Source organism: Gambusia affinis, linkage group LG08 (genome assembly GCF_019740435.1).
Source record: "Gambusia affinis linkage group LG08, SWU_Gaff_1.0, whole genome shotgun sequence".
Taxonomy (NCBI): Eukaryota; Metazoa; Chordata; class Actinopteri; order Cyprinodontiformes; family Poeciliidae; genus Gambusia; species Gambusia affinis.
In genome coordinates, this window is record NC_057875.1 from 9,993,237 (window position 1) to 10,137,415 (window position 144,179).

The 144,179-nt window shown below is 36.4% G+C and overlaps 1 long non-coding RNA gene across 2 annotated transcripts; it reads left to right on the top strand.

Annotated features, from left to right (window-relative positions):
- The first annotated feature begins 9,742 nt into the window (after positions 1 to 9,742).
- Positions 9,743 to 91,073, top strand: LOC122835490. Of its 2 annotated transcripts, none has more exons than XR_006371317.1 (3): positions 9,743 to 9,869; positions 14,611 to 14,756; positions 90,588 to 91,073. It is a non-coding gene; the product is annotated as an uncharacterized LOC122835490 (long non-coding RNA). The 2 variants fall into 2 exon arrangements; XR_006371316.1 differs by lacking the exon at positions 90,588 to 91,073 and adding an exon at positions 56,590 to 56,664.
- Positions 91,074 to 144,179: the final 53,106 nt, after the last annotated feature.

A 144,179-nucleotide genomic window follows, 5' to 3' on the forward strand; every position in this document is an offset into this window, starting at 1 on the left:
TACATACAAAAAGTGTTGGAATCATACCTCAGAGATTTTGATCCCTGTTGACCTCAAAGGATTCATGATGCGAACCCTCCTGTCTCGAACAGTTCAAATGCAGTTTAGACTTGAACCACATAAAACCAACTATAGCGATGTCCTGTTCTAGAACTTGAGACTTTAGCAGTGCTGACAGTGGTGTTCTTTAAGGAGCCACTGGCTCAACTTAGAGGCTCAGCTCAGGCCACCTAACTGGGAGTCAAATCAGAAGCACTCAGTTGTCACCTCATGCCTGACTGGCCTATGACCCTGGGGGCCAAGACCCTTGTCTGGGTCATGTACTGTCCTGTGACCCACTTATGAGTTGATGGGAGTGTGACAGTTGTGTTCCCATGAAGCTGCATCAGCTTCACCTTAAAATACCCATTCTGAGCTTTGCAACACTGTAACTTGTAGTCATGTTGGAGATGACGAGTTTAATCTCTAATTGCCAGGTTTTGCACAATTGATTTTAGATTTGAAAACTGGCAAAGAAGAGATCCTTTCTATGCTGTAACTTTGAAATGCACAGAGAGCGTAATTTATTTTTACAATTACTGTCAAATTAGAAAATTTAATAAAATAAGTACTTAACATGAGGCAAGTTAATGCTGATCTATTTTTGTTAACATAAAGATTATCCCTAAATATCTTGTTTTTGTTTCTAAAGCAAAAAAGCAAGATATGTAATATGTTTCAATTTAGTCTAGGCTTCAGAGCCTACTCCTGGATTTGATGGAGACCTAAATTTATACTGAGATTATAACTACATTGTGATCTGAGCTGTATATGATCACATCTGACATCTTGCACCTCATGGGTGTAAAGGCACCCACTGCAGGCTGCAAAGTGAGGGAGGTCCACTTGGAGCCCATCACCTGCTTCCCCCTGTTGTCTCGCAGCAATGTGATACCAAAGGGCCAAGTTTTTGCTCTATGATCCAACCCCAATACAAGTCATCCCTTTTTTGGCTCTTTTATCAGACATACATATTGTCATACTTTTGCATCTGGCTAAGAAAAAGAAATCTATATTTCCATCTCCATCTGAGTAAACATATTTCAGTAGAAAATTGACATTAAATTCACACCGTAAATTGGTTAAAAAATTGCATAACCAATTAATACAAATAAACAGAAATAAAGTGAAATAAGATGGTTAACATGTGCTAAACACAATATAATACGCATAATACAAAATGCTTCAAAAAGACAGTGCAAAGAGGAAAAAAACTGAAATCTTTCCGTATTTAGAAAGCAATCCTGTTCCATATCAATACAAGTGAATATTGGCTATTAGCTCCTAACTGTTGGGTTACAAAAGGTTTCTTCATACACCATATGGTCATGCATAAAAAGCATATTATCTTGTGTAAAAGCAAAAGGCTTTCTCCAAAAACTTGTTGCAGCCTTGATAAAAGTGATACATGTATTTCTGACTATATGAATGCTTCTGTGAGGATCCTGTTCCCTGCTGGGAAGCTGGAAGAATATATTTTCACCATAAACCAGTTAGATCAGGTGCACAACACCCCACTGCCGAAAGAAAATTATGCTGAGGCTTATTTAAGTTTTGTAGCATACTGTAGCAACATACTGGATACCAAAATTTAGCTCTTATAGTCAGTGGACACTCTGTTTTTTGGAAAAATGTAGCTGCTCATCTTCCCATAAAGATCACTTTAAATTTAGTATATCATAATTTATAAACAAATTTGTAAAAAATTTTTGTCTGCAATATTTGGCCAGTTTTATTATTAAATTTTTCTAATTGACTTGTCTACAGAAATGACTATCCAAGTCATGGTCATGAATTTGAATTTTTAACCATAAATTAGATACATTTAAACAACAAAGTAAGGCTATTTTGGGTACAACGTATTTTGGATAAATTATAAATGCAATGTTTTTCTTTTAGGTTTGCACCTTTTTTTGCTTAACTTGTTAAACTGTGTCATCTCCATGTGAGATGGGGTGTATTAGCTTCCCATCATGCTACACAGTATGTCATTTGAGTCTGTTACAGTGGCAAACTGCCTCGTTACCCTGGTGCCTTGTTGTGCAGGCTGACCAATTACTTTTGAACCTAAGTGGACATGACATTTGTAGGTTTTGCACTTTGGAATGACTGCACATGTTAACAGATGCATCATGCATTTTCCCTTGCAAATTATTTATAGTACTCACCCTTTTCAGGTTAACTCCTTGAACTTAAAAATACTTTAAATATAACACTGGTTTTTTTTCTGGGGGGAAGAGGGGGGGTGAAAAACAACATTTTGAATTTTTAGTTTGTTTCTAAACTGTATGCAGAGGTATGTTGGAACTTGAAATTTATATTTATTTTTAATCATAGTGGAATTGGTGTGTGAAGGTAGAAACAAAAGAAGAAAAAACAGCTTGGAGTAAGGCAAATACATGTTTTGAGCCGTCAACACCCTGCACATTTTGGTCTTTTTTTATACAGCGTGGTAATAGTTAGTATGATGCATAACTTGTCAGTTTTGTGTTATTAAGTACACTGAGATCTTGAGATTTACACATCATTTTCTGCTTATTCAGCTCTTTGCATTGTGGCCTTTTATGTCCAAATTTGTCTTGATATATTAGTGAATATGCTGCTTGCCTCTTATGCTGATCAAAGTAGTTGTCCCTTTTTGATAAATATGAAGGTGACTATACAATTGAATTCAAATTCCACTTCTCATGGTATAATGTTTTTGTACCAGTTAATAAACTACATTCTTTTTAGGTTGACATTGGTCAACTTCCCTCCTGATGTGTTTTGTTGTTAGTCAGATGTATGATGTTCAGGTCCTTCTATGTTTATTTTCTTACTACTTTCATATAAAAAAAAATAGCAATGTCTTCTTTCCTGGTACTCTTTTGCAGGCCCACAATACCCTGGAAAAACATTCATACCTCTCAGTTTTCCAATTGTCACATTACAACCATAAACATGATCCTGTTGAAAGATGAACTGGCACCTCAAGACCTTTGTAATCTCAAAGAGTATTTATTCAATCATAGCTCTCTAGTTCACTGCATCAATCCTCTCAGCTGCCTTAATATGTTTGGTGAAGAAAAGCATCTCCACAGCATAATGCCGCTTCTTCCTTGGATCATTGTGGGGATGATGTGTTCAGTGTGTTGGTTTTCTGCCACATTTATTTCATATGCTGTCCTAAAAGTCAAATATTGCTCTCAACTCAAACTTTCTGGTTAACTTTAGAGTACACATATGGCTTTCTTTCAACATTTCACCAGTATTGATACTCCTGGGCAGATTAGTGAAGAGTCCAATTGATGATGTTGTGTTTCTCTGCAACTCCTCAAAAATGACAAAGAGCCACTTCTCTGCTCATTGCTCTTTGTTGGAAGGTTTGCAGCTGTGCCATTTTGTGTTTCAATTTTTATGTAATGAATTAACAGTGCTCCATGAGATGTTAAAAAGGTTAGGATATTATAACATAATCCTCATTTAGACTTCTTCACATTCTAACGAGTGACCTATCTGGTGTGTTCCTTGACGTTCATTTGTTGTTTCTTTTTTTTCTCTAATGTTCTCAAACAAACCTTTAAGGCTTTTACATAATGTGGAAATAATAGAGTTCAAACTAAACTCTATTTGCTGATTATGTAACTTTCAAAGGCAGTTGGTTGCTATGGGTTTTACTCATAGATAAAACAGTAAAAAGGACTTTCAATGGACCCCATATCTGTGGGGGTTAGGGACCACAGCCACCTACAAATAACTGAAATTTATGAATCCTCTTTAAAAATGCTGTTAACTGCCTATTTTTAATAGATTAAACACCAATTATAACATAATATGAATGAATATGCAAAATGAAACTCATCCCAATCACAGAAGCTAATAATCACATTCTTCCTTATTTCTGCTCTTAGGGGTACAGCCAAATTAGCAACAAGAAAAATTAAGGGCACTCCTAGATTGGGTGTTCTGCGAGGCCAGTCTCAATACACTGTCAAGTAGCATTGAGTCTCGGTAATTCAGCTTCCCAAAGTGCATTTTCTTTCAAATATTTTGAATATTCTGCATTAAAAAAAAAATCCTACGTGAATCTTCTGCAAGTAATTGAAAGTTAGATTCTACGAGAATTGGGTTAATTAACTCTGTGTAATTAATGAATTTAATAAGTTTATTAAAAAAAAAACCTTTCTCAAAATATTTAAATATTTTGAGATGTGCTTCTATGCCACACTTTTTTAAAACAGTTTTTAAAACCATGTATATTTTTTCCCTTGACTTAAAAGTTGTGCACTCCGTGGTGTGGGTCTGCTACAATAATCTTTAAAAAATTTGTTGAAGTTAGTGGGTGTCATGTGACAAAATGTGAAAAAGTTAAAGGGATGTGAAAACCTTTCCAAGTTACTCAGTAATGAATATAATGCATAAATTACTGTAACCGTAAAGCACATTTTATCAAAGTAATTGTAGAAGTAAAGAGGCTTTATGCTTTTCATTACATGTTTAGGCAAAGTGAGGCCAGTGCATTTGTGTATGCACATTTCAACAGCAAGGCAATTAAAAGTGCTTTACATCATAAAAACAAAATAACAAACAAACTAGAAACATAACATCACAGTGACAACATAACAGAAAGTCAGGAAAAGTCAGAATATTAAGCAGATCATGGTTAGAAGGTGTTATTATTAGTGTGATACCAACAAAACCATGACTAAGCATACAAACGTTAAAGCAGCTCTTCCACTCCAGCGACTGGCTCATGGTGGGGAGGTGGGAGGTTGCTTGTAAACCCAGTCCTTTACCTAATCCTACCTCACTGAATACATGTGTAACCTCCACGGCAATCTGTCAAACACACTCCATGCTTGATGAATCAAGAGCCCCCTGGTGGTGATGTAATGGACCAAATAAATGTCTGATTGTTCATGTTAGATGTACAACCAGCCATGGGCATTCTGCAGCCATTTAAGCATAACTTTATAGAAGCAGAAGCAAAATACAAGATCATTAAATAAGCCTAAAATGATTTAGGGGTTTAATATTTAAAACATATAATTTGCTATATTTGTATTTGACTGATTATCAGCCTAAACTATCTATTATATGAAACAATTTTATTATAATGTTAATAATTGTCTCAGAAATTTAAATATGGTTGAGTAACAGACAGCCCATGTTATGCACAGACACTTGGAAGATAAAAACAAATAAACCAAGGCCATGAGTTAGTTTCAGCCAGATGTCTTTTGTCTACTGTGTTTTATCAGGGATGCTTCCAAAAAAATACAAAGGAGCCAGTGCATGACATTTAATCCCATCAGGAAGACTGCATTCCCATAATGAGAAATTAATAACATGAGCATGCTTTCAGATTAAACGGAGCAGTTTGAACCATTAGATCATTTTCATTGCTGGCATTAGGGCAGCAGATCAGTTTTTTTACCCATATAATCCAGCAAAGTAGGTCAACGTCTATTGAGTATTAGTGCTGCGGCCGTGATCCTGTTGTTTCAGCTCTAGGACATGGAATTAACCCCAGAGACAGCTAAAGTGGATAGGTCAGAGGCTGCAGGAATGTTACGTACCTCCGGACACGGGTGTAAACTGTGGATAGCACCTCTGAACTGCTAACGCAACCTGACACTGTTTTCAGGGCTGAAGCAGTGTTTGCTTCCCTCCAGCGTATCGACTAAGTTACGTGTTACTTTACCTTTCATTCACTCACACACACACGCACACGCACACACACCCACGCACGAACGCCCACACGCATACACACATAAAGTCCTTTCTGGCATTTACTCATGTTGGCTAAATCTGCATTGAATTATTGTCGAAATCTCCATCTTACTTCTTCCTACTTTACTTAATATAACCTGAATGATTTGAAGATAGGATTCTGACACCAGGCTAAGCACATTTACTGATTCTTGACCCCTATAAAGGCTGACTATTTAGAATATTTTTCTAATTATTTTTGTTAGAGTGGATAAAGCAATTTTCAGACTTGTACAGCTTGAAAAGCAGCTCAGTGACCCTACCCACAGCTGCCCTGCAAGAAATAATCAGTCAGCAAGCAGAAGGCCCATTTAATATCAGTGTCCTTAATAACCACACCCAAGACCTCACACCCAATAAGATGATGAGGGAGAGTCACAGATCATGCCAGATTAGTACAGCTTGTTTTGCTCTGGATTTTTTAGCCCTCATGACTTGCTCCGTTGCCCCACATGCACACTTACACAGTTGTCTCTGCTGCCCTCTTAATATAAAAGGAAGTATATTGTGATACAAGTGACTTCCAGTGATGTCTCCTAGATTTGACAATCAAAAGATGAAAATAAACATTTTCAACAAGCTTTCTCTCTACAGTTCCTGCTGTTGGTACATCTCTGTTCAGCTTTTTATATTCCCCTTCACCCATTTTAAAGAGAAAAATCCCTTTTATCTTCACACACCTGCTTGAACCTACACTGCACCTTAGAAAGATGATCAAAGGCAATGCCATTAGCTGATTTTATCATCGCTTCTTACTGTTGTGTGAGGGAAGTGTGTGGTTGGATAATAAATTTATTAATTCACAGTGATTGCATGACCTAAAGTGGCTCTCTAGCATGAGTGCAGTAAAAGTCAGCGGGGCTGAATCTCAAGTGAACACTTTTTTGGTTGTTAGGGTGACCTATATAGACTAGTTTGACACATTTACCTCAGATAACTCAAACAGCAATGGGAAACATGAAGAGAAGAGAGTGGAGGGTAGGGAAGAGTCAGCAATGCAGTGGACTGACAAAGTAGATTGAAAAAGAGAAGGAATACTTACAAGATTCAATCATAACATTACAGTGAGTTCACACTACAAAGCAACATATTGCATTTTGTGTCATGGATTGCTTTTCAATACTTGTGGGACATGCACTTTTGCAGAACGTGATTTGTTTAATTTTGTGGAGTTACTGTGTTAAAGTTTGGCTTACTCAGTACTTCCAGGTATTTGGGCCCTGCAGGAGGACATATTTACCAGTCAAAAATATACATATAAATAGGTATGCAATCAAATGCAGAATAACTTTAATTCTGCAATTAATATTCTTTTTTTCATTTCCACTGATGTCAGTCAAAGAGTGAAGGTATTATTATGTTTGTTGAAAGATGTGATAGTGGCAAGTTCAGTTCTCTTATTTATAAGGTTTTCACAATTGATCTTCTCTAACCTTTGATTTATTTGAACAAGTCATCAGAAAAGATTATTTATTTCTGTTAAAGGATTAAATGTGACAGATATGCCTTTGGGCATAGTTGAGATAAACAGGTTTTTGCAGATTTTGGATTTGCTTGTGACTCAGTTGTGCTGCAGTGAAAGCGCTCAATGATCTTGGAGTGAGCACAGCATTTATCTAGAAACCACAAGAAATCAAACAGAAAAATAATGACTAACAAATAAATGTGATTGTTTTTGTGGTTATTCACTGCTTTACTTTATCACTCTTCAATGACAAGTTTCATTAACTTCCAGACAATCTTAAAAATACAGTTGAATGGAAAAACAGGATGCAATTATTATAGAAAGGTGTGGGGGCAAAAGGACAAAAACCATAAAGTTCATCCTGTAGAGGGCAGTGAAGACACATGACATGGTGCTGGTCTGAACTCGAGCCTGTCCTCTTAAATCTGTAGATGTAATTTTCACCCCTATACCCAACGTGCCATGTGTAGCAACAACATAAATACAAATCACAGACTTGTAAGAAGGAAACTTTAGAAAAATGTTTGGTTGAAAAACAAGAACAAAAATTATGACCCCTTAGTAAAAGTGTGTAGTTTGTTTTTCATCTTTCACATATATTGAGAATGGTACATTTTGGTTAGAATGTCTCCTTCAATGTAATTTTTTCTTACTTTTTAAAGGACCCTTATGATAATAAATTTTTGTGAAGTAAAAATGATTAACTAGTCAGATAAAAAACCTTTAACCTGAGCTCCAATCCCACTTTGAAATAAACTCAGATGCTGCACTTTTGTTCACTGATGAGATCTTTAGTGTTAGTGTCAATTCTACTGACATGCAATCGTCATCTTACAACATATTAGCTCTCTTTTTTTAAACAAGCTAACTCCTAAAAAACACATCTGAAATCCTTAAATGAAATTTGAGGTGGTTAACATAAAAAAAAAAAAAGACTAACGATACGTGTAGACTAAATTGAAGTTTTCCTCACATAATTGAATACATTGAGCACAGTGAAACCAGCTTTTCCCACTTCTAAAAAAATCTCCAAATTCATTTTCAGTTTTCTAAACAACCAAAATGACTTATTTTTTGCTCTGGTGCTGTCTTTTCGTTTTACCTGGTTGAGCACAGCCAGGTAAAACGCCATTTTTTTGTAAAATTGACTTTTTAAATTTTGTTTTATATCTTGTTGCAAAGTTATCAATAATCAAAAGTATAAGTGGTGTGTTAATTAGATTTTTTTCCATAGATCTTTAAAAAATCCATGAATCTGAAGTGGCTGTCGTTGGGGTTGATTAAATGTTTTCTCTCCACAAAGCCTCGCCTATTTCCACAAAGCTCCTCCTTGGAGCTGCAGTCTCCAGCTGAGTTTCCGCCTCACAGAACTGCCCCCCTCCCCACAGCACCTTCCCCGCTCAGCTCCTCCACACTAGAAGCAGCAGCAATAAGCAAACACCTAGTGGAACTGCGAGTCAGCTGAGCTCTTAAGAACATTTGTGCATGGGACAGTGGAGGAATATTATTGTGATGACGTGCTGAAGATGGAGTGTAAAAAAGTTTAAGTAAATAAGACAAGTTCCTTAAGCGTCACACCGTGAATAAATTTTTGAGACTTTTTTTGATTGAATTTTTGATTTTTAAGGAGGACAGTTCTGGACTTTTCAAGTTTTGTTTATATGGTTGCTAGCTCAACCTAATGTGTACTTTTTTTGATTGAATTTTTGATTTTTAAGGAGGACAGTTCTGGACTTTTCAAGTTTTGTTTATATGGTTGCTGGTTTTTTGAGGCAGTAAATTGAATGAACCATGGATACAAACAAACACTGGCAGAAAAGATATATTAAACAATCAAATGTTTTTAAACAATAGCTAAAAACAGGAATGCGCCTTGAGGGAAATGAGACTGAAGTAAGGTAAATGAAAGGGCTATTTTACAGTTAAGGAATCCAGACTGAATTTGATTATATCTAGAGCAAAATCTTAAATCCTTTGAAGTCTTAATGGGTATTGGTCTCTTTACCTATTTGTTCTTTGTGGTGGGGCTGTTTTGACTTGGACAAAAAATGATAGGCCAATGCCATAGCTCACTTCAGACGGTGGTTTTTGTGAAAGTTGGAGAAGCTGTGCAGCATATTTACAATGGACGTTCAGGCAGGTTAAAAAACGATAGCTCAAAAGTCTATCACTTTCTGTGTGACCTGTTGGGAGTCTAAACTCAGGCAGGCTCCTTCTGTTGAAGAGCCCTTTGTGATAGTCACAAGCTCCGCCCACAAGAAGCCAAAACAAACAAACAAAAAACAAAACAATTAAAGCTAAACAATTATTTCTTACTCAAGTAAACTATCATCAAACTATAGAAAAAAAAACATAGTATAGAAAAAGAACCTGTGACTAAAAATAAAACACTGAATTTAATAGAAAACACTCAATTAATAGAACGTCCTGATGACGTCATTGTATCATCACGTGACTCACTGCGCATTAATCCGCGAATATCTTTGTTTGAGTATCTGAACCGGGAAAATGCTTGACACTGAAAATTACCAGCTAGGCTGTATAGGACAACTAAGGCAGGAACAGCGAGTGTGCACCCACGACGAAGTGCGCCAGTTTGTGCTGAAACCAAAAAGTAAGTTCTTTAAGCCTACGTATGTGCTTGCATGTTGGTGTTATAGATTAACTGGTGGCTAAATTAACTGGTGGCGGCAGCTGGGAGAGACAGATTTCTGTGGGCGTCGCTTTTTAGGACCCCTTTACCGAACCAGGAAGTAAACAATGCGAGAACATTAAAACACTGCAAATTTTGCAAAAATGCTATCCGATTCCGTAAGACACCCATTAAAAATATCGGGAATAACTAATTAGAAACCCTTTTATTGATCTAACATGATATGTTGGTATGTTGCTCCCCCCCCCCCCCTTCTTTTTTTTACATTAATCTGCAAAATCACCAAAACAGGTAAATCACGCAAAACTTGTCCTGATTTATCTGTTGCTTCAGAGGTTGAAACTCATCAAAGGAAGATCGAAAGATGCCATAAACAAATCTCAAAGCAAAGAATAATCCTGCAACCCGACATAAATGTTGAAGAGCCATGGGATTAAAAATAAAATGTTTAAAAAGATCGACTATGTTGTTTTTCACTTTTCCCTCATATTGTATAATATTTCAATTAGATATTACATTTCCACAAAAACTACAGCAAATCTTTTTAAACACTGTTTTTGCAACATGTTATGGTTTATTTCCTAGTTCACTTACAAAAGATATGGCTACCGCAGATCTATGTGGCAGTGTCATTTCTCCTTTATTGTTGATATTTTTTCTCATAATTTAACTAAACATCTTTATTCTTTTCGTCAAGTGACCCTAATACTCAACTATAAGAGACAACGCTGAAAAAACTATTATCTTAAATACTTTTACCTCAGAAACAGGTTAAAATCTTCATTCAAACTGAGATTCTGAAAGTGTCACCAGTTAATCCAGGTTAGCTTCTTAAAGGTGTCTGTTAGATCAGAATCAATAACAAGTAGGATTATTGGACTTCCGTTGGCCGATATAGTTTAGTGGATATAACAGCACTCTTGGAGCTCAGCGACCGCTGGTACGAATTCAGTTAGAGATATCGTCTGATTCACTTTTTGGACCAGTTTATTTTATTGTTTAAAAGCATAATATTCACTTGCTGCCAATGTTTTGGAGGTAATATCATTTAACAGATTTGCCAGGCAAACTTTTAATTGTAAGGATATTGTGAAATTACTAAATTGCACAGCTTTGCGTCTGCAGCCCAGTTAAGGTGCAAACAAAATAATGTGGCTTCCATTAAATGAGCAAGGAATTAGTTTGCATGATATCAGAACTGTTTACATATACTGACATGTTTGCAGAACATGCCAATCAATATAAAACCGAGAAGATGTAAAATAATCGTCAGTACTCTAACAATGCTGGGTGATAGTACAAATTCTAACACTTTAGCACTGTCTCCTCTTGAAGTGTGGTATATTTTGGTGATATTTCAATATATTCTTGAATATTCCTTCACATACAAAGAATTGTTATTGTTTTGAAGAGATCATAGAGAAAGTAGAGACATTTTCTAATCTGTTTATTTACGTGTGTTGCATTTTGATCAGTAAACAACACAGCCACCTAATTTTTTACAAACATTTGGGTTGAAGAGCCCATTTGACTGTCATTAGTTAATCTTAATGTGGCTCGTTTTGTTTTTTAGTTCTTTTTTCCCCTTGTTACCAGCCTGCAAACTGTTTCCCCGTAGTGAACACACAGACTAATACTGTAGATATGGCTCATAATCTGTTGGTGGTATCTGACAGTATAATATAAGAACTTTTATTACTATAATTTTGGCTTGTCCATTTGGATATCACCACCAACTTCAACATTAGCTGGTAACTTTATATTATTTATCATTTATATTATTTTATTGCAGTATAACTTATCAACATTATGTGATATTTCTCTCTATTTGGACACGTAAACACCACAAGCAACACCATCAGGTATGTGATTTAAATTTTATTAAATATAACACCAACCTCATTGTTGCTAAAAAAAGAAAGTTCAGAAACAGTGCAGTTGCATTGCAGGATCTGATCCAAAAATACACACTAGGCTAGAAGTGTTAAGCAAATCACATTACAGTTACTAGAAAGTCGATTCCAGTGTTTTTCTGATCAGTGCTGGTTACAAAATGCAGAAACCTTCCACTTAGGTTTACATTGTGGCTGTCTCATGTTAATTTCATGAGATGAAATTAATTTATTCCGGTGAACCTGAATGTGAATGGGACTGTCGTGTTACTCATTGATCTGGTTATGCTCCAATGCGGTGTTTTCGAAGCGAACTGAATGCTGCTCTGTAGAAACTTGTTTTGAAATATAATTTTTACGTGCAACATTAAACATATTTGCTTCAAATGGGATTCATAGTAAAGTTTTGAAGATGGTTTTGTCACACAAGTAGCATTTTTCAACAGGCTTCAACACAGCCACCTATAATTTGGAAACATCTGCGTGCATAGGTTTCAACCAGTTAATTTAGCCACCAGTTAATCTATAACACCGACACTGACTTTATTGGAGGACTACGGCTGTCATACTTTTTTATTCATTCAGTAACCAATGTTTTGTGTACAAAAGGCTGTTGAAAAAGCTAATCAAATTATTTCACATGCTCTTAAACTATTTAGTTGTTAAGTAAGTTGTGTTATTTAATTTATCAGTTTATAGAGGATTTTTACAAAACCTTTACCGAATTGCAACCCAGACTCTCCAGATTTAGACAATACCTAGAGATCCTTTAGCTGGGGTAAAATAAACCTGTGTAAAGACAAATAGGTACATATGGTTTGCTTACTTAAATGACAAATTATTATTTTGTGGGACCCATATACAAAAGGGATGAAATCTTTCTTAAATTTATTCATGTTGTACTATCTACTGGCTGAAAGAAATGTTTGTTTTTGCCAAAACAACTCAACTCTATTTCTTTTATTATGCTTCTAAATTACAAATAGCCCTGAAATATTATTAGTGCACACAACACTCAGATTAAACAACTTTTTTTTATTTCCATGTATTTTCTATCATTGGAAAGCTTAGAATCCATACTTTCAGAATCTGCAAATAACTGAAAACACTTGAGTTGACTTGTTCATGGTTTTATTGTGGCCAGCAACATTTACAAAATAGTACCATCCTTCTCCTTAGGAGGAACAAAAACAACGACTTAAGAGAGACTAATATTTTCATTTCAGGCTATATATAATAGGATATTGTTTTTATTGCGGGGACAATTTCAGATTAGGTGGTCTGCAAATGTTTGTTAAATGAGTCAAACATTTCTCAGCCTTCAGAAACACTGCTTTACATCGAAGTACTGACTTTCAACCAACATAATGCTTAGGATTAGTAACCCAATGCTTATGGTTCCACACAAATGTGCTTGATTTTTTGAGAACTAATTGATGCAGATGAACTAAACAATTGTTACAAATTGCATTCAGAATGTTTCAACCTTCCAAGGTGCATTCTCAGCAATGTGTGCTTTTTCTTTTAAACCGTTTTCTTTTTTTTTCTGCACTTTAAAGTCTCATTTGTGATATCCTCTTTTGTTAAAACACAGATCAAAGGTGACACAGGAAGGATGTCTTATGTCACATTATGAGAAGTTGGAATAAAAGATAGGACACATGCCTGGGTCATCATGGCAATCTTCCAAACAGCCTTTAAACTGTGTTTCACAATTGATAAACAACCGTGGTTGTAATTAATATTGTATATTCAAAGTAAAAGGCATTCTACATAATTACTCCAGTGTCTCCTCTAGAAATATGCACATTCAGTGTTATTATAAAGCACGCCAGTATATCATATTAAGTCATAAATAATGGTAGTGGAATTAATTAATTCTATACGTGCCCCTCCCGTTTGTGTGTTACTTTTACATTCAACTATGTCAGCATTTATTGATGCACTCTTTAAACAATGACAATTTATATGGCTTTTTAAAGACAGCTATTTTCTGATTCACTAATGGTGTTGCAATTAAGATGGTGTATGTAAGGCCTCTAGAATTAGGCTATTCTTTTTTTATGAGAGCATTTATTTGCAAGAATAATCAACAGAATTTGGTCTGGGCTAGACAAAATCCAAAAAATGGGACTTCCTGATATTGTTGAGTTTGACAATATTTATGTTTTTTCTTTTTCTTTTATGGTATTATTCACTGTCTTCTACATTTGTACTGTTTTAAATATGATTGGGTTATTTCTAAAAACCTGGTGATATAAGCACAACTGTTGTTTAGTGAAAGCAGGTTCTGTTTTATTCACAATGAAAACTGCATTTTTTTGCCTTTTCCATTTACACTATTGTCTGATGGATAAGATCAAACGTAATATTGGGTCAATGAAAACCAGAAAACGAACGCAATGTTTTTGAGAAAAGTTAATCCTAATACATGAAATACAGGTTTTTTGGATTGGAAGCTGTGCTCCAAATTTTTAATCAATGTAGAATAGTTAAATCCATATATGACCACTTTTTATAAAATACATAACAACTGTGTTTCACAACAAACACACTTGTTTGTGAACTGCACATTTCACAAAATGTGCAGTTTTCACATTTTGTGAAAAGTGCGGTCCAGTTACGCTGTAGTAATTGGACCAGGGGAGGGTTGGCCATCAGAAGGGTCAGGGCTTTAAAATGGAAACTTTGATTAAACGTCTTCTAAATACTAACTTAAACATAGTATTCAAAGTGCTGCCACACTAACAATTTCAAAGTGGTTAAAGCTTTTGTAACCTTTATTTTCTTTTTCCTTTTTGCTTTTAAAGGTTGTCAGTTGCCCCAAGTGCAGACTGTATTACAACAGGACGAAAACTGGAGAATTACTTTCAGTCGGAGTCGAGTGTAAAGCACTCACCTCCCTAAACCTTGGACAACAGCAATAAGACAGCCGATCGTGAGGAAGTCTTCACCTGTAAGTACAAATATCCTGGTGTTTTAATCTGCAAGATCCTGTGGCATAAACTCTAAGCACACCTTTATTGATGCCTTTTACTTTATAGTAAATAGAACTTGTTTACCCTTATTAGTCATTACGTCTATTTAAAAATATTTTTACATTCAGAATGTTAGGGAGTTATTGCAACTATAATATCTAATGTTAACATTATTGACTTGAGAAGTAGTGTTACAGACCAATAAACTCCAAACACAACTATAACTTTCCCAAAACAGCTAACAAGTCCAGGGTGGGTTTATCAGCTTTGTAATCAATAAAATACATCTTACATTATAATGCCAATGATGAGATGCATTAAATAAACTGAACCTGCAAACACTGACTTGGCACGGCACTCAATCATGATACACTCTGAATCAAAGTTATACTGCAACAAAATGCAATTTGATAAGCTATACATATCTAAGAAACTATACAAGTCATTTACATTTCTTTTAAAGTGGAAAAAACAGTAATGGAATATTTTAGTCAACAAATATTCTTTAAGTGCATCAGTGCTGCTGCACAGCCACCCTTGTGGTCGCTTTGGAGCTTTGTAGGCAGTGAAATGTCAGATGGGGTCAGTCTGAAATTTTGCAAACTAATAGGAGACAAAATTTAAAAAAGAAAGTAAAAAAGAGCAGTGGGCTAAATTAGTCAAAATGCATAAAGTAAAAAAAAGAGAGATGGGTAGGGGAGAAAAACAACAAAACTTTGTGCAGGATGCAACCAAATGTACTAAAATAACAGATATTTTATGTAATGGAAGAGACAAGGTCATGATGACACTGGACCAATCAGCATGACTATCTGACCAATCAGCATGACTATCTGACCAATCAGCATGACTATCTGACCAATCAGCATGACTATCTGACCAATCAGCATGACTAGCTGACCAATCAGCATGACTAGCTGGTTGGTCATGAAATTACCAATTATCATCCTAGGACTCTAACCAGTCTTGGTGTGTTTGTGTTTTTTAAAGTTTAGTGCACACGGATATTTTCTGATTGACCAGAAAAAGCCATACATTTCATTATTGCAAAACAAAATTTTGGTGTAATGTATTTTTGTTCTATCACTACAAATTATTTGCAAAAGTGCTGTAAGGTCATTGTTGCTGTTAAGTTTCAGTCAAGGACAGTGTCAACTGTGGTTATGGAGTTGGAAGAGAGGTACATAATAATGCCAGCCAGAGTAGGAGTGAGAAAGTTGAGGAGGAGATTGATGCATTGGGACAGGAGAAGGAGAAAGAGATACAAGAGGAGGATGAGAAACAGCAGAGTAGAGTAGGAACAATGAAAGAATGAGGTGACAGGTTCAGGTACACATTAGGTTGGCATTACGTCTTTCCTGTGGATTATATTAACTCTTAAAGATCAGAGAATTGTGGTCCAAATGTGGTCCTGAAAATGTAAAAAAAAAAATCTTAATTTTCCTTTATGATGAAGTATATCTCTATAGCTCTGGAAGTTGTTTTAATTCTCCAATATATGCTTTGATTCTTATAAGCTGGAAATTATTCACTGATTTTTATTTAAAAATTTTGTCATTAACCACATAAATAAACACGCACACTCAGTCATTTTGATTGTTGAAAACATTTAGTGTTTTAATTCCACAAACAATGTTTTTTGTTTCAAAATTTAGGCTTTTGTCTGGTGTAGGATAGGACATACGGCCTCTCCATATGAAGGTATGGGCTGAACTTCAACCCACCTCTTAGCTCAACTTTGACATTACAGTGGTTGTTGTGGCAGATAGTTGTTCATGGAGATTTGTAATGATAGGTTTGCCTTTCTGTAGTAATCTGTAATGTAATATGCTGGAAATATACTATATCACACTAGACATTAGGTTGTCAACATACAATATTTGCGATACAAAAAAATATTATTATGGTTGTTAGCACAACTTATTACCCTTTGTTTTAATGTTACCTCTAACAAACTGCCTATGTAAAAGATACAATTTTTCTGTTTTTTCAGTTGCTCAAGCCTTCAGTTCAAACAAACAACAAAAAAAATATATTTCTAATTTTGTTGAATGAATCTAAAATTGTATAAAACCATATTTAACCTAATTAAAAAAAAAGGAAATCATTTGTTGTATTTGGTGTTGATGTATTAAATTAAATACTTGTGTGTGTTTTCTATGGAGCATCTGAATGCATGACATTTTTCTAGTTCCTGTTCCTGCAGTGGATTTTCCTTTCTTTTTGTTTTGATAAATACGAGATGTTGTCTTTGATGACTGCTCAACAAAGAAAGAGCTGTCTTCAGCTGTAACCTCTCTGCACCAGAATCTGGAACATGACACATGTCAGGCTGTGATAAATGGTGCAGAGTCTCAGTAATTTTACCAGGAATGCCCTTGAGATGCCCAAAACCCCAATTGCAAATGCTATTGTTGAATTAAACCATAACAAGAAATCCCTTGTTGTTGACATGATAGGAACCACACAGAAAATGCAGGATTTCTTTCAATTCTCTCCAGGATTTACCTGTAGTATTTTGGTCAGTGCATAATATGGTTTGTGTGGATTCATGGATAAAGAAAGAAACAGTTCCACAATATGTGCTATGATGTAGAGGGAGAATTGTAGCCTTTTAGATTTATTTTTTTCCCTAAATAAGACACTGGCATTAAAATGTTTTGATGATTGTCAAAATACAGTAATAATCCAGTAACAATATCAATAATGCTTTTTATTTGATGGCACATTTCTAAAACTCAAGAACACCTTACAAAAAAGAACAGATCAATATAGGCTCAATAAACAATCATTTAAAAAATCTAACCCATTAGCAAGGTTTAACAACTGTTAAATCTATGTTAAAGTGAGTATGCCAGTTTGAGCCAATTTAAGTGAGGGAGGTTAATCTATATAAGTAGGAAGTGAGTTCCAGAGCTGAGGAGCAGTGGCTGAAAGCTCTTTTCCCCATGGTGACATGTAGGCAAAAATATTCTAAAATAAAATATTTTCAAAGTACTAAAAATGACCTAAATCTTGTAGATGTGTGAATAATTTGGGGCTTAGCTGTTTAAGAGCTATTCATTTCTTCATGTTAAGTACAACACTAACTATAATTAGAACCTGCACGTTAATATTTAATCAGTTGATGCAAATGCATTAGCAGCAAAAACAAAAGGTAAACTGAGTATGTACATGCTCAGTTTTAAATAACCATACCTCTAAACGATGTCTCCCACGGCTACACACTAGTAAACCCTGCTTACTATTAATGAAAGTTATGAATAGAATGTGACAAATAGTTTGCAGAGCCTATTCCCGTGGAGGCTTATCTGTAAAAATAACATCCATGAATGGGGGGGAAAAAAGAGAGAGCTAAATTATTGTCTCTGGTGTTCTTGTTCGGGCTCTCTAAGCACTCTTGTGTGTGGTGAATTGCCCAGCAATTAATCCAAAAACTCTGGCTAAACTACCCTCTGTGATATCCTTTCCATCCTATGACTAATAGAACGGTGGAATCTTAATTAGGAAGGAGTGCGCTGCAGATGTATTAGAGTAGCGATGGGAAAACAGATGAGGCCATCACACCACACAGCAGGGAGCTGAGATGTCTGGTCCCCCATCGCTGTGTCCTATTCATAATGCCACGAGTGTGCCACATGCTTCTGCTGTCATCTGCATAGTGCCACCAGGGGCCCCCAGGGGCCGGGGCGGTCTTCGCTATCCGACACTCGAGTTTACCCTGTCACTGCTACGATTTGGTACATTGGCTCGTTTAACAGAACCGTCATCATCAAATTGACCTCAGAAATCCTTTTTGCATTAAGTAAGAATCAGCCAAAATTTATGTTTAAGTCAATTATAACTAGATGCATTTTACTTTTGCTGCAGAAAATCAAAATTTGACATACTCTGTGGGATTTTATGATGTGACAACTAGTTTCATATTTGAAAATAATTTGTTGAACAAGTATAGTAAAAAAAAAAAAATCAGAAAAAAGTTAACTGGACCTTTTAAAGTTAATACATGTGAACAGGATCAAATAAATCATGTAGCCATATTTGCATAGTGGTGTCCTATGTTTGGTCCTTTTTTATTAATTTATTTCCACGGTGACCACTGAGGTTCAGTTTTGAAAAATAGCCATAGTTTGACTGTGTCTGTTCAGCTGGCTGCCTTCAATTTTATACCTGCAAAGTTTCAATCTAAACCCTCCCTGCGTCCTTTAACATTTGTTGCCCACACCAGCTCCCCCCCACATATTTTTTTCACCCCTTTTTTCAGGATTACTGGTACAGACTGCACTTGCACTGTTATTTTCAACCTTGGTGGACAGGGGCTCCAGTATGTATTCTGGAAATACTTCAAAGAAAAGCAAAAAGGCAGCAATTTTCTGCTTGAATATCCCTCTGACTAAATCCATTGATCATCCTTGGGGTTCCTGAGAGAGAGGGAGTGAGATGGAGAGGCATGTTTTATCCTCTAATAACTCCTACCTTCACCCCTTCCTGCCTCTCTGTTGTTGTGTTGTTGTTGGTCGCACTTCTGCTCTATTCCTTGGAGAGCTGCTGAGATTGAAGTTATTTTATGCTTCGGCTCCCCGGGCCCCAATTTGAAAACTCTTGTGTGTCAGTTTTCACACACTCCTGTCATATGGCATGGAGCCTGCAGGATTTTACCATTTTACTTTTTTCTGTGAAGGCATCTTGTGGGGCATTGAACTTCTTTTGACAAATAGGTCACACAAAGTGGACTATTAAATGTTAGTTTGAGAAGTCCTTTTTGTGTCATTTCAATATTAGTGTCTAGAAAATTGTGACTTCTTAGTAAGAGTTTTGATAGGACAGGAATTAAAAAGTGACTGATACATTTGACTTAGATGGTTTTCAAGTTATTTCCTGTTGTTCTTCTCTTATTGTGGTTCTTGTAAATTTGTTTACATTGCTTTGTCAAATATATAGGTGACTCATCTGTTTGCACGTGACCTCTCATTCTAGTGTATTGTTCTAGCTTTTTTGGTTTGCTTATGTTCTTTAACTGCAGTTAATTAACAGGTGAAGAAAAAAAACTTGGACTACTTTAAAATTATTTACAGACAGCTAATTCACATTTAGTTTGTGGCTCATGACTGTTATTGAACTGAAGCATGACTATAACTAACTTGGTGAACATGTTTATTTGATGTCTGTATAATGGAAGATTGAAGCGAATGGTAAAAAATAAAAACGATCACCGAGAAAACATTTTTATCAAGCTAGCTAACATTATTTGTTAAAAATATCAAAGGAATGCCTCATGTTTTATAGGATTAGTGTATTTTTTTCTTAACCTGACTTCAGACAAAAATTTTAAACAATAAGCATTTCACACATGAGTAAGCCAACCTTTTTATGACATGATAGAAAGTTTGTTTTCTATTGCTGGATTGCCAATGCCCAAGCTTTTGACATTTGTGATGTACTCTGCCAAGAACATTAAGTATCTGAAAGTGATAAAGCTTCAATTTGCTAGACCATTAGACTAATTACTGCAATAATTAAGTAACTACTTGATTAGAACTAATGGGTACCTAATTATCCAGGAAGAAAGGATCAGGTGGTAATTTATAGAGTCAAGCTGATGTCTTCTGACATAGAAATGCCGAAACATAGGGGATCAAAACTGGTGAGAACAAAAAGTAAATGATTTTTGAGTGTTTACGTTCCCTCCTGTGGATAAAGCAAACAGTTTGCTAGTATCCCACCACATGAGTGAACTGAATTTTTAATGGCGCACGATACACATCAATACAGTGTACAGGATGATTACCCACTATCTATTTTCTAATTAATCCCCAAGCTAAGGCTGATCTAGGTAATATTGATACTGATTAACAGAGATAAGGAATCATTTTATTGAACTTGACAGAACTTATTTAAAGGATAGATAGACATTTTAGATTGTGATGTACTGTTAATTTGTTTAATAATATTTGTATTTGCGATAATATACACATTACAGACAATAAAACCATTAAGCAATACATTGCTGTACATTCATTAAAAACAAAAACAAGAATGAATTGGTAAATTTATTTTTGTATAAATTCAGTGAAATTGATGTAAGTTCAACAAACTCTTGCCATGCCAATGGTTCCATAGATGTTGCATTAGTTTTGTTTTCTTTATTTTAAAAAAAAAAAGACTTGTTGACATAAAAGTGCATGTTGATTTCATAATTCATACCACATTCAGTGCAATTAAACACAAACACACTTTAATTCCATAGAAATATTAAATATGAAACTATCCATGTTTCATTAATTATTTTATATTGTGATGACCGTGGGCAGGAAGGTTCTCATGTAGTGTTATAGTATTATCTGTTCTTGTATTACAGTGTTATGATGATGATGCTCAGGGTGTTTCAGTTGTAAAAAAAGAAGAAAAACTCCCAGCTGTGGTTACACACCTTTACAGCTTTCTGAAAATAAAAAAAAGTTGCAACAAATATCCTTCCAAAGCAAAAAAGTCTATTAAAATAGTGAAGATTCCTCCTCAAAAAGATAAGGAAGAAAAGTTTCATAAAGAATAAATTGCAACAAATATAAAAGTTACTCCAACAACGTCCCTCCTTGTGCAACACGTATTGGATATGAAAATGGCAAAATATTAAATGTACTGACTGTATGACCAGTTTGTTTTAAACTTTACAAGCACTAGCTTTCTGTAGCTGCTTATCAGGTAAAAAGCTAATAATAACTTGAACAAACTCATTCTTAAGAGTGATCTAGAGACCCTGACCCAAATGATTGACATTAATATTATGTCAATATATAAAAGAACTCATTCAACTTTGATGTGACGTCATTCCCAAATCTGAGGCTAATTGAATGCAGCATCAATATGCTGCCCTGTTGTCATAAGATTCAATGTAGTTTTTAAACCAGTGTTCATATTTCTTTTATTTATTTAGGGGATAAAACAAAAGGAATGATTTGAATTTTATTTTAATTACATATCACAATTGGAAATCTCAGTGACACTGGAAAGATAAATGGTGACAAATCTAAAATTTATAGAATTTGACAATTTGCATAAAGTGCATTATCTAAACATAAAAGTGAAAGGTAATGGTGGCAAAGAGGTCATTAAAAATTGAGTACACTGAATGCTGTATATGGATGTTATTCATCAATCTCTCAATCTGCTTGTTACCTTATGTTTAATTGTTGTAAGACGTGCAGCAGTCAAGCCCAGTGTGAATATAATATGCATGACTCTGAATGGAAGTAGAAGTGAAAGCTGACACTTTGTGATGTACAGTTCTTTTTTATATTAATGTTTGAATAATATGTGCCTGGAGGGTGTGGCATAAATTAAAAAGAGAGGTGAGGTATAAATTTTTATGAGTCATCTTCATCTATTTCCATTATATATTTGAAAAATGAAAGAATCACTTTTTTTTTTTTTTTAGATTATACAGATTATTGTACACTGCAGACACATGGAAGGCCTGTGGTCTATCCAGGAAGAATTATTTTTGCTTTCAAAACCTTTCAAAAGAATGCAATGCCTGAGGAAAATTCAATGCCCTACCATAATCCTACTTATCTCCCTATTAAGGGAAAAATGCCTTTAATTGATGTTTTATTACATTGTTTTTTTCTTTTTTATTTAAATAAATAATTCAGATGGGGTTTGAAACCTGGGAAATTTATTGTTTGTTATATTTTTATTTGGAAAAATGGTAGCACAATAGTCCCAATAACTGTATTAATGCTGTTACTTTTTCATTTGGCACATACATGTTTTTGCACAAATTTAAAAAAGAAAGATTTCTACCTGCAAGGTGACCACTAAGCAAGTCATTTTAGAACATCTTGTAAACCTTATTGTTCATTAAAGTTCCCATATTTAACCCATAAGTAGCTCAGTGTGTTTTGTCTTTATTAATATATTTTTACAACACAAAAACACTAAAAACATATGACACACAAAAATAATTAGCCAAATGATGTGTGGTCTGCGTATCTTTGAACTTTTTATACCTACCTTTCAGTTACTGGAAAATTGGTGCTCAGTGTGGTATTATTTTATTCCTTAACTATCTGATCTAACACACAAAACTGCACATTGCTTTGACAACAAGTTTCTACACCAGGAGAACATTGTTTAAATTGTAAGCTAATATTAGCATGTTTACTCTCTTGATACCACTGAAACATATGTGGGTCAAGTTAAATGTGTGCAGTTAAAAAAAATCGGGAAAAAAATCTCCTGCTTCAAAAGTTTAGTACTTTGTTTTTAATGTCATGTCACGAAATAACTAAGACTTAAGCTGTGCCAGCTGCGAGTCCCTTGGCTGCAACGGGAAGTGCAGATCACGTAAGGTCACGGAGCTGAAGAAACCTCTATTTCTCTCTCTAAATATCGTTTTGAAATATGAAAAATGTATAAACCCTAAGTGGAAAACCCAGAATAGGTAACCAAGACTATGTACATAAACAATAATGCAGATTTAGAAATTGGACATAAGTGGTGAGTCTGACAGTCTGATTCACTGACAGCATCAATAGAGTATGCACTGGAAGCTGTGTTTTGACAGGGATTTCTGATTGAGACTATTGACAACACTGGCTAAAACAACAAAAAACATGTTGGGGCTTTTACCAAAAACAATCATGATGACTTTATATCTCTAATTTTTATTTTTTGTTTGTGTTTTTGAGAACAGAAATGTCAAACATACTAAAAACCTTCAACAGTAAGATGAAGTGGTTGGCATATAAGTTTTATATCATCCCTTACTTGTGATATGTCTTTTTATGCCAGTCATCAGCTGTTCTCCTTTTGGTCCACCAATATTGAGATGAGCTGCAAGTCCCATCATGTGCTTGGGGCTGATGTGATGTAAATGAAAGTAATTAGGGAAGTGTCAAACACAATTAATAAAACAGGTTTAAGTTGAGAAAACACTTGTCAGCAGAATGAATGAAGATTTCGTCTCTTGTTTCCCTGATGTTGTCCTCCCTTTCTGCTGCTGTTCAATTAGGTCATAGATTGCTCATAAGTTACTGCTCCTCTCTCTCTTTGCCTTTTGCCCTCTATCTCTTGTTCTCGAAGCCTCTCCAATTCTATGCATGAAGACCTGTGAGAAAGGAGGGGGGAGCCTCCATCCTGTGGAAGGGAAATAAATTTGCCTGTCCATCCGCCGCCTGGATGAAATTAATTGCAGACTCCTCATGTTGTCTGGATACAACTGGGGCATTAACATAAGCAATTTGCTTCCAACTTCTTCTGCGGGCTGTTTAATAGAGCATCCGACCTGGCTGATAAGGCTTAAGGTCCCTGACGCATTAGCATTTTCATAATATCAAAATATTATAGGTCCATGATTTGCTAAGGTCCATTCATTATTGATAAGAACAAAAGGTTTTATAAATTACAAAAGGGGAGCATGACCTATAATTACGGCAAGCAAATTAGGGTGTGCAGTAAAGCCAGTTACATTTTAGAGAAAAATAATGATGCTGGAGACCTTTCTCCTTTCGTCTGGATTGGAAAAAAGCACAAGACAACCACTCTCACATGCGGTTGAGGAGCATGTTCAGAGGTTTTTGGAGGACATTGCTTGTACAAGAACAGGAGCAAATGTCTGTGGTCCACTCACCACCTTGTGTTACCTTTAGTAATTGCATATACCCGAAGATAAGTTTATTGAACAACAGATGTAAAATGCTAAACTCCCAAAAAATATGGATTCATAGCATGCATTTAAAACAGGATTATGGTTTCAGCACATAATTTGGACAACTTTAGTGATAACATGATACACCAGTTCAGTTTATTTTTAGACCGAAATAATTTGTGTTTAAAATTTGAGACCATTGTCTATCTCCTTAATATTATGACTTACTCTATCCCTAGCCGTCTGTCTATCAATCTATCCCACCATCCAAAATTTTTACTCCAAAGGCAGAGTACGTCCAAGACAGGTGCTGAGTTCATCACAGTGCATACATGTGTATACATCTAACCAATGGTGATCAGTGGGTCCAGTGGTGCTTGTTACTGATTAAAATCATATTTGAATTAATTTGTCTGAAAAAAATTCAGTTTACTGTATGGTATTTATTAATGTTGATATGAGGCTCACAAGACTGATTGTATGTTTTTAGATTAATCCAAAGGTCATATTTAGTTTTAGATGCAAATAAAACATAAAACTTGTTAATATCCCTCCCACAATGTATAACATAGAGCTCTACCACAGGTACCTTTCTGTCTCTGTAAGAAGTTTTATGGTATTTTAACCTGTAGTAATTACCCTTTTATCTCACCCACTATGGTAAAGTGGACACAGAGTTTGATTGTCTTACTGGGCCTGTCTAATCATGACCACACGGTGTCCCTGAGTGCTCCAAGCTCATTATCATTCATTAACCTCTAGCTGTGATGTCGCTCTGTCCTCCCCTTTCAGTCCTACAGCATTACAAATCACAGATATATTTTGTTAAAGAAACAAAGAGCATTTAGTGAGAGCATATTCTGAATTCAGGCCTTTGTTAGAGGTGACTTATTCACCGGTCTTTCTTCATGTCCTCTTCTCAATTTCTCTCCATCTAATCGCCCTCTGTCTATAACAATAAGAATTAATTAGCTTGCTTATTTTCCTCTAGTTGTAGAGAGGCTCCCCATCTGGATAGAAGACAGTCCTCTGTGTGCCTGATTAATGATGTAGAGAGACAGTTGCCAATTTGAAAGCTTTGCTTGTGGCCCAGGTCAGAACTTCCAGAAGGCAAACCAATTTTAGTCCAAAGCACCCTCCACCAGAACATGTCTGTTTTGAATAGTTTAAACCTCCAAAGTCTGTTTTAAATTCTGCGATGAGGAATACCCATCACAGAATGACGTAAAGAGTAACACATGGTGTTTTATGTGAATACTGTGCAGTGTCCTATATTGTGTTGATGAGGCTTTGTCTTAGTTTCCATGTTAAACTGTACAAAACAATTAAGGCACTAAACTCTTGAGTCTATAGCTGTTTCCCTTCAGTGAACTTGGTTATGCTCATTTGCATATTTGATATGTGTCTGTCCAACATATAATAAGAGAAAAATAAGTTTGATTAATTTTCAGGAAAAAAATGCCTACTAATTATATTTATAATATTTTTTACAACGCTAACTATTATTGGCAGCCGTGCAAATTAACGGTTTTCCTGTTACGGTAAGTTGTTTCTCCGCCATCAGCACATTTAGCAGCAAGTACATGAATGCTAAAACATTCCTCCTGGCTCTGATTGGTCGTTTTTTGTGGGAACACCTCAGGGGTGGTGCATTTCTTCAGTCCGCAGCAGCAGCTCCAGGAAGAGGTAGAGGAAGTTGATCTTTTCACAATTATCTGATATAATACTGTCACGACATGGTGACAGTTTTAACAAATTTTTTTTTTTAATAAAAGTTACATACAGCACCTTTAATGTGTATGTTATTTCTTTCCCTGACTGGTACAGTATGTTATCTAAAAGTAGATAATAACAAACAAGATGACTAATGTCCATCACAGGACTACACAGAGACTAAGTTAGATATTTTTGTGGTAAATATGCTTAGCTTCACGATGCAAAAACTGTTTGGGCCAAGGAAAACTTTTAAATTCATTACTAAATCCAAGTTTTGTGAGGTTTTGCAAATTGTGCTTTCCTTTTAACTGACAAGTGTGGGTCCCAGTGTAATGTTGTAGACTCAGAGACGGCATTCTGCAGGTGTGAGTTGAAGCAAGTGGTTATTTGAGCTATTGTCGGCTTTCAATAATCTTAAAGTCAGCCACACAACATTTCATGGTTTATAAATTACTCAACACTTATATGACAGACAGATAGACAGACAGACAGATGGAAAGACTATTGGAAAAGGAAATGTGTAGAAGCATAATTACTATCACATTTGTCATGATGGCCAGTTTTCAAAATTATTGACCTAGTTTTGCATTTCTGTTATTTCTGCCAGTATGCTACTGAGCACCTCTTTTGATTTTAGCTTGCTAGTTGCCTGAACCAGAGAAAGGAAGGTCAAAGCATCACTCTTCCCTTTCCTCATTTGTCACTAATGTGTCAAAGAGAGGATGACATTTAGAGCTCCGTGAAGTGACTGCCTTCCAACCCATCAGGCACCCCTAAGGTAATAAATGTTTACCTTTAAAAAGAGGTCTGTGGGATCCTTTTTTAAGGATATTTAAAGGTTGTCTTGGTCATTATGTTATTTTTCTGCACATTTCATCTGAAAGACATGAGATTAAATTTGTTATTTTTATGTTTTTTCCATGATGTATAAAATACAATTCGTGCTGAAAATGAAATTTGCTCTAATTTAATATCTTGAACTGATCTTACCACAGTATGGGATGTGTGTGTGTATATATATATATATATGTATGTATGTGTATATATATTCAGCTTTAGTTGTAGAGTTGCGGAGTTCCATGTATGGACCCTTTGTTCCAGAAGAGCTTTGACATTAATCCATCTCATCCACTGTATGCTCCACAATCTACTGGATCAGTAACTTTAAGAAAAAGTCTAAATTACAAAGCACCGTTGGAGCTTTAGCATACAAACATTTGTTTATTCTTACAAAAATAGAAATATCAAGAAAATGTTTGATTACAGAAAATGTATCACAGATTTTACCCAGTTTACTTCTAACTTTGTTTGAGGTAATAAACTATTTGTATCACACAATTTCAATGTACAACAGTTTGTGTACACTGATCTCTACCAATTAATTTTGACTTTGAGGAAGTTTATGTATTCAGTTGTCTGCAAACAGGTAATATTGTATCAAGCTACACAATCATTGCTAGACCTCTACATGAACTGAAGCAGTGCTGAATCAATGGAATGCTATAAAAATGTGAGACCGAGATGAAGAGAAAAACCAATGTCTGGGCCTTCAGGGCTGCAATGTGCAACATCACACTAGACTCTTATCTGTGGACGCTTGTTTCCCCTGAGAGGTTTGTTCACTCCAGTAAACAACAGGATTCAAAGGTATATCAGGTGCATGACCCTAGGGTTAGTGAAATCTTAAACCCCGCAGAATCAGCTGAAACAGTCTGACCCAGAACTCGACATCATTTTTACTGTGCACATGAACATGCTCACTGATACAGTATGCAAAGTATCTCATAAATCTATGGCAAGACTTTTCAAGACAGCTGGATAAAAATGTGCAGTTTTCGTAGAATACTAAAACTAATAGAATTAGTTCTTGAAAAAAAGTTAATCTATAGCTTAATTTGATTTGATACTGATTGACTTTGCATAATGCTAAAGTATAATACACTAGAAGTTGTTTTATTGCAAATATGGATCTAATACCAGCCAATTTTCCCCTAATTAACCTTTGGTTCATTGCTTAATGTGTCACAGGCCAAAGGCCATTGTAATCACTCTCAATGGACACGCTGTTCTTGATCAATAGGCTTCTTACTCAGCAGCTCACATTGTTTTATTTTCCTGCTTGTGTTCCACAGTAAGGTGTGAAAGGATCATTCTAAGTCTCAAAGGAGAGGTCTCTTTCAATATCCTCAAAGCAGAGGATCCCACCCACTCAATTGTTCTCCACATAATCATATAAAAAGATTCAGGAAGAGTTGTTTTTTATTGTTGTTGTGTTTTTCCTCTGCTGAACAATGCCCTTCCGCCACAAGGTCCCATAACAGCCCACCGGTCTGCGCTCTGCTCACCTCCACCCCTCATCCCACCCTTGCTATCTCGTTTTCCTCATCTGGCCTAGGCCCACTTCCACATCTACATCCCATTGTCTGAGCAAAGGCAGCACGCGCATGGCTGTGGCCAGTCCAAACATACTCATCGCTTTGTCTGGATAGCTGCCAGCTTTCTTTGAAAATTGTCAACTTTGTTCATTTCTAAATCAATTTAACAGTTGTGATAATAGAATACAGATCACAGTACTTCTTGTTCTCAAAGACTGCAAATTATTTGCTTGTTTCTTTATTGTCTGAATGTGTGTGTCATATAATGCATGTTTGGATTCATCTGTGCACGTGTCGGAAAAACCAAATCCCAATCCATCATGCATTCCCTTGAGGTAAGCCAGCCAATGTGTGTGTGTGTTTGTCACTGTCCTCTGTCAGGAAAGAGGGTTGGAGTGTGTTCTCTGGGCAAACCCCCTTTGGCTGAGGAAGTGTTCCTCTATATTGGCCTCTTTGTGACTCGCTAATCGAGCTTTCCTGTCAGCAGGCTGCACAGTCCCAGTGCACGGTGCACTACGTGATACAGACCCACTCCGGTGCTCCAAGGGAAGTTCTGGGATCAGCAGATAACAGCACAACTCCCTCCTCTAACACGCAGAGGAGTGCAGCCTCTTTCTGTCCTTGCATTAAAAGGGAAAGGAGAATTTTCTATGAAACAAACACAATAACTGGTCACATGTCTCATCTGGATAATATCTAACACCTATTTAGAACTTTAAATTTGTAAAACATACTTTTCTTGTTTTAATAAACACTAAATTTTACACAACATAAGCAAAAGTAGTTGATTCTTACAGACCCCACACAATATTGTGTTGATTATTCTCTTGTCTTAAAAGACAAGAGAATGTCTTTTATACATGGGTTTTTACACTGCATTTAAAAACCCATGTATAGGGTAACTACGTATTTGAATTTCAGCTTTGTGAATCGATCCAGCGTCGAAACATCCCCACTTCACCCTCTTTCAACTGAAACAGTTGAAAGAGGCTGTTTCAGTTTAGAGAAGGGCAAAACTAGTCATTTTGGTTTAAACAAAAAGTCTCAGGCCCCAGCTATACTACTCTAGATATTTTCAATGTTCTTTGTCCTTTCTTAAAAATCTACCTGTATTCAGTAGTACAACTTTTTAAATGTTGTAATAACTGCGCTTCGATAGACTTTGTAGTCTATCAATTAAGAAGACTAGAATGACCATTGCGTTCATATGCTGTTCCCCTAGATTCTCATCTCCCTTCAGTTCTCCATCTGGGATTTCTCCCATTGACTTTGATTGCTCCGGTTGAATTTCAACACAGTCACATCATCACATCACATCAGTCGTGTTCAAAGTTGAACAAAAGTTGATTTTCTGTTTATTATGATTATCCTATTACATATATGGAAACAACATAATAGAGTATAATATCAGACCAATAAGAATTATTTTTAATACAGAAATGTGGAGTTGATGAAAAGTATATTTAAAACTGTTAATTTTTTTTTTTCAAATGGTAATTTTAATTGCCATAGGACACTTATGAAAAATTTGATCTATAAGGTAACACAAAAGCAAAACATAAAAAAATATGAATGAGAAGTTTATGAAAACTGTTTAGAGTAAATTGTGATGAGCATTAAATGGAGTCGATTTTCAAAATAGTTTTATCCCATTTTTGTGTCAGATAAAAATATACCTCATTATTATTATGTAGCTGTAAAATAATAATGATGACTTTTAGATATTTTTCCACAGCCTACTGAAGGTTCAGCTAGTAGTCTTTTTTACAACAATCAACCCAAAACTGATAAACAGATTGAAAGATGTACAAAAATATTCTGCCCCTTGATATGAGGGTCATATATTACAATTGTCTTGTTTTCCCTGCTTAACATATATCTCAAATATATGAGCTACTTCTTTTAATATTTCTGGCAAAGAAGAGCATCAAAAGGAGCTCAAAAAACTGTGAATTATTATGACTTTCACTGGTGACATTTTCCAGCGGCATATGGCAGTAAGCTCATGGGACAGTATAGGTTTTTGATGAATACTTGAGGCAGAGGGACCAAAGGACAGTGCTGCTGCCGTCTGGTTTTGCCTTGTGAAATGATAATGTGTCCTCAACAAGATTTTGAAGCAACTAAGCTGATGTTTTTAGCTGCTCAAAGGAAAACATTAAGAAGCAGTCAATATATATGTACCAACTTACTTGGTAGCAGTGTCTTTTCAGTCAATGCCAGCCTCTTATTGAGAAACATTTGTTTGACTCAGTTGTAAACTAAAAGCTTATGGAATAACCAGAAAATGTTAGTTTCAGGTTTGGGCAGTTTGGAACTTAGACAATCCAAGTAATGTTCGTCATTTGTAATCTTGAGCCTAGCTGTTTTTAGCTGGCAAACAGTTAAAAACAGTTAATGTTTGCCTCTTATTTGTGACCTTCATTTGGTTATTATTCTTATTTTGTACATCATGCTTTGTAGGACTATTTTATAGTAAAATATATGCTCTGTGACTCATTGAACATTGTGTGTAAGTGATACTTAAATACAGATGAATACAGAAAAATCTTGACCAAATCTTCTGTTAGAAACTTTGGGATAACCTTTGACTCAGGTTTTATGCTGGAAAATAATGTCAAATCTCTGGATTGATCTTGATTTTACCATTTGCGAAATATTACAGAATGTAACCCTATCATATCTCATCCTGAGATAGAAATCTTAATTCATGCTTTTGAATTCATGCTGGATTATTGGAACTCGTTTTATACGTGTCTAAGTAAGGCGTCTCTGGTCCGGTTTGCATTTTATGCAGAACGCTGCTGCAAGGCTCCTTATTGGAGCTTGATAATTTGGCCATGCGACTCCATTGCTAATGTAAGTTCAACTTTGTTGCATAGAGTTTAATTCAAGATTTTGGTTTGGACTTGTATACCCTCTACATGGGGATACACCAGCCTACATCTTGGAACTTTTACATTCCTACAGTCATATCAGGGGCCTCAGGTGACATATAAACCGTTGCATTATATTTTAATACTTCTAAGAGCTTGTCTGAATCCATTTGGAAAACGTGTATGCACACATATACAACACGTACATGTTCTTTTTTGGTTTAATGCATTTTTCAGTTCTCTATATGTAGCATCTATAAGGGCACGCACACACATCTGCATTTTACAGTTTCGATGATCAAAATCAAACTGACAAGGGCAAAGTATGAATGAATTATCCATCTGAAGTAAATCTAGTGAAAAATATAATTTATGGAACAGTTATGAAACTGGTGCACTTATTGTAAAAAAAAAAAAAATCTGTTTTAAGCCTGGTCAGAGTGTTGGAATGCACAAGGCTTTGGTGTAGTGGTATTATTGGTTTTAGCTTGAACAAAAACAAGTTGGTGGGGGTTGCAGGTGATTTAAAGTGAGCTTTTCTTTTGCATCAAGTGGTTGGTCTACTTTTTTATTTTCCTTGTTACGATACATCTATAAGCTGCTGAAGAATTGTCTTATTGGCGTGTTAAAGAGTCAAGCGGTTTTTGCCTAAAATTTAAGGAGTGAATTACACAAAACATCCCAGACTTATGCCTTAAACCTTCGAGGATTGGTACACTTGTATGTATTACAAATTGAGAACCAACAAAAAGAGGTTACTTGTGAAAAGAGAGGACTTTTTTTTTACACTTCTACTGTGCTCTACTAGTTAGGTCTAGAACTGTGGTATGATTTTTTTTTTGGTTAAGGTTAAGGTTAGGAATAGACTAGTAAGGGTTAAAATAATATAAAATGTTCATTAGATTTTTGTTGTCTTTGTTGTCTGGGTTAGGCACAAATGCAGTTACTAAAATGAATGGAAGGCAATACAAAGTCCTCAGTTTGATGGACGTACAAGGTTGTGTGTGATTGTGGAAAGTTTGCCAAGAACTTAGAAAGAACTGAAGGTTAAAGAAAGAATAGAGTTTTTTGACAGTGTCAAGGTTTCTACTTTGAAGGACAAGCAGAAACAATGAGCTGACTCTTAGCCGAGAAGCATCCCTGCTGCATTGGATCAGTGTCTTGACTAAACATTTTCAGATAGTTATTCCCTTTTCACTAGAAAGCCTTTGCAATTAAACCAAGTCTAAGCATAGCACTTTGTAAGTCAAAAGCCTGGCAAAATAGAGTTGGAAAGAAACTGAGAGTGTATGGGGTGTGAAGTTTAGCCTCAGATATGTTTGGATGAGTGGATATTTGAATAGTTCAATATGCCAAAACCTCCAAAACTCAGTAACATTTTATTGCTTCTGTTAAACAAAGTAAATCTTAACTCTATCATTCAAAAAGTTGTTTTCCTTTCAAATAGACTTAACAGTTTGCAAAACCGAAATTAACATTACTAGTCATTTATATAGATATTGTCCAGGTCAATAAGTCATCTGTTTTCTGATAAATAGGTTGGTGTAAGATTTGCATTATTATTTTCAACCAGACACCTCAATGCTTTGGAATTTTATACAACAGACCAACTCAAAGCAGGTCACAATACCGAAGTGCAAGGAAAATGGCACACATACAATTTTTACAACTAAGAATCCAAGAAGTAAAGCTTTTTATGGCCAATAAGGTTGAAATTCAGCCTGGGAGAATGCATTTTTTGCAGCACTATACAGTTGAAAATGGAACCATAATTTTAAAATAAAGGAATTTTATTTGCAGCATAAAAACACTGCGTTTATGTCCACGTGTGTATGTATTTAATGACAACATTAAAATCGCAAATCAATCAACCAAAGTTTACTAACCAAGCAATTCATAAAAATCAAAGCAAATATTAGAGAACAAAAAGCAACCTCAATTTATTGCATCATGAATGGAAATTAGTTTTCTAGATTGCATAGTGTGAGCAATTGTGTTAAATGCATTACCTCTCAAGCCATGCAGCTTGAAGCTGTAATTAGGAACTTTCTATGTTTGAAACACAAGATGTAATAATTTTAACATTTTCACAAACTGCAGAACATTAGTTGTAAAAAGCCCCAATAAATTCAGAGAAACAGTATTACTCAGTAAAACATTGCTGAAATCTCATAGAAATTGCATGACAAAGTCTCAGTATGTTATTGGATAAAGCATTTGTGACACTCTTACATCCAGCAGAAGCAGATCTAGTCTGTGAATAGAGGGAACTATTGTTGACAGTTGTCATATTAAATAGTTTGAATGAGACCTTGATTGGGTCAAATTGTTATATTTTTTGCAATAAATAGTTCCAGGCCAATGAGAAAGCAGCTGACCCAACTCCAAAAAAATGTAGTCATAACTTTAGAATCTTAAGCAGCCTTTCAAATTAAATAACCTTGTTCATCAATACAAAAATAAATAATGACAAACAAGTGTGCAAGAATCACAACATAATGCTGAGTAATAATGCTTGGATTAGTTTTATTAGTTTCTTTCTCCTGCTTTAAAGAAGAATCCTCCTTGGTGCCATGTTTTTGAAGACTGATGATCTCACTATGCTCCATCTGAATGCCTGTCAGAGACCTTTATTTCAGGATGTGCTTAAGCTATAAAAACCTCAAATACCTTAAATGTATCTATTTACTAAGTATTGATATGTAACATGCATGTAGTAAGCAATTGGAACGTTTCCTTAAATAATTTGGTTGAAACCAGATCTATTGTATTAATTTCTATTGTTTTAATGTTGTTGCTAACTATAGACTGAAGTTATTATGTACCAGTGATTTATTATATAAGAATTGTCCAATTTGATAAATGAATATCCAAATACAAAAATGTAATAACCAAAATTAACTGAATAAAAAAAAAAAATTCTGGGAGATTTTTGTTAGAATTCATTGTATTGTTGCAATGATGAAAATATGGAAGAAAGTCTACCAGGCTTTCTGGGAAATTACATAGTGACATGTTAACTATTGCCTCTTAGGCAGGCACTTTCAGATAGACTCCCTGAAGTATGATTATGAGAGCCATGGTCTGCCACTGGAAACAAACCCACTGACACGCTGATAAAATCCTTGCCCCGTGTTTATGTCCCATTTTGCAAAGAAATCAGAAAAGGTAATCATGGATGGAAGCTGAGGTTAAGAAGCAATGTAACAGTCTATTAAGTTTAATATAGATATGTAGAATAAGCATATGCAGTGAAACATTAGCATAAATCTTGGTTACACACGAATGGCGCAGTGCACTCTATTCTCTCCCAGCAGTCTGGTCTAATGACAAATACTGAACCATGCCAGCCTGCCGACTGCTCTCTTGAGCTTTCAATTAGCCTTTCTTTCAGTAAGTCCTGTCTACACACCCATTTGGAGGTTTAGCACTATTAGAATCTATTATTCAGTTATTAGAAATGGTAAATAATGAGTGATGATCTAATTTAAATCTCCACAAAGATACTCATAAACTCCAATGCTAATCTCTAAAGAGATTTTGGTTCAAAACCTAAACATTTCATGGCTGTCAGTTCCCATTTGAAGCTGCTGGCAGAAGAGTGACTAATCTTGAATCATCTTGTACAAGCATCAAGTCTCGATGAAGCATGCTAAGAAGCATACAACTCATTTGACCTAACGCCACAGGTATGAAAATATTCAGAAGAGCAGTAAATTAACCTCCTTTTGAGATTTTTCTGAATCTTTTTCGCTTCTCTTATCTTCGATAGCTCATGTTCAGTCAGTGGAAGACGAAAAAGTAGCAAATCAGTGGCAATTAAATAAAAAAGGTACATGCTTAATCAATTATCGATCCAGTTGGTGAAAACAAGGTTATCAAAGATTATAAACAGTGATCAGAACCATTTACAAACGGTTATCAACAGTTCAATTGACTAAGCTAAAAAACTATCATAGATCAAGCACATAACATCGTTTTAGCTTAATTTTTATATTTTCATGTCAATCAGTTTCAGACTTGGTCTTAAAAAAATAACACACATATAGATAAAACCTGTTGGGATGTGCTGTGGTGGCGCAGGGGTTAAGCACAACCCACATAAGGAGACCTTAGTCCTTGACACGGCCGTCGCAGGTTCGATTCCCGGCCTGGTGACCTTTGCCGCATGTCTTCCCCCTTCTCTCATTACCCACTTTCCTGTCAATTAACTATCAAATGAAGGCCACTAGAGCCAATAAAACCTTTAAAAAAAAATAAATAAAAAATAAAACCTGTTATTCAATCTGTTAAATTAATGTTACTTAGTAATTCTGAAATGTGCAGCACAAATAATATTTTTAAACAAGCATGAAGTCTTAGTTATACTTCTCAGTCACAGTGTCAGGCATGTTTAATAATCTGCTTTTGTAAAAAAAGAAAAAGAACCTTACTGAACTTTAAAAATGTCATCTTCAGGTTTCTTAGCCTGTTTTGTAGTGCTACTTAATTTTATAGCTTGTCAACATACTTTAGCTTTTTCTTTTAGTACAAAAATGTGTTTCAACATATCTAGAATCATGTGACCAACATCAGATCATTGTTATTATTTGCTGTTGTCATTGTTCACATAGGCTGTGACAAGAAGGGGGAAGGGAGGGTTGGCATCTGGATATCTTCATGTCTCAGCTTACATAAATAAGAATGCCTCAATCTTTAATTGGATTTGACAAAATGACTGTTCATTTTGTAAGAACAGAATGTATTAAAATATTAATTATAACTTTATTTAAAATTCATTTATGGTATCTGTTTTCAGCTTATTCCTCCTCTGAGTCAAAATTGTTTGAAAATAGCTGTGCTATTTTTCTCTTGTTAAATCCAGTAATTTCAAGAATTTTTTTGTACATTATCACTTATTATTATTATTATTATTATTATTGTTGTTGTTGTTGTTGTTGTTGTTGTTATTGTTGTTATTATTATTATTTTGCTGGTTTACAGCTCTATTCAGACAAACCAAAGTGTAACTTGACTGTGTAGGTGAGGGTAAATTTTCTACCTTTTAAAGCAGTTTTTTTCTGGTTTAAAGACAGATTGGATATAGTTTTTCCTACCCAAAATGTTCTTACCAAGGAAAATAAAATCTATTTCTCCTGGATAACACATTTTTTTCCTATGTCAAACAGCCAAACACAAGCTGCCTTATACATTATGAAAAAATGTGATACATCATCTGATAGAGAGGTTGTATTCAAGTGGGTTGCTTAGTGCAGTGCCCTCGGGGGCTAATTGGATTGGTGTTTAGCAAGACCTGCAGATGAAGCCAAGATTACCTCCATGCACAAAATTGTCTTTGTTTTTTCCCTCTCGTCTTGTCTCTCCCTTTTCTTCCTTGGCTGCTTTTTACCAATGCCTCCCCCATCCGTATAGGCCACAGGAGGAGTCGTGTATGCATACCTTTGTCCCTGCATGGGAGTAAGAAGAAATGATCTGGTATTAAATTTCAATAACACGTTTTCCCAGGTCCTCCAGAGTACAAGCAATCAAGGGTTAAATTGGATCTGTAACGTATGCTCGGTGACCCACAAATCGCTTACCCATCAAACAGACTCATTACGAGCCAGCAAGCAGATGAGTGTTTGTGAGACTTGCCTCTGAGCGGTGGGGATTGTGTGTATTACCGCTAACACGGCTGAGGTATTTAAATTTTGATTTTTTCGTAATGGGTTTTGACATGTTTCATTTCCTCAGGGGGAAGCGCTCGAGACCTCCGAAAGTAAATGTTGCTAAAAAGTCATCAAGGCAGAATATTAAAATGCCATCAAATAAGAATTTCGCTAATGCGATGGGGCTTGGGCTTCAGGTACGCAGCACTGAGGTCAGAGGGGCTTGGTTCTGGGAGAAACACTATTTGTTCCCCTTGGCTGCCTTCTTTCCCTCTTAAATAAATTATTAAACTACTTCAACCCCCCTCCTCCTCCCTTTTCCTTTTCCTCTGTCCATCCACCTCTTGTACCTGACATAGCTTAGCCTTGCTTTTGAAGTAAAAGGCCAGGGAGAGGCGGAACTGTTAAAGGAACCTAAAATTATATATTTTTGAAAATTACTGGCCAATATTGGCACGTGTTTGAATTAGCATTTATTGCGTCTTTTATATCATTAATCTGAAAATGTTTAGAATTCAAACAAGCACCAGTAGTAGTATTCTTTTTCTTCTATAGATCTGGAAATTTAGCTGCATGGAAAGCTTTCTGACTATTCTTGCCAAGTTTGAAATCTCTGCCTTTCCACGTTTGTATTCCATGGGTACTCCTTTAGAGGCCATTACCAAGCTGACAACCCACCAGCTGTCACTAATTGCACACTAATGGGGTTTGGTGGTCTGATGGTTTGTCTGTGAGGGGCGTTCCAGTTCTACACTGGAGGTCCCTCTCACTTGCCAAATCAAAGGGGACACATTTAAAAAAAGGATGTCATGTTATTCTGTTAGATTACCTCTAACTGCACCTCTATAATAACGACTAATTTCCGACCAATACATTGGGACAGAAAGTTTCCTTGTTTGTATAATTAATCATAGTTTCTTTCATATTCACCTGACATTACCTTGTATTGTTAAAAAAAAAAGGCAAGGAGGGGAGGGCACGAAGAGTCCTTTGTTGGTGGCAATAGCCATTATCATGCATAATATTTTTTACATTTCTTGTCACTGAAATCTTTGCAGGAGACAAGAAGGGCTTGTGTCTGCCCTCTCCGTCAGCCAGTGCGCTAATAGATGTGAGAAGGTCATCTGGCATTAGCGGCAGAAGTACGTTAGCATTTGTGCTGAGCGTCTCTTGCCAGACTGTGTGCATGTTTGAAGGCGCTTGGACAAGCAGGCCCTTTCATGGTGATGAATGGCTTTTTTCAAGCGTTCTGCTCCCTAGTTATGAGAAGGGTGACCTGGTCATTGGACGACTTTATGAAGCTATAAAAAATGTATGTCAGCCTGCAGTCTCTAATGCCATTCCTGAACGGAAGTGGGGGAAGGGACCGCTGAAATGGTAAAAAAAATAAAATAAAAAAAAAAAAAATAAAAGGCCATTTACCATCATTCTAAATAGCTCTGTACCTGCCCTTCTCCACTTATCTAACAATGCCCTTGTCATAAGGATTTTTTTTATTTCATTAATTTTATATTTTTCACATACTTGGTTAGATATACTTAAGTTCTGTAGAGATGTGTTAGCATTTCCACACATAGTAAAATAATACTTAAGTATTCTCATGTTAATGCTGTAATGTCAGTATGTAGTGCCATGAAATGCTGGGATCAGTGACTATACTTCATCCTATATGACATTTTTTCTATTATTACTTATTCAATTAGTTGGTCCCAAGTAATTTAAGCTACATTTACTGTGACTCATAGTTTTACAGTTTTGGCCATTTTTAATCTAAATGTCTTTTGAAAACAAAACGGGACCATCTGTCAAGCAACATTTAGTGTTGATCATGTATTTGTTTGGTACCTGCTTTAAAAACTGATAATTAAATTTTCTTTTCTATGATCCATTCAAACTTTTCTAGTATACGGAAGTGCTGTTATCTAGATTCTAAAAATGATATGAAGGAGCAGGATATCACTTGGTTATTTTGGGGTTATTACTGCTCACATTTTACAAAAGTCAACTGGACTGCATGGGCTCAGATCCAAATTTCAGATCTGTTTGATCTGAAAACAGCTGTAATAGAAATAAGGTGCAACATAAAATACTCAATAAATAATATACAAAATGAATATATACAAGCTGTTAGCATTTATATAATTGTTTATTCTTATTAATAATCAAACTACATAACTTCCAAGTAAATAAATCAGTGATACACTACAGATAAATAGATGAGCATTGTAATGAACAAAAGACCTCAGACTTGACTTTTTTACCAACATTTAACTGCTATTGCTCAGATCCTTTCAAAATGTTTTAGTCTATGTCTTGGGTTTAGCCAGCATTTGTCATACCATTCCAAAGACATTTCTAAATCTTCAAAAATTAAATATTATATATTTATGACATCAAAATATTCTGCTGAAACAATGTTTATAATTTTATGAAGGATCTTATTTTGGTTATGTAAAAAAGACTTAATATTTTCTACAGTTAGTCATAGCTTTAAATATTGGTCAATACATTAAAGGCTAAATGTTTTAATTGTGTTTGTGCAATAGAATAGATAAATGTTGGAAAACTTTATATTTGGGAATTATTTCAGTCAAGGACAGTTTTTATGTTGGGATTGATTGATTATACCCCCTATCTCTCTCTCTAATATGAAGATGATGTTTTACAAAGGCAACAGACTCCTTTTTTTCTTGGCTCTGTGTATTTTGACATAGATTGCAAATCTTCCCAAAGACCACCTGTGATTGGGTTGGGACTCTCTCTGGACGCTGCCAGGCTGTATGAGGGCTAGGAAATGTTTTTTTAGTGACATTATTGGTAGTTTAGGCAAACATTGAAAGGCTCTTTCTTTTCTGCCCTCCAGCTTAAATTTATATTAGGTTTTATTGTTAAAAATGAGATTTAAAGCCCCTTCCTTTTAACTCCTGGGAGACTGATAAACTTGGATAAAATGTGTTCTTCATCCGGCTAAGGTTATATTTTGAAAGTCAATTTCTTATTTAGAAAACTTCCTCTCTTTGCTGTAGAATGAAGTGGTCTTAGTAGTTTTCTGTGTGTTTGTTTTTCCTGTTATTTTTTTTTAAACCATCCATCAAGTGTATACTCTTGTCTTTTGCCCACTTGTCATCAAATGTAAGAATACATCCTAGTGTGCATCACTACTATTCTGCTACTTTTAAATGCATACCTGCAGCAACAAACCTGAATCAAATGGCTGAATTTCTTTATCATGTCAATCAGCTTTTTACAGGTGTGGTAATAAGCTATCCCACACATAGAACAAACAGTCATCCACTCACATATACACTTCACGGACACTTTAGAGAGGCCAGCTAACTTGTCATTTATGTTTTTGGATGATGAGAGGAAAAGGAGTACCTGAAAAAGATCCACACATGCATAGGGAGAACATGCAAACTCCAAGCAGAGAAAACCTTGACTGGGATTTGAACCTGGGAACCTTCTTGCTGCAAGGCTACAGGGGTACCAAACTTTTCAAACTAATTATGTAAAAACAAAAATTAATTGAAATTTCTATTATCAACTTTTAATGGTTTCTTATAATTTTTACTTAAAGCTTAAGCATTTTGGTGATGCCAAAAAAATCTAAAGAATTTCATTGTTTCTTTCAATGTGTGATGGATATTATTAAATGGGAAGGTGGAGAGTTAATCTTTACACATATTGTGATAGATGTTTAAAATGAATATAAGACTTATGGGTTCATGAATGTCATTATAGATTCAACTTATCAATGTTACAGTATCAATAGTTTGTACATTGGTAAGAAATATTTTTATTATATCTAGGATTTTAAAATTGCTGAGCTTGGAGCTACAAATAAATGAGCACATTTTTAAGTCATTCTGTGATGTAACTGAACAGTATTAATCACATTTATTCATATTTTTCATGAATATGCAAATTCACATTTGTCACTCAACTACAGTTAATGTCTCATTAATAGAAAATGAGCTTATTTGTTTAATAAGCAATGTCTTTACAATGGAGCAAACCAATTTATTTTTTTGGTATTATACCATATAATGTTTTACATAAAACACATTTCAGGATGTCTTGTGTCCTGTCTAAGCTTTGTAATGAATGCATCATCATTTATGGACAAAAATAATCAATAGCATAATAGAGATTATTTTGGCAAATATGTCTGTTAAAAAATGCTACCCTTAAGACACTGGGTTTTCTCTTGTGGTCAAGACTCAAATTACTCCTTAAAGTCTTAAGAAATGAAACACATTTGATATTTTTAATATTTGTAAAATTTGGGATATTTCATTCGTTGGATTTGAGGCTTGAAAGGTAAATGTCAAATGTTTAAGCCCTCTTGTATCTAAGATATAGGAATACACTGAAGATTTGAAAAAAAAAAAAGATTTCTTTCTGTTATCAGAGTAGAGAGGTAAACGTGAGATGTGGGGCTTTGAACTGCCTCACTCTGTCACATGGTGAGCAATCAATCATGGCTCTCTCTGCAGTCTCTTTGATCTGAAAACAGCTGTAATCTGTGGTCATTGTTGCTCGAGTAGATTGTTTGCCAAACTATTACCATAAGTGCCAGCCCAAATCAGAGAAATAATCTCATGCTTCTGGACACATGCGGTGCTTCTGCATTATTGATATGGTCATCTGAGAAAGAAGGGGGAATTATAAAACATAGTTCTATTTACAAAGGGAGATTGGCTTGGTCCTTGAGAGTGAGTGAGCGGGACAGCCACCTCGAGAAAGTGGGGTAGAGCTAAGTTCTGAAAAAAAAGAAAAAGAAAGAAAAAACAAATTTCCTTGTACCTTTAGGGTCAGTTCACCCCTTGGGCCTACTTCCTTTCTGAAAATGAGTCACCAGAATACACAATGGACTGATTTCTGAGAAGTGCATATATATTAAAGTACTTGTAAAGGACAATGAAATATGTATGTACAGTTTTTCATCTTTCATCTTGTATATGACTCTACGACCCTTTTGGAAAAAAAGAATGCCATGTATTTACTCAAACATTCATGTTTAGCATAAATGTGTACCTACATGTGGGTTCTGAAAGCAGCCACTTTAGTCTAAATAAATAAAATCCAATGTCTGATTAAAAAAGAGAAAAAAAATGCATTTAAAATAACATTGAATGTTTCCATTAGAGCTCATTGTTCTGCCTTGTGGAGGGGTCATGGACCTGAGAAACCAATGCATGTTTATTTAGCAGCCTTGCAAACTCTGCTGGGGCAGTGCAGGTTGCAGCCAGTTAAGGTGGCCAAATGGGAAACGTCCCACATCTCGAAATTAAAATGCCATAAAAGTGTTTTAAAAGGAGTAGTAAAGTTGTTGCAACTGTAAGGGACATCGTGAGCTTTTTCTTTCCTAAGAATAAACAAATATTTAAATTTAGCACGTCTTTAAAATGGGAACTACTGTTTTACATTGAAATTATTAGGTGGAATAACCATTAACACAAAGGCTCTTGGTTATTTCACCTCTCAGTCTCTCACTATAGATTTTTATTGGAATCACAGAGAAGATTATAAGCAGATTGAAAAATAATTCTGTTCAACTTTTGCCGAAGCAGGCAAGAAAGGTCTCTCGAATTTATGTACCTGGAGAAACTTTATAAAAACACTAAAACTTTGAAAACAGTAAAAGGAAATGATCAGCATCCACACCAAAAAGTATATTTTCCTGCATAAAGTGTGAACTGAAGCTTTCATAAACATTCAAATAAGTGGCCTGCAGTTTGAAATAGTAATGATTTTTATTGGTGAATGTTTAGATTTATTTAATTACTTGTGGGACAGAAGATTTTTTGGGGGGGATTGAGGGTCTAAGAAAATTAGGATTAAAATGAAGAAAAATCTACAGAGAAGCAAAGAAGCTGGACTGATTTGGGTCACAGCAAGACTCTTTTCACAAATTACCTCATTGCCTATCTCTTGCCAGACTTTCCTCTCCTAAAATATCTGGCCTTAGTTGGCTAAGGGCAAAATTTGGCAGGATCTTGAGAAAACAATTACAAGCACTGGCATATGGGTGAACAAATAGTTGTTCAGTCACTGCATCAGGTCTGTGCCATCTTCATGGACTAAAAAAAGAGACATGATGGATGTCTTGACGTTCTCACAGGGCCAAAGCCAGGTAGAGCTGATCTGCAAGATAATTCAATCCATCTGTCTGAAGTAAATGTCCTTTATTGTTATTAGTTTGCATCTTTAACTTGTTTTGTGCAAAATTAAAAAGACATACTTATGTTGATAAACAAATTAAAAGTGGAAGATTAGCTTCCTTTATCACTTGTGTATTTGTTAGTTTTCTTCATCATTGCCTTCAGTTCAACCATATTTCAGATAGGTTTAGTTTTAAATAGTTATTCATTTAATTCTTTCTGAACAGTGGCAACTCTTACTTTACTAAAGATGCAAACATTGGACCACTTCCTAATTGTGGCCCAGTATTCGGAATCTAATTGTGGATTTTTCTGTTTAATGCAACTCCAGACAATTGTTTGGAAAATTCACATTTGGCACATTTAAAATATTCAAATGATAATTCAGATGTGAAGCTGAAATGCTTGGGCACAATTCTGCTTGGTTGGCACTTCAAATTAAATTAAATTCAACAATAATTTATTAATCTCAGAGGGAAATTAAATGTTATAATTTATATTTAAAAAACAATTCATAGAGTTATTTTAAATGCTGATTGTGGGCAGGAGAGATCTGTAGCGGTCAGTATTACATCATCAAAACCATCTGACTGCAGGGATTTTGTTGTTGAACAGTCTTGTGAAAATGATGCTCAGGGTTGTCTTTAATTTTCTTGATTTTATGAAGAACAATCCCTGGCTCTGATGATGCTGCTCCAATAGAAGAGAGAGAATTCTCCACCACAGACTTATATGGTTTGTGCAGAATTTTGCTGCAAACTGTGGACCTCTTCTTCTTTGAGAATTGACGTCTGCTAGCTTCCTTCAAAGCAGTTTGGAGTGCCATTAATTTTCCTTGGTGCTAATTGGATATACCTCGAAATGCCCACCATACTCAGCAACAACCAATCAGAGCCAGGAGGAGGAGGGTCTTGGTGCTGTCAATCACGTTTGTGTATGCACTGCATACACTTTGTCCTTTGTTGTCTGCTACGTTATAGTTTCTCCCCATCACAAGACTATTGGTTTGACAAAGGATACACAGTTTTGCTGTAATGGTAAGTTGCTTCTCCACCATTAGCACATTAAGAAATGCTTATCAGCGGATGATTGACAGAGATACTCCTCTTGGCTCTGATTGGCTGTTTTTAACCGGGATTGGTGCATTTTTCTTCAGCTGGCAATAATAGCTTGGGTAGGAGTCAGAAGAGCTTTATCTTTCCACAGTTCATCTGTCTCACACAATAAAATGTTTTTAACAAATATGTAAAAAACATTTGTTTTTTATTTTTATAAAAGATAACCCACCTTGAATCCCTGTGAATATACAGCAGTGTCTGTGCATCTTTATGAAATTTAGAATTTTAATGAAGAAATAGCTCGTTCATTAACAAAATAATGAGATGACACAAACATGGTAAGAACTATTAGGCACACTAACTTTCATTAACTTGATCAAATTTCAAACATGAAATACTGAAGAATATTTCTAAAATTGAATAAAATAAATAATTTAAGGAAAAAATTATATAAGGACTTTTTTCAGGTCGTTTTCGGGGGGCAGAAAACAAACTCATCATGGTCCTGAGCATCATAGGAATTTTGAGCTTTACGTTTCTACTGTTTTTTTTTCTCCCCTTGTGAAATGACTCAAACAACCAACTTCTAAAAAACTGAACAAATAACTAAAAGCCCAAACATCAAAATGTTAATCTATAGAGTTGTTTTTCAAAGTAATTTTGCTTCTATATCTCAGTGTTGGAAATTGCTTTCCTGGTTGTCATCTGAACTTTCTTTTATTGTGGCACACAATGTATGTTAACTGTATTTATAATTTATCAGTGACATATGGAAATTCTCTGTTTTTATAGATTTGAGTCATATATGTTTTTTTCTCTTGTGAAGCCACCCTTACTATACAAATTGATTGTTTAATATTTCTTCATGCCTGTAACTGTGTAAGCACCAGTCAGTGGCAGAGGTAGTGTGACCTGCTTCGATCCATAAATTACACCTGTTAGTTGACTCCCCCGTCATTTGTGAGTATACTCAGACTTAAAGGTTAACAAAAGAGAAACAGGGTAAGCTCTGCTCACGCTACAACAGATCAATGTCAAGTAAATAACCTTTTCTACCTTATTTCCTGACTCGTATTGATCTGTCTCTCCTTTCCTTGTCTGCTATGTGAGCTCTCTTCTTACACCCATCACCCCATGCCTGGCCCAACCCTGCATAAATTTATGTGCTTTTGATGTTAAGCTGAAAATATTACTTGTCCTGTAATGGATTGGTGAGCTGTCTAGGATTTACCCTTCCTCTTGTCCAAAGACCACTGAACATAGGCACCAGCCCACCACAGCCTTATCTTAATAAGTTCATATACAAAATTGATGGCTGGTTAAATATTTCAAAACAACTATACTACAAAGCTTGAAAGAGGTGCAAATAGGTTTTTTACAAAATAGGCTTGTGTGCTAGTTTTACTAAAAAAACAAAAAACAAAAACAAAACATAGCCTTTGTTAACTTTTTTTGTAAACCTAATAATGATTTTACTGTGAGAATAATGCATATTCCTGATGAACAAAGGAATCATGCTGATTTTACGTTCTTAGATATAAGATTTGGTCTTGTGTAAATTTAATTCCTATGGATTTGGACTGTCGGAAACAAATATTGTCGAAGCAAAGCCATTATTAGGACACCATTCTTATTTGGCCAAGCCACAGCTCAGTCAGGGGCTGTGTGTGCTTTAGGGATTAGCGAGACTAAAGGTCTAAAACCTCACAGGCGAGCAGCAGTGTTTATTACACCTTACATCACAAAAAAGTTCAACCTGCTTTTCTTATGAGTTAGCTTAGCTAAAGAGAGAAGGTCATGAGGTCATTAGAAATAAATGGCTTTGTGCTTTTGGGAGCACACACTTAACCATGGAGAATGTTCTCAAGCATTGATTTGTCCTGGAGTGCAGCTGAAATTTCATTCACTTTTTTAGTTGTAAATTTCCTCTCTACTTGTGACCAAAAAAACACATGATGTCCCTTTTAGACAAATTGAGGTCTAACATTTTATGTCATTCAATTATTATTTTATTACCGTTAATTTTTTTGTGTGATTCATAACTGTAGTCATAGCATGTGAAACTGAAGCATTCCTCTGAAAACTGCATGTTTGGAGAGATATCTATTAGATTTTTTATAGTGTGCAATTGTATTTTGTATTGCACATATTTTTGACTTTGAGATTTTAGGCTTTAGTCTTCAATATTTTTTTCTAATTATGATTTGTCAAAAACAATTTAAACTCTAAATCACAATGCTGCAAGGGTTGATATGTAAATATAATCCTTCCTTGTATTAGTAACATTTTATAAAAATATACAGAAATACATAATTTATGGATCTTGAAATTTTCACCTGCTCTTATGCAGGTCAGTTTATTTTTGACATTCTTTCCATTATCTATTTTTCCCTTTCAAATATATAATTTGACTTTTATTTTGGGGACATTTATTCTGTTGATGAAAAATATTTGTGATGGGAAACTTATCTTGCATTAAATCAGTGTTTCTCGATTCCAGTCCTCACACCCCCCTGCCCTGCATGTTTTAGGTGTTTCCTTCTGCCACACACCTGGATTGAATCTTTGGGTGATTAACAGGCTTCTGCAGCACTTGGTGGCTGCAGAAGACGTCATGCAATCATTTGAATCAGCTGTTCTGGTGAGGCACATCTAAAACATGCAGAGCAGGGGGGCCTGAGGACTGGAATTGAGAAGCACTGCATTAAATCATGTATATCACACTTATGTGGATCCTGATTAATGCTTACAACACCCTTTTGACCATAGGACAATCTCGTGTACTTAAATACTAGCAGAATATTATCTGTTTTCTCCTTTAGAGGAATATAAATACATATATAATGTGTGTATGTGTGTTTGTGGCATTAAGTGATGTACATACAGGTTGGACGATAGGTGGCGTTGCATTAAGTGATTCACTGGAGTCCAGTGATGCAGCCTAAAAGCAAGTGTACCTCCAAAATCCACATATGTTTTTGGAGAGATGTGCACTGTGGTGATCACTATGATAAATTTAATTTCCTGTTGATGGAAAATGATTGTTTTGTTGGAAATGTTTAAAATTCTCACACTAAACATTTTTTTTTTTTTTTTTAGCTAAAATTATTTCAATTTAGCCCCTGTTTTCAACAATACACATAATGAAAAAACAAATGTTTTTTGAAAATGTGGCCAATACCTAATTTTAGTTGCAATTGTTATGAAGTGTTTTACACAGTTGGCTTAAGTAGTACCTTTGTTCACCAGTTTCAACTGGTGAACCTATCTGCTAAGTGATACCAGGGCCTTCGGGTTGGAAGAAAAAAAAAAAGAAGAAGAAGTTCTCTGTGGTCTAAGGTCAGTGACCTGCTCTGTAGCTGTCTCAGTTCCACCTCAGGGCACCTGCTAATGTCAGGCCTCTTTTAGATTGCCCAAATCGTGGCTTGCCACTGGTTATTTTCAGCAGCGATAAGTGATCCTGGTGACCTCAAAGGTCTGACACACTGCTTTTTTTTTAGGTAGAAGTCAAATGCCATAGCATTGCCTCCGGATCAAAGCCTTCAAAGTCAAACTCTACTTAGGCATCCATTGAAATAAGAGCTCCAAGCTCAGCTAAGTGAGCAGAGCCAGACAAGCTCATGACTTGACTTTCACTCATACTACATGCAAGTGGTGGGCCAACATATGCACATGTGCAAACACACACATGGTTTTTTTTTGTCTTTCTTTTTTTAACCATTGGGCCTTTTGTTGTAGGAGGGCCATGTTACAGTTGTAGTCATCTGCTATGCAACTCAAAATAACACTGATTAACAGTTACTTTGGCTGTTTTTTATTCTCTTACTGTCTGGCCTTAGGAAATATAGCATTTGTTTAGAAATTATTGAAGGGAACAGGGGGACAGATATTGTGCTAGGTTCCTTCTATTCTCTCACTTAATCCTGGTCTTGTCCCCTTCCTTTTCCTGCAACCGACATTACTGCGTGACCCCTCCCCCACCTTACAGGATGTGGTGTCTGGCCTCTCAACAGATAATGTGACGCACACGTGTGCTTGCGGAAGAAGAGGCCATGAGCCACAAAGGTCCACTCTGGGTCCTGGATTATGATAACATCAGGAAGTGCAGAAAGGAAGAGGTGTCTGCAGGAAGTTGACAGACCTCAGAGAGAGTCGCACTTATCTTTCTGAGAAGCCGGGGTGTTAGCTTCTCATGATCACAGTGAATCGGTGACTGGGGTATTTTACTGGCAATCATCACGTTGCTGTATGTGGCACAATGCTGTGTTTTTTCCTGCTCTGTGTAAAACATTTCTTCTCTGTACTCATCACTGACAAAGTGGTAACATCTAGTCAGCCTCTTTGGTGTAATGCAAGGGAATATGTTTTTTCTTAAACCTTAGTCTCAGTGGACACAGTTCAAAATAAATGTTAAGGTTGGAAAGTCCAGATGGTCTTTTAGAGCTTATTCCCCTGCTATAAGTACTCCTGATTTATGGCAATCTCTAATGGTGTCTCTGCTCTGATCTGGGTTTCCTTCACCCCGCTCTCCTCTGAAGCTTTAAACTCATCAGGTCCTCTCAGCCCTATCATTAATCCTGAACTACAAAGTAAGGTACGGCTGTAGAAAATTTGGGATTTTTCCTCCTTCCTCCTCCCTGCTTTTTCTGCTGAATCTCTTGCTGTCTGATAAATGATAAACTGATGAGCAGGCCTAATCCAGCTGAACTGCTCCCTGCTGCTTCACTTAACATTCCACTAACATATGTGATCCTTGGTGAAAAATTTGCCATGAAATTGGTCAGTGGTTTGTGAAGAATTCCTCGCATGATTTTGCCACCACTGAGAATGGAAAACTGACCTCAAATATGCCTCCAAGTGACATTGGTAGTTTTTCTGAGAGTTTGGTGACAACTGACTCATTAATTTTCTTCTTCAACCTCTCACATCCCTCTGTAAAGGTTAAAGAAAGAGTCCCTTCTTGCTTAGACACTGAAAGAAGCTGACATTTATTTAGCACATAAAGAAACAGCATTTCAAAGCCACAATCCTTCCCCTTTCTTAAATGAAGTGGGGTTGTTTTTTTTTTTACTGAAACCACTTTGCAATGCTTTCCTCTGCTGTCTATAACCACTATTAATCACTACATAGATTCTCAGTTGGTCAGAGAATTTTGTTCCGTGACCAATAGTCATGAGTGGTGCTGCTCAAACACAGCATGTATAAAATATGTGTATCACTGCTAGAGAATTGATGCGTCTATGACTCAAATACTGCAAAACTGATAAAATACTTAATCTCAGTCTCTGTTGTGCTATCTGCAAAAAAGATTTGCTCACTTCAGCATACTAGATGCTTGAAGATAACTGTAAAACTAAATTGGGTAACAATTATTTCATCACCTGTAAGTGCCTAGTTGATTTTTGAAAAACACAAATAGGATGCTCAAAGTTCTTTTGATGTGATCAGGAGTCTTCTTTCAGTCTTTACTTCAGAACTCATGAAAGCCAATTAACCCCAGCAGGTCTGTATAATCATTTTGAGCATCCAAACTTTATATGTTATGTTTTTATTGGCTCTAGCAGCCATTATTTGACAGTTAATTGACTGGAAAGTGGGTAAAGAGAGAAAGGGGAAGACATGCAGCAAAGATTGCCAGGCTGGGAATCCAACTTGCAACGTCCGTGTTGAGGACTAAGGCCTCCATATGTGGGTTGTGTTTAACCAATGCGCCACCACAACACACCCCAAAGATTATTTTTTTATTAAGACTACTTCTTTGGTATCACACAGCACACTGCTTGATGGGGAACTGTGTTAAGATCTAACTGTCATGTATAAGACACTGAGCTGATTAGATTGAGAGTTGCCACAATGATGTGCATCAGCGAGCTTGCCAATTTGGGCCACACTAAGAAGTGTGCGGAGGCTGCTCTGGTGGAAAGGAAACAGGGTTCGGTGCCCAACTACCTCATCAAAATTGTTAGTATCCATCCATAACAAGTAACCCACACTCATATTGGCGATCCAGCTACATATGAGGTGAAAGCTTGACAATGAGTATCAGCAAAACTCTTATTGCAAAAGTTTTCAAATTTATGTTAAAAAAGCCTCTCCAGATTGTGCCACAGTGTGATATAATATAAAAAGACTTTTGGTTTGGTTTTCACCCTTCGGCTAGTCTTTTTCATTTCTTCCATATTATTGCTGTTTCACTTGTACGCCTTGGTTCACCTATAGTAGTGCCTTTTCAAAATCAAGTCAGTGTCTGGCACTCAGAAATTCTTGTGTCACTTTTTTTTATGACGTTACTTCTAGCATCATCTCAACATTTGGAGGCTTAGATTACAATTAATTACACATTGGATGCTGATTCATTGTGTCCCATCGCTTCTTGTTGATAGTTTGCTTGAGAGGGATTTGAAAGATATCCAAGTCTTTTAAAATGTTGTGGTTTTATTTTTTCATTTTATATGTAACATTTCAAATGTCTTTTCAAGACCCATATAACCACATCATGGCTTAGAAGAGTTATTTAATTAATTAATTTTTTTAGAAAAACAAATATTCAATAACTAGATTTGATATTCACTTTGTATTTATAAAAAGCACCACATCCAGTTCCTTTCTAACCACTTTTACAAGAAATCTGGTTATATTAAGGAACTGTTAGCATAACAGTGTCATTATTTTTTTTTTACATGTTCAGTAAAAAGGTGCATGTGTTAGAATTTTGTCCAGTTGATTTTTATGCATCATCAATTTCTTTTTGGCAGAGACATTTTTTGTTCCAGCTGGACATTTTGAGACAGCCTTGGTGTGCTGCCTCAGCATGGGAATGAACAAGATTAAGAAAGCTACTATACTATTTTAACAAAACCAAGTACCGGTAAAATTCCCTTGGTTTCTTTATTATTTGACTTTATACATACAACTAAAGCAATTAATACAATTACACCTTGATTGTGCTGATACTGTAAAAATATTTGTTAAAGCACAAGGTTAATGCTAGCATATTTACTTTCTGTTTTGATAGTACCTGTCCATGTATTATTTTCTTTGTCAGTGTAGTCCACCATACAATATAATCCTAAATGTGACTTTGTTTCAGCTAAATTTCATTCATACTTATGAAATTGTGCCTTCCCACGATTTCCAAAATGCAAACTATCATAGTTAGAAAAAAATCTTGTGAGAAAGAAATCTATATTTTGCATTCAGTATATATGTTTTTTTTGGAAAACACTGTGTGAACACTTTGTCATTATGCTTCTTAAATGTTTTTGACCAAAGATGGCCTACATTGAGGTTTGGATCACAGAATGAAGCATCCCTGGTTGTGGTGCTTAAGTTTCCTGTCATTGAAATACTGTCATGTAACTATTTTTCAAACAGTCAAAACATTTTGAACGCTTTCCTTTTTGTAAACACAAATAAAATCATATATATATATATTGATTGTGTTGATAATAATCCCACATAGGAGAACAAACAAAATCTATATTTAGAAGCTGGATGATGTGGTTCTGAAGTTTGACAAAACCATCTTTACAAAATAATGGAGTGTTGTGAATCTACGTGATCAGGGATAATCCTAGTTCCTATTCTGATATAATTCAAGAAAAAGTATTGTGATTCTTAGAAAATAGAAAATAACCAAACTGGTTGTCCTAATTTGAAGATAAGTCCAACAACATGCATGTTAGGTTAATTGGTCTCTCAAATGTTTCCTTCTGTATGAATGTGTGCATCCATGGTTGCTTGTGCTGTGTGTCCCTGTGCTATCCTGCCTTTTTCTCAGTGAACACTAAAGGCAGGCATCATCATGCTTGCTAACCCACAAACAACTAGGATTTAAGTTGGTATTGAAAATCAATGGATATTTTCTTATATGCATTATTCTTCTGTTCTGATACAGCACTATAGGTATGTAAGATCATAAAGGTCAAACATGTCGATAGTCTTTTACAATCTAAATTAAGCCACATGATATATTTTGATAGTAGGCCAATGTAAAATGCTGCTATGCTACATCCAGGTGTTTTATCCCACAGATGGTGTGTACTAATTAAGTAACCTATAAAGGTGCTAAATTACACTCTTGTTTACAAAGTAGATCCTAATGCTCTGCCACCTTTGCTGCCCTATCACAGAGACCTCTTTGGGTTTTTATTCACCTCTCATACTTTGTGGTCAATGTGTCTTGATGTTTTAGTCATTTTGGCCTAGAGGACATCATAACCACAGGTTAGTCCTGACTTTCTCTCTTTCTTGCTTTTCATTAAAAGCACTCCCCAACTTACTGTTTCAGGAAGAAATACTCAGAGACTAGATTAGAAGCAAAGATGGATCTAAAAGTCAACACTAGTAACCTTGCACGCCCATGGTCATGGGTCATTTGGCAAGAGCATGTTGGAATTTGCTTCTGTAGGAATTCCCTTTTCCAACGTTCATATATAGTGAGCAGGAGAAGTTCAGGAAACAGGGATGCACAGAGGTCAAACAAAGAGACAAAGCAGACTTTAACAGTGTTGGAAGAGGAAATAAAGGCCTGAGTGTTTTAAGGTTCTGGTGTCAAAACCATGTATCTCCACACTAAGAAAAACCAGTGAGGGGACTTATAGCTTTCTGAAGGGACCCTCATCTTCAGAATTCTAGAACTCTAAATAAAATCCAGTGCAAACCCTTTCAATTAGAAGTCACCTAATTAATAAATAGCATAAAATTGTGTGATTGAATTTTTGAATCTTCAAATGCTCCGTGAAGGCCTTGGAAGAAATTAGTGAACAAACAGCATCATGAAAACCAAGAAATTCACAGGATGGGTCAGTGACTAAGTTTTGGAGTGATTTCAAGCAAGGTTTGATTGTAAAACAATATCCCAAGCATTGAACTACTTAAAGAGTAGCGTTCTATCTATGATCTTTAAAAAATGGAAGGAGTAAAGCTCAACTTTATGTTTAACATGATATCAATTTGCTTGCTAATCTGACACGCTTTGGAAGGAGAACACTACTTAGAAAAATACCCAAAAAGCTCATGATAATTCTGAAGGAGCCACAATTACCCACAGCTCAATCTGTTGTATGCTCAGAGTCACACAACCTAGAGTATAGAAAAGTGGCGGACAAAAATCCATTGCTAAAAGTAGGCCAAAAGAATGTTTAAGTACAGTCAGCATGAGAATTTTTGCACATGTAGTAAAACAAAATGTTTTCTCAAGTTAGTTTTTTTCAAGGCACTATGCATCATGTAAAACTGCCCTCAAAAGCAAGTTTTTATGATTGCACGGTGGATGTTTAATCTGTAAAACAGAAAAAAATAATCCATCCTGCATCAACAATGTTTTGTGGTTCACCCTCGGATGTCAAATATTGCATCATCTTGCATCTTCTGGTGTCTCAAATCTCCTTCGAAGCTCCTTGTAGACAAGATACTGTAAACTTATATAACATCTTCAGGAGGAGCTGCAGTTTCAAGAAGAACAATAGGTTTTTGTATTTACTCTCATTTCCTTCCCTAATTGAGTCACAGACCAAAGTGAAGCAATACAAAAGCTTTTTGTTAGCTACGAGAAACACCTATCCAAACACATTGTGCAAGGACATACTGGAGCAATTAATAATGCTCAGAGGCCAAGTAGCCATGGACTTGTACAAGTGAAGTCAATTTAAGCCAGTAGGTTAGGTCCAGCCTGGAATGCCTAAAATAATGAGGACTACAATTACCAAGGTATTTTTGCTGTTTCACATCTCAGAAAATAAAAGGAATGAATCATGTTCACGTCTGGATATAGTTAAGTGTGAAATTGTGAGTGTGCAAAGGAATATGTAAGAATCACCTTATAATTTTTTATATATATCATATATATTATTTAGTAAGACAATTTATCAACAGGCATTAGTGATTTCTTTTATGTTACCGTGTCACTAAAAAGTACACAATTCCAAATTTTACCACTGTCACGAGCTAATAGGAAAGAGAGAGGGGAAAAAAATCTCACTCAGCTATTCAGTCCTGTACGAGCATACTTAAAGACTTTTGCTGACACGCTTTCAAAATATAGTGGTTCCCTTGGCAGGTAGTGTGATTAAAAGCAGCATTCCCGAATGTGTTATGAAATGTTCCAGTTTTCCTTTGTGTAGAAATGATCTGTTGGTTCTGTAGGTGTTAGTTATTTCGCCATGTTTTCTGAAGCTTCCCCCCATTAACACGTAACACTTAGGAGATCGCGCAGTAAATGATTGACTTGCATGACAGTTATGGGTCTCTGGCTGCAGATGACGGGGTGCTTTAAGGGTGCAGTAAATTATTTTGAAAGTAAAAGCAAACCTGGGTGTGTGTGTCTGTGAGTGTGTGTCAGGGGGCGGGGGGATGTTCAGTTGCAAGGAGTAAGCATGCCATTAACATTCCCCTCGATTAGGATACACACACTTCACATTTCATTTAGTTGACATTTGTGTAGGCTTCTGCAATTAAGGTTATATGGGGCTTTTTGCAACCTATCGCAGCACATGCTTGTACATCAGGGGGGCTGTTTGAGGGAGCTGAAAGTAGGGTTTAAAATGGTTAATTGAAGCAGTGAGGGTTTTATTGGGGAGCTGTCTTTTTGCTGCATGCTTTTCCAACCCTTTGACCCACAGGCACACACCTGGTACTGGGTCAGGTTACAGCCAGGCTCCAAGGCTTGCAGGTCAGGACCTGGTGCTTCACAGGCCTCTAATCCCCTTGCATGGCAGCATTTTTGACTGAAGGGCTAGATCTACACAATCCTAGACTTCATTCTTTAAAAAAAAGTACAGGACTGTCTCCTTTGCTTAACTTTCTTCTTTTTCCTTCCCGTCCTTTAACCAAGAAATGATTTAACACGAGAAAAGGGTGTTAAAGAGGTTTTGTGGAGTATTAACCTACTGTGATTTATGAGCTTACTGAATTATGAGGGGAACATTTTGTCTTTACATGAGTTTATGTGTATGGGCATCCTTACACAGCATAATTCGGAAAAGGGGCAGAGATAAGAGATCAGGTTGACCTTTGTATATGTTTTTAAGTCATTTTTCAAGTTCTGACAGAGATAGATTTTAGTACTCCATCATAAATGTTTAACATTAAAGGCTTAGACTACTACCTTATTAGACAAACCACTGATATAAAATTTGTAATTTCAATTTTGCATTTCTGTATTAAAAAATGTGGTAATTTCCAGCAGATAAGAAGAGTGAATAAAAGGACTACTGATTAAAAATTATGCATAAACACACTTCTACCAATCTGACACCAGAATGCCTGCTAATTATGCCCCAGATCATTCTCCCAGGCAGTGCAGTGATGAGCACACCAGGGGGAGCAGTTATACTGTTATTGTGATCCGCAATCTGACCGTTCTAAATTTCCATCCTAAACTTTTTTCCAAACCACAGAATACATATTTCTTTGGTGAAATAATCAAGTTATTTATAGGGTCTTTTTTAGTGGTGATTTGTTTCACAAGTTGGCCATTTGCTCTGCCTAAAGAGGCCCCTGATGCTTCTTGATTTTGATCCTGTCTATATCCTCAAACACCCCAACAGAGTTGAAAATGTTTATCAGTTTGCCAGTTTGTTTGGTATTTACTGGTAACACATTTCCTCTTATTTTTTCCCAGTTTTACTTATAGAGAAATGTTGCTCATTGCTGTAGACCTCCAATGCCACTTACCACAGTCCGATTACTCAGCGCTTCTGTTGCAGCCTGTCAGAGAAAGAAAGAAGCATAATGAGTTAAGCGACTGTGTGTTCACCGCCCTGCATCAGTAGCCTTCAGCAGTTTCAATAACACAAGTCAATGTGTGCAGCAAAAGAGGAAAAAAAATTGTGTGTGACAAGAACAGCTACCACACTGACAACAAAAATAACAAGACAAACCACGACACAACAAAACATTTATTCCTCCTCTAGTAATAGATCATGACAAGCAGCTGTGTCAGTGTTTGGAAAACATCTTACTAAATGTATTTAACCTTAGCAGTGCAGTAATATGGGATGACATCAAGGTTTATCTGTGGTTTGGACAGCAACAGAGCATTTTAATATTCACTTTGAAAGCCATCTTGAAGAACCAATATTTTCACTACAATTAGTAATACAAATTTAGACTTATGTTCAAGGTTTTCTGGAAAGCAGAATAATGCATACAAATGTTTAAATTTCTTAGCATTGTTTTTGTTCACAATATTCCAAAAATGTGCATGTTAAAATATATTAAAATCCTTTCCTTTGGCTTTAAACAATCAAATCTTTTTTGTATGTATTGACCTTTTTTTTCTTTTGTTGTTTGTTTTTGCATGTTTCCACTGGGATTTTGATAGTTTATCTTTGGGGATGAGCTCTAAGTCTTTGAAGCAGGAGGGCCATTTTGCCATCATCCTAATCTTCAGCTCCCTCTGCAGATACACAGTAAGAGTGAAGCATTTTTCACAAGCACGCCCAATAAAGTATTAGTTTATTTAACTTGTTTCCTTTTTTACTTTTATTTATTTTTGTACTCAGCATTGTATTTATTTGGCAGTGTAAAACATTCCCCAAAAAGATTAAATTAAATTTTCAGTTTGTTTCCGCTGCTGTACTGTAAATAACAACTCCTTACAGATTTAGAAAGACAGAGATTGCATAAAAAAAGAAATGAATGTCTACAAATCTAATCATGGTAATAGCAGGCAGATTATCATTACTCTTGTTGTTATTATTTGTTTTTATTGTTATTATAACCATTCATGCAACAAAATCAACAGACTGTATTTAGCAGTTGTTTTTGGCATATTTTAATAAAGTCAATATAAAACATTGTAAAAAAGAAAGCACTTTTAAAATGCTACATATCCAAATAGTAAGGTGGATTAATGTAATTGTGTAAGCTGGTGGTGGTGTGTATATTTTTGTGTTAAAATGTGCTGCGGGGGCTCCAGTGCCTCTTTTTTTCCCTCCAGGATGAGGTAAATGGGTCTATTACCACTCTTCTTTAAGTTGGTTATTGCTCCATATAACTGACATATGGCACAGCTTCCATTTTTGTCCCCGACAGTTATGGGGCCGCACTGATCATGTAAAGAATTTCTCCGGTGCCCTTGGTTTAATAGGATGTGTGCCTTACATCGCTGATAAATACATCCATTTGAGAGAAGTAACTGGGAACTGCTTGCAGGTCCAGCTCTTTATCCGGATCGGAGTAGAGAGCAATATAACAACAACATAGAGATCTCAGTAGAAAGTGTTTTAGGACATGACAACAGAGCTACCAATTGTACCTCTGGCAGATAGCTCATCTGATACAGATATCAGAGGACACAGCATTTTAACATCACTTCTAAAGCAGAAATGCTGAGCTGCTGTAACAAGCCAAAGACATCCTGCTCCTTTTTTTTGTGCTTTAACAGTGATTGCTGAACTTTAATACACAGATTCCATCTTCTCACCCCTGACTTCCTGCCTTAAAACAGTAGAGGAGTCCCATTGCTATTCTTCTGCTCTTGGCCTTTCTCTTCCTTCGGGAATTACCCGGAGTTGTACTGCGGTGAAACAACTGTTTATTAAGTTTCCACTCTGTTAATTTTCCCACTTCTCTAAATCTCAGACTACGTCAGTTCCTCCCTGTTTCTGAATCTGTGACATGAAAGAAGCATGGGAATGATAATGTTTGAAAGCTGCTTGTTATAATGTTAGATAAGTTAATAAAATCATGGATAGGTATTTGACTAGGTCGTTCTAGCAGCTTAATTTCCCCCCCTCAGAAACCAGTTGAGCGTTTTCATTAAGTTTGGGGATTGTGTCTTGCTAAAAAAAAAAATCCATCCACATTTAGTGTTTAGATTTTTGTCAAGAAAGTTTCAGTATCTTATTCCTTTCATCCTTCCATCAGATTTTTACTGAACCTGAGGTGAAAAACAGCTCCATACATTTTCCTTCCATACATTGTGTGATATCCAGAGAGTTCTGTAATAGACTGTGTTTTCCTAGTATTTTATTGGCTTTCCCAATGCCAAAAAATGGGCAAACCTTAAATGTTAGAGGCCATTGCAGTTAAGTTTATTATGCCTCTTTTTAGCTCAACTCTTAGAACTGTCCTGGTTATTATTTTAACTCACTTGTCACAAATCTATGAGATTTTAACTGGCAATGGCTGATTTATTGTGAAATTATGTTGTTCTTGCTCATTGATTATAACCTCAGTGATGTTCACTTCAACAGTTAGAAGGTTAGACATACATTAGAAGTTTATAACAAAGAGGTTACAGAGAAAGATTTTTCATTTCACCAGTAATCATATATATCTATATATATATATATATATATATATATATATATATATATATATATATATATATATATATATCTATATATATATATATATATATATATAGATATATATATATATATCGCATAATACAATTATGCTATAACCTTTTCAATTATACCTGTACCTTTTTGTGCTACAAATTGCCCACTGACACTGCAATGCGCCTTAACACACCATAATGTTTGCAGACTAAAGAAATTAATGTGCTTAAAGTGGAAACACATATCCAATAAAAAAAACAAAAAACTCAGGTTCAAGACTTTTAAAGCCCTTTCAAAAGTTTGGCTCAGGTTATTAGATATGTTGCCACATATCAGCATTGATTGCTATAATGCTGCTGACTCCACATTGATCTTTCAAACAGCACAACTGCTTCTAGTATTCTTTTCCAAAAGCAGAACATTTTAATCAAAACCACAAATATTATTTCAAACAAACAATCTGATGTGACACAAATAGTCACTCACAATGTAACTGTTTGCGTCATTTTCTGTGTAACATGCAATTTATTTTAGTACTGTGTTACTGCAAATCTTCCACAAGGACAAATTTAGCCTCTGTTACATGATCTGTTAATTGATTGTAACTTTTTTAGGGTAAAAGCTCCGAAAAACTAAACAAGTTTTCTTTAGATAGGCAGATTTCCAGGTGTACATTACATTTCATGCCTTCTCCAGCTCATTTCATTATTACCACACATGCAAAGCAGTTTCACACGTACAAACATACGGAAGAAAAAAAAATGAAAAGAGAGCAAAAAAATCTCTGCAATTAAAAAGAGAAAAAATCCTGTGAACATTTCTAAGGATGGGGGTGGGGCGCAAAGCCATTTACACTTCTAATTTAGGGCTTCTTTATTCACAAATGTTAAATACTAATGATTGGCCCCCATTTTGAGCTCAACCCCCACTGGAGGCCTGTTCAGGATCTCCACTGAGGCATTTGTGAGCGTCTCCCCTGCTCCTTTCTTCCACTTTTAGCCACACAGGCTCAACTTCACAGGACGGTCGACAGCCCGTGGACAGCAGATGAAATACTAAAGCACCATATCCCGCGCCTGTTAAGTCCTCAGCTAATTAGCAAAAATGGTGTCCTTTCTTTTCTTTTTAGGCATTTGGTCTCGGGGGTGGCAGAGGGAGGAAAAAGACAGAGAGAAGGAGATGAAGAAAGGAGGTAGACAGTGAGCCAGGGAGAAGGCAAGAGAGCAAGGCTAGAGCAAGGGAGTGACTGAGGAGGAGGAGAGGCATCTGAGCTCTCAGCTGGGCTGTTTTGAAAACACTCCGCTGAAAGCCTCTCACTTAATTCATAGCTTTTGTTTTTGGACCTTTTGTGTTTGCCAGTTTGACCATATAACATCATACATCTGGTCTATAGATTTTTGGGGGCTTTATTTCACTCAGGGACCCGCAGAGTCCCCCTGGGCTCAAATTCGAGTGGTAGTGCAACATAAAAGCACCTCAAGTGTGGACTAAGAGAGAAACGCAAAGCAAGAAAAGAAGGACAGAGGGGAATGGGATGGATTTTCTACATCAAGGGTTTTACAGTCTCCAGTTCTTGTATGTGTTGTCTTACCTGGTGGGGAAGTGCTTTTGTGTGACTCTACACTAAAGCGTTACACTGTCTATACTTACGCCCATGGCATTTGAAGACTGAGATCTAGTTTAGAATTTTAAATCAACCATAAATTTCAAGTAATAATACAAAAGAGAAACAATCTGGTATCTTGTGTAAATAATTACTAAAAGTTTACAAGGAGCTTTTACTTAAAAGATTCTGTCACAAGTAGAATTCAAATGGAATAATAAATTGGACATACTGTATCATCTCACATATATCAAAAGTGTAGATAACTTAGTTCTTAATAAAGTACACCTATCCTCCCAATCCCATTTTTGTCATAGTAACGACACTATTTGCTACATGGTAAAGCTGTCAAATTCTTTTTGGCAAAAAGCCTCCAGTTTTTGTAAGTTCTTGGGCTGTGTTGTGTAAACTGCATGCCTCAGATCTCCACAAATGTGAGTCAAAGATACCGAGGTCAGGAGACTGAGATGACCTCTCTGGGAGCTTCCTTTTCCCTGCTGTACTCAATGATAATTCAGTTTGCTCTGGTGTTTTGCTAGAACATCCCAGCATGTCACATGTTCAGCCTTTGCGCTGATGAGTGCAAATTTTTTCTCCAGCATGGATAACATGCTGCTTTCATCTTAACATCAATTTTGACCAACTTTCCTGAGCTCTTTTTGCTCACACACACATCCAAATCCGCAGTGATCCATCTTTGTGTTTCAAAGTTGTAATAATGCACTTTTCATTGTGGAACTTGTTGACTCTAAATGTCAACAAGGTTCAAAGTTCAGTTGTTGCTCTGAGTTAACTTATGAGGTTTGTCTCAGTGCTTTTTGGTGTATTGTTTGCAGGCTGCGAATCAATTTTTTTCTTTTCATTACACATGTAAATAATCATTACCATTTGAGTGTAGAACCTCTAGGTGCACATGTTGCAAGGGGTCCCCAAAGTGGTTCCTCGAGGGCCAGCCTCCTGCAGGTTTTAGTTCTCTCTCTGGTTTAATGCACCTGGATCAAATGATGGCTCATTAGAAGGCCTAAGAAGAACATTGACATGCTGAAAAGGTTGTTGGTGCCACCAGGGAAAGAACAAAAACATGCAGGATGACCAACTTTGGGGACATTTGTTTTAAAAGTTCATAAAACAGCATTCATATTAAGTGCTATGATGTATTGACGTTTGAGCTGTATTTGGGACAGTATATGTTCTGTTTGGTCTTGGCTCCTCTCTGATTAGCCGCTAGCATTAGCCTCTGGTTAATTGGAGTTGTATTATGCTAAGGTGTTGGCCGTACAGGATCAAACGCATAATTTAGGATAATTTGGATTCTTTGATCTGCCAGAACACTGTGATCAGGTTTACCAAATTTTTAGATTGTTCTTCTTGACCAGTCATCAAAACCTAAACCTTTTTTTCACTGAATGCAACCCACAGTTGTTGGAATTTGTTGAGACTAGACTCTTCAATTAATCAAATGCATGTATAACTTGGAATAACTTAGAGAACAACTGAAAACTTGCTATTGAAAGGGATTACATAAATGCATGTAATTTCTTTTTTATTGCTTGCAAACTTCACCAAGAGGTCTGTAAAAATGTCTTATGTTACCACACATTTTTTTGTTTTAAACTAAAAAGGAATTTGTTGTCTGGGGTTGAAGACTGGAAATAAAAATTTTACTTCAGCTATTCAACAGGAATAGCATAAGTTCCTTTTTGCAGTCCTTCCAACTTACTTCAGAAAACAGGACCTCTGTTTTCTGATCAGAGTGTATTTCCTTTATTTTAAATTATTTATATAAAAAAATTATATTTTCATTATGTATTTATAGTCACCAATTCAAGTTTAATTCAAACTTAGTAGAGTTCAAACATATTGACTCAGCACCCCATCTTAATGAGATGTAAATATTTTTCTAGCAATTAACGCTGTTTCTATTCTTATAAGTTGCAAAAGACATTTTCTCTTATAGCTGTTCCTGTTTTTCCATTTTGCCTGTAAAGCACAAAGCAACAACAAAAACAAAACATGTACACATGATCATATAACATGGACATTAGAAGAGCTGCAACAATTACTACCCCTACCCCAACAATAAGAGGAAAAACCCAAAACATGGACTTGGATAATAAATTAGGAGCTGTCAGTGTTACAATGTATATTAATAGTCACACCTCTTTTAATGAGTTTGGCATTGGCAGCTGAGAGGAAATACAAGTCATCACAGAGCAGCTCATGCACACCCAGATGAAAGAACCTATAATAAATCTTGTGAGAGCAGGGCTCACCATAAATATGTATCGCAGAAGGCATCTGTTTTACATTCTGCATATAAATCAGCCAGAGTGCTGAATATCAATGAATCACAAGGCAGACGCTTGATTTGATAACAAATCGACTCTGAACTTGGGAGGGAAGAATTTAAAGCCCTAAGAGAAAATGGGGAGTGCTGAGGTCAGTTAAGACCTGTGAGACTCTGACACATGTCTCCTACCGACAGATAATGCAACAGTTTTGTTTTTGTCCCGGGGAAGGTTTGGAACTAATCTTCAGAGGGTTATCTTTTCACTGCTCCTCACTCTTCCACACGTCGCAGGTGATGACATTACCTGAACCCAAACGGGTGGCACTCTAATACTGAGGTGGAACAATTGCAGAAACAGTCACCACCGATGTGTTGCTGCAGTGTTGGTTCATCCATCCATCCATAGTCTATACCCACTTATCCTTGCCGGGTTGCGGGAGGTTGGTGTCCATCTCCAGCTGTCATTGGGCAAGAGGTGGGGTACATCCTGGACAGGTTGCCAGTCCATCACAGCGGTGTGCACGATTTTTCTTTAGAATATTACAAAATGTAGAAAATTGACCAAATAAACAGCACAGTCTGTCACATAAGATTGCATTAAAATAAGCTGACTATTTTCTTATGGCTATAATATGACAAATTGTGATAAGATTTATTTCTCTATAGATGCATTTGTACTAAATTGTTTGAGGTTGAAAAGAAAATAATTTACTCTCTTCCCCTGGGTATATTTTTCACATTGTGTAAGACCCTTTACTTCCAAAAACACTACTGTAAACTGTATGCTTTTCTTTTTGTGGTCTCACAAATTACTTGCTTGCAGATAATATTTCCAGTGAAGAAGCCCCATTGAAGATGTTACAAGGTTTGCCATATTCTAAACACTGAGATCAATACAGTGGTCTTGTTGATTTTGGTTTCAAAGGGAATATCAGTTTTGAACCCACTCTAGTCAGTATGGGTAGAACAATGTCACTAATGCCTCATGAACACATAGAAAAATAAATCCCTCTTTGTATTAATTTAACTATGAATCCAGAAAAAACCCAGCTTTTAATTACTGTTAAAAAAACAGGTTGAAAATACTTCCTTTATTTCAATAAATCATTCATGCTAGGCAAATATGTAAAGGATGTGTAAAACATTTTATTTTTCTGATGGTTAACTATGATTTTAAAGTACCTTGAAATATCTAAAGAAAAACAGTTTGATACTTCAGTTCATCGGTTGTTTTAAAATCGTCACGTTTCTGAGTTCTTTGCTTCCAAAAATAATGACCTCTTTTTGCTTTTATAAAATGGATCTTAATAGCTAGTTCCCCAGGATTTTTGAAGGTCTTTCGAATGTTATTTTGAACTTTGGCTTTTTTTTCATTTATTTTCTGCCCAGTCCTTGGACCTGACCACGATGGCATATTGTGCTGTGTGCTTAAAAATGACCAAATCTGACAAATGGAGGACAAAAAAGTGTCAAGCATAAGTAAAGTGTGTAACATTTCTGAAAGTCATTACTTGTAGAAAAAACAAATAAAGACCTTCCTTAGGACCTGAAAAATGATCCTTCAGTTGATAATCTGTATTCAAAGATAATTTATAACAACTGCTTAAGAATCAATGTTGGCACTAAGAAACTCTTTTCATTTATAATGAAGTGCATATATAATCTATATGCTGATTTATCATTTTTACATGTTTTTTACTTAGGAGCACCTTTTTTAGTCTCTATGGTTCAAAGGTTTTGAAATACCTTATCAACAAACAAGTATTCAGCTGAAAATGGATACACAACTGACTTCAGTTGTGTATCTGTTGAAGCAATCATTTCAGTCAAAGCTATTATGAAATGGGCAGGGAAAACTAGACTGCATTATGGTAGGTCTTCTATGTCCAGATCATATTTTTTTCTCTCTCAACAAATTTATAGCACATTTAAATGAAATCCCAGTCAATTTTGTTCAGAAAATGGGTTTTCCTTTAAAAACATATTTTATTTTTAGTGTTTCAGTGTTTCAGCTACTTTCTTCAACCCAAGGGCTGCCAAGGAATATTGAAGAACAGAAGGTGACATAACACCGACAGAAAGGAAACAGCAGCAGCCATTACACTCTCTCTTTTCATTGTGACTTGCATTGGAAATGCTAAAAAAAATATACTCTTTGCTTGTTAAGGAAAGCCCAGATTTTTTTAGATCAACAAAACAAGTTGCTTGAATATGGGTTTGCAAGTAACGCACCCAAAAATAAGTAATGATTTTGTTAAACTGACTTAAAAAAACATGGGTGCACAACATGTTGGCGACATTCAATGATAGAACCAAAACAGGCATTGATGAGCATGGTCAGACTATTATACAGTAAAAATGCTATAAAAATACTATAAACTTGACCAACAGCGTTTACTTGAAAGCTTAACACATGTCCACAAATTTACTTGTTCACATCCAAATCTTATGTGTTTGAGACATTGTGTTAAAAAAGGTTAGATATAGGTCTAAAGTCAAGGCCACAAGGGACATTGAGGTAGATGAGACAGTAAACATACTTAACAATTAAAGTGACTGACAAAAGAAGGACATCCACATCAAAAGAAGAGCCAAAGGGGAGCTCTTTCTTCCAACATACAACTCATCTATTGTTAGCAGCTGGGGTGTAACATCTGCCTGGGAAATCAAATACCCTGGGAGCAGATGTTCATACATGCACTGGTGTTATTTTTCTGCTCTTAAAATTGCCCTTGGCTGCAGTGGCAGCACTGGAATAAAGGTGTGGCATTTACCTAATCTGGAGCGATCTAAATGTTGCTAGATATTCCCTCAGTTTAAAAGGACATTCATGTTAACCAAAATATGGACAACAGCTATGTCAGTGCAGCAAGACGTCCAGCCTGCCAGAGGCCTGCAGATGTAGGATCTCCTGAGACTAACTGCCAAAAGGAAAGTTGAAGGCAAAAAATCAGAAGCCAATCTCGGCTATCTGGAGAGCCTACACCCCAGTCAGCTCTTATCCCCTGTTGCTCAGAACAAGCAGATGGTTTTCACAAAAATTCAACAGTCTTCTCTTGCTCCAGGGGCATGCAGAGCATGGAGACTCTGTCCCATGACATGGAATAAAACAAACTACTGTCTGATTTTGTGGAATGAAAAATACAGTGTTTTATCTTTTGTGTTTGATTTACAATTTGTTAAAAAGAGAAAAAACAAAGTTTAATCTATACTCGGGTACAAAACAAAACAATGTACATTTGTAATATTTACTCAATATTATGTGAATTATGTATTTTTAGTAGCTTCTTTTTGGATTATTCAGTTTTAGCCCATTGATCAACAGAAACAGTCAACTCAAATAGGGTCACAGACTTCTCCATTTTAAGATGCTGGACAACAGAAGAATTTAACCTGTCTATAGTTCATTGCAAAAGTCTTTGGACTTTTAATTTTTAATTTTTAATTTTTTTTTTAATCATATTGCAACTTCAATCTTACATATATTCTATTGAAATTTTATGTGATAGACCAAATCATAGGGGATAATTGTGAATGAGAGTTAATAAAAATTGTCAAGCTCTTTGAGAAATAACAACCAGAAAAGATTAACGTCCATTATCACTGCGCACATTAAGGGGATGTATAAATATATGTAACAGTTGGAGAAATCTATATATTCTATGTCCTATTTTGTGTGAACCTACTTGTTGTGATTGCCTTTCACTTTGCTGCTGTTCCACAGAAATTTCACCATTGTAGGACAATACAAAAAATATCTATTTCTATTCTATGATTCTCATCTCTACAGAGAGCTCACAGCTGAATTTATTTCAGGGTTTTAGAGTAATGTATGCTGAGTACACATCTTACTTTTAAGATTTTTATTTTTTTTTTATTGGAAAACTATATATAATTTCCACACACTTTACAGCTACGTAGTATTTTTTTTCTTGGTCTGCCAGATACAATTCAAACTTTCTGGATGGAACATGACAAAGTAAAACAAAATAATTTTCACAGGTGTAAGTACTTTTGCATGTCACTTTATGCAGCACTCATGGAATCAACAATTCACTATCCCTGAAGGAAGCAATGCTTTTATCTCTTTACTGATTATCACAGATCATCCTGTATCAAACATGATAGTTTGTATTTGTTGGTTTATTCAAACTAAAGCAGTTTCAGTACAGCAAAACGTTTTACTCTGAAACAGGCCAGTAGTAAGCATTAGATGTAGGATTTCAGCTGAATATAAAGGTAGTCATGACAAACAAAAAAGATTGAGGAAGGTGCTGGGTTTAAAGATTTTTTTTGCAGCTTAATTCACACCTGCACAGCCTCTGTGGCAGCGTGCTCTGCAACGGTCGTCTGTTGCACGGCGGGAGTATTTGGGGAAGATTAATTGCTCTGTCTTGTCAACGGTGCGCTCAAAACAGCGGGATCCTCTGCATATGTAAATACAAGCAGTCTCAGAGCAGCAATGTAGAGCAGGATTAACACAGATATGTTTCAAAAATTCAGACCTCCTCACTAATCTTTTCTTGTCTCTGTGCCATGCAAGCTGTGTTTCAGAATTAAAACCTTCACTTTCTTTTCTCTTCATCCAAATGCATTTGTTTTGTCATTACCTGGTTATTAAAAATACATAACATAAATTATGACAGACATGTCAAAAGGCGCTTATGTTAGATTATATTAGTTAGATTACATTTCCTGTCTAACGTTAACTACAATAGACAGGAATTGATTAGTGTGAGATGTAAACATAATATTTTTTTTTATTCATATGATCTTTGGAATTTAAGTAGGGAGCAGATTTTCATAATATGTCAAAGTGGTGTTCAACAACTTTTCTTGTCAAATGGTGTCATGCATTTTTGAATCCTTTGGTTCAATGGATGTTTTCTGTGCTTGTAGAAATTTATCTCTGCATAACTTAAATGGACTTGATGCATAGCTTAAATGATAGCTTGATTGTGTAGTTCAACAGATTCAATTTTGTTTTTTTTTCTTCAAGTCTTTCTTTTGCCTTTTAAATTTAATAGAGCAATTTATTTCACTTCATTCCTTTGCCTTTTAAATTTAATAGAGCAATTTATTGCACTTCATAAATTTTGGCACCACTGTACCACAATCTAAAACATACTTTGAATGCTCTACCTCTGTAATTTGATTATTATTTTTGTTATTTAATTTTTTATATGATTTATAGTTGTATCATACATATTGAAATTCCTTCAAAATCTTTGTTTTTCAGTAATTGGACAATTTTCTTGAGCATATTCTTTTGTTATATGAATTCATAAAATTCAAAGAGATACATTATTTTTAGTTTGTTTTGGACACCTAGGACAGTTAGCAATTCTCGCTAGTTTTCTAATTTGCTAATGAAAATCTGTTAAATTGGAAGTGATAAGATCTGAGTTCTCACTTCTGAGGTATATTTAATGTATTGTTGTTCAGAGGCCAGCAATTGAGTTTTTAGTTGTAAATTCAACTTAATTTAATTGAATAATATTTTATTTTTTTTAGGAGAAATTAATGTCATTCCTCATCATCTAAGTATGTAGAGGGGCTAGTGATGCTGTGGACAGGCAGCATCTGCTGTAGCAGTTAGTCTTACAACAAATCTGATGAACCCTCTGACTGAAGAATGTTGTCTCATGACTGACAAGACATGTTGAAGCTCAATATTTGTTCAAAAACATACTTTAATTTTGTCATGACAGTATTTTTGAATTGCAAAAGACCAATTTAAGAAAATGATCATAAGATTGTGGCCAATCTTTTTTGTGACTGAGAGAAGTACAAATGTTATTTTCTTCAATGTAATATCAGGGAAAATTCTCTGTTAATAAGGAGAGTAAAAAGCCAGGGGAAAAAAATATGGTTTCTGGGCATCTTGTAAAGAATAAAATACTTTCCTGGGCTCAGAATACAAAGCAATGATTTTCTTTTAGTTTCTTCGTAATTCCATTGGTCATCATTGGTAAAGTTTCTGCCCTGTGGCAGGTGAAAATGCATTGGTCCTCCATTAGCAGGAAACCATGGAGGGTTTGTACAAACTGCTATAATTTCTCTGCTGCTGTTATGACCTCTGACTAGATAACACAGAGGTTTATTATCTCTATGCACTGATGTGCTCTGTGGTGTTGTTTGATTTCCTTCTCTTCTTAACTTCTAATTCACCTGCTACAAGATTGTTCAAGACTTGTGCCCAGCAGTCCAAAAGCGACTTGACGTTCTTCATAATCAAAATTTTTTTTAAAAAGTCAAACACAAATCAACTTTTGAAAAGATCTTTTGGACATTTAGACTACATTTTGTAAGCGGACACATTTAGGTGTATTTCTTTTATTTTAAGATTTGATGTCACTGAAAGTAACATTACATAATAGTGCATGTTTAACATTTTACTCAGGAGCAATTCTTCTTTAAAGGACTAATAAGAGATCTACATCCAAATATCTTTCAGGGGTCACATAGTGTAGGTTTGGTAGCCAGAATGACAAGGTATGCCAGAATATGAAGGTCATCTAGGACTTTTACATCCCTTTTTTAAAAAAAGTAAACATGCAAAGTTCTCATTGAAAGTCCTAATTGTAGCAGTTTTTTCAGTAAAAACTGCCACAATTAGAGCTGCTGAAATGTGGTGTGGGGAAGATTGAGACTCACAGGTGAGAACCCAGTAAGTTTTGGAAATACACATACTTTTATAAACAATATGTTTTGTCAAAACTGTTGCTATGCTGTGACAGGATAACATAAGACAGATAACCTGGAAGCCACTGATGCCTGTAAAGTACATTTTTGTTCTTCAAAGTTTCTGGAATGCAACAATTTCTAAAAAGTAATATGTAAATTCTGGAAAGATTTCAAAAACTGACCTCTAATTTTGGGGTCAGTTTTATCATACGTATTGAAATTCCTTCAAAATGTTTGTTTTTGAAGGAAAAAAACGAAACTAGTAGTGGTACTAGAATTTCCTCTTCATTTATTGAGGTTGGGATAAGGTAGAAATCACAGTTTGTCTTTGGTTCCCCAATAAAAGGCAAGTTTGTTGAATAGGAACATATTTCTTTATTACTACTCTCTGATTTATTTTCCCTGAGTACTTCTGTTCAGAGTTAAATTCTTATGGTCACTAAATGAAAATTCTTGTTTTTAAAAACAAGCATAAATTACCTTTCTGTGGGTTATGGTGTGTACAAATTTGCTGACAGTGTGTTGTCGTCTGTAGTCTCATCTCACTAAAACCGTAAGGACTATTTAAATGGCCCACTGAAAAACTGTTATGCAGTCACACTAAGACAAAGCTGCTGAAATGTGGTGTGGGGAATTACACCAATTGAGGAAATTCCTATTTTTCTCAGACCAACAAGAGTTAGGGGCCTGAAAAAGGCTGTATATTTTGGTTAGGATGGAGAGCGGAGTTGAATCAAGCGAATATTGCTGAAAGAGCGTCGCTCACATTCAGATAAAGACAAAAGGCGGAAATGAAATAACTTCCTTTGCTTGGGAAAACACAGCAGCTCTTGACAGAATAATAGTGGCCGAGTAGATGGAGAAGGTCTGGTAGTACGAGCTTTAAAACACAGGAAACTGTTGTGTCGCTCGCCTGCTTAGTAAAAAGCGAACAGACACACTCCCTAAAACAACTGCAGAATTCCATGCTAATGAATCTTTCATGATTGGTCGTTAGACCTTAAAATCTGTGACTTTGAAGACATCATAAATGTTTATGTTTTCAAGTTTTAGGAATAATTATATTTTTATGTTTTTTTACTTGTATTGTTTTCTTAAAAACAAAGCCTGAGCAATAAACAGATGTGAATGCATGGCTATGTATATCTTTGCTGTTTTGTAAACTAAGTGCAGTTTGCAAAAGCATGAAGTATATGCTCAATCACCATTAGATTATGCTGATTGAGCATATATTCAACATATTTTATGTGTAAAAATGTACTTCTGCTTTTATCCATAAAAAAACAGAGATGAGATGACGGCACAGACAATAAATTGTGTTATAATTTCAAATAAGAAGTCCAAAGTTTAAAGCCTTTTTGTGTCTTTGGGGCAGCCAGCAGTAATGTAAATATCTATGAAACACTCAATAAAAACAAAACTTATAGAGGCCACTTCAGAACTAACCTAAGAGAAATGACCAATAACAATTTTCCAAAGAATAAGGACTTAGTTTTGACATAACTGTGGTACTCAAATTGCTGCTACTACTGGAGATGATGGCACATACCAGTTTGTAACTTTATGATTGAGAAAAGTAAAAGACCTCTAAAAGGCTGCCTCCATGCAGGACCTCTTTGCTATATAAAGCTGTGTCCAATCAACCAATTGATTCATCTCATGAAGTATGCTAATGAGTGAGTGTGTGTGTTTATGTATGCAGGAGTGAGGTCAGTACATTAAATCAGTGCAGTAATAACTAATCCGTGTGTTCTTTTTTTAAAATTATATAAGCGCCCGTATTCCATGTTCATAAACTGGATTAAAAAAAAGTTCCTTAAAACTGTTGTGGTGTTTGGTTTTGTGGCTTCAGAACTGATAAACTTTAAAACAACAAAAACAAATCCATTTGTAGCACAATATCTACCATAAATGTCACAATTTTTAATAAATTGAGAATGTTAGACTTTGTATTACTCAGGAAAAAAACTACTTCAGCTGCTTGTGAGACATTCATTCTATCATCTGTAAATGTATAATAATGTGTGTAAATGTGTGGCACACATAACTCACTATATGTAATTGGCCTGTATTTGAATACAAATTTGTAAATGAGAGGTGGTGTAATATATTAGTGGCTTACTCTCACACCAAACCCCAACAAGTTGTTTGACTGAGGTAAGAATTGGTATCTTTAGCAACTTTAGCCTATATGATGCAAAGATGTCATTACAGATTGTTTATGTTGAAAACTTTAGCAATAATTTAAGGCATAAAGAAAAATGTGGTTGCACTGCAAAGGAATTGAACACTTAGGATACGTGATTATAAAAAATCAATTTGCAAAATGTAATTTTTTTGTAAATTAACAGAAGGCAATACTATAAAACTAAATAAATAAAGTAATTAATCCATGAATAGATAAAACAATGATGGAATTGAATTACTCTACAAGTATTTAAAAATATAAGTAGAGAACATATCAACAAAAAATATTTTTAGCTTAAACCAGCTTGCACCACCTGTATTGGTTTTTAGTTATTCATTTCAATTTCATTAACTAATAATAAAAGTCATGGTGTTTAATCATCTTAACATACCGTATTTTAACACCAATTTCACTATAAATTTTACAAACAGCAACTTAAAACTGGCTTGTGTTACTCCAGGCTGTATGATAGGTACTACAAATTATGTTTATTGATTGAGAAAAAAGAATACACTTCAAATATTAAGTCAGAATCATTAAAGGTTCTTGAAACAGTGGTTTTGGGTGCCTTAACCTGGTGCCACAATTCAAACGTTTTGGTTGTTCTTTCCATTGGAGCAACAGCATGCCTGGTCCTAATTGTCATAATGTTGTTTTTCTGATTGCAATGCAGCAGGTCTACATAATGATCCACCAGGATCTTTCTTCATACTTCCTTATGCAACCCATAATTTCTTTTCTGATCAAAAATACTGGCTACTCTTACTGGGAGAATAAACTCTTATTTAACCATCCCGCAGTCTTAGTAGGACGCTCAGGAGGAGCGCAGTAAATATCATGGTGATACAGCTAGGGAAAGGGGGCGTTGTCCCATTATACCATCAGTTTCTGAAACCATATTAAAAGAAACCTTGTCAAGTTTTCTGCTCTCTTAAGCGACCTCAGCTTTTGCCCAAATTTGAAAAAGCTTGCTTCCTCCAAAGAGACACAGGAACAACTCATCTCAGTGACATCTTTTATTCATCCTTTCTTTTTCTTGTCTTTAGATGAATCTCATCGACAGCATATGAGCAAACATGTATTCACATGAGTAGGTCACAGAGTCAAAGATAGCCAAAGAGTAGGTTAAAAACCTACAAGTAGATAGGAGAAATATTAATTACAGATCACAATGAGTTAATTTTAACTTTAACTAATTAACTAGTTTCTCGAGTAATGATTTAATAATTTACTAGTAAATGTTTAAATAAACTATATTCCAAACAGTGCAATTAATTTGTTTCCAAACACATGAAAAACATTGCATCAAACAAATCTGTTTTGGTCTTGTGAATTCAATTTGAATGATGTAAACTGTGAATAACGTCCATTCCTACCAGTGATGTCTTTGAGGAAACTTTCTGTTGAGGTTCTGTGTCTGAAGTGAGATCATGGTCAGCACAGGTGTGCCAAGTTACCTTATAGATTTGGCTTCTGGGCTTGAGAAGTGAAAGGGATGGGTGTGCTTGATTCTTTGTGAGGTGCATGCCAGTTGGGTGGAGATGGTGAATACATTCAAAAGTGCACCATTTGCTGTCTTAACTTGACACTTGTAAAAGCACACACGAAGCAAGAGCATTAAAAAAATATTGTTTATTCTTTTTGTTTTTGTAAAAAGAAAAAAAATGCATTCCTAGGTTTTTAGAACTTCCTTTACTCATGAAATAAATGTATCCCTACCTTGCTATGGGGAGGAATGGCATATATTCATAAATAAAATGTTATGATAGTGTCTTATTGGTATAATAACAGAAAATGAAACGGCTCTAACCATCAATGTGTTTATTGACCTATTTAGAAAAAAGTGTAGGGTTTTGGCAGGGAGGGTGAGAACCACAAATGTAGACAATGTTATCAATGTATTTAGATAGAACAAAGTCAGAGAGCATTTTACCATTTGTGTTGCTTCGTCACTGTTTTTGTCTTAACTCGACTCAATGTAAACAATATTCAGGCTGTTCCTTTTCACATGGCACAGAGCTTTAACAGTAGTCAATCATAATAACTAAGTTTAATGCTTGACCTGTACAGGTTATCGTATCTCTATACCTGGCTTCCCTCTTCCTCTGAATCAATTGTGTGTTAATCTCTTATTCAGGCTTTCAATTGTGAGAAAATGTAGCTACAACAAGTGTAGACTTTCACTGGTATGACCCTGAGTGACTTTTTCCCATGCAGACAAAAGGCTTGTGAAAAGTTTTAAATAGGTTGCAAATACTTGAAAATGTCTTGTAATATGCCTTTCAATAATAATTTTTGTTGTCACCGTCACTTGTTCTTCGCTTTTTCTTTACCAGCTATGACTTAGCAACCTCAGTGTTGCCAAGTTTCATTGAACGTTTTGTTCAAAGTTTATTACTTAAAAATTGTTCAATCAAAAGTTACTTTTGTACATTAGCAAATATGCTTTAAACATAGTTTCTTTCTACGTTCTACCTTGAAATAGTTTTTCAAATCAAGTATCCATATTTGCTTTGTATCATTAGCACTCAAACAGACAATGACTTTGACTCCTTGAAAACTTTCCAACCTGTGCAAAAACTGCATTTTTCAACTCTAAACAGGGGAACAATCTTAAACATAGTCAGCATACTAATGGTTTATACTCATGATTGAAAGTTTCATGCTTGGTATGTTGTATAAAATATGCTATATATTTACCTATTTATCCATCCATCCATTTTCTGTACACCCTTGTACCTAGTGGAGTCGGGAGGGGAGCTGGTGCCTATCTCCAGTGAACATTTCAGCCGAGAGGTGCTGTACACCCTGGAAAGGTCGCCAGTCTGTCGCAGATATTTACCCATTTATTTCCCGCCAAATTATTTTTGTATTTGTATTTTATTATAGCTACTGTACATTTACAAATTCTGCTCAAATATACTCCAAGATTCCAAGATCAGAGAGAACCCCAAGTCTCACAATAAACTTTTGGATGAAATGCTACATGGCTGTTTATTCATGTTCAGAAAAATATCCCCAGTAATGGTTCCTTTTAAATAAGTTAATGTTCAGCACAATACTGTTGCTTTTGTGATTTTATTTTTTTTCCCTCGCTTCCTCAAGCCTTTATTGAAAATGTGTAACATTACTATTAGAACTAAATAACATCCCTGGTATAAAAAAAATAAATAAATTTCTTTATTCATAGTCTTTTTAAAACATATGAGCATATTTCAGCTCATCTGCATCTCAAAGTAGATAATGAGATCACATACAAAGATAGTTATTAGGAACACAAATGTAAAAGGGAGGCATAAAATGATGGAAAAGTCACTCACATAGATATCAGCATTAGTAATGAATCCAAATGTGAAACCTATCTTTCGTTTTGCATACTATTTTTGTTCTCATTGGAACCACTGATAGTTACTCTAATTTATTCCTCAGAGGCATACAATTAGCTTCCTTATTTCTTACCGAGACCTTTAGCTCTCCAGATCCCCTTTCTTGAACTGACTGCCATGATGAGCACATGACTCATGTTACCTTCATCTGATACGTCTGTGCTGTTTATTTTCTTTTATTTTATGGTGAACCGAGGGGTAGTGTTGCCAGTGCTGATACTTTGATTTAATTGAATTTGACATTTTCTCTTTAGTTTTTATTTTAAGCTCCTGGATATCTGAGTTAATTAAATGTTTTGATGTTTTTGTTGACATGGCTCACCCTTAGGGAAAATGTTTTTGGACTATTTAGGTACTATTTACAGCCATGACATTAATTAAGTATTGTGGATAATATTTGTTGTATCTCTGAGACCTCTGTGGGCTTTTGAAAAGCACACAGCCAGACCACAGGCTTTAAACATGATTTCTGCTATCTTACTGCTGTCAACCTGTACTGACATGTCTGACATAAAGAACCTTACAAAGATACTTCAACCTTAACATTATTCATATTCTGTCATATCACAACCACAAACTGTGTCGTATTTTAATTGTTTCTTATGTGGCAAATAAATACAAAGTAGCACATAACTGTGAAGATAAAAAAATTCTATGTGGTTTTCAACATTTTTGAAAAATAAATAACTGAAATGTGTGTCATGCATTTTTATTTAGTCCCCAGACTCAGTGGTGTGTAGAACCACTTTTTGGATTGGTCTGTGTTGGGGCCAATGTGACATGTAAAAATAATGATATTCAAAACAATCAAACTTACTGTATTGTTCATGGTTACATTTTGTGACCAGAATGTAACATGTGACCAGAGCTCATTCTTCAACATATTTGTTGGTTCCCCTTTGTAACATAAGCAAACCTGGAATTTGACATCCTACAACTTTCTTTCATTAATGACTCTTCTATTGCCACTTTTCTGTAAATTTGTGCAGTGCATAAGTAGTCAAAAGGACAACTGCATGCTGTCTTGGTAGCCAAATCCATGTGGTGATCTCTGCAACTCCTGTAGAATTATAATTGTTGTGGTTGTAATGGGAGGACATACATAAAACCATCACAAACGTGGTTTTAGGTAACCATGTTATTTATTTCTAAGTTATAGGTAGGAATAAATAGCTGTGGTTATCACACTTGAATGAGTGTTTAGCATTTGGATTAACCCATCCCCACTCATCTCTCTTTTTTCTGCCCTCTCGGAGACAAATCCCCCCTGCCTAGCCTACTGCTTTTATTAAATTCGCCTCAATAAAAAAGCTCAGACAGGATTTATTAGGTACTCAGCGCAGACGTTTAGTATTTCCCTCTGTTATTAACTGAAAATCAATAGAAAGCAAAGAAAATGGAAGTCATACAAGTGTTGTCGCCTTTATATTATGTCGGCTGTCGGGTTAGATTCATGATGTAGCTCTGGCGTCTGCAAGGTGGATTTTCTGCTTACATTGCAGGACCTAAAGTGGAAGTTATTCATTAGAGTAAGCCAGCGGTCAGATACATTTCCAGGCCCTTATACACATCTGTCTTGGTAAGGCTCGCATGGAGTGAGAAAGGATGCTGATATACCCCGATATAGACGTCAGGCACAACACACAGCTTGTTGGATTTATGATTATTTTGTTCTGAAGACCTTTTTTAACACGATCATAGAGCCTGTACCCTTGGAATGTAAACTGGAATAGTATTACACTTAACCTTGCTGCTGCTCTAACATGTGTCATTCATTATTTCATCCACAATTTATTAACTTTATTGACTTCTGCAACAGCTAGGGGTTCCTTGTAGAGAAGACAACAGTGGTTTTACCTTTTACCTTCCACTTTTTAGGCTTAGCAAGGGTCTATAGTTTTATTGTGACATTCTTTGACATATCACAATATCATAAAAATTATGCTCATGGACACAGCAGTGGCTCATAAATAGGTTTGTGTGAGTCTACTTTGCACTGACAAAGGTTTGGACAGCTGCAAATTCTCAAGTTCAAAAGAGTAAAGGTGGCATACACTTAATATCCAATAAAATAAGTGTCATTCGCCAAGCTTGAGCACTGCTGCTGAACAGCAAAGCAATTCCATCATGAGGAAAAGTGGCTTTGTCTACATATTAGTCTTTTCTTTCATGAAAGGCCAGAAAAACGTGGGAATAAAGAGCTTAGCCACCTCACTAATTTAATTACTCCCCGGACTTCCATGACAGTAATGTAAATATTCCATCATGATGGGCCAGGATACACAGAGTAATTACTTAAGGTTTTCTTTCACATCTCTCAAGACTTTTTTTTTTATTACCCAAAAGCTTTTTAACATTAGCACTCTCTTCCTGACAAATTAAATGAAATTTCATTACTCTAGCCATCCTAATGGCATGAAACTATCAGATGTTGTATGCCTCCTCTCGCTTTCCTGGCTGCCCTACCAGATTAATCAAATAGTCAGCTTCAGAGTCAAACCGAGGGGACCATCGATCTGCAAGTCTATGTTTGTCTATGGTTTGGTGGGGTTGCTGAGTGAAAGCCTTACATATTGATCTCCGTATGTTAAACATGTACAGTCCATCACTAAACAATTATTCTGAGCAGAAGCAAATGTCTCCCTGCAGCTCGCTTTTTCTCCAAATGATAGAAATTTGATTCTGAGATGTGTAATCAGCGTTGTTTGCATCAGTTTAATGTACTTTAACTTAACATTTAGTTTACAAGTAAACCATGTAAAGTTACTCGTTGGGTAGATTGTTTTGTCTTTTTATTATGCATCTTAATTCTACCTATGCTTTATACTGCACTAAGTAATACAGAAGCTCATTCAACAGTAAATAGTTTCCATAGATTGTTTACAACCTGCCATTATATATTATATTTAACACCTTTGGTTTTGCAAGGGTTAAGCTGCTTGGCCTTTGATCTCTCAGGGGGGAAGGTCCTGGCAAAGTGCCCCTCCACCACCTGAAACCCTTCAGAGACTTTCAATCCAATTGCCGGCTAAGAGTGGAGGCAGATCTCAAGGTTACACCTGAGTGTTCAAGGGCAGGTCCAAGTGTAATTGGCACTTAGATCATAGATTAATCTTATTTGCTATCTATTAGGCTTGATTCTTGCTTCCGTCTCTCCCTACCCAAAGCCAGGATTACTGTGATAGTTTAAGATAATGGATTCTTATGGAAGAGGAGGTCAAGAACCATTCTTGTTTCAGAACCTGTGGATAATATGATTAATCTAAAAGCCTCTTTCCAAAGAGGTCCTACTTTCAAAGACCTAACTGAGGAAAAGTCATAGAATAAATCTGTGATGTGGGCTCTTGGGTGTTTTAATAATCACAATTTTATTTTCTCACCAAGTGTAGGTGAGAGAAAATAGAATTAGTGTCTTCCTCAGCCACCAGACACACACATCCACTGTTTTCCAAATATCAAACAAAAAAATGGCTATACCAATTGCTTCATCATTAGATATGATATGATCCCATTTGTGCCCAACCTTTTGGTGAATGGATAAGTATTTTATTGATATGAAATACAATTCATTGATACTGATGACACCATTTGGTATGGCTAAACTGACATTTCTGCCTCGCAAATAAGGCAGACATTTTCAAGAGATGAACAGTGATTATATGTTTAAACCATTTTCCAAATGTTCTATTAACATTTCAAAGCCAACAGAAATGTGACATCATTGTCCATAAAATGCACAAAAGGTTATGCAGGTAGATGTATTGATTTTACTAAACGCAATCTCATTTCAGTTCAAAATCCCTCCCCCCCACCCTCTGTTTTGATTTCAGAGGTAGCCACTAGCTAAACAGATAACAGATAAACTGTGATAAAATATATCCAAATGTGGCAGCCTCTCCTGATAACCTCTGAAGACACAATGTTTATCTTGTCCAGTCATCAGCAACTGAATATTTATCACAAAGAACAGACTTGTGTTCCTGCCTGCACGTTTGCCAGTTTATCTACAAGTTAGAAGTTATTTTTCAATGCATAGCAGCTAAAACATGCAAATTCTCCAACCAAATTGGATGATTGTAATGACATGCAATCTATTACAGATTATATTTTCACCATAGAGCTGACCTGCCTTTAGGAATCTTTTATGTCTCTATTTCTTCCCTACGAGTCCAGTCAATTATTGTTTCTTAGTTTTATTTGTAAATATATATATATTTCGAAGTTAAAAAAAATATTTAAGCAAACTTAAAGTTTTTAAAAAGCAGTGGTCATGTTTATAAAAACATGCAGAGCAAAGTAGTTTCACTTGTCCCATTTTATGCAAGCATAAAACTATGATTTGTTTAAATTTGTTCACAAGGACATTTCCATATATATTCTGACAACTGAATCAATAAATTAGGTCATGGTTTTGAATTAAAGCTTCAACTAAATTAATTAAAGCTATTATTGATTTTAATAACAATTATTTTCTCAATTAAATGATTATGCATCTGCAATGTAATGTTATTAAAAAAAGGACTGACAAATGGACTATTTATTTCCTGAAGCCCTGAATGATGTCAGTGAGTTTCTTCTTTGTATTATCAAAATGTTTAAGGCAAACTGTTTCTTTTCTTACATGAGCTAAAGAACAGTATTTTATTTAGCAGTGACAAAAATGCATATATTGTACATTGTATTGGCACCTACACTTTTGAGACTTTTGAGTTCCAGTTTAGACCCTAATGCTTCAGCATGTTTATGGATATACTTCATGTTTGACAGCACATGTTGTAAATCCCACCCTCTAGTTGACTGAGACGTTTCAATGAGATAGCTCTTCATGAATGAGAGTCAGTAAATTCATATGTATATATATATATATATATATATATATATATATATATATATATATATATATATATATATATATATATAGCCTTTATAAGACTCTTATAAAGGCAATATGTGTCCACTCTAAGCAGAGTGCTTTACTGTTAAAGTTGCTGTCTCACTTCTTTGTTCCTTGCCATGTATATTAGTGTATGTGAAACAACTTGAATGTGAGATTAAACATGTAAGAATTCAGTGCATTTCATGAAAGAAGTTGTGTCACCCCAATGAAGCATGTGTGACAGTTCTTATATGCTGTATACAGACCCATTCAATGAATTAAAATATAATTGAAAAGTCAATTTATTTCAGGAATTTTATAACTAAGCAAAACACATTATATAGATTAATCACACTGTTTGACAGCCTTTATTTCTGTTAATTATGACAATTTTCCGCTTATATGTAATAAGAATATTACATCAGACTAACACAAAAAATATTTTTAAAAGCAGAAATGTGGGCTTAATTACATTACCTGCTTATACTTTCTTATTCTGCAAGGATCCTTTTAATCCGACTAAAATCTCATTGGGACGTATACTTATTGAATTAGACTATCCCAAGGTTTTAAACTTTAAAAAAAAACTCAATCCCATATGTGCATTGGGATGGCAGTTGGAACATTTACAGAAACTACTATGTCTGAACTTATTGCATTAATGTCACCATCTCTTTTTTTTTTTTTTTTTTTTAACCAGTATGTAGATCTGAGTTTTGGGGGTTGAAGAAAATAGGTCAGTGGTCAAATGGATTGTTTCACCTGTTTGTTACAAGTTTTTTTGTAGGTAACAGTACTGTATTAAAATCTCCCGAAAAAATTAGTCATTATATAAAGCAATTTAAAACACAAGCCCAACCTGTACATTGCAGGCCCATCATGGTAATGTATTTTATTAGGATCTAGTGCCCGCATCCTTTCTTTGGTTGTAGAATTGTTGCAGATTTTCTGGTTTTCTTGCATAAAAGATTTGGCGCTATATAATCACTGAATTAAAATGAAGCAGAATATGCTAATGACTCTAATTGGACTACTAATAGAGACTGTTTCTCAGCTTCCAGCTTTTGGGGGGTCTGTGTAATCAGTATAGACAGTCGTTAAGGGAATGAAGAGGCAACTAGCAATGTCAGGAGAGCGCCCAGGCGGTTCCAGCTGACACTACCCCAATCTTCCAGGACCCATTAAAGGCAGTTTCAACACATTACCAACCATAACATCCTTGAATATCACTGATTTTATTTGCAGTATCAAACATTTCATTTCACGCGCCATTAATGGAAAAGTGCTGAGGTTCTAATGCTGCCAAACATTTAGTAACTACCTGGACTCAGAGAACCAATTAACTTCAAGCGACAACATGGCCAATTAAACACACAAATAGGTGAGTCCAGCACTGGTTGCGGCCCTGGTAATTTACTTTTGAATAAACCCAAGCAAAAATAGAAAGTCAGCCATTGAATGACCAGTTTAAGAGAAAGAAGGACTGTGTGATCAAAATGTCCATATGGAATATTATTTTTACAGTTAGTGTACAAATATTTCATAGAAATGTAAAAAAATAAATATATAAGTGTTTTTGCTTTAAAGCAAGCTAATTCAGAGAGAAGCAAAATAAATCATTCTGTAGGGGACACCAAGTTGTCTAGTAGAGTTTGACATGCATACATTAACTTTTGTTTATGTCAAATTCATTGAAGAAACTGTAAGAGCAATGAAACCCCTTTGAGATTGATTTGTGGAACACTTAATTTCATACTTTGGTGGCATGTAGAGCAAGGACTTATTAATTTGTATAGCATTTAGAAAAACACATTTGATATATTGTCCTCATTAACTTTATCAGCCCTACATCACATACAGTAGATAAAAGATAGACTACTGTACCTTCACTATAACCTCAGAATCTCATCTCAACTGGTAATATTTTTCATATCAATTTTCCAGCATTCTTGAAAGGAGGGTTAATTGGAAGCCAAGACGTATCAATGCTTAGTTCACAAACTTGATATCTAAAGGAAACAAGGAATTGGTAATTCATGGATGTCATATTTATATTATGTGCAAACAATGTCACAACTTGATAATTACTGCTGCTATTCTGTGTATGGCTAAGCTCAGTGTGAATTCTTTTTTTACCATTTGTGGTTAAGCTTGATACTAATTACACACTATACTGTGCAAATGCAATACAATTTTCAAAATTGTTTATTGTTTATATAAATTTTTATAGCACCTTTCTAGTCATATTCTCATCTTCTAAAATAAATGTTCATTCAGTAGCAATGGTGTTGGTCCTTGACATAAATGTGCCTTAGCTTCTAAATTCTGATTAGAAATATTATATCTGTATTCAATTTTGAGAAATCCCTTAACAGTACATCAAAAGAAGTCAGTTGAGTTGACTTAGGCATGTCAACCTGAAAGACAACCAAGGGCAGAAGTAAAAGTCCCTAATGGGACTAAACCTTCTGGCCAGGGAGTTCTTTGGTTTCTCCTGTCTGAACTACAGATTGATTCTTGAGTGTGAAATGTCTGGGACTCATCATGGACTTGTTATCTTGGCTGTGGACAGACGGATGAACACTGTGCAACTTTCCAGTCATACTGCATTATTTGGGATCAGGACTTCAAATCTCTCATATACATACTTACCGAATTTGTTTTTCAAGCATGCGCTCATTCTTGGGCAAGAGTTTCCTCACTCCCAGGAATTTTTCTTCTTCTTTGCAGTTTTGAGTTCAAGAGTCCGACATGTCGCGTGCGGTCATACAGTGCGAGTAGTCTTGTCACATCAAGAATATGTAAATTAATTTGTATGTAAAGGAGGATTTTTAGTTTGCAAATATCAAAATAAGCAGCAATGTGTTTCATACTGGAAAACAAGTGAATCTTTTTGTTACTTTCAAACTGCACTGCTGGACTTGGTACTGTCAAGCACAATTGTCAAAAAAGAAAACTCTTACTACTGTGAGGTATAGGGACCCTCTGATATAGAACACACTGCCAGGTTTTTAGGGGCTGAAGTTTCTCTGCTTTTAAGATTAGCCATTCTCTCTGGGTTTTTTTTTATGTCATAAGACTTACAGCCAAGGCTCAGTCAGAAGATCTCACACCTTCCCTCCGCTATCCTGTTATCCAGAGATTCTACCTGACAATTCTGAGCTTCTTTTCTATCTCTCCAAGTAATTCCACAGGATAAAAACTTTTATCAGACAGCTTCTATTTATGCACCTTGCCTTCTCTCTTTTTCACACTGTGAATTTTGACATATTTGAGTTCCATAAAGTCACTGTTTTCTACTCCTGTTATACTTTTGATTTGATCTCTTTTTTTATTAGTTTACTGCTGCAGGCGATTATTATAAGCATCCTAAAATAGAATATAAGAGCCCAGGAAAAAAAAAGAAAAAAAGAAAAAATAGATTAAAAAGGAGCTCTTATTTCACATGTATTAAGAGTACAGAATATAATTTTTTTAATAGACTTTTTGCGCTTTACCAAGGCTCCACCAGCAGGGTTTTGCCTCAGAATCCAGTGTCAGATCTACATGTGTGTTATGGCTATGGAGAAGCATACAGCTATGTCCCCCTGAGCCTTTTTATGGATTCCTGTAGTGGTACCTGGAGTCTGAAACTCTGTCTGATTATCTTTGTGGTGTTCATTGACAAGAGCTGAAAATTTAGTCATGTACAGAAGTGTGTGGTTTGGAAACTTTTGGTTTTATAATGGGAGGAGGTCTGGAGTCAAGCCACTGTTTCTCCACATGGAAAGGACTCTGTTGAGGTCATTCAGACTTCTGATTAGGGTGGCATCAGGGTGCCTCCTTTCATATGCCTTCTTTTCTGTTAATGCCTGAAATCCTGCAGAATGAGTTGGTGACTGGTGCTAGGAAGAGGAATGTTTAGGTTTCCTTTCCAGACCTGTTGCCGGTTGGGTCCAGTTACAGGATGAGTGGTACAAACACTTGGTTGTATTTCTCAAGCCAGGGTGAGCAGACTTGAAAATTTTTTTTTTGTTTGTTTGTTTTTAATAGCCCTGATCTCAGAAACAAAACATTTTAAAATACATAAGGATCAAAACCTTATATTTTGCTCCAAATTACCATTTTAAATCAGAAACAATAACTGCATAGCAGAAACTTTGTTTTTTTGTTTTTTCTTTCACAAACAGCACTGCTACAATCTAACAGTGCATAAAAGCTGCTGGTAATTGTACTCAAAGTGTCTCAGCTCTCTAGTTGCATGTTTATCAAAACATTTTTTCTGTGCAGGAGAGTGTGGCTGAGTGTGGAAGAGAAGCAGCTTCCTTCTGAAGCTGCAGTAGCAGCAGAGATGCTTCCTTTACAGGATCAGAGTGGCACAATTTACGCAAGGCCTTCTGAACTGTTTGTTAGAATTTCTGCAAACTATGATGACATTTTTATAGAGGGCAAGTAAAAAGTAAAGAAATAAGAAACAGAATAAAGTTGCGAACTGTCACAAATATGTAATGTGACCTTTTTCTTCTTCTGAGTTGAGTCAGACTCTCCTACATTGTTTATGTTGAGGTAATGCAAAGTGTCTCTGTGGACTTGGGCTACTTTTTCAGTAATTTTCTTTCTGTTGTCAGTTCTGTATTTGCAGACAAGTTCACCAAAAAAGAAGAAAAAATATTAGAGAAAAAAGTGTATAATCTATAATACAAAGATTTTAGCAACAGGATTTCAGATGATAGCAAAGCAATTACCAGTAATAAGATGGAGAGCTTCATTTGAAGGAGGTTCAAGAATTCTATCAACAATTTTTTTATTTTTTTTATTTTTGTATTTCTTACAAGTTATCTTGGTGTCATGAAAGCATAACTATCTCTTAGCTGGGCAATGCCTCCAGGTGCTTACGTCCTAGTGATGTCTCTACCCACAATAATATTTCTGCAAAGTAAATAAAACCACATCCACAGCTTTTCATAGATCTTGTACTGTTAATCTCTTCTTGGTGTGCAAAATGAAATATCTCATTAATAAATTAGATAAGACAGACCACATTTATTACATGACATTGAAATGTCGAATAGTATTTCTTTCCAGGGATTAGTTGAATCGAGGGCCACTTTGTCCCTCCTAAAGATATCACAGTGTTTGTCCCCAAATCATTTAGGTTTGTTTAGGAAGTATGGTTCCGAAGTGGGACATGTTTCTTTTCAGAGGAAGCAAACAATACAACCCTGTAAGGCACATTGCCCCACCATCCTTATCATCACATTTCCTGCAAAGGGTTAATTCAATCATGTCAAGGTTCTCTGCTCTGTGGCTCGCCTATACCATCATACTTTAGGCGCACTGGAGCGTCTCTTCATTGATGGCACCTTTGGCTTCACAATAGAAGCTAATTTGTTAGAATCTTTCACAGGTCAGAGGCTGCTTAAAGGCGAGGAGGGCGCCTTGGCCACCACAAAAAAAAAAAAAAGAAGAAAAAAAAGAAATAAATAAAATAAAGCCATCCACTGGGTTGGAGGGGCCAAATTAAATGCCCAGTCATTTTATGACGACAGACATACAGAACATAAATATCTATTTCCCTTGGCTTTCCACAGTCACTGAAATTTTGCCAGGTTTCCCAGTTAACACAGGTTAATAGATTGATTCCAGTGACATGGATCATAATGAACAGTAAATTGTTTTATCTCTTAAGTCTTATTTGGTCAGCCAGGAAAACATATGAGGTAATATGGCTGAAGCTAAATGGAGCGTATAATAGATCTCTTACTAAGGCATAACGATAGGGTGATGGCAGGGCTATGATTAATGAAAATAATAATGTTCTTGAAATTGAAATTTTTCTGTTTTTTTGCTCCTTTTCGATTCTTTCTGCTGTCTTCGTTTTGAGTGTTGATGCACAGTGTGATTGATGCCTGATTGCCAGTACATTTATTTATGTCTGTTGGTTTGTTTTTAGAGAAAGCTCTTTGCAGACCTCACCAGAGACTTCAAATTACAATGAAGTCAATCTTACTTCAATAAATACTGCATGGGAGGCTCAAAGAGAAGAGAACATAATTTTATTCTCACACTGTTTGGCTGAAAGTTAATAATCATGCTTCATTTTACAATTTAAACTATTTATGCACCTTTTTTTTTTCAAATTAGCAGGCAATAATTTAGATATCAGTCTAAGGTTAAAGCTCCTCCTAGCTTTTTTTGACCAAAGGCAATAAAAAAAAGCCTTCCAAAAAAAAAATCAATGACTTTTAATTCTGCACTATTGATATGCCTAGATAATGTGGCAATTGAGCTGTTCTTCTGCCAGTGGTGATGAGGAGGAGCAGATGAAGAGTAATTGGGCTCTGACCCTTGTGGGCTTCAGCCACCATATCAACTGAGCTTCTCCCAACACATTTTCTTCTCCATGCAGGAGAGCTCACTCCACAAACCCTCAGTGGTGGCAAGGTGATAAATTACACTTCTTAACTATCATTGATTACTCCCTGTTTCCCCACTTTCTGTGACAACTGTTCAGTCACTCTGAATGGTTCTTAATGGCACATTAAAGAAAAAAAAAGAATACAGTTTTCCAAGCATTGATTAAACTTGCTTGTTGCTTAATAAAGACAAACTGACACTTTACTTTGGTTGACTGTGACCAAGTATAGACACAAGGCCCAGATTGTGTAAAACAATTAGGCTTTGCTGAACAAAGTTGTTGCGATTTCATTTCAAGATTAGTCCAAAACGGTTTCTTAATTGTTTTTTTTCAAGAGTTAAGAACCAGATTTTTTTAGTTTTCTCAGTCCGGTAGATAACCTGTCAATAAAAGAATCTTGCTTAAATAGATGTATAAATGGATACTATTATATTTGCACCATTTTGAGACTGTGAACAAAGATAAGTCCATATGATGAACCACTTTTAGTTTGGAGAGAGTTGACCACATTTTTATTTAACAACTCATGGAATTTGAAATAGTTTAATATTCCAAAAACTGTAAAAAGGTTCCCAAAGCTTTTGGAAGAGAAAAAGGCCCCATTCACCATACATGCTTCACCATACTTCCAAATGGAAGTATGGTGAAGTAATAAGATGGAACACCAGTCACCAGCACCAGTCACCAACTCATTCTGCAGGATTTCAGGCATTAACAGAAAAGAAGGCATGTGAAAGGAGGCACGCTGATGCCACACATCTAACCCAAGCTCAAGTCAAGTTAAAGTTTCTGTAGTGCTTAGCCAGCTGCATGTTTGATTTTGAGAAATAAAACAACAACTGTTTTTTACCTTTGCACAGAACAAAAAGTCAGCACTTGAAGTAATAAATAGTAGTCCTGCAGGTCTGATCTTTCCAATGCTTCATAAATTATTTTTTTAATCTTAAAGTGACACATCATGCTTTTAAATCTGCTGCTCAGTCTCCCTTATGCATCAACAAGAATTCAAGAATCTCCAGCATTCTAAGAGCAAAGAGACCAACCTTGATTTACACATCAATCAGACAAACTATTAAGATCTATAAATTTGTGGTTACAATCAAGCAATATTGGCAAACTGATTCTGTCCATCCTTTAACTAATGACTGGAGTCATTTAGTTGACAACAGTGGTGTAATGATGTGGCTGTATTGCTTTGTAGTGATCCTTAAGGACTTTTAGCATGAAGCATAGCTAATCAAACATCTCACTGTGCAGAGGAGGCTTTATTAATCTGGAAGGATCAGTTTGTCAGAAGGCGGATCATGTGCCTTATGTCCAGAAAATTAAAAGGCTGTTAACCTCTTCTAAAACATTTAATATTAAACTACAATGTGGCTCTCAGCAATATCTATAAAAACAAAAAATAGTCACTTTATGATGATGTTGATATACTTTTGTGTTTGCTTAGTGAAAATAGCAGCTATTAAAAAAAGAATGAATCCATGTATTGTGCTGCCTTAGTGAAATGTAAATAATTATTACATTTTCCAGAAACCTATTAAGTCTGATATGCAAGTAGGTAACATTTATTCATATGGCACCTTTAAAAACACAATGGGTTTGTGTTTTCATCGCAAAAAAATCAATGAAACAAAAAAAAAGACTAAAGCACAATCAAGTATAAGAAACGTTTTACGCAAATGCCAGACTGAATACATTAGTCATTAGCTGCTTATTATACAGATTTGAATGTGAATGAAAGCATAAAGAGTTTCAAAGCACATAGAGAATACAACTGCAAAGGCTCCTTTAGTCTTTAGCCTTGATTTATGGCCTTGATTAAATGACATCGGGGGCCTGGTGGTGACATACTGCTGATGAAGATCAAAATAACTATAAAGGTCTGTATGTCTATCTCCATGCAGCGTTTTGAATGTCCCAATGATAAATTATTACTTGGTTCTGTATTGGATCCATCAACCATTAATGGTTATTTGGTGATTTGTTTCTCAATATTCCTGAAGTGAATAGAATATAAACAAAGAACACTACTGACATATAGATCAAATAAAAACCATCAAATTACCACAGAATGCCAAAATTTTATTTGCTCACTTTAATATGTACAAATGCAATCCTGGGATTTGAAATAAGTTTTTTCAGTTCTGTGGGACTGAAGGTTTTGACATAGGCTGAGGTTATGAAGTCTGCTGAAAATAGCAGTGTTGTACTTGATGCTTTACAGTAACAAAAACTCATCTCAAATAAAATTTTGTGACACAAATCCTTTTAAATGAAAATTATTGGAGTAATAAAAACTGTCATGAGTTTTGTTTTATGGGCAGTGCTACTAAATAGTACTATATTGGACCTCCTGGGAAAGATGTTTGGAGAATTATTATTTTCTGGCAATAGAACAAAATATTATTCTGATATGTCTGCTGTTCTATAAAAAAGTTAACTTTGGAACTAACAGAAAATAATTAGGGCGTAAGCCAGCCTTGATTTACATTTTTTTAAACTTTTTGAATATTGTTTTGATTGTAGAAATGGAGAAGTTTGGGCAAGTAAGAATTTTCTGAAAACCCATCCATACATCCATCCATTTTCTGTTGACCCTTGTCCCTAATGGGGTCAGGAGGGTTGCTGGTGTCTATCTCCAGCTACGTTCCGGGGCGAGAGGCGGGGTTCACCCTGGACAGGTCGCCAGTCTGTCGCAGGGCAACACAGAAAACAGACAGAACAAACAACCATTCACACACACACTCACACCTAGGGAGAATTTAAAGAGACCAATTAACCTGACAGTCATGTTTTTGGACTGTGGGAAGAAGCTGGAGAACCCAGAGAGAACCCACGCATGCACAGGGAGAACATGTAAACTCCATGCAGAAAGACCCCGGGCCGGGAATCGAACCCAGGACCTTCTTGCTGCAAGGCAACGGCTCTACTAACTGCACCACTGTGCAGCCCTTTCTGAAAACCATCTCTTTATTTTTAAAGATCTACACATACTTCCAAGAATGTCTTGCTGAAATGGCCCTTCTTTTCATATTTAGACCTCAGGAGGAGAGTACCCTATGGATTAATTGTTCAAAGATAGACAGCTTATTGATGTTTTGGTTACAATAAAAATTAAAAGTTCAGTGAACCACAAAAAAGAAAAAACTCTGCATTTACTTTTGTTTTGGGATGCCAATAATTCTAATCATAAAATATATATATTTACTTTTACAATAATATTTTTGCCATAAATTAAATGCTAATGAATTAAATTTTCTGTTTATTTAGTATGACATTTTGTACCGTAACTCCAATAAAAGAGGATATATTGTAGGACTTTTCACACATCTTCACCAGGGGAGCCCATAAATGCGAACTGCACTGTTTTACATCTGCGGCCATGCTGGGAAATGCACTAAAATCCCATCCAAATGGTTTGCTTCAAGCATAACAAGCTAAAAAACTAACAAAAACAAATCCTTATCCTTGTCAGGGTCCACTGAAGACTGACATTATCAAAGCGCTGGATAAGATAAAGACCACAAGATGTAAAGGAAATAAATTTGTCTGCATTTATATATAGCCCAGCTGCATGCACAGCCTCCCATGATTCAAAAATGCTTATTGACCTAACGGGTGTGACAGTGGCGACTTCCTGTTGTGATGCTTCTCGATCCCCTGAGATGAATATGTCTCAGACAGTCTCAAAGAAAACAAGATGGTAATCCTTGACTCAAAATATTAGTCAAAGGAAGAGATTATAAGAGGAAGTTATTTCAAAATTAATTTATTTTTTTATATGGAATCCACAAGCCTGGTGTGTGAAGGAAGAAGAAATTTGTATATTTATCTGCGGATATGGGTTTTGGCTTGTAGGAAAGGCAAACAGCCATGTGTGAGTTAATATCTGAAAAGCAGGGAAAACCAGTTTTGACATTTCTGTCAGCTTGTGACCCACTACTCAGAGTACTGACCCAGCCCATCAACAAAATGTCATGAAAGACAAATCAAAAAACAAAAGCAATGAACCCTCATTTGAATAAGGATGGTATGGCAGTGATGGCAGGTTGAGAAGTCTATAAGATGGTGTTTGAGAGATTTCTATTCTGTCTGAACCTGATGTCAAAATGCCATGAGAGGTGTCCCCCTGCCAGGTCAGTATGCCTCCAAGGTCGAGGCTTTTGCCCTGGCCTGAGCTGCAGGCCACACTGACTCGAGAATGGGCCTACCACTGCTGTCAAGCACTCATCATGTGAAACTGTGGGGCTGAGCCACTAGAAGAGGGTTAAACTGATTAGCAATGCACTTGTGTTCAGTGGGTCACAGTTTGAAGAACAAAAGTGACATTATAGGATCTATATTTTTCCACTTGATTCCCTAAAACCATCACTTCTCTTATCATACAAAGGTCTGCTCAAGATCTCTGACAGATAGGTGCCATTTTTCTATTCAGTTGTGCCTTTTCTTTCCTTTCTCTGTGAATATCGCAAGCCCCCTTCACCCTGAGCCCAGTACTCAGAATCTTAACCCCATGTCTTCCCCCTGTCAATACATGAACTCTTCTTTTCACTTTTTATTCACACTTTTTGGCTCACACTCAAACCTTGCTCTGTCTTTCAGTTTCCTTCTCGCTTTCACCCACACTCATCCCTGGGAAATGTAGATCTTTTCCTGACAAGTTCTTCGAGGAGCAAAGCCTCTGGAGATCATCTGCCGAGCTCTGCCAAAAAATGCGTGGGAATAGCCTGGATGGGAAGGGGAAGGGATTTTTAATTGTTTTTTTTTTCTTTTCTTTTTTTTTCTAGAAATAGTGTCTGTGATTGTTCCGTTGCTGTATTTACCTAACCGTGAATAAAGATTCAAAGTGTGGGTGGTAATGACTATTTGTTTAGGAGCCCCGATATGTGGTTCTAGTGCTGTTTAGAAATGTTTTCCATGTGACATAAATTATGCATATTAAGTCTATGCTGCATGATATAAATCAAGTTACTTTGAAGAGTGAAAATTGCAATATGTGCTCCCTGTTTTCTTACACTCAGTAACCTGACTGCATCAACAGCTGGAAAAACAAGGGCTAGCATTTTGGTGTTCATTAGGAGCTCACTCAGATGGTTTCCGGACTGGAGGCATTTGGGAGTTCAGCGCTGAGGAACAAGATTGGGAAGTATCAAAAATAAAGGAACAACAACAGAAACATAGACTCTGCTATTATCTCAAAAGGGTCATTTGTGACGTTCTGCAAGCGTTTCATTCATAGTATTTTTTCCAAAGTGATCAACAAAACATTATATTTTTGTTGTAAATTAATTCTTGCAAACAATTTTAAATCCACTCAGTTTGATTTAACACAACAGTTGAGTAATGGGTTTGACGTAGTACTGGGTTAGGTTTCCAACCAAAAATGGTTAAATTGATCAGTGTCTTACCTTGGGGCAACCAAAGAACAGGTTTTAAATAACACGTGTACTGGATTACTACACAAATAATATCTAGATTAGAATTAATCATTTAGTTTTAGTTTAATTTTACATTTGAACAAATCATTAAAAAAGAACATTGACAGTTGAATGGCCAATGATGCCAACCTTCAGTGAACTGATTTGCTCTCTAATATGAACTTCCATCATCACCACAACCCCCTGATGAAACAGTTTTGTCAATCTCAAATTTAACATTTTATTATTTTGCATTGTATCCAATGAAAACGTTTTAGTGAAGCATTGCATAGCTCAACACTGTGATCTGTGAAGATTGATGAGGCTCTTCCTGGCTCTTTTGGAACTCAACAAACTGGTTTACAAATTTAACCCAATATTCATTCAAAATTACTGTCTCATCTGCTATTTGAAGAGTGCTTGGGTTAAGCAAATAACCCAGTAAGTTTTTGTATGCATGTTAACAATAGACCCATGAAGAAGGGCCTATTGGTGTTAAAATATACTACATTGTGATATGACTGCAAACGATTTTGAGTTCAATGTTACCAACCTATGATTCAAAGTCTTTGTTTTTTCCTTAGCTTATCTCACATAAAATCTAGATATTTTTGCAACTGTATGGTGAAATTGAAATTAGAAAGCATAAAATAAGTATCACAATTTCCTTTTAGATTAATCACATATTTTGGAAAAATAGTGAAACTGTAACTACATAAAAAAAATAAAATGTCCACAGAAATCACAATGTTTCATATGTTTCTAGTTAACAGCAAAAGTTCCGTCTGTGGACACTGTTGACTGTTGCTTTGTGGTGTCAGTTACCATCTTTGCTCTGTGATGGACATAAGAATGCCTCTATTGTTTAAACACAATGACCCTCCTTTCTCAGAGCAGATACGCATAACAAAGTAAAAGTAGGGGGCCGTCAAAGTTTAAAAACTGGAATTGTCTAAGCAGCTCTATTTGCATATTAGTCACTAACACAAGGGGACCAGATAAATAAGTTTTATTTTTGTTTCTGTTGTGTGACATTATTCCAAGTTCTGATACCATGGTTTGGTGCAGTAGAATGTTCATGTGCTTATTTTTTGGTTGTAAAGTGATTTAAATTGTACCATCTGTATTATTAAATTCAGCAAACCACCAGCAAATATGGGAGAATACATCTTGCTTAGTAATTTAATTTACAAACTTAATAATACAAGCAAATTTGCAATCAGCTGCATTGAGTCTTTTCTCACTAAAACAATGGGAGGCACAGTCTTGTGCCCCCCATTGTTCTGGAACAAACTTCCAGAAAACTGTAAAACAGCTGAAACACTGAGTTCCTTTAAATCTCAACTAAAAACCCACTTGTTTAGAGTTGTATTCGAAACGTAATCAATTGCAAATTTATTGACGGAATCTGACTTGATATTGTTTTTATTGTTGATTCTATGTTGCATTGTATTTTTGTGTTTGATTTGATGTAAAGCACTTTGAAATGCCTTGCTGCTGAAATGTGCTATACAAATAAAGTTTGATTGATTGATTGATTGTGCCATAGGATGCACAAGACTGTGCATTATCTTGTGCATCCTATGGCAGTTCTACATCTGTGTTGGAGGAGTAGAAAAGGAACTGAGAGTCCACATATGGACAGTGGCATGCTGGAGGCTGTAGAGGTCCAAATCAGGGCCTGGGACTTTGAATCGCTACTCCACAGGAAACGCCTGGTTTGTTTAGCTGGTTGTGATTTTGAGTGGCAGTAGGGGGTGTTGCCTGATCATATGAAACACAATGGGGCATACTTTCTGAACACGACTATTAGGCAATAATGATGTGGCTCGAGTCCAAAGCCATTTGCTGTCCGTGTCTGCAAATTAAGATATACCCTCTATGTATTAATCAAATCAGGGTCTCCGTGTGAGGGCAGTGAGTGAGTAAGCAAATGTGTCCGAGTAATCTTTGCATGCTTCGAATGGCAAAAAAAAAATGTTTTATAGTCTCAACCAGTAAAGAGGAGAGGAAGTTGTAATAAGCTTAAAATTGCTCCCATTAATGAACAGCCCAGTTTAGGGATTTTTGTACTCTTTGTAACAAAGTCCCCATTCCTTATCCTAGAACTTTAGCATCCCCCACCCAACTTGCACCGTAATAATGTCCCTTGTGTATAGTCCTATAAACATTTGGCTAAATGCTCTATTAACATATTGAACAAACAGAAAAAAACAAAGAAACCCAGGAGTATCCTATTTCAGGAATAAAAACTGTCTCATTTTCTCCTGTAACCGACTCCATGAAAAGGAGCTACATGAGAGAAAGGACTCAAGCGTTGGGATTTAGAACGCTGAGCAAGATAGATTCTTCCAAATTCTAATTGGAGAACAGTTGATTTAATTGGTATCCATTTGGCAGACAAAAGAAAGCAAGGGTAGTGGGCAGGCAGGAATGCCTCTGGGGCTGATGTGAACATGAAGTGGCTCTGCTCAACGCTCGGGGACGGATCACTTCCAAAGACAAACCGTGGGAGCTGGCAGGACAGATTGCAGTGGGAGGGAAAAAGGGAAGGCGGGTGGGTTGGAGGGTTTAAATTCATGGTGGAGCGAGAAGCTTTCAATGGAGAGGCATCTTTATTTGAAGAGGAAAGCATTTTAGACGCAAAACTAAACTCCCACTCCGGGCAGTATAGTGTGTAATGTGACTCTGACCCTGAGATGAGAGAGGTGGATAGGGTTCAGCGGTTCTCATAAATGCAGGCTTTGGTGATAGACGAGCAAAACAAACAACCTTCAGAGAACACATGACAATATTTAAAAGAGTTATTAAAAATTGAAAAGCATGCATATGGTTCCTAAAAATCTCTGATAAAACCCCTGTAGCCTCTTCAAATTAAACAAATCAGCAGCATTATGTTTTCGGAATGTTAGAAGGTCAGTCAACAATAATCTCTTCACAGATGTTGTAGTGGCAGCAAGCAAAGGACAAGGCTGGCTATCACATCCTCCTATCAGAAGCAGTGTTTCTCTGTTATTTTTTTGTTAATCACAAAGCTCTCTTTGTCCGTGCAGAAGCTCTTGTGTGAGTGTGAGAAATGCATCAGCGATGTGTTGTGCTGTAGCTTGCTGTAGCAGAACAGAGGGGGAACCCAGGTGTTGGAGTGTTTTTACTGCCTCTGTAGAAAGGAAGGGTGGGAGAGCGAGGGCAGATGACCTGGAGGGGGTTCAGAGGCAGGGGCCGTGCTTGGTAGACCTTCACAGGCTGCCTCAGGGGGATACAGCCACTGCTTATCTCTTCCTACACTTTTACTTCTTTTTTATCCTCTTCCACAGTACTGCTTTCATTTCCCTTTCCTCAGTGCAGGAGGACGAGTACTTCGGCTTTATTTCCTACCAGCGCCAAGCCATTGTGTTATCTGCTGACAAGCATTTTCTATCGGTGGATATGCGCCTTTCTTTTTCGTTTACTGCAAATATTTGAATCTGGCTAGATTCTAAATCTTCATGTGGAAGAATGATGGGATTAGCATTTCTTTAATTATTTACTGAGCATGCAAGCACTCACCCCACATATTTTAACAGTACTGTTATGAAGAGGTTAAAGGGATAGTTCAGATTTTTTTTTAAATTGAGATTCCTTGAAGTTGTCATTAGTAATAATTCCCTTACCTGCCAGAGAAAGACGAGTGTATAGAAGTGAGAAACTCCTCAGAAAGGTGAAAAGCTAAAAGTTAGACAGAGTGTGGTTTCACTGATTTTTGCAATTATTATTATTATTTTTTTTTTTTCAAATTTTTAAGGGCTTAAGACATAAGCATTAAAATGGCACATCCTTTAAGTTTTTCACAAACTGAAAGGTATTTGGAAATTATTCTGGTGAGCCGGCATTCAGCTAACTGAAATAGCAGTGAGTTCCCACCAATAAAATTTTGCACAGTAACACTGACACTGTTTGGGTAGGAAAATATCAAAAAATCATAACGCCAGTCTCTTGGAAAAGTATAGACAGCTGACATACTGAAATATAGAGTTCTATCCCATGGATAAATAAATGGGTTCTGTAAGACTAAAATGAGCTTAAGATTTTTTTGTCAGGTTTCCATTTGAAAACTATCATGGAATATGATGCTTTTTCAGGCCTTGTAGTTATTTGGAAATTACCAAATCACCCACAGCTGACCAGAAAAATGAATGTTGCCTGAGCCAGTTGTGCAATATTACGCTGCAAACTCATTTACATAATTTTACGCTACTTTTTATTTAGAAAACAATCATTGACTTTTCTGTTTTTTAGATATATTCGAGATAAATTAACCAAAAGCCAAAAACTTTAGCAAAAACAGGGGAAAACAAATTCCAAAATAAAAAAAACACTCCATCTCTACAAACTTCTTAGAATCTTTCACAAATTTAAAGGCTCCCCGCTGTTGCAGATGGACGGTTGTGATCAGCAAAGGATCCCAACCCAACTCATTGGTACCCAATGCTATTGACAGGCATTGGGTACCTGGCAGGTACCCAGACCTGTCAATGCTGACAGGTACCCAGTCAGCACTGACAGGTCTGCTGTTTTCAGCAATTATGAATAAGCATCTGCACACTCATATTTACATTAGAAGCAGTAGTGTGTCAACACCGTTAGACAGCAGTTGTAACAGTAGTGAATCTATTGGGATAATTTCCAAACAACAACAACAAGACGTGAAAAGCATCATCTTCGAAGTAGAAAGAAGTGGAAGGGCATCACATAATCGAAAGAAGAGGTCACTCCACTTCTGGTGGGTTTGCGAAAGTGATGACGATTAAAGTTGTTCTCCACCAACATGGACACTTTTACTCTGACTTGTTTTAAAAGACTAAAACAGTAGATCTGTCTGACTAGTTGTTGGCCTTTCACTTGTCTGAGGAGTTCTCGTTAAGAAAACTTTTAATAACTTCACAGAACCTTTTTCTCAAATAAATCAAACTATTCCTCAAACATGAGATCTCTTTTTCTAAATGCAGTTTAAAAGCATTGTTCCAATGGCTCTTTAACTGCAGGGACTACAGTAGGTTTTAATCCCCCTCACAGAATATGACGGCCCTGCCCTCACCTTGCCCACCACTTAAAGAAGCAATCTTTCAAAAAGTCCCCTTAAAACCTATGTGAATTCGTCTGTTCAGAGGAGAGTGCAGTATGCTGATGGAGAATTGGCCCATTCCTGATGTAAATGAAGAGATGCATATCAGTGTTAATCCATTGCTTTGTAGTCACAGCCATACCCAAAGTCTGTCTAATTTCCTTCACACTCCCTTTTGCAGCCAGAAGTGTATCGATCGGCAGTAATTGAAGTGTACTTGATAATCCGTAAGGCAACAGGGGAGAGGGAGACCCTCAACTCTCACATCGATGCACACAGAATGGGGCTGTGGGATTGTGCGTGTGTGTGTTTCAGCATGAATGTGTGGTACAAGAAGGGGGCTCTCTAATGTATGGGCGGGTAAGGCAACACCCCCCCTCATGGCTTCTTCTCAGCTGATTAAACTCATTGAGAGCCAGACAAGTGGAACAAATAGATATAAAGGTTTGCCTGGCAGCTTACAGCCATTCAGATTTCTTCATTGAAACGGCAAGCAGCACATCCACATAGCTTGCTTTATGCTAACATTAAGACACTGGAGTGGCTGTTTTTGAAATGAACCACACATTACAGAGTCTGCTCACTAAGACATCTCAGGTAGAAACTTTATGAGCATGAATAGCCACATCTGCTTTTGGGGAAATTTAATGTGCTTTACACAATCAGCTGTAATGGTAATGATTTCTCTTTAAACACAACAACCAGCTAAAAGCTCTGAACTGACTAGTCATCCATTTCATTATGTATGCAACTGTTTCTTTTTTACTTTGCACCAAAAGAAAAACAACATTTATGATGACAACTCATATTGTCTTTGCAATTAGTGGACTTGCAATTTTCATCAGTGTAGTTTTAAAGATTGCCATAAAGGATGGCGACTTATAGTAATGTAGCTGTTGAGCAGGTTCATCACAATGATGTAAAGGGTCACTTAAAAATGTGCAGTTTAGGTAAAAGAAAAGCACAATAAGTAAGTAATATTTTATGTGCTGCTTTCAGTTCCTGAGTGCTCTGCTGTATTGGTTTTCAGAATTTACACCCATCATCATTCTTTATCTGCAGAGCAGGAAATACCACATTAAAAATAATGAAACAGACAGAAAGACAAGCAAACTGAAACTGCCTCAGGAAGAAAACATACAGTGTAATTATATCTGCTAAAAAAAGCCTTTTTTTTCAGCATTGCTTGGAAAACAAGTACTGGAAGACAAATTAGTTTGTAGCCGCCATAAATGAGCAACTGCACTTGGTACCTTAAATATGTCTTTCTTTTGCTTTTATGTTTTTCTCAGTTCAGAAATATTTTTTCTACCAATACGTATACATTGCACACTTTTTGGGCCTTCGAACAAAAACTTTACAAATTTGAACTTTTCTGCCCCAACTGCCCCACCTACACAATGCCTAACAAATGCATACACACAAGCCCGCCGACACACACACACATGGGCAGAGGGAGTGAAATCTTTCACAGTGTCTCACCCTGCAGAGAAAATAAGAAATAACCATAACTCCTTCCACTGCCAGCCTGCCCTGTATGACCCCTGTTTTAAGTGGGTTGCAGGTAATTGCTGAGGCGGTGTTACCCATCAGCCTACAAGTCCATGTGTGCCTTATGTGTCATCTCTATTTATTATATTCTGCACGCTCCCTGGGCCTTGGTAATCAATTTCACAAGGATACAGGGCTGATATCAGCTGCCGTGCACATTATGAGGCGAGCCCTCCTCTTATCAAGTGCAGAATTGCCGACTAGAGGTCATGAGCAGATAAACAGGGATGTAACACAACTCCCCCACTCACCTGCCCCCCAGTGAACACAAAGGTGGGAAGGTGATGTTGTGAGGGAGGTACAAAGAACAAAACACCCGCCAAGGAAAAGGTTGCGACCCTTGTAAGGTGCCTCTTGTTACGCCCGACCTTCAGAATTTCATCATCAGTGGCTCTGTCTGCTTAATAATTCGTCTCTCTCTCTTTTTTTCTCTCTCTCTTGAGTCAGCGTATGTGGGGTTCACTCTTGTCTGTGTGCGGTGGGGTTATGAGGCCTGCAGACATCCTCTCTCTGATTATCTCTGAGGACTCTTTGCAGACCTGTATAGACCAACCACAACTCCATCAATCATTTGCCCTGCTGTCTTTCTCCACAAGCTGACCCATTTCCACCTCGCCACCACTGTACTAACATTATCTAAATCTGAGTGTGTCCGCATGTCCTAAAACAACTGAGAAAATTGCTTCTCTAAATTTTTGGGGTGTAAAAATTAAAAATGTAATGTTTCAAGAGCAGAAAGGTGATCGATTAGATTATTATTATTTTTTTTATTGTTTTCTGTGTCAAGTCTTTATCGTTGTTGAGGTGAAGTACTAGGCAGCTGGGCTTTGTGACACAGCTTTGAATCAATGTTTGAACATGCCTTTGGCTCTAAAGGAAGCATGTCAGACTAAGAAAGTGTTTACAGGGATTATTTGTGGTCACTGAACAAGTCATGCAGCAGTAGAAATGTCATGCAGTTGCATCAGCCTTTGTAAACATTAATTATGAGTCCATCTTTGTTTATCTGTCCCCACACCCCACACAAGCAGCTGAGCATATTTGGCAAGCGGATTGGATCTACATGTCACTATATTTTGGTAATATGCCTAATCTACCAACCTTGTGTATTTGAGCGAAGATGTTAAAGACTAAACAGGTCAGAGAGTGTGATTTATGTGTATCTAATTCCTGGCTTTTTCTTTTTTTTCATTTTTTTTCTTGGTTTTGCATGTACATAGTTTCTGGTCACCTGCCTTTTGTTGTAGACATGCGTTAGTTAAAATCCCTTGTCCTGTCCTGGATCCACAGCTGACCTTGTGCAGCTTTTCCAGGCCAAAGACTTGATGAGTGTTTTTTTAGCCCATCCCCCTTCATCCCTCGGCATGTGCGCCGCACATCCGCTCTGTCATTAAACCTTCCACCCATGGCTTTAGGACCTAGCCATATGGTGCAGCTAGTGGAGTGTTGCAGAAAAGGCATGGCTTTGGTCATAATCTAATGAATCTTTCTCAGAAAAAGAGGGTTTTCAGTGATGACCATGACAATGTTTGGTCACTAATCTGCACTGTCTTTAAGCAACTTCACACTAGAGAAGGAAAAAAAGTAGACATTTAAGTGAAGGCATTTTTAAATGAGTTTCTGTTAAAAGCACTTTAAATAATACCTTCAGTAAAGACCTGTCATAACATCTTTATTTTGCATGAGTTCAGACAGGGTGGACCCAATGGGTTGAAGCTAGTGACCAAAAAGGCACACTTTTAAAGTTTGTACCAAACTCTAAAAAGATCCCACCATTTTCATGAGATGAAGTGGTTATTTCCATAGAAACTGATGATTGTCCATTCATTGTCTGTACCTACATATTCTTCGTCAGAGATATGTGTGGTACACCCAGGACATGTTGGTAGGCTGATTAGAGCTTAAACAGAAAATGGACATCGGATTTGGACGGAAATCTAAAGCTTGGACACAAGTCACAGAAATAAAGGTGCAGGCTTGACTTATAATATAGGTCTGCTACTTTAAGTCTGAGAAGTATCAGAATCTTTTATTTTTTCTCTTGTAATCAGCACTAAAATAAAACCAGTATTGGTAGAAAATGATCCGTGTTGCACAGTTAACATAGTATATGTAAATCTCTGATTGTCATGATAACACTACACACAATACCTATGCTATTTTGGTTATGTTTCTTGACACTTACAACTAATAAAATGAGTCAGTGGCTGTTTCTAAGTTTCAGTTTTTATTTAAAGTGCTGGTTGAGCATCCAATATAGTAAGTATGCCACATACTGTGGTTCTGACATATGTTCATATATTTTATTATAAAAGGCAGCATTTGATTAAGTAACTTCAGACATTTTTGGACTGTGGACTATTAATGACTCCTTACAACCTGAGTATGTTTGCTGTAATAATGACCACGCATGTTTTTTCTGTATTAAATGACTTTGCTTCATTACAAGCAAAATTAATTGTGACTTACCTCAAATATATTGAACTCTAAACTAAACTTAGTAGAAACGTCTGTTTGTTCAAAATAAATTAACTTAATTTCATCCCTTTCGTAATTAAACATCAACTATTGGTAAAATATTTGTTCTAGTTTTTTTATAGAAAATAAATGCACATTTATGTTTCTAGCAAGCTGAACTTAATAATTTGCAAAATAATTTCCAACATTTAACAGTTTTTACACATTAAATTAGAGATCATGAATAAGGTAAAGATGTTAAATGTTAAGTTAACATTTAACATCTTTAAATGTTAAATGTATTGTACTTACAACAAAGCTGTGTTTCAGGATTACTTGATGCTTCCTATCCAGTGGAAGAACATTCATTTCAGTAATTAGACACTTGAAAATATACTTAGAGAAGGCGCTGCATCACTAATGATCTTAAATTGGTGAAAAAATATTTTAGCGCTTTAAGCCGGCGTCGTTTCATTAACTTGTACACTGCCTTCATTTTCTATCAGGCAATTACTCTGACCAGAAACGGGTTCTCTTTTCAGTACAAGTTTCAGACAGGAAGATCCCTGGTGGGGCACCACTTCCTACCTCCATTTTCCATGTAAATAATCATTGCCTACTGTGTAAATAACCACTTAAAACAAACTTGACAACAGTTTAGGGGTTATAGCATTTGCATTAGATTGAAGCTATTGTGAGACAGTAAAAGTCTGCTTCAGTCTTGATCCCTCCCAGAGAGGTGGTTTATGTCATGTTCTCGGAGCAAAAATCTAAATTTAAATTAAATAAAAACATTCAGAGAATTATTCATTCCAGTTACAATACCAACCGCTTGTTACGTTTTGATGGAAACTCACAAAAAAATATGAAGCTATGGTTTAAATGAAATAACTTAAGACGTTAACTTGCTTTTCTTAAATCATTAAACATAGCATATGTTTTCTGTATTTTCAAATTTACACATGTTATAACTGAATGTATATTGTCACAGAAACCACTAAACCACAACAAAATTAATCACTAAACAATTTTAAAACCTTGGTACCTTGCACAAGATAAAAGGTTGCCCCTGGCGTTCTTAAAGGCATGTTCAATAGTAGGACGAACAATAGTTGCCAGTTTCACAGTTAAGACATGACCAGTTGTCTGGCAACATGTTTAGTATGCAGCAAGCAGAGCGTATCACACACAAAGATTGAAGAGATTTTCTGTGGCTCACACAGCCCTAAAGAAGCTATCAACTCCCTGACGTAAAAGACTGAAAGGATATGGCTGATTTTCAGGCAATGTTATCTCTATCCATCTACCAAGATGAGAGCAAGAGAGTGAGGTTTGTGGTTGTACAGCCTGGGAGAAAACAGTGTAAATGAAAATCATGCTCTTTATCAAGTTATCATGTGTCAGGGAATTGTTTGTCAACGGGTCTGCAGGGTGTTGGTGAATGTGAACTTTTCTGGACTGACAAAATGTAAAAGTCACATAGCCAGAGCTTGAATTTTATAATTTACATGTCTTGCTTGTGATATCAAGTTATGTCAGTTATTTTCTGAGTCATATTTTTCTCTTTGTAATAATGTTGTTTATAATAGCCTACTGACCCACAAAAATGGCAGAAAACCAAATGTGGTCACATATTATAAGCTCATTTCCTCTGTAAATGCATGTAATATCATAGGCAGCTTACAGGGACAGAAATATCCCCTACATCATTTGAAAGTGGTACAATTAATCCATACTCCACAACGCTGCCATGCCAACCCAAAATTGTCAAGCTGAAAAAATACCTTTCTTTTTCAAAACATTGCTAATGATTTCATGAGTTGCAAGTTTCAAAGTTCCCTTTCAAAAAGTTCAGGGAGTGTGTCCACACATAAAAAAGGAACACACACTTGTATTTAGTCTAATGGGCCTAGAGGCCCTTTGACTCTCTCATTTAGCTGTTTTATGTGTTTCAGTGTAAGGGGGCAAAGAGTGGGGAACATGGGGCAATAATTTAACCTGAGTGATGTGTGATGCAGATGGGAATTATTAATTTGTATCTGCTTTGCTTCAGTTCTGCCACTTACCGAAGAAAGAGGGGAAAGTGTCATTCTGTTAAATTTTTGTGTTTCTGAAGTCTCTTGTCTCGAGCACAGACCCGTCCAGGGTCGTGAGTGTTAAATGTCAAGCCTTGTAGTGAGCTGTCAAAGAACAAAATAGGCCCGGGATGATTGATGACTGGAGAGCCTGAAACCAAAACCTCCCCATTGCAAATGCTACCTTGCATCAGTTGTCCGACCCCCCCCCAACCCCCTTCCATTTCTCCCTACTGCTTTCTCACTTCTTATAGATCAGAATAGTGCCAGGGCAGATCCCAGATGCATGGTTACGCACAGCCACATGCCCACATTTGGATCATCTCTTCACACAGCCTGGAGCTGGATTAGACGTTAGTCCAATCACAAAATGCTTAATCCTATACAGCTAAAGTTAAACATATTCAATGTGCAGATAAACATTTGTATAAATAGACAGGGACAAATTGATTGGTAGAGATTTATGCTAACCCTAAAATAAATTATTTTTTTCATTGCATTAACATTAACATAACCTTGTTTAGAACCTTTAAATTAAGACTATTTATTCTCTTGCCATGTGAAATTTTTACCTCCTTGCAGAATCTCTATATATTGGTCCTCTATTCTCTCTGATATGTTCTTGTCTACTGCTCAACCCACAAGTTTTCTTTGAGTTTACTCTCAAGACTGAGAGGACTGTTGATTTCTGTGCCAATTAGAAATCTTGAATTTTATGTGAATTTGAACATATATTTTCCATTGTTATCTTGAATAAAGACTAATTGATCATTGATATACTGAATTGGCCTTTAGTTGTCTATGGTGTGCCACACGTGCCCTTGCTTTGCATTGAATCAGGAATATTGGTGGTTGGGAAAATGACACAATCACACAAAGAATCTGAAAAGGGGATGTAATGCTTTGCTTTTAATTATCAACACTGCGACAAGTAGGTAAGAAGACAAAGGTGTCACATTTCACAGGTCAAGGCAAAGTTTTAATAAAAAAATGGTGAGGAAGTGGGAAGTAGTTAAGTGACCCATACCTGTGCTCTGCAATGTGGTATGTTTTGGTTCAGTTAACACAAAAGGAAGGCAGCCCACACACCTTCTCTCTGACAGATCTTTGGTAGGGCAGGTGATTCAATTAACTAATCAATCACCCTCATATAATCATTGATTAACTATTGCAAAATAAACACCAGGCTTGAAATTAATAATGCAGAAATCCAGAATAACTTAGATTCTTAGGTGTACTAGTAATTGTGGGCCTAGCAATTTTGTTTAAATTAGTAATTTTCTACATATTTTTGAGCATGAAATAAATACTAAAATTAGTGTTGGAAGTTTAATGTGAGATCAGTAAAATATAACTTCATCTCAGGGGTTTTTGCAGTATTCTTCCAGAAACACTTAATCATGACAGCTGAATCATGACAGTAGTTTAAAAACTTTTTTTTAGTTTTTAAATTACTTTTAAATGCACCTGTGCTTGGTATTATTACTAGATCTTGACCCAGGGATATTGACTCACTCTATGTGACGGCCTTAAGAAGTGATATTTTCTGATGAAGATATCACCCTGAACAGTGAAATGATCAAAGACTCATGCAATCACAATAGCTCCATTTGTCTGCTGTAACAGGGACACGCATGCTGCTTACCGGATGGTTAATCAGAGAGTCCCCTATCATCTCCATCAGGATTGCCTATGGTTTCGAACAATGTCTAAAGGCTAGCACACATTTCATAATCTGTCCTACTCCTGCTGTCATTTATTCACCTCACAGATGCTATCTCTTGTCAAAGCAGGGCATATTTAGGAGGTTGAGGAATTATCTTTTTAAACCTTTTGCAAACTAATTACTAGTATTGTGTTTGCACAATATAAAGTAGAATAAAATGAACAAGCAGTGGTTCTAACATTTGCTACTACTTCTAGACATATTGGTCTCCTCTCCCCTAATAATAGCAGGCATCATTTCAGCCTCCTGAAGCAGAGAGCAAAGAGGCTGTGAAATCACAGTGTCAGAACAGCTCAGCACCTGCCAATCTGACCTGCAGTGACAGGCCACGCTCCTCATGCCCACATTAATAACACAGATAAACATAAAGCTAAATACCAGGCTATGCTCTGTTAACTTTTATGTGGTTAAGAATGATTGGCTTGTTGCTTCACCACACCAGAGGGATCAAAGTACCCAGGAACAATATCAGTCTCTAAATAGGACTTCAGCTCTGTTCACTTTACCTTGCATGCATATATAATTGCTGGTGCTCTCTCAGGGCTGTATATAACCTCTGTGGACGTGTCACACACAATATTGTCTGATATGTACTTAGCTTACCTGGCAGGGCTCTGCAGTGGGACTGTTTGACTAGGCATTCAGCACATAAAGAAAAGGCGTTTGAGGCATGGACTTCATCAATACTTGCCCTTTATAAATGACATTACTTTTCAAATGCATCATTTAGAAATCTGTTTATGAAGCCCATAATATGTCTTAGAGAATTTTCAGTCTTTTAAATAAATGAATATATATTGATTCGTCCCACTCTGATTAGGAATAAAATCTGCCGTGATTAGTGGCACTCTAATGTAGATTAAAACTGAAGTGACTCAGCTTCAGTTTCATCAGTTCTACAACTGCAGTGAGATTTGTTTAGCTTAAGAACCCATATCTCACAGCTTGACATTTAAAAGGGTGGAATTGGAGGTCGTTAAGAGGCAGGGGATGCGGGCAGACGTCTGCAACTGTTTGTTTACCATACTGCTCATTGGTGTCAGACTTCCTGACATTCTTGTACCTTATCTTCAACATTCTGAAGTCTGCAAGCTGGTGCCAGTGAACACGGGGGTTGCGTGTGGGGTCCGCTTCCATGGCACTGCGTTGCAATCGCACCCTGGGACTCAGTCCAAAAGAGCCGTGCTTGTGCTTTTGAGGAGTCGGGGTCAGCAGAGATTAACCCATGTGATCTGGCAGTGCTGGGAGAAATTTGACTTGAGTCTGGAGCAGAGGTGCTGCAGAGGGCAGTGTAGACCGGAACAGGTTCAGCCCCTGCTTGCTTATCTCGGGGCCCCACTGTCGACAAAACTCGCCTGGTCAAAGAGTGCTGAGGGTGGTGTAAAAAACGTGTTTACAATTTGAGGAGGTCAAGGACTTGAGCACAGATAACTATTAACAGAATAATGCTGCAGTCCTTCAAAGGAGAAGACTGCAGAAGGGCTGGTTTCCCTAACTAAATTATGTGTGGGAACCCACAAAGAAGAAAAATTTAAAATGTAAAACTTGCAACATGCATGATGTCAAATAAAACACCAGAAAATGTCTAAATATGTCACCATGGTTGATATTCATTGTTTAAGCTCCTTCAGGCTGTTGCAGTGTTTTTCAGATTTTGCACAGACCAATGTATTTGATGTGATTTTGTGAGAATAATGTGTGACACAGCTACAAAAAAGTAGAACCTTATTTTGAAATAAAATTTAATTAGTAGTATTAAAGGATATAAATGCTGATCAGATTTGTATCTTTTTAAAATAGTGCACTCTTTTCTTTCCATGGCATAATTATGCGATATTTTTTTTATCATCTGTAAATTAAAACATCAATATAATATTTTTAAGTTTGCTGTTATTCAAAATGTTAAACTTTTTTAGGGTTATGTATATTTTTAGGATCTTCTACATAGTTTGGTTTAAATGACTTATGTTTGGTAGTTTTTGTCTTTAAATTAAGAAAAGGCACATGTATTGCTCCACACAATAAGGTCCCCCCCCTCTCCCCACCACATACACAAGGAGGATTCTTGAACTTACTTTAATAAATAGGCAACCAAAGTTCATCAATGTTTTTTGCCTCATAAATGAACAGCAGTTAAGTTGAAAGCAAAAATTATTAAACTTCTTAAGACTCCTGATCAGATCAATTTTCCCCAATGTTCCCTCTGTATACATCCAAATTAACATGAGCTACAGGTGCGCTGGTACTGATGTTAGCATAATCTCTCTAACAATCAGAAGACAAAAATATTGATTATCATGACTGCAAAATTAGGAAATGGTGAACATGAAAAAAGTAAGTTATAATTCTTGTTGACTCCATTTTCATCCAAACCTATCTAAATATGATGCCTTCACATTGTTCCATGGGCAGTTGTTTTCTTACACAATTCTTGCATGAAGATGTAGATACTTGTTTCTAGATTTCATGTCAACATGTGTTTTCATCCTAAATAAATATGGCTGCTACATTCAACAAAGCTTTTTCCCACAGCCAGCAGCACCGCGACACTTTCGGTTTAAAAATTACCGAATCCATCAGCAGCTCTCTTACAGCATAGTTCCATGGCTTGCAGTGTTTAATTTGTTAAAGTGCACCCTGGCCTCTTTTTCTCATCAAACTGATAATCTGAAACTGGCTTTGAGCTGACATTGTATTTGAGGATCAGGCTTGGTGTTGACATTTGCACACTCATATCTCCTTGTTTCATTGATAGCATGACTTTATGATCCTTGTGCTGCTGTTGCTAGTTTAATCACCATTCTTTAAGAAACTGTTCTGAAAAAGCAAGGAAGACTCTTTTTTTTTTTACCATTTAAAGACTCAGGAACTCAAATTGTTATTGGTGTGAGAAAAGATTTAGAAAGGAAAAGTATTGTTGAATCTGTTTAATTCAGTATAAGTAGGAATTGGAATGAAAACAATGCACAATTTTTAAATTTTGACAAAGAAAAGAACTGAAAAATATGTTGTGCATTGCTAATCAACCCACTTTACTCAAATGACTCTTAAAAGTATTTTCCCCTTCCCATATTTTTCATTTCTTTCTTTTATTATCAAATTAATTTTAATAGCTGTCAATGGTAGCCACATTAAATTAAAAAAGCTACTTTTAATTATCTTTTTTACTAAGGCAAAAATGTATCTAACACAAAGTAGTATAAAAATACAATATTCCCCTTTGTTCCCCTTCATTCAATCAAATTTACTCTGACTGACCTTTTATTTTACTTTTATTAGCCATGTCCAACTTTGAATAAAGTCGGACCTACAGAAACAGGAAATCTCCTAAATGGAACCTGCCTGCCAACATGAAGAAGGCCAAAAACTCTTCAAAAAACCAATTTAAAAAGGTTCAAGAACAGATGAAAAACAAAGTCATTGACACAAAGCTGTCTAAGAAGGTTTGCAATGTCATGTTAAGAGTTTGGGATGCCAACAACCAACAATCACATCCAGCTATCATAAAGAAAAACTAAAATAAACAAAATTGTACAAAAAAACCCCCAAAATATTTCTGGAAAGAAGAGATGACAAAAAGCCCCAGCCGTGCTGCAAGACTTACTTGCAGTTATTGCATACAATAATGGCAGGCTGTTTTTCTTTGATAAGCTAAATCATCAAATGAAAACTGCATTTGGTGTTCACTCAGGTCATCTGTGTTTGATATTAAAATGTGTTTAATATTTAATTGTGACAATAAATAAGAAATAAAGGGGCAAATATTTGCTCACATCATTGTGTGTATAGCAGTTTTCATTATTTAAAAGCTGACAACTCTCAGCTGTCAAAAGTTTATTCATTTAATCTGGAGGGGGGGAGAATCATCAGCACCAAACACATCAAAAACAGTATTTGAAACTCATCAATTGGCTTAATTAGTCATTTGTTTTAACAATTTAACAATAGGGTGGAAAACAATTATGTGAGGAAATCTTTCCCAAACCTTCCCACTTTAAGCAACAGTTTATTTCTTAGTATTGGCATCTGTAGAAAATAAAAGAAAACCACAGCCAGTGACGTGATTAGCCTAAGCAATGCTTTAATGAGGAGAGAAAAGAAAGTGGCAGTAGCTGGTACTTTAAAGTGTCAAAGTCTTTGTAGCATTGACTAGTTTATGATGCTGATGTCGAGCATCACACTCAATGAGGCTTTTGTCCCAGGCCGAGACCAGGGCAGTGGGAAAACTGCCCACTCTTAGTCGGCAGGCCCATCCATCTTTCCATGAGGCCTTGCATTCCCCTTTGCACCAAAACTCTTGTGTATTAAAGATCTTGCGGGTTAATGCGCTGGAAAATTGGCTTGCATTTTTATTTGGTGGAAGCCAGCTAAATGAAAGAAAAACAGCTCATGGAGGGGAGGATGGAAGGAGAGAGAGAAAAAATATCTGGGGGACTGATTGTAGGAGAGGGACAGGCCATCACGGCTTGTTTCCTGTGACTTCGATAAAGGAGAACCCTGTGTCTGACACGCCAGAGATGATATTGTGCTTGGGCCTAAAGATAGCTACGTTCATTTATCATCACAGGTTTTTTTCTGCCGCAGTATTGACCTATGTTCGACGTCTGTAAAAGGACATTAGAGATTACTTCTAACACAGGTTACCAAAAAAAAAAAAAAAAAAACACAGTATAAATGTGCTTCTGTCTTCACCTCCACATACAAAGACAGTAGTATTCATTTTTGTCTGTTTATGGTTTGGTTGTTTAGTTCCCCCTATGACAAATTTAGCTTGGAGAGCCTTAGTGACACATGCAGACTGCTGCTGTCGCCCACATTTGTTTTTATGAAGGAGCTCCAGTACAGAACACATCAGCACGATCAATGAGTGTGGAGTGAATGACCTACTGGACACATTTATGGGTGTGGGAGGCTAATTAGGAACCACTTCCCAGGCTTGGAAAGACAAGCCCTCCGAACAGCTGCTGGTCAGCACTGGACTCTATTCCATGGGTCAAATAGGTGGCAGCTCGTCACGGACAGTGACACAGCTATAGGTCTAAAGAGGCCAATTTACTTAATGGGTAGCCTGAGGGGTGGGGACTCCCAGTATTTCTTTACTTGGACACTTGTGGATGACAGTGCAAGAGCCAAAATGATCCACTTTATCACCGCCAGTCTCATAGGAGAGGCAAATCCAGATCGGGTTTGCTACAAAACCTTAGAAGAATGTTTGAAAGTGACGTTTGTCAGCTAACGATTGTTTACTTTAATTTAGTGCTACATTAGCCATTTTAATTTCTAAATGGCCCAAAACAGTCTAAGACGGGGACATAATTTCACAGGGGCTGAATGTCAAACTTGGTCAGTGACATCAGCAATCTTAGCTGTGCAGCTTTTCCTTTTTTCTGGTCAGGATTATACCCCTGAGGGTCAGAATACTTTGGTCCCTGACGTCTCTTCACACACAGATGTTACAGTAACACAGGCAGGAAATCATGCCTAAATATCACCTCTGACCCCAAGTGTCAGCTGATCCACTGTCACCTCTTTTGAAATAGACTCTCAACTTCTATAAATTACCAGATTTTCCCACCAAGTCTATCCATTCATTTCGTCTGGCTCCAGCCATTTTCCACCACGGACCTTGTGGTCAGCTAATAGTGATTGCACAGTTGCTGAAAATCTGTCCCCTTGGGTTCACTGGGGTCAAAGGGCTCACACTGGGGTCAGTGCCTGTCTTTATGTCTCTTCCCACCAAAGGCTTTGTGATGAATACAGAGCCCCGGGAAACAAAAAGCTTTCAGCAAAGACAAGCAACTTTGCTCAATACATCAGCACCTCCTCTCACCACCAGCTCTCTGGTTAAAAAAACACACTTTCTAATAGAGATAATATGAGATTCAATGGCAGAGAAACAAGATGCGAGAAACATTTAAAGCAAATGAAAATATTTAGTAATTTTAAATAAAACAAAGAGAAAATAGTACAGGTGTGTAATAAAATTTTCTATTATCACATCGAACTGAAATCTGCAAATTTAGAACTAATCATTTATGTATGTTTCACATTTCTATAATTGTTTTTCCTCTATGTATGTTTACAATCGGTTTAACACAAGAAAGCTAAGTTAAGGCATACCTTTCTACATTTGGAAAGTAAAAGCAGCCTCGTAAAGCCTCACTTCTACGCTTTAAAATAACTTCCCTATAGCTGTGTTTGACCTCTTAAAACTGTATCAGAACACTAATAACCAACTTGGTCTCTAATCTGCTGCCTTTGTTCTGCTCTCCTCTGTAATGTGTTGCAGATTCCAGAGGTGGAAACTGGCAGGGAGATTTTAAGTAAATGGCTAAAGGTCACATTCAGGGGGCCCAGTGGGTGAAAGGTTGAATAACTCCTAGGAAGGTACTGACCAACTCTCTAAAGGGGTTTGTGAACTTCTGCAAGCAACTTATTCTTTATTTTCACCCATCTAATCTTTGAAAATGTAGTTTTAAGCTTTTATAGTGCCTAGCAAAAATATTCACACTCTCTTCTCACCCTCAAATACAAGCAAAAAAGGTTTTATTTGAATGTCATGTTATAGACTAGCACAAAGTAGCACAACATAGTTAAGTTAGAGAATTTTGCTTACTTTTCAAATTGATGTAAAAACAAAAATTTATATTAATAAAACAATATCCCTATCTCAATATTTAGTCCATCATTGAAAAATGAAAAGTGAATGGCACAACTGCAAGTTTTCTAAGACTTTCCAGTATGACTACCCACACTGAAAACCTTTGCAGGAGAGTCAGAGAAGCATTGAAGAGATTCATAGTAGCTAGAGAGAAACTTCAAACATTTCAGAAGGGAGAATCTGTTAGCGGCACAAATATTAGCCATACATGAAGAAAGCCATAAGAAATCTACTTTTCATTTTGTCACCAGTCATGTTGGCGAAAGAATGTGTTAAAAGGTACTATTTTCAGACGAGAACAGATTTGACTTTCTTTTTTTTTGCCAACTTATTTAATACCACGGGAGGGAGAAAACTAAGGTCGCACACAGAGTGCTTGGTAGCTCAGTTGATGGAACAAGCCCACCATGTGCAGAGGCTGTGGTTGTCCTGGATTCGGTTCCAGGTATTGGGTCATTAGCTGAATTAATTCTCCTTCTTTCTTCACCCTCATTCCTGTCAAATTACTGTTCATTGAAGGCCTACTGACAAAAAAAAAGCAAGTTAAACTGAAAACACCCATCTTTACTGTGAAGCATTTTAATGTAGATGTTATGCTGTTTCTTCAGTGTGTTAGGATGGTCCAGTTATTACCAGTCTTGATCCTGAGTCGTTTGAGCACAGACTTCGGAAGTCATATTCACAGATTACTTTCATCCAGTCTGACTCAGCTTGTGCTGTTTTGCAAATAAAAATGGGAAATAACTTCATTCTCTAGATGTATAAAGATGTTAGAGGCATAAACCATGAGACCTACACCTGTAGTTGCAAGAACAGCTTACTCCAAAAAGTATTAACTAATGGGGGTTGCAGTCACTTTTCAGATTTTTAAATGTAAAATAAAAATTTAAAACAATTTATTATTTTTCTTTCACAATGTTGCACCAATTTCAGTTGATCTGTCACATAAAATCACTATAGGAGGCCATAAAGTTTGTGGTTTGTAGTGCATTTCAGTGAGTTCTGAGACTTGTGCGCGGCAGAAAGAACTGGCAGTCTTTCACTAAAACAATATTTGATTACAGTTTTAGGACCTGTCTGTATATGCTTTGTTGCAATTGTGCAGTCCCTATGCCCAGCCATTTAGTTTTAATATGATGTTGACAAAAAATATAAAATCCAAATGTAATTAATTAAACATTTTTACAAAATGTCATTATTGTCTATAGACTCAAAATCATTTCATTTCTGTTTGCCCTCTTGCACATTTAAGCAAAACAATAAAAAAAAAAACTGCATAAAACTTTAAATTGTTTGCCATATTAATTGTATCCATTTATTTATTTTACAAATGACTGAGCCTTTCCAGGGGTCATTATGTTGTGTGGCGTAGCTGCTGTCGGTTTATTGTTTTTACAGCTTTTAAAAATAAGTGAAGGTAAAGGTTTGCCGACGGGATCACAGTCCCGAGTTCAAACTACAGGTGTGTAAAATGGAACATGCACTTTTCCTCTAAATTAGGCATCGAGGTCTTGGGGAGAGTGGCCGGGAAATTAGCGGAATAACCGGTTGATTCAAACCAGATGATTGCTTCAGTTGGACACCAGAGAGTTTTCATTAGGTTTCTAATTTACAAGCCTCCCTCTGCATTCCATCCTAGCGTCCAGCTGCCCCCAGGTCTTGAAGACCTCCTGTAGCCTTTGCCCTCTGCAGACGTTCCTAACAAAGTCACACACTTTAAAATACACAAGTTGTAAAAGAGAAGTGATAAACCAGACAAGAATCGATATTTGGATGCAATGTTCACGCAGTTGTGTTATGCATTCTTGCAGACATTATGTCTCTGCTTAACCACTATGCAGTTTATGTTGATAAAGTCATTAAAACTCTTCTGCGGGAGTTTACTGCCGAGGTTGACCTAAAGTGCTTGTAAAGTTTTACACTTGAACTTTTGTTTCTCAAGGAAAAATATACACCACAAGTCTGTTTTTGTTTAATTCACTTTCAGCTTTTCCATAAAATTATTAAATTCTGGTTCATAACTGATGAAATTGATTATAACTAAAAGAAACAGTGTGTCCTAAAGTTTTTTCTAACCTTTAAGATTTTGTGGAAGCTTCACACAAGACTTTCCACTTAGACTTTTTTTCACTAAGAATAACACCATCATGGTTGTTCTAATGACTGATGACGTGTGAACTTTCAGCCACCGTTTAGATTTTTTATTATTATTTTTTTTTTTAAATGAACATGGGTGGCCGCTCCACTGAAACTGTGATGAAGGAGAAATCCATACACACTTGTGTAAGTGCAATTTATTTTAACTTTAAAGACTTAAAATGGTGTTTTACCTGAAACTATGCTGTTTGTAAACACTGCAGAGGAAGGAGGCAGGCCATGTGCCACTGCTAATGATGTTGTCGAGAGGGGAGGGAAGACTACAGGGGGCCCCATGCTGCTGCTTAACTCTCTCTTAGCTGGCAGGTCATGTGTGATTAAGAGGTTTGTGTTACCTGCAGGTCTGCTGAGGAAGTTTTCCCTGGAGGAGAGTTTGTCCCTTCCACCTAATCTGAAGTGGCCCCGAATGGATGTAGCATCGCTTACCAGTAGTTTTATCATGTTTCTTTGCTCCTCCAGGGAACTCAATGAGGCGTCATATTCAATTTAGAAACCAGGCTGGTCATATCAATTAATGCTGGTTGTATGTTTGATCTGACTGGAGTTTTGTTTAACAACAATTATCTAAGCAATGAAAATGCAATATTCTAAATTTTCAAAGCAAAAAAAAAAAAAAAAAAAAAAAAAGCATTTGAATTACATTACATGCAATGTCTTAATTTGTTTTAAATATTAATCAAAAATACAAAGATTATTCATGTAATAACTGTCTCAGTACTGCATCAACATTATGTACCTGCCAATGGATTTCAAATGAACACCCAGAAAATGTCCACCCTGTGTGTTTTCCCGTCGACCAAGGATAATAAATAGTTTTCAAATTGTCCCTGAAATTGTGTCCAATAGTGATTACAACTGGAATCATGCTGTGTTTGTGAGCAGTAGCGCTGGGTTGGCGATGACAAAAGGAGGGACACAGATGAGGCAGAAGTCAGATACAAGCTGGTGTGTCGTACAAAGAAAAAGGATCAATATGAGACATTTTTAACCGTGAAAGGGTCATGTTAGAATGTTAATAAATGAGCTTTGGTGGGAGGGTTATGATGTATAGATGTTGGTGGTAAGAAACAACAGCAACCCCTGTTCTTAAATCTGACTCAGGATCAATTGGAACATATGTGTGACTGAATTATTATTATTTTTTTTTGTTAAGTGCCATTAAGACCTTTGTTTTCAACTGGGCACTATATAAGTAAATTAAACTGAATTAAACTGACTTCTGGCTATCAGTTTAGTAAGTTCAGGTTCAGCTTCTGAGCCATTCACGTAAATGCAACCATAAAATGATTCTCTCAGTTGAAAAAAAAAAGTCCTTCCATTTATGTAAAATCAGAATATATGTATAAATAGTGAGTATTCGAAGTAAAAAATCTGTGATGAATTCTTAAATCTTTATTACCCTCAAAGATAGAGAAACACAAAACTAAAAGGAGACATAATAACTAAAATTACACAGACAAATCTGTTAAGAGTGCTTTGCACAATCTGATATGGAATTTACTTGAAACTACTAAGTATTTCATTTTTGTTTCGTACTAAACATGATTAAAAATAGACCAAATATTAACACACTTCTAAGAGTAAATATTCGTAGATATCATCTGAAAAAAAGAGTAGTAAAATTGTAGACCGGCTATTAGCAATAGCTGACCATTCTTTTTGATCTTTTCTTCTTCAAAACTGAAGTTCTTGAGGGACTGATATAAACCAACTATTTTTCAAAACTCTGTTAGTAACCACTCTTCAAAAATTTCAAGCAATGTATTTTCTTTCAATATGCTTTCTTATGCATGACGATTCCTTATATTCTAAGATCGTAATTGACTGGAGGAATTTAAATCCCATTTTGTCAAGTTAAAACCCATCTAAAATATTTCTACAGTTTTATGTTCAGCTATGAATTGCTTCAGTGAAAGATTTTCAGAAGGCATAAAACTCAGCAGTTACTTTCACCCTTTATCTGTGCCTTCCGTACAAACAGCAGAGTACTTGTTGTTCTTCAACTCAAGAGCACCAGGGAGACAGCTAATACTGTCAGCATGTTGAGCTGTTGTGGTGCTTTGAGTGGGAGAGGCAGAACCGAGGGAGCCCCAAACAGGACAGGACTGCAAGTTCCGCCAGCTGCACCCTGTCTTTGAGGAGGGGATGAAGAGCTGCTCATTGAGGTTGGCAAACGCCGCCTCGTAAACTTTCCCCTGTCTCTCCCTTTGATTTTCCTTGGACATCTGCCTGGCCCTCCCATCAGGAATGTGCAGCAGCTGTTTGGTGCAAGTGTCTTCGCCGTGTGAACCCGGGCCTGTGCACGGGTCTTGGCTTAATGAATTGAGCCAATTCAAACTGAGTCGCCTGGGACACCGGGCTCTGGTGCATAACTCTGCTCCCAGGATGACAAGCAAGCTCAGTGAAGGAGGCTGGGAAATGTATATTATAGAGGTTAACCATTTGCCCTCGTACTGTAATTGGCTTAGATTGTCTAGCGACTGGATTTGCAGGGGCAGAACCTGCACCATGCTGTAGTGCAAAAGTTCATCTGAAACCGACACGATAGTGTGGTCCTGTGTGTGTTGGTGTGTGGGTGTGTATGTGTGTGTGTTGGCCTGACAGAGAGAGAATGTGTAAACAAAGTGAAGCATGTGGACACACAGCAGATACACAGTAAAAACACAGGAAAGTGCATGAGGCTAATTTATCTTGTTTAAAAGTGTCTGTTAAACTGCAGCGTCTTGTCACTGTGGGTATACAGGTTGTACAACACTGCCAGTAAGAGTTGTGAAAGTCTGAAATGCTATACAATGTGTTTACTGTAAATGAAAGTAAAAATCAATGTTTAATCAATTGAAGCACCATAAGTGGTTTTGTTATGAGACAGTTATTCTTAATGGACTTTATTAGAAAATTTCTCAGGCCATAATTGAGTCAGTTACACACATCTTTTTGCTCTAAGCCAATAAACCCGTTTACAGTCATGTGACGACTAATGCACCACAATGCTATGAAAAAAACACAAAAAACACAAATGAATAAACACACCCTTATAGAAAAGCAAAAGAAATTCACAATTTTCCCTTATGATGCCATTTTTCACTTGTGATTACAACAAAAAGCACAAGTACAACTTATTCTAGCAAAATGTGTGACATTTGAATAAAATGTATTAAATTGAGTGGAGAAACGTCATGTGAAAAACATGTAGATGAACATTTCCAGTGTGAAATTTTTTTCAAGTGTTTAAACAGTGTTACCCATTCAATATTCACATGTGGAACATGTGATTAGATGTTACTACATATGTAAAACACATTAGCAAAAACCTTTCTATGGTAAAAACTAACATTGACATTTTTATCAGTTCTTTGTTGTAAAATCCCATAAATGTAGACAAAATAATAGTTTTTAGTAATGTCCAAATGAAATTATTCTATTATCTTAGAAAGTACTCCTATATGTGCATTCTGCTATGTCTTCTCAAACTCCCAGTCAGTTATATTCTCTCTCAGCAAGGTTGTGCTGGAGGTTTCTTCTTGCAAACGGGGAGTTTTTTTTCTCCCCACTGTCGCTACTTGCATGCTTGCATTGCGTAATCTTAAATCTTCATGCCTACCTAATCCAGCCATGTGTATTTAAACAACATAAGAATATGACCAGGAGCTCATAAAACAGTGTTTTTCAGACTGTCGTAAAGGAATTTTATGTGGGTCACGTATTTGGAAGAACGTCAGATTTGGTCATTTTTGTCTTCAGTGCAGTCATAGTCACAGATTCTTATTTGTACAGAGAGAATTGTCCTCACAATCCCAGTGGTCTTGTAAGTAATGGTTGTGGCTTAGCAGAAGAGTAATTAACTAATAAACTTCAGGTTGTAAGATTCATTCTTGTTCTGTATATGAATATGTGAGCATTTGTGAAATCCACAGCATGAAGGAGATTTGTTTACCTAAAGTGTTTTGAGTTGCTTCATTAGAAATGCAGGACAAGAGTAATTTTTTTGCATTTAATTGTATGGGTTTCACTTGTGCGTCATGTGTAATTTTGGGCTTTTCCATGCAATCCCAGTGGCATTATTTAGAATTTCTCATGTTCTTCACAAATTATTCTATCAACATGTACCAAAATGTCATTTCCCATTTGAGAAAACATATGTTTTATTAACGTCTAAAACATAATTTAAACATGGGAAATTCTACATGTGTTTCATTACATGGTATGACATGGTATCACATGTTATGACATTTTATTTTCCATGGGAAATTCATGAGCTTTGCTTTTCTAAGTGTATGTCAAAATAGAGGTTCAGACACATGTAATGTTCACCCAGACTTAACTCCAGATAATATGAATGTGGGGGTGCTTGTGTGTTCGCAGTATGAGATTAGCAACATTCATTAAGATAAACAGCTGAGAAATCGCCATGATTGTAAATTCAGCAAGTTTTAGAAATTTTTCTCCTGCTTTTCTGAAACTGAAAAGCTTCTCTTCCTGACAACTTTTGAAAAATGCATTTAATTGCCTAGTTTAAAGTGGTTTTCTAGAAAATGTGTCTAAATACTGTTGAGTCTTCTGTGTTCATTTGTTTTGACTGTTTTTTTTTCCCCTTCCTGTGTATTCCTGTGTGACCGTCCACGCATCACAGTGAGGGGAACTCCATGAGCCATGATGAGTTGTTTAAAGTCTAATCAAAAACTAACAAGTCCCTGGTTATTTGTTTCTGCCTCAATACTTGAGAGTTCCCAGATGCTATTGAAGGCAGGGAGTAGATTGTTTATACAGCGGTGAATCTCTTCCAAACACACATTTTATCAGCCTTCGTGGCTATCTATCAAGGGAGGCACAAGTTACAGTTTTTCTACAGCCAGGCAAGCACAAAAGCCCTTCAGCAGCAAATTACAACTCCCACCCCACCTGCTGAAGCCAGCGTGCTGGCGGCGCAATGTTCAGACGGTAACCTGCCTCCGATCGATCGGTTGTTGTTGCAGCTGTGCTCTGGTTGATGGTTTATTTAAGCAGCTCCACATGCTTGTTGAGGGGAAGGCAGCTGAATACATAAAACAGCTCTCAGAACCACTTTGTGGTCCGGCTAAGAGTAAATGGAATAATAAAAACCAAATGGTTTCATTCCATGTTGTGGGATCATAAATCCAGGAAGTTGCTTTTACCTTTATGATCCAAAGTGTGCAACATTTTAAGTTTTGTGGGATGGGAATTAATGGTATCCAGGTAGAGCTAGATAATTGTCATAGTTTCATCTGTTTTAACATCAGTAGTTATAATGGAAGGAATTCCTTGAAACAAATGTGAATCTAATAACAGTTAATTAGGGACAAGTATTTCAAGAGCTTTTCCGATGGAAATGAAATAGAACTAAAGGAGAACTTTAGCAGAATCCACATTGAACTCTAATGTGATTTCAGTCCTCTGTTTAGTCAGCTAGACTTCAAGGTCAAGCCTTGACTCACTTCAGAGAGGTCAGTGACATCCCATGTCCATTCACACTGTTTCCTTCCCTGCAGCCAGAGGGGAGGATGTATCCCTAACTTCCTGCTGCCATACACACAGACAGGAAATTAGTAATTTGCTGTGCTGCGCCTGACATTTTAACTGCTCAAAGCTATATTCTAAAGTACTGTAATTCTTCAGCTCTTTGATAATCTATGTCTAAAATTTAGGGTGTTTTTTGTAGTATGAATCATTAGCTTAAACCGCATTTTATTGTTGTTGTGATTATTGTTTTTTATTATATATATATATATATATATATATATATATATATATATATATATATATATATATATATATATATATACACACACCTTCCTTTACTCTAATATCGTCTGTCTGTGCTTAATTTAACCTTGTAATAACTACAGATTAATCAAGCATTCCACAAATCTGGCCTTTATGGAACAGCGGCCATTGTTAAAAGAATGTAAATTTGCTGTCTGGTGAAAGCTATGGAGAATAAAATAGCAAACAAGTAAAGGTATGATGAGTGGACCAATGATTGATGGAATGAGACCAAAGCTGAACCTTTTGCCTTACAGGTAAATGTTTTGTTCAGCAGGCTACTAACAACACGGCACCCTCCACCCACTATGGCCATGATGAAACAGGATGATGGTGGCATCCTTTTGTGGGAAAGATAACCTTTGGATGGTGCTACATACAGAGAAATTCTGGTTGAAAATCTGTTAGAGATTGCAAAAGACTTAAGAAAGGTAATGGTTTATCTTCTGACAGGACAACGAGTAGAGCTACAACTAGATGGTTTAGATCAAAGTATTTTATTCATTAAATTTTTTAGACAGAAATGAATAAAATAAATCGGCCCTAGCTGAGTATTATTGCTGTTTTCCAGCTAGTTCCTATTCTGCAGAACATAAAAAACTCACAGCTGTCCAACATCACATTAATAGACACACAAACATACCAAGTTACAAAATAGAAAAATAGTGGCTTTTTTACGCAGCTGACACCTAATGATGATTGCAAAAAATGGTGTCCAACAAATGACAATCATGAGTCTTCCTAAAAAGTGCTGATGTTAAGATTTACTTTTTATGTTGTAAAATATCATTCCATGCTTTGGTATAAACAGAAAAATAATCTCTGGCCATAACAGTTTTTATAGGCTAGAAGTGGCAAGTGTCCACTAATAACACACCTGGTTGAGTGATACTGTGTATTTCTTACCACTTCACAATGATGAACTAAATTTGTGGTTGTCTTGACAAAATGTGAAAAGATTTACAGGGTATCAATATTTTTAATAGACATTGTAGGGATGAAGACAGTAAACACTGGAAGCTCTTCAAAAATTCAGCTGATGCTGATATCACAAATTAGTCCATAACTGAAAACTTGTTTTTCACTGAACAAAGAGCAAAGAACAACATTAATGGCTTATCCTGGCTGAGAAAATGTATTTTCTCCAATATCAAATTGCTTCGGTAACAGTTTGTTTTTATCAGTTGGCTAGACTCAGAGTGTCGTAATTTCCAAAAAGTTCATCTAATCAAGTGTTCAAATTTGGGCCAAGTGTTTTTGGCAAGTTCTTTTCTAAACACACTTGCTAGCAGAATTGCATTTTTTAAACACTTTGGCATTTGGTCAGGATGATAACTGTTTGTTTATATTTTTCAACTTTAACCACATTAATTAAAAATGGCCTGCTCTTCCACATTAGTAGAAAATTGATCTTAATAATCTACTAGATTTGCATTACTGACTTAATTAGTATGAAGTCTTCTTTGCAATAAAGGACTGTATAAACAATATGCAAAAGTTATGCAACAGTCACAACAACAAAAACTTTTTGAAGTTAGAAAAAGAATACTGTGCTGACCTCGCTGAGTCTTCTAAACTCTCATCATGTCTGATGATATTAAAACCCAAAACTAGAGGAAGGATCACCTAACAAGACAGAATTTTTTATGTTTATTACTGAACTTTCTTTGAAGACTTTTCAGTGCCAGCTTTGTGTTTTGTTTTGTTTTTGCTGCTCCATCTTCACAAACAATGCAGACCTTTAAATGTTGAATATTGCATCAGCAATTTGCATGTAATCCTCCATGGATGCAGTGGGAGGGCCAGTAAATTTTTATAGTGGTGACCAGGCTGGGAACCGTTGCTTGCTCAGGGGTGGCCATGGTGGCCCATGAGAGCAACCAATGATTTGCCAGGGATGGGAAACGATTGGTCCCAGGCACCACCTCGCTCCACCCTGCATGGAAGAATGACATGACAACAGAGCCTAAGGCTCAAGGTAAAGTGAACAAAGCATCTACATCGGACCCCCAGACCTTCAGGGCCCTCACACAAATGCTTGAATTGTAACACAAATCACAGATCTAGATTTTTTTTCTTTTTAAAGGAAATAAATTAAAATAATTTAAATTGCTTAGCATTTAAATTTAAGATTTAATTGCCAAGTTTAATTGGTAAAGAGCAAAGATTATCAATTGTTATCAACAATTATCTGATGCTATGTGTTTGAGCTCAGTTTTTTCATGAATACATCTCAGTAAATGATGACCAGTGATCAAAGAGCTCATCCAACTAAACCTGGTTCCTTAAAGTCCTGTATTGAAACTAGTGGTGATGTTTTTTAACAGAAAAAGGGGCCCCTACACCATATTCTGCATAAGGCCTCAAACCATTTTGGGCCAGCCCTGCATGATGAACTCGAGCCAATGCACTGTGCATCTCTCTGCTGGATGCCAGAGTCTAACAGGGAGATTTAATTTGTCATACTATTATCCTAGCACCACATAAATGATGCCCTCATAGTCCAGGCTTCATGGGACAAGTTGTTTTGATCTCCGCTTTTCATCATCTGCTGGCTGGCCTTGTAGGACCTGTTCATGTGTTTACAGGTCTATGTCGTAGCTCATAGAGCAGATCTGCCTGACTTGAGTGGAGAAGAGTTAGAGAAGATATTTTATATGGCGTAGCTTAAGGCATCTTGGTGGCACAAAATAATTAGCGTTCTGCATGACTATGAGGTGAATGCGACGCCTTCTAAACAACCAACCCACTAACCCATCGGCCCACTGGGGATATCCCTGGTAGTTCCCTATGCCAGTCTGCCTCTGATCGGGACTAGTTTGTTTTAACAAGCTAATTAAGAAAGATGTCCTGATCTGTGGTATATTGTCCTAGATACCAGTCCCAACTAATTTGAGAAAAGGCATTTGTTGTTAACAACTTCCGGCTCTAGACTTCATTAAAATTGCTGTCATCTGTATGTTGAAAGCTAAGTGAATTAAATATAAACCCTACATTTCATCAATATCACAAGGTCTACATTGCTACTGTGATTGTTTCCCTTGACAGTGACAAATATTTTGTGACACATTTTTTAATTTCAGAACAAATTTGACATGTTCAGCTACAGTTTTCAATAATTTTCAGTTACATCTTTTTAATTTCAATTTTTCATGTCTTTATTTGAAGAGCTAAAAGAAATAAAACAAAAATTAAAATACCCAAAGAGGTGAAATGCCATTATCATACCAGTAAAGTGAGAGGCAGTCAAAGCATGCAGATTCCCAATGCTGGGCTAATGCTAAAATGCTTTAAACAACTGGATGTTTAAAATGCTGCTCCTCACATAAAATCACAAACCATAAAAATTACATTTCTGTTGTTAAGATCACTAAAGGACTCAGGAAGCAAACATTTTTAAAAAAAACTCTGCTTTAAATTAGCTAGTAAGCAAATAAAATCAAAGTAAAAATTGGAAAAATTTTAATACAGGACTGCTCTTTTCTCTAAATGACAATAATTATGAATTTAAATCCAGATCTTGCATGCATGTCTTTCTTTTTTGTGAGGCACAAAATGTGACTGAAACTCTAATTGAATGCAATCTATCAATTCTATGGATTTTATTATTTTATCGTCAGGTTTACTTACTCTATTCATCATACTTTACTTTACTTCACACTTTACGTTACTTTTTAACAATCCAAAGAAATTATTGTAGTCACTGAAGCCAAAGAGCTTCAAATGAGCAAAATGAGTACAATCTATTAGTTCTTTCTATGTATGTCGTTTTGGAACAATTTAAACTAAATCCTTATATTACCATGTTTCTTTTATTAAAATAATTACTATTTTTCATATAGACAATATGAACCTTTTTTTCTCCCTGGAGTGGTCTTGAGAAGAAAAATGAAGTCTTTTATAAAATCCAGGAAATCTATAAAATTTTGGTGGATGTACCATAATATAGTTCTTGTTGACAACTGAGGCCATTGGAGGAGCAAATCTGACAATAAGTAAAAAGCAGCCACTCTGATATGGAAGGTATTTCTGTAAACTCCCAGGGGTTCAAGACTGGCCTAGAAATAGCTGAAGGCTGAAAAGTGCTGCTGGAGAGTTAGTTTTATATGCAACAACAAGCTCATTGTAAGGAAATAGGAAGTGTTCACAAGAACAGCTTTAATCAAAAATATTTTACCTCATGTTTTTCTGAAATTGGAATGAAAACAGTAACCTTCATTCTAATATCCAATTAAAGCAGAAAGTAGTAGCTACCATTATTTGTAGTTGATGAATCAAACAGCATAGCAACACATAGTCAGCATTGACGCAGTGATTAAACTCATTGATGTAAATATAATACTTAATCTAACTACTTTTGAGCTTTTTCATATTTTTCCAACAATAATTTTAGTTAGATTTTTGAGAAACCAACACAAGTAGCACCTAATTGCTAAGTGGAAGGAGCAAAGAGTCAGAGTCAGCGACTTAAAACACTCAACAATCTGATCAAGATGTCTGGTTCTGTTCTGTGGAATGCGCTGAAACCTCTGGCGATGTCTGTTCAAACAATTCTTCATAAAATGAAATGAAAAACATTATGCATATGCATGGTAGTGACTCCATCATAATGTGGAATTTTTCATTGCAAGAGACAATGAAGCTGGTCAGAGCTGACAGAAAGACGGATAAAGCTAAACTATAAACACTTGGGCAAAGGCTTGCCTTTGAGCAGGACATCAACCCCAAGCCAAAGCAAAACCATTAGTAGGATGGAGAAGATTAAATCCTCATAATAGAATATTCTAGTCAAAGTCCAGACCTGGATAAACTTTAAAGCCTTTGGCAAGACTTGATGATTTAGTGAGGTGAAGATATGAAAAATATTGTCAGTATTAGTTGTGTCAAATGCTAATTCTTAATTTTAGATAAGAAAGACAACAATACAATTGCAGTTCTATTTTGCGTGCTAGTATGTCCTTGCATGTCTAGAAGTGCCCTGACCTTTCACTTGCATCTTGTACAGTTGGCACATGTAGCCTGCCATACCCGTGATTCATTTTCATGCCATGCTTGGAGACAGATATCCCAGGCATGTGACCGGATCCAAATATGATCCGCTCAATTATCTTGACATGTTTAGCACCAAATATAAACAGGCCACAAATATCAGAAGAGGTCACACTGACAGCACTGTAAGTATATATTTACTCAAATGGAAATTCACCAGGATTCTCAGGAAGTCGGTGGAAGGCATGACTGCCTCTCTGACACTAATATTAACATCCCTGCCAGCTCTCTTTAGTCTTTTAGCATAAACTGCTCTTAAAAAAAAAGTCTCTCAGCATTTTATAATTATTCCACAACAACACTGGCAACAGTCTTCCTATGGAAAAACTCGAGAAAATCACATTTGGTCTTTTCCCTTCTCCCAGAGTGGCTATTAGCCATAATTTCACTGTCCTCTCTGGGTGTTGTTGTCACTATTCTTACTTGATTAAATCCCTGTGGCATAAGTGACCAGCATCATTGATTTGCTATCCGCATTGCTGCATTGACTTGCCAGGCCACTAGAGGCTTTTTGAAGGCTGCTGATCCTCAATATATATTTGTAACACATTTGTTTTAATTAAGTGTTCACACAGCATGGAAATTGGATACTTGACTAAATGACTGGAACCAATAGTAATGGGACTAATTGCGGTTAGTGTTGCACCCTTTGTGCCCCGTAGATCAATATTTAGAGTAGCTGGGTATTGAGTTCTGAAAACTAGAAGTAACGAGGTAATTTTAAAGCAGTGTTTTCAGAAAGGATCAGTGGGAACTTTTAATCATGATTTTTTTTTTCCTTTAACAATTGTAAACCATGAAAATACTGTCAGAACAAAACAAATCTCTTTTTATGTAACTATTACAATAAAACTGCAGTTTTAGATGTTTTGTGGTCCAACAAAAGCTTGTGGACAGTTCAAAGCAGCAGTTTTTCAAACTACAAAACTAAATGAAATAAAACACTCTAAGGATTAGAACAATTTAGAAAGCAGACCCCCTTCTCTTCCATTGTGCCTCCACCATGCTGGGGCTATTTCTCCATGCCCAGCATGGGCTCCACTTTGTGGCTTTTAATAACCTACTTCTTCAAGCTTCCACCCCCTGAGATGCATTTTTTTTCTTACTTGCTTTATTTGTGCCGCTCTGTTTCTACCTACGAGCAGCTGCAACCAGGAGCAGGCAGTGCAGGCAGGAGCGGCAGCAGCAAATTTCTTCCAGTTGCTCAACACGCTAATACTCCCCTTTTCTTTGCAGCTCAAGCATTATATTGCAGTTTCATTGACTGGGAGGTGTTGTGTTGCAGTGGAATCAATAGCTGAGGGGATCCCAGCCCAACGATTAGCTTGTCAGTCAGGCCTCTGCGGTTGAAAGGAGGCGAGGCGGCGTAAATCCCAGAATACCAGGGGCCACCAGCATGGAAAAGCTGGAATGCTGGGAGCTGCCGATCGTGCTGCACCACCTGTTGTAGGAGGCAACATGTGCTGAGTGTATTAACCTTTCTGCTACTGTGGTTTAACCGCTTCCCGCCGTCACTTGTCCTTTCTCTACAGTGCTGAGGACATTCACCACACTAGTAAGATTCTAACTAATTAAATTAGCAGTTCGTAGTTGTTGCTTTTTTTTTTTATCAAAAACCTTTGTTTTTATTCAAAGAAACTGGTTTTTACCTAATCACTAGCCTACAGTCAGCTGTTGATGCCTCTGGAAACAAGTTGGTAGTTTCATTTTTATGGAAGGAGGATAAGCATTCAACTATGAGTTAAGCAAATGAGAATTTAAAAATTCAGTACACTTAAATTCAGGAGTGAAAAGTATCTCCTGGAAAAAAACAAACATCCCAGACATCCTAGGGGACTTTTCATTGCACTCTTTTTAATTTCCTCTCTCAAAATGCCATAAATCTGAAAATGACTGGCTCATACAAAAAATATGTATTTACTAGCAAACATTTGAGTTTTTCTTTAGTATTCAGTCTTTTAAAGTAAAGATTCGGTCTGTCTTTTTCATACAGGTTTAGGCACTGTCATATCTTTGTTGCTTTATTCCCACAACTGTCACTCACTTTAAGAGAAAGAGAAAAATTTCCAAATCATAAAACGTTGACTTTGTTTTGAATCTTGCCTCTCTTAGCATAGGATTAGAACCAAGGCAGAACTATACAACCTTTGTCAGATGTCAAACAATGGAAAAAAATCTTACTGAGGACTGCTTATTCAATTATAAGTACATGGAAAAAAGTATGGCACAAGTGTATACCTAAGATCTGTGGTTCCATAGATGTAGCTCCTGGAATCCATTTAATGTAGCAATAACTTTTGGCCAAATATTAAATTATCTTGTAAATGCTGTCTGATAAGATTACTAAGTAGGCAATCATAATGTACAGCTTCAAATACATTATTTACTCTTAATTCGTGAAATAAAGTCTAGTGTATTACATGCATCATCCTATTTATCTGACACAGAGTGCACAAGGACAATTCATCCTGCAAGCTGCAGAGGAGAACTAATGAGCCTCCCGCTGGAGGGCGTGCTCTGGTATCAAGGCTGGTGATCAGTTGATCGTCCTCCTTCAGATCAGGGTTTGCAAAAGGCAGCTTAAGTTTTCAGCTTGGACAGAAACTGTCAACCAAGGGTCACTCCGTGAGAAAGCTGGGGCATCAGGCTACAGCACCAGAGGAGGAGTCAAGGGCAGTTGTGGACATTTTGTTTTGAAAGAGGATGGAAAAGGGTAGGGGTGACTGGAAAAGGATTGAGACCCCATTAGCAGTGTTACACTTACTTCCACTAGCTTAGCCTCTGGCTTAAAGAGCAATTTTGTGGTTGAAAATCACTCTGACCTTAGCCTTCTGAGTTGCAGCAAATTAAAATTATTGATTTGTTGGAGAAATATTATTTATATATTTCTTGTTCTGTTGTATGTAAAGAGTGAGAAGAAGTTCACGCTGTAATCTATAAATAACTTCATTTCTTTTAAAGGTAACTGAGTGTGGAGGAAGAATTATTCTTTCCCCAAACTCGCTCGCAGTTTCACTTCCCAGCATCTCTATGGTGAGCCGTTCTTCTTGCACATCGTCTGTCGGTTCTTAAACAGACACATCAGAAAGTAATGAGCACCACTGTTTGTGCCATTATAGTTACCCCATGTATATGGAAACGTAAGCAACATCAGGCTAAAGTGTTTAAATAAAAGAAACAAAAAACTTTTGATTTTATTTAGAAGTATAATCAAAGAGTTGTGAGTCTGACACACCTACCAGGTAAGCATATTTATGCAAACTGCTATTTGTTTTTGTTTAATCTCTTACTTGAATAAAATGGAAGGTCAGATTTGTAGATGTAGACCCTCAAACTAAAGCATGTTTTGGTTTTCTACCCCTACACGTTTCTTATATTTAAGTTACAGTGGGGTAGTGAGATGTTTACAATTTTCATGCGTTTTTTTGTCCTCGTACATTTAAAAACAAGTTTTTCAGAAAAACATTGAAATAAATGTTTTCACCCCTACGATAAATATCAGTCTTAGACAGAGGCTTAGATCATGCTGTTGTTACATATGAGAGGCATGAGATAAAATTCCCTGAATTGGCCTTCTCAACACTAGACATCTATTTTTATTTATTTATTTAATTTTTTTTGTCATTTCAAGTTATCCAATCAATGGGCTGATGAGACCAAAAAATATGTTGGAAAACTGACTTAGCTTAGGTCCTTACTAAACATATTCTAAACATTAAAAGTCATTCCTGACTGGTCCATCTGAACAACACTATTCTCTTTCCAACCACATCAAGACATTAGTAGATGTCATGTTGAAAGGTTTCAGTTTTCAAACATTGTTTAGACAGAAGCCAAACCTCTTTCATGTGTTTCCAACAAAATTAAATTAAAAGGTATTACTTATATACATTCCTGCTAAGATTTGCCTTGATTTCTGACTTCTTATTGGATTTGGTATACATTTCACAGCACATTACCCTGACACACTCAGTTCTGTTAACTGGTAAATTATAGGGTTGTTACTTGGATGATTATGTGACAGCATAAAGTTATTGCTGTAACCAAACAGTTTCCTTGTGTTACTATTTTGTCAAAAATGCATCATCAGTGCTATCCAAATTTGCAGTGTTTTAGTATAACAGAGATATCTTTTCTGCAGATATGCTGAGTTCAAACTAAACATATAAAACTTTTCCAGACAAATATGACATTATGACAATTTATAATTGTGTGTGGCACACATGGACAGTGTTAATGTATGTTTGTGATATAGTGAGAGACAGAAGCCAATAAAGAGAGGGAAATCCTTTGTAAAGAATTTGGCAAGTCCCTCAAGGGTCCTCACCAAAGGATCTGGGAAAATGTTCTGGGTTCCAAGGAGAAAGACCTCTCAAGAGTGAAAACACACTAGTGCTAAGTTATTAGCTCCACTTTGAGCTGTGTATGTGAAACAAGCTCTCACAAGAGCTGGTGAGAATCCCTTTACTCACATTACTCCTCCCCTTGGCTTTGTCTCTTTTTCAGATTCAGACTGGGAGGGTTATTCTCTCCATGTGGATAGGTCCTCGGACCCAATTATCTGGCTACAATGCTCAATTAGCCGTAATCCCTCTTTTGAGGTGATAAAAGGAGGGTTTGAGTTTTTAACTTCTGGAAAAAGATGAACCTTTTTGGTGAGATTAATTCTAAATATGTTTCTGCTGCTCTTCTTCAAAAACTCAGCAAATTTTGTTAAAATTCAAAATGCAAAAAGGATAAGAGCAACTAAGTCAATTAAACTAGATGTGCCTTATTCAGAGGATGAAACAGAAACATCAACTTTACTTAATTTAATTTATATTTTTGGCTGACCTGCATTTAGATAGAATTGTTAAAGTAATTGTCTCAAGACAGGTCATATTCTGTCACTAGGTACTAGTTTTAAAAGAGCAATAACCTTGTTTACATAATACAAGAGCAATACGGATTGGTGTAGTAAATTTATTGTAATTAAACAGTAGGAGGCCATTTTCTCTTGGCTGCTTGCCTGTGAGACATATCAACTGGGCTAGTTAACACACAAACACACACGCACACACACCCTCCCATTTATGCCAGCGCTAGCACTAGCGCTACATCTGGGGCACCCCTCTTCTTCAGCCAACTAATGACAAATGGTTCTGCTTTACTTTGGCTTAGTTCGTGACTAACGAGTTCAAGTATTTGTGAAAAGTAGACTTCAGGAGCTTGAGGTGCCAAAAGCCTAGGAAAATGTCTGCCTCAGTTTTATGATGTGGTAACTAAAAGGCATTAAATGAAGGTGACTGCAAAATAAGCTCAGACATAAAAGAATGAAAGTTTGGCACTGTGCTTGTCATTGCACAGCTACTTAAAGCGAGACTAATGCTACTCTGTTTATTTGCATGCCAGAAAGTACACATGAAAAAAGTCATTTTTAGGCTTTAATTTTTACAAGTTGCTTTACAAGATATTTAGAAGGAAAAATTACCCTGCACTAGGCTTTAATTTTCCAAACCATAGAATATGAATTGCACATGTATGCAAAAAATAGTCCATAATAATCCTCCCTCTGGCCAGAAAAGGTAGATTAAGATTTCCAAACAGTAAATCTCTGACTTTTTTGGGAAAGTCCACAGGATAGTGACAGAGTGAGTGCTTCTGATCCCTATCCCTGTCTTTCTGTAACAATGCCTTATCTCATGACAAATTTGATACCAAGTGTTACTCCTCTAAGCTTTGTTACAGGTTCCTCCCGATATAGGTATTACAACTGTCTTTGTTATTCTTGGAGGAGTGGCTCTCAGTTAACCTCAAATCAAGAGCTGTAATTTGTGGTTGATGGTGCACTTTGAGATCTGTCTGATCTCTGTGCCTCGGGCTTTGAGGCACGGGACTTGATTAGAGACAGCTACATGTGGGAACCACAGTGCTAACCGCAGCTTTGAGCAAATGTCAGCCGCATTCATGTCACACGTCTCTTTGCAGCGATATATGGCTATGTGAGAGCCACAGTGGAAGCATCTTATGATGTCTTCTTCTGGCTTTTTCTTTGAGAGCTTTAGGAATATAGCACTAATATAGTTACTGTTTTTGACTGATGGGATATTAAAAATAAACTTTAGCTTCTGTTCATGTCAACATTTATTTACTTAGTTAAAGATTAGTATTCCACAAAGCAGTCATTTTTACTCATTTAAAAACCTAAAATGTGATGCGTGCATTCGTATTTACCCTCTAACTCCTACGCTTCAAAATAAGACTCAGTAAAAGCAACTCCCTTCAGAAGTCCCCTAATTTCTAAAAACAGCCCACCTAAGAGTCATCTATTACTCATTAAAAAAACATCTCTACCTGATACCAAAGTAGAAGTTTATAGCCTCCATGCAAAACTTTATGTGTGTACGAAATTTAACAAGGCAAATTACTCTACAAACACCACTCTTACAGTAAAAAAAAGGTTGCGGTAGCATCAGACATTGTAAATATTTTTTTGTTCAGCAGGGAACAGTGAAGCTTATCAGAGTTGTAAAGACTTGAGGCTGTGGCAAAGTTTCACATTTCAGAAAGACAAAAACCCTTAAAAGAAAGTCAGAGCTACAACAAAAGGATTTAGGAATATTTTCACATGTTACAATCTTACAAACTTGTGTTTACAAAAACATATATCTGACTAAACTTAATGCAAAAAGTAAAGGTTAAAGATTAACCAACGCCAGAAGTACAAAGCTGACAAAAAATACCCCTAGAGTCGTGAAGCTGTATTTTGTGCTTGTCGATCATACTGAATACAAGTTAAAGATCCTGACTGTAACAGATCAAAAGGAAAATGATGGATACTTTTGTATATCTCTGCCATGAATTGCATTCTTAGATCATAGTTTCTTGAATATAAATTGCCTTCCAAAACAGATATTTCTCATCATGTACAGATATACAGAGATCTGCAAAGCTTTTATTTTGGGGTCATGGCTAATCAAGCGCGTCCCTCACCAACTCTCAGTCCACACTCCACACTACACCAGGGGAGCTGCTGAGGGGGTGAAAAGAAATACAAGCACAATGGGAATAAAACACAGCCACACCTTTCAACGCCTGTGCTCTTGAGGAATTTGATGAGCGACATTAGCGGTGAACAACTATTTACGCTGCTGCACAGCCATGCCGTTGCCTATGGATTCATTAGCCTCTTTGTCCCCCCCTCCCTCCCCTCGCCCTCTCTCTCTCTTTCTGTGTCTCTCATTCTTTCTGCCTCTCTAACACCCTCAAACGCCTCACTCTTTGCCTTTCTTTCTTTCTTTGCTGCCTATAAGAGGTTTTTAAGCCTAGCCAGTGTTTGTAATTAGCTCCCAATGCTGGAATGGAACATGTTGAGGTGGGTGTTAATGGGCTGGCCAGGCCCTTAGTCGCACAGCAGGCTAAGAGCAGAAACAGAAACCAGTCTTTGTTCCTTGGATAGGGAGAAGACAAAACGTGGGCATTAAAGTGTTGAGAAGGGCCTCTGGAAAATATTAAGCGTCATTCATATTTTAAAAGAACACTTGGACTAAAGCACATGGCCTTATAATGACTGCCACCTCTCTATATGAGCTCACCTGGAAAGTCTCTGGGGACTTGGTGTGAATAACTTTAGTTTACAGAGTTTAAAGAACATTTTCTTTCTTTATATCTCTAAAAAATTTAGACTAAAGAAAAAAAAATGAATTCAAAGGCATCATTTAAGTGACCAAGCATTTTGGGGACAATAGCCCAGTTTTGTACAGTCACTTCCAAAGCAGAGGAAGTAAAAATTGTAGCTTTTTGTGTTTGCTGTTTCAGGTCAGAGTTCAAATGGACTGGGAAAGTAGTGGGCGTAATTCTGAAACCTTTCAAGATCTTCCTTCTCTCCTTTTTTTTTTTCTGGCACATTCACATTAGGCCATGCGGCTGCAGGAGCAATCCATTACTGTGTCAAAGTTCTTGTTCTGCTTTGGTCTGGAGGCATAGTGAAACAGCTTGTTTTCATTGCAGTAGGGGAAAGGCAGGGACTGTGTTTCAAGTCCCACTAACCCTCCAGATGTGCCTTGATCAAGGGAAGTTGACTATGTGCTTTGTGTTCTTTAGGACACTAATGTGATTATGTCACATATTTTCAGCTGATTCCCAGTGCTATTAGTCTTGGTGTGGGGTCTGTATTTCAATGGACTCTATCAGGATGGGAGTAGGAGGGATTTTTCTTTCAGCAGTGTCTGACTCCCAGCCAACCGGAGAACACTGAGAATTGTGTGAATAAATCTCTCTGTCTGTGCAGTAAAGTAAAACATTTAAGCTTCTCAAATACTGTCTAAATATTTCACCAGGGCTTTTACGTCTCATATTTTCCCTTAAAAAAAGAGAGAGAATAAATATTGATGTCTGTCCCTCTTCCTCTGTAAGAATATAAATATTTGTTTATTTGTTTGTGATTCAATTCTATCCAGAACATTGTGTTTTCATATGTTAGGTTGTCTTCGTCCTACAGAAAAGCTCCCACATTTTTAAGTTTTTGTCCCATTAAGTTGATTTAGGACAAATGTAAGTATCGGAACTCTGGTCGCTTTTCTAACAGAAAGAACCAGAACAAATCAACCATTTGATTTCTACCACACACAACATTTTGTTATAATTCTGAATGATTTTTTTTCTTCTAAACTATGAAAAGGAAACTTTGTGTGCAAAAGCCAATTAAATCACTATGTTTTATATTTGTAATGTTTTATAACAAAAAAAAAATCTATTAGCTACATGCTAGCTAGTCACTGAGTTAACTAATAGTATGTTTGAAAAGAAATTGCACCAGCTACAAAGCAAAATATAACTTTTGTTCATTTTTATTAGACATAGAGTGTTTGCTAGATAACTAGCTGGATAGATATTTATCTTGTTATCTATTTATCTTGAAAGATTTATTTTACATTTGATAACGCTGATTTGAAACAAAATAATAATAATTAGTTAGCTATTTAACTTCCATAAACGTTTGTCAGACAAATCAAATGTACTTTATAAATAGTTAAGTAGATGCATGACTAGATATCAAAATTTTATTTTTGTAAATATTTAATGTAAAAAAAAGTAGCTGCTCTGCAAACAAAAGTTTGTAAAATTATAAAAATTAGAATATTTATAGACTTTGATTAAAAATAAAAGGTTTCCAGAAAGCTATGCAACTACGTATATTTGTTTAGCTTTTATTGTGGGAAAATGTGATCTGTGATGGTCTGGTAACCTGTACCCATCCTGTTGCCAATTGACAGCTCAAGATAAGCAACTGCCCTTCTGCTAGCCAACATAGTAGATGGAAGGACGGATGGATAACTCACTGAAGAGCTAACCAGCTCATTGAATTTTACTTTTGTAAATGTTTGTTTGGAAAACAAGCTAAATTGACTTTTGCAGAATTTTAGTTTTAATAAGGCACCAGATAGATAGAAGGATGGACGGACAGGCAGATGGATGTGGTATGCTGGAAGTTTGCAACATGTACGGGTATTATCAAGTTGGGCCTTAGTCAGAGGCCATATGTGTCTCCCTACTGTAGCTCAGGGGTCCATTACTATGGTGGCCCTGAGGTGCAAGCCACTTCAACAAATTCAAAAACACAGCAACATTAGCATAGCACAATTACAAATTACAAGAACACAATAACATTAACGAAGAACAATTACAAATTTAAAAATGCTACAACATTAACAAAGCGGAAAGGGATTGTCCCAGTTGGAGACTTGAGAAATGGCTGATTGGACGACAGGTCAGCCCGTTGTTGCGATACGTTATAGCGTCCACCATATTAAAAGTGGCTTATCTGCCAGCAAGCTAATACAAGTAAATGGGCCGAACTTCATAAAGCGCCGTTCTGCAAAATATTTGAAGTTAATGAATGTCACTGACACAATCTCTCACACACTATTATAATTTGGAATTTAAAAAATTTTTTAAAAACTAAGGATAACGTTTCAAACTTTTTGATGTGATTATTTAATTGTTTTGGGGCACAATAATTACATTTGATTCTAATAAATCGGTTTTATCGATGAACACACACATACACGCGCATGCACACGCACACACACACACACACACACACACACCCCTTCAGTGGTGTATTCATGAACATATTAGCACAATTCCATAATTCAATGTGCATTTGCTATTTCAAGATATGAATAAAAAACATAACTTCATTGAAATTTTTAGGCATTTTTTTGTAAAGACAACCTTTGATAATAGTTGTCTTACTTTAACTACATATTTTTACTTTAAAAAAAATATTTACTACAGTGTAATATGTCAACTATGCTGTAGACAGCAGTGTGAACGAAATCTAACAGACTAAATTATTTTTAATTTCTTTACATAAAGTGTCATAATACCCTAATACTTCAATTTGAGATATTTCACTTAAAATACACAAAAAGTGAAAGAAAAAAGCTGTACAATACATTGCAAATTGATATATATTATACTTGCCACAGAGTTCAGTCTGCTGGTCAAGCTGGGAGCAGTTCGGTGACTGGGCCTTCTGAGACATTTGGCTAGCCACAGGTTAAAGCGAATGATAAAAATTATCTAACAATGTAATAGAATGAAACATCCCTGATTCATTCACATTCAGGAAAAACAAGATCATCACCATATTGGAGCATTGACTTTGACTGTGGTTTGACCACATACAAACAGCGACTTATCTTGCAAACTTCTAGGTAACCATGGCAACAATAAACCAAAGGAAAAATTGTCCGCTACAGGTTTCTCATTGCCTCTCCCTCTTTGGAAAAACAACACAGTATAAAACAGAAGCAAGCTAAGCTAAGAAAACAATCAGAGTTGTTAACTGGGCCAAATTAGTTACAAAGGAAATATTTCTCTGTTGTTTAGAAGTTTGTTTCACCACACAAATGCACAGTACTGGCCACAAAGTCAAGAAATTCTGCTCGTAAATTTACGCTAATATCTTTAATTCTCACCTGTGAAATTAAAGAGGTAGTGGGTCCACTTTGTACTGTAAAACGGTTGAAACTAGTCCACGCAGAACATTCTCTCCACTGCCACTTTCAAGATGGCGGCTACTTAAGTAGGACTCAGTATATAGTATGCATGCCTATTGTCCAATCGGCGATTTCTCAGGTCTCACACTGGGACATACCTCTTCTGTTTTGTTAATGTTGTAGTGCTTTGTTACTGTTGTGTTTTTGTAATCCGTAATCGTGCTTTGTTAATGTTGTTGTGTTTTTGAATTTGTTGAAGTGGCTTGCACCTCAGGGCCACCATACATTACAGAGCCAACCATACCAAGAAACCAAACAACACACAAGTTCATGCATTTTGTAGGTCTGGTTTCTGTGACTCTGTGGTATTTACCCCAACATTACATATATTAGCCTGTCCACTCACTAAAAATCAACATGAGAGCGTTTTATGGAGAGTGGCAGCATTACTACACAGTGCATCCTCACCCACTCCTAGATTAGAGACCAGCTGGGAAGACAGCTCCATCATCTGTGAATCCAAATGGTGTACCCCAATTTCCTTTAAGCTGCCAGCCTGGGTAAAAACAGGATTAGGCCTCCTGCTCACAGAATGGGCCTAGATTTGGCCCATGATAAATGCCAATTTTTAAATTATTTATTTTTAAACAGGCCGCTGTCATCTGTAACTCCAAAACTTATTGTGTAAATGCAGTCTTTAATTGTACATTTTTCATTGACTTGTAATGGTTACAATAGATGGCAAGAGCTGGCCTGCCTATTCACTAAACACATTCTGTTTTTTCAGAGCCACAGAAAGGAAAACCAATCAGCTTTTTTGTGGAACAAAATCACCAGAAAGGCAGTTTCAGATCTATTGGTGGAGTCTCACAAGAAATTGTGTGGTTTGGGACAGTTACAGATAATCTTGGCCATAGTTTTATCACAGTAAAGCTCCATGGACGGGATCATGTTCAAAACTGTGGCAAGGGGAATCAGCTGTCCCAACAAAGTCAGAGCAGGAATTGAACATTCTTGAGCAATTTGCTGATTGGGCCAGCATTTACAGTCCTAATAGTCATTTGTGATATTGTGAGAGTTTGTTCAGTTGCTCTTTCCAGATAATTAACTCACTTGGACCTTTTGGAAATAGTGTTTAATAAGTTTTCAGTGGTTTTTCTCCAAGTACATAGTTACAGGACTAAAGTTCTGTTTTCTTTCACATTTCGCATAAATGATTGTTTGATTAGGTTTAAGAAACAACAATTTTTTTGAGGTTCAGACAAATTAATAATAATAAACAAACCTTTCAGACTTTGGATCTTGAAAATGTTATACAAGAGAGTGATTAAGCATTTTTCTCAATCTTAGTCTTTATATATTGACAAAAAATATGGCTATTTCCAGTAACACTAAGTATTTTATTATGCTGGTTCTTAGTAACTAATTGTGTAAAGTTGAGGTGTATCTTACATAAAAACCTGATCATTAACCAATGAGTGGAAGAGGTAAAGGAGGGCTGTCTGTAGTCAGGACTGTATTTAGTCACTTTCGAGACATCTCTAGGAAGTTTTGGTAAAAAAAAAAAAAACAACAACAAAAAAAGCACAACTGCATAATATCCTTCCTTTTAATAATTGTATTTTTTTCAATAGTAGACATTTATTTACAGCTACACTTGATATAGAACTGCTACATTCCTAGTTATCAAAATTGGATGAGAAAAAGCAGTAGAAATAAAATTGAAAAAAATAATTAAATGCCAACATTATTATAACTGCAAACCACACATTATTATTATTATTATTTTATTTTATTTTTTCTTATCGAAGAACAAGTTAATTTGCAAAGAAATAGCATACATTGTTTTCTATGCTAAGCAGAAATTCCAGGACCAATTTAATGAAAATAGTCACATTTGAATGACATCTAACCTAGAAAGCAGTTGCCTTGTAATTCTGTAAATACACATAATCCCACATCTGTCATTATCTCACTGAAATGATGGTAGATTTTCCTACCCAAAGACATTTGTACTTTTATTTGAACCATTTGTGTTCTGCAGTGTCTGTTTTATCAACCAAAATCATTCAAGTTCCCACCATGAAACATGTACCAACTGTGCCCTGTTTGACATTTGCATTGCCACAAACTGGATAATCCTGCTGTCAACAGTTTGTTAAATGCAAAGGCCACTTTCTGGTTTCATCACAGTTTGGGACAGATTAGTGGAGGGCAGTGGATCTCATATGGCCTGGTCAGAGGTCATCATTGAAGGGCTTAAGGGATTAATGTTTTCCTGTGCTTACACTGTCTCTCCAATATTCAGTGTAACTACGCTGTGAGAACTCATGAAGAACATTTTGTGCAAACATGTCTTATCAAAGTAGTTTAACAATACCCATCTATTTGCTGAACTCTGTTCAGCCCATAGTACATATTTCCTCCAGATGGTTTGCTTAAGAATTTTTCTGACTTCTGCTGAGCTCTCAGATACTGCAGCATTGCAACATTGAGCGTCGCAGTGCAGCGTGAAGCTATCTATTGCAACCGGACCGTGATGTAGTGTCCACGGGTTTGAGGAAACAGGTCAAAGGCTAAATCCCTGCTTAAAGACGCCATAGTGAGCCTTTTCTATCAACAGACAGGCCATTTCAGAACGTGTTGGATAAGATGTAATTTCCCATCTGCTTTATGGCTATTTCTGATCCCTGGGCTCTTGTCAGCAAACTCCTCAGGACAGATATCATCAGTAATATAAGGAGGACTCCAGCGATACTTAGGGCCTTAAAAGGCCCTTCACTTCCCTCCATCATGTGGATGGCTTAAGGGGTTTGAGAGCGTAGGTCACAAGTAAACGTTTCACAAACACTATCAAATAGCTCTGATTTAAGTGGCTTAGGACAGCTTCTTCACAGAATGCTGTAGTGTGTGTTTGTGTGTGTGTGTGTGTGTGTGTGTGTGCGTGTAGTTGGCTGGGGATGGCATGTGGCATTTTGAATCAAAGTCTGCAATCCACACTGAGTTCTTACAATTTGTTTTCCAATGGATATGTACATATACACTTAAATCACTTATCATAGGTTTGCTTTTATTTTGACAACATAAAAATAGGTTTTAGATTGTCTCAGAGTTGCCACTCTAATCCCAGAAACAAAGCAGGTGTTCTTTGCTGGTGTTATTGCATATCTGTTATTGTATTCTCACAAAGTGTTATGGGACCAAGCATTGCAGGCCAAACCATTTTTAGTTAGTTCTTTAATTACCAATTTAGTTCCAAAATACTAACTTTCTTAAGATGCTATCAATGTTCAGCTAAATGAGCAGTTTTTATAGAACTGATTCAAAACTGTTTGATATGTGGTTCAAGTGAAAACTTGCTGGACTTTTAGACAGTCTTTGCATATAAACACAACATAGTCAAGTGCAGCTTACTCAATTGCAACTACAACCTGGTGTTGTAAGAGAAGAATTTTCACCTGTGGTATGATTTGTTGTGTGAGACTAGTCTCTACAAGATGTGTGATTCAAATAGTAAAATACTTACGGTAAATGCTCTGAGCAGAATGCAAGCACAATAATTGTAATATTTAAAGGTTGAGGCAGGGGCATTGTTAATATCTGAAGATTCAATTTTTCTAAATTTTTCAAAGTATGCACACATACATTTTGCACACATATTTTATTTCTGCTCCTTTAGGACTCAAAGCCTGGACTGCATGAGAATTGTTGTTTTGGGGTTAGGAGTTCAGCTTAGGACTAAGGTACGACTTGAATTTCAGTTAGGTTAAGGGTAAAGGTCAGCGTTATGAAAAATTAATGGAAGACATTGCAAAGTCCTAGTCCTTGAAGATAGACAAACCCACTTCATCCTGGCATCCACCACCATCTACCACTGAAGCATCATATTTTTGGGCACATCATAAATGTCAGTGTTTTTATATTTAAAACTTGATTACATACTAATGATATAATAATGTTAGAATTCAGCCCCAAGAAGTAGCAGAACTGATTCCCACTGTGATTAACATGTCATTGAATTTGTTATAAATTCACCTACCTTTAAACTGAAAGCATATAAAACAATTGCTCCAGGCAACAGTTAGTTGTGCACATTGCCATTCAGCTGATTTGGTGCATGGAGCATGAAGGAGGTAATCATGTAAAGTTTAGACCATGAGTATAGACACTTTTCAAACTGCACAGTTAAAGGCAACTAAAGCCATGTCATAAAGGATCAGGAGCAAAATGCTCATTAGAACGAAAATGTAAGAAAAGCACTCGTTCAAGTAAAGCAGCGCTGTAAAATGGAATCTCTCTCCTTTTTTTCCTCCCTCATTACAGGCAAACAGAATGTTGGCATTGGAAATGAGTTATGCACACACTCTTGAGAGGAATACAAAACAGCATGAGCTTTAGTCTGGCCAGGAGTGCTGTAGTTATAATGTAAAACATCAACTTGGCTCCACCTCATCATCCCAACACATGTTAGTGTGGCTGCCAAGTGCCAAATTTGAGTTGAGATAATTGTGAAACAAGTTGATAACATATGCTAAAGTCCTGAGTAATTTTGAGGTATATTCTGAAGAGCAGAGGGGATTTCATTTTCCCCAGACAAATTTATGCTTTTCAAATTACTCCCTCCTAATTTGTCTGGACTTTCAGTGACACTTGTATCAAACAAGAGATCTTACCTCTTAATCAGTTGCTGTTGATTGTTACTCAACTCAATGAATCAAATAAGTTATAAAGAACAGCATATATTTTCTTAGCTGTTTAGTAACGATTTCCATTAGATGAGTTACATTCCTGTTCTTTGCACTCGCATATTTATGCTTCTATCCTTCAAACATATCTTAAACTACTGTTTTATCCTCTACTCCCACTGCAGAACTAGAGAGACGCTCCTCTTTGACCCTAACGCCAACCGCACGGCATTCAAATCCAGCTGTTTCCCTTCACCGCTTTAGCTCTATCTTTTTCCTTCATTCACTGGAGTGTATTCTTTTCACTTTAAAAACCCAGTTTGTGGGTGGACGGTATTGGAAACAATGGATTGTTTTCCTTGAGTCACTCAATGCACAGGGCCCATATCCAGCTGTGTTTCCTCAAGCATGATACACTTCACTTGTTAAACACAGTCATTAGTTAGTCAACACTTCTCGGCTGCCTGGCAAGGAATTAGTGATGACAGTCTCTCCTTCATGCTCCCTCCCACACACCCAGAGCCTCCCACCATGAGTGCTCACAGTTCTCAACCTGCTTAGTTTCATGGGAAAGTCCCAGTGCTGCTTAAAGTTATGACCAGAGTGAACGTGTAGGAAGGGCATTATCGTTTTTCAGTGTTTTAGATTTGCATAACCCAAAATGTAGGATGAAAACTATCCTAAATAAGATCATAAACATATTGTTCCTATGCCTCAAAGGTTATATATGACTGCTAATACATTTTAATGGGGCAGTATTGTTCATTTTCAAGTCACATGCTAACATTTTATACCACAATCAAGTGGCTATGTTACCTTCAGTTGTTATACAATGCTGTATATATGAAACATGACAAGAAATTGACTTTGCAATTTAACGCCTTGAAATCGGGCTTCTGTCTCTTTAAGAGGCACCTGCTCTTTCTAACACTCCATCTTCAGCAAGTCATCACAACATTTCTCCATCAAGCTTTTAACAATGTTCTTAGAAATGTGGCACTGAGAAGTAGCTTAGTTCCACCAGGTGTTTGTTGCTAATTGCTGCTGCCACTAGTCTGAAGGAGCTGAGTGGCAGAATTGTAGGGGAAGAGTGCTTTGTGAGGCTGAGGCTTGGCTGGAGACTGCAGCACTGAAGAGGAGCTTTGTGGAAACAGGTGGCTCTTTGTGAGACTTTGTTTTGGTTATTTATTTTTTAAAGGTTTTGTTGGCTCTAGTGGCCTTTATTTGAAAGTAGTCTGACAGGAAAGAGGGTAATCGGAGAGGGGGAAGACATGCGGCAAATGTCGCCAGGCCGGGAATCAAACCTCCAACTACCGCCACGAGAACTAAGGCCTCCATAAGTGGGTCGTGCTTTGCTACTGCTACCCTACAGCACCTCATGTTTTTTTGTTTATTTTTTTAATAGATAAGTATTCCAACATTTAGTTCCTCAGTAACTAAATGTTACTCTGAGGATTTACTAACTTTTTTTCTGCAAGCTTGCTGTAATATGACATATGTTTATCGCAAGTAGCAAACTATCAATGGCGATTACTTTATACAACCTGATTGAAATATTAACTGGTTTAAATTTGTCTTTTGAGGAAATGGGGAGCTCTGTGATCCTGAAATGGGAGTGATCTTTGTTGTGGCATTGAGACATTCCAGGACTCCACAGATGAAACATGGTCTGTCTAAATTAAGGCATGTGTAGGTGACTGCCCCCACCTTCTACTCTAACAATCCAAAGATGAGAAATGACTGGAACTGCTGTTGTATTTGGTTTACTCAAGTCAAAAATTTTATTTGGATTAAGACTCATCATCTATTTGTTAAAGTCAGCTGGCTTCAAGCCCGTGGGATATCAAGTCCTTTTTGAATGTTTGATTAAGGAATGTGATACAATCAACTTAAAAAGAAAAAAGAACACTTTTGTGTCTCCTTCTCAGACACATGAACACATGACACATCCAGACACACTGTATGTTTTTTTTAAAGTCACTGAAGCTCAATATGCTGCTGTGTTTCTCCTTGGAGTTTCATTTCAGGAATGCAAATGCCTTGGGCCCAGACACTCTGTGATTTATCTCCTCATTTATCTTTCCACACATCTGCCTGTGCCCTTGTGTCTGCCTGTTGCTCATTCCTCCTCTCTTTCAGCCTGTGTGTCTCCCGTGGGACCTAGGACTCCCCCACTTGCCCCGCTCTGCCCTGTCACATAGGTGCTCATGTGCACGCATACACACACAAGAGCATACACATGCATACAGAAGATGAGAACCTTCACTTACAGTCATCGTTGCAGCTCCTTGATGCTGCCATCACTGTTCTACTGTCTGCATGGCTTGGGGACCAAGTAATCCAATCTGTTCATGACCAAGAACAGGGGCTGTGCACCCAGAGCATCAGCAATCTGTATGCTGTCGCTGCTGGATGGAGAAGTCTGTGGCGGTGCATTACTGGAAGCCACAGAAAGTGACCTGATAGATGCACTTGCTTTCTGTCAACAAAGATTACACTCAGACAAGAACACAACGGGAGTCCCGGGAAGACCAACCTGCAGCTTAATGTCTCGCACAGCCAAACATAGGATGTGCAAGACAGAATGAAGCTTTGTTTTTCTTGTCAGAAACAGGTATGAATAACAGCAGTGCCTGCTACAACACCCCCCCAAGTGAAGGTTCATATCTTCACAGCATTGCCATGAAGTAAACACAAGTACAGCAATAGCACTCTGTTCCTCGTTGAGTCTCGATGCTCACTCAGACGTCCCCTGTCCTCTTGTGCAGTGCCCTCCACCCTTCTCCTTCTCCTGAAGTGCCCCACATTCTGCCGTGATTTTCACATTTTCTTGCGCAGGTCTGTCTCGGGCCCTGCAGAGAAACCACCGCCTGGTGTGAGGTCAGGTGTTATTTATCACAGCCGTCTGTGCGGGGAGTTGACATTCGCACAGGCATTCTGCTCTGCCATCGTAATTGACTCTCCTTGTCTTTTCGAGGACACCAACAGATATAACTATGTCAGGACACATCCTAGCTATATATTATCCATCTCACTGAGGAGAACAACTGGTGAGTTATCATTCTGCATCAGCTAAACACATGACAAGCAACATTGCTGGTCACTGGGAAGGGGCAGGATTTGTCAAAACCAATATTTTGCTCAGCCAAATTCCCTTCCTTTTTCTTTCTTTCTTCCTTTCCTCCTTTCTTTCTCTCTCTTTCTGCTTTGTTTGTATGTGTGTTGATGTTAACAGAAGAAGTACAAAAATTTAGCTTTTTATAGGCATCAGTGAATGTTATTGCAGATAAGCAACTTTTGACTGACAGATTACAACATAGATTGTAAAGTATGCCAGCTACATCACAAATCATTGGCATGACCTGGCATGTCACACGACATGCCATAAAATCATCATTAGTCACAAGATTATGTTGTCAATGAGCTCCAAAAGGGGAACAATATGTATAAAAAAATGCAATTATCTGCTTTGATTCTGAAATCTTACATCAATGGCTTCAAATGATTTGAAAAACCACATTCTTATTCAGAGCTCATGTTGACATTTGACACAAGTTTGGACAGTGACATGAAATATTTCTTGCATGTTTTTAACTGTTTTGGTGCATTTTTAAAAATATAACTTCCTTTGCAATGAAATTTTATCTGCACAGACATGTCTGTGGATAAATTCTTACTCGTAGCTTATTTTGTTATATGTTCCTTCGAAGTAGTCAGACCATTTTTTTCTCTTTCATTTTAACCTGTAAAATGAAATAAGCACATACTGAAGTTATCCACTTTTTTAGCACATACCGCGTTCATTAACTTTTTATTTTGCTGTTAATGACCAGCAGCCTGGTAATTCTGTAAATCTGTGTTCTTTGATTGCAACTCTTCCTTTGGCTTTCTATTGAAGTGGGGCTGAATTCTTGAACAATGCATTTTATTTTTATTTTTCTGTAAGAGTGTTTTAACTACAATGTTAGCAATCGTTATATCCATGAATTATGTCACAAACAGGTTTTAAACTCAAAAAGATAAAACATGTAGGAATTCTTTCTGTCCATATAAAAGCCTGTCTGTGACCTTCCAATCGTTTGCTTTTTAGAAACAGACATGCAGAGTATTTTTTTCCGATATTGTATTATTTTCTTCTGCCTTTTCTATATATGGCCTCACTGTCTGGCTTCTATGCAGAGCATAGCAGGTCCTGAATCACTCGGGTTAATGGTTTGAATCTTTGTACTGAATCAAGAATCTGAAGTTCAAGGTCTTCATTAACCCAGATCATGAGACCTCATGCTGGCTACTGCTAAGTACACAAGACGGATTAGCAGACTCATGGAAAGACAGCAGAGGCATAGGGAATACAGCAATGATTTGGTTCACCTACTTCACTCACAGTGACTGTGGATGCCAACAGCGAGAACATGACTACCAATTAAAGGGTGCCACCATATACACAACATATAAAGAAAAACACCACTCGGGACCATAAGAGGACGTAATTACAGTTCTAGAAAAGTTGTACATATTAAGTTTTATTACTATAACTGAGGTAAAAGGT